This window comes from Schistocerca americana, chromosome 2, assembly GCF_021461395.2.
Source record: "Schistocerca americana isolate TAMUIC-IGC-003095 chromosome 2, iqSchAmer2.1, whole genome shotgun sequence".
NCBI classification, from domain to species: Eukaryota; Metazoa; Arthropoda; class Insecta; order Orthoptera; family Acrididae; genus Schistocerca; species Schistocerca americana.
Genome location: NC_060120.1, coordinates 1,022,756,504 through 1,022,877,426, shown reverse-complemented (window position 1 = coordinate 1,022,877,426; position 120,923 = coordinate 1,022,756,504). Strand labels below are relative to the sequence as shown.

The 120,923-nt window shown below is 42.3% G+C and overlaps 1 protein-coding gene across 1 annotated transcript; it reads right to left on the bottom strand.

Moving 5' to 3' along the window:
* Positions 1 to 1,623: 1,623 nt before the first annotated feature.
* On the bottom strand, positions 1,624 to 93,246 carry LOC124594640 (dehydrogenase/reductase SDR family member 11-like). Its single transcript, XM_047133008.1, has 6 exons — positions 93,101 to 93,246; positions 34,003 to 34,165; positions 28,075 to 28,204; positions 15,491 to 15,620; positions 7,942 to 8,106; positions 1,624 to 1,729 (listed from the first exon to the last, which is right to left on the bottom strand). The coding sequence occupies exons 1-6, from the start codon at positions 93,236 to 93,238 to the stop codon at positions 1,688 to 1,690; spliced, it is 768 nt and encodes a 255-aa protein (XP_046988964.1). The 5' UTR covers positions 93,239 to 93,246; the 3' UTR covers positions 1,624 to 1,687.
* Positions 93,247 to 120,923: the final 27,677 nt, after the last annotated feature.

Below are 120,923 nucleotides of genomic sequence, written 5' to 3'. Positions count from 1 at the left end.
GTGGTGTCACCGCCAGACACCACACTTGCTAGGTGGTAACTTTTAAATCGGCCGCGGTCCGTTAGTATACGTCAGACCCGCGTGTCGCTAGTATCAGTGATTGTAGACCGAGCGCCGCCACACGGCAGGTCTAGAGAGACTTCCTAGCACTCGCCCCAGTTGTACAGCCGACTTTGCTAGCGATGGTTCACTGACAAATTACGTTCTCATTTGCCGAGACGATAGTTAGCATAGCCTTCAGCTACGTCATTTGCTACGACCTAGCAAGGCGCCATTATCATTTGCTATTCATCTTGTGATGCATGTACCGTCAGACCGATGTTCACCAATTACGGATTAAAGTTAAGTATTCCAGAAGCTACGTACTTTTTTTACTAGACTCCTTTAACTGTTCCAGACCTCACGCCAGCCTGCGTGAGCTTAAACGCGTGCCTTTCGGCTATCTCATAGTGGCTTGGCTGTCTTGCCAAGTCACAACAAGGAGAATATCTAAAAACTTTGTCAATCAATGCTAAGCAGAGTATCCTGTTGCATAAGGGCCAGATGTGGATCAACGCGTTATTGACTCCTCTTGAATAAATCTTTCAATTTTTCTGAAGTTGTAATCATTTGTCTGTACATGTCCATTACATCTACAGATTTCTTCCCATTCGGAAAATTCTTTCGTTGCGCGTTTCCTTTTTATTCGTAGAATATAGAAGCTTTTAAATTGTAGTGATACAGAAGAATGTTGAAGACTGGATGGTAAATCCACTAACTAATGAAGAAGTACTGATCGAAATGCGCAGAAAACAAATTTACGGAACATATTCACGGAAAGAAGGGATCAGTTTGGAGATATCCCGAGGCATCAAAGAACTGGCAGTTTGGTGCTGATGCGGCCTGAGAATAGTACAAAAAAGGAGACATAGGCTTCAATACCATATGTCAGTTGAAATGAATGCAGGCTGCAGTAGTCACACAGAGATGAGCAGGCTCCCACGGGTTAGGCTAACGTGAATAGTTGCAGAAAACAGCCTTTGTGCTAAATACAATAACAAAATCAAATGTAACATAAAAATATGTTGACCCTAGAGCGTGTTCGATATATGTGTACGTGTAAGTAATTTGTGCATTTTATCTGCATAAGCAGGAGACGTTCCATCTCAGTTAGTAGCCACGTTTTGGCACGTTATACCAAATATGAGCTGCGAATCGTTACCCTGCCGACACTGACGTGAACCCAGCTAATCATCGGAAACTAGAACCAGCTGTTTAAAAATCTGAATTGCCGTCTTACAAATTATTAACCAATAATTAACGTTTTAGGGTTGTTGGTGAACAAGGTGCCAGCCATATCATAAGCCTTACCTCAGAAAGGAAGAAAGTCCAGTAGATTGTATTCGACGATTGAAATAAATTCATCGATTACCTGCGAAATTTTTCCTTGGAAGAAGACTAAATTTTGTACGTTACCTCTTACAGCATTCAAAATCCATACCATAAACGATGATCCAGAAATGTAGTATCATTTTGACTGTTTAACTGAAAGTTTGGTTGTGTAGAAAAAAATGACGCTCACTGTTTAACAAAAGGCTGTTTATTCTTTAAAGCTTTTCCGCTAATACAACAGTAACATAGCATTACTATTCTTACCCTAGCACATCTATACAAACGTTAGCAGATGGCAGCAGGACCTTGCTTTGTCTTAGAACGGAGTGCCAGTCGGTAATACAATTATATCGCGCACCTGCAACAGGAATTGAGAATGGCGTTAAGAGCTTGCAAATAATTAAGAATTACACTTTTCTTTTTATACAGAATAGATTGGCCTTCTGACATGAGGCGTCGTCTCACCGCCAGTCTCTCAAAATGCGAACGTAGCACAGAGGCTATTAGGAAACATTGTATGACAGTCATAGTTTTTTTCTTAATTCATCTCTCTATCAGTGAAATCCACTAAAGAAGCCATTTTCCTCTCCATATGTTTTCTCATAATCCGGTGTATTCACAACTCCACGCTCTTAGCAGCCCTTCGTCCACAGAAAATTACTTACCTTACAGACGAATTACTGCATGAACAATGCATAGCCACAAGCAGAAATGTTGTTGCATACGGTATGGATGACAGAGTTTTCGAAGACTATTACAATCAAACAGAAAAGACAAAAATTTGTCTGGTACCGCCGAGTATTACAGTGGCTAAGTAATCGGCTACCAGGTCATTATGCTGAATAGATGGTTTCCAACATACCCCACGAGTTTTGGTAATAGTTTTCCGCCCGATGCGCCTCCATATTAACGAAGCTATTAGTCGAATTGCGACTAACGCCTAACAATGCTCTAACGAAAAGCGGTACGGCCGTTTTAAGGGCAGACGTCGGCAAGAGTGTGAAAAAATTCGATTTTTTTTGTTGCGTAATTTATTAGATTGATTCTTTAAGAATAACATTGCACAGTTTCATAATCGAATTCTGGCTAGATGTATGTTTCAAATAAGTTTGTTTGGGCGTCTGCGCCTGCCGAGCCCCATCTTCCTGTGATCCATAACTTCTCTACGCCAGAAATTTTTTGTGGGTTAATTCTTCGTTTCCGCAATCGAAACTAACTGCAGATGAGTTTAGAAGGTTGTGAGAAGATCATCTTCGCTTGTCGTTTTGCTTACATCGTGGTTTTTAGAAGATGGAAAGCAGCTGGGAGGTGTTAACAGACTGACAAGGAAATTCACACTTTATTATATTCACTCTTTATTATATTACCTTTGTATACATTATGGGAGAGGCAGTGATCAATCTGTTACAAATATTTACTACTAAAACAGTCTTGAACGCGATTTATATTTATTAAGGTGACCGGTTTCGACCACTCTGTGGTCATCTTCAGACCTACAAGTAATATACAAAGCTTTAATTAGAGGGCTACAAACATTAAAGAAAATACTTAAAGTTATAAAGCTATAAAACGATGAATTGCCATTGAGTAGGAACCCCTTTCATCTGGAGAATCACTATTGGAGAAACCAGTGCACGTCTTACTATATACAATGGAGGTTGCGCCCACTTCTGACGGCATGATGTCATTACTAACCAATGAGTTATAAGTCGAATAACAATGTAAAATTTCTTAGTTAAAGAACATTGTCAAGAAATAAAAATAAACACACACTAAACTTAGCTTATTGAACAGCTATTGTCAATTAAGAAGCGTTAAAAATATTTAATATGTAAGATAAATGAACTTCGGTTTGGCAGTTCATGGGTTGCCCTCTCAAGGCCTGTTAGTGAACCATTTGGAACCACTGGTTGCCATGGTGAAGTTGGACGCCGTTCCAAAGATGAGGCAGGAAGCTTCTTTCCACTAAAGTTGTAAATTTGATATGCGAACTAGTGGTTGTCATGGTGAGGACAAACGCCAGTGCAAAGATGTACCACCAGGCTTCTTTCTAACGAAGTTGATGCAAAAGTGGAATGGCGAAGACTGTCATCGTCAGACGATGTACATTGTGCAGCAACATGTCTTTATTGAAACGATTTTCAGTGAGTAGGTTGCAATAATCTTTAGCTGACACGTATACTACATACTGCACAAATACGATACGAAGTAGTTGTTCATATTTATGAAATATTGTCTATGAAGTTCGTATGTAGATTGCATTTTTTATTGCATGTGACAATTTTTAAAAGGCATTGGTGTTCTTTAAGTTGTATGCCAGTCTTATAAACAAATAAAAATAATAAAAAAATGGAAGGAATATAAGATTATAATACTATGAGCCGTAAAAAATAAGGATGTGAATTAGCAATATGCAGTTTAAAAGCTTAACCAAACATTCTAAAACAGATACTCAGTCATAAAATAATGTTTGCTGAAATAAAATTGAAAAGTAAAGATAAAATATTTCTTAAAGTCTAAATAATTTTATAAAACATAGGACTGAAGAGTGAACATTCTAAACCAGCTCATTGAAAAGCTCAAAGAAATGTTTGTCTTTGAACTGAAGTTGTTCGTTTAAAACAGATAATGGATTACTTTTGTGAAGTGAAAAGATTTCAATTTCTTCTAAAGTATTTAGCAGTAGTCCTTTTGGCACAGTATGTAATATCTTCAAATTGTTAGAAATGCAACCCTCAGAATGATAGTATCCATCAAGATGATGACCAAATATTGATTTGGTACGTGCAATACCAGTAGTATGTCCTTTAAAACGTGTTAGAAACTTACGGCCAGTTTGGCCCATATATTGTTTCTCAGTCATTACATATTATTTTGTAAACGCCTGACTTTTGGTAATATTTGATTCCCCAATTGTGTGTTTCAGTTTCATCTGTAGTGGGTTATTGGTTTTAAATGCTATTGTCACGCTTGTATTCTTAAATAATTTATTTATTTTATCTGAAATAGGTCCCATGTATGTCATTTTTGTAAATCTCTTCTTGGAATTTATAACAGCATCATTTATTTCTAGTAATTTTTGATATAAGAGATCACCCTGATGGGAATTATAATTGTTAGCAACTGCTATCTGTTTTAAAGTATCAATTTCCTTCTGGATTGCATCAGGTTGAAGAGGTAATTTCAGTATCCTATGTATCATAGTTTTTAAAAAATGCCATTTTGTATCTTAATGGATAGCATAGTGTAGCATTTATTATTACATCGGTTGACGTGGGTTTTCTATAAATAGCGATATTATGTTTTCCATTCTTGTTTGCAATTGTGAGGTCCAGGAAATTAGTATTATTGTTACTTTCGTGTACTACTGTAAATACAAGTTTTGGATGTAAATTATTTAAGTTGTTAGCGAAAGCATCAATTTCTTCCTTAGAACCGTTATATAATAGCAATGTGTCATCAACATATCTTATGTAGTACATAATTTTACTTGTTATTTCTGGATTATTTTTGAAAAATTGAATTTCAACATAATTGACCAAGATATCTGCTATAGTACTATTATATAACGGATCTAAGGAAGAAATTGAACAAGATTTTAAGGGAGGTTCAAGGGAGATTTATTCACAATAAATTTCAGCTGCACCACATTTTCTTGCAACCGGTGACAATCGAGATCTAAATATTTAAAAATTGGCAAACTTCGCTTGTATTTACTGTGTTGTGTCGAAGAGTATAATGTTTTAGAGTAACTTTACAAACAAAGAGAAAGTCTTTAGAGAACAAAACCTTGTAGTAAGACTCTTTGTGTAAGTTCATAAACAGCATGACGAAACTTATTCAAAGAATTGGACATAGTCACTTCTGCTTCTTAGTATATTTATTCCTTGCCGACTTTTGTTGTAAGTAACGTGTTTATTTTTCCAACCAACAGCTCAGCACACTGGAACAGTACCAGCAATAAAAACAAGCGACATAAAGACTTGACGCAACTTATTTTGATCCCAAAAGGGGTCCAGTATTCAGGAACAAATAGTTTTAGATGTTGCCAGCAGCTATTAAGAGCGTTGGCAAGTGCGGGCAGGTGAATATTACACCAAGAGTGCCATCTAGTAGCCGTAAATATAAGTAGGCAACTTAATATTTAAAATATCGACAGCTGAATGTTAAAATGAACAGTATTTAGTACATGAACCCACAGGCAAAGTTTTGTATGTCAACAGCAGACGTGGTAACTTTTTGCTCATGTAGAAGCATAGAAATACAGTGTGAAACTGATTAACAGTACAAGAAGAAGCAGTACTTACACCTCATGTATAAAATAAATATTTAGCGAAAAAGCTTTAGTCACAATTTTAAAGTAAAGTGCGTGGAAAGCGAGCCTCTACGGGCTGCTCGCATATGTCGAGCTGCAGGTAGCATCAGCCCCAAAAACTTCGGTCTCAATGTCAAATTCACAAACCTAATCTCCCGATACGGCCGATATCTAATAGTATGAATAGCGCGTACCATGATTTGGCCAAATTTCTGCATGAAACTCTAAAAAAAAAATCATTGTTTTCCGAGAACAATTATTCCATCCCCAATAGTCACACCTTAGTCCATAAAATAAAAGATTTATAATGCAATTCAGACACCAAGTTATTTTCATTAGACACCAAAAATCTTAATCTAACGTCCCTGTGCAAGAAACGCTTACAATCGTAGAAAAAAATTAACATCATTTCAAAAATGATCTTTCACGTGAACAAATCACGGACTTCATGAATCTCATCACAGTTGTAGTCATAAACAACTATTTTGAATTTAATGAACTAATGTATCAGGAATCCGAGGGTCTCGCTATGGGAAATCTCTTAGCTGGTATTTTTGTCAATATTTTCATCCACTCTCTAGAAGAAAAGTTTTTCAACTGTTATACAGTTACAGCATTGGGCATTCTCTCCTATTTCAGATACGTTGATGATATTTTAGTCTTCTACAAGGGACCTGCTGATGGCACTGAACGAATTTTCAATCTCTTCAATGAACTTCATGAGAAAAAACCTTTCACCATCGAACCCGAAATCGAGACCCGCCAATTAAACTTTCTTGACTTGGTGCTTACAATCTCATAAGACCACTTTCTTTTACTCTGCCATCCAACGAGCTACTTCTATTCCACTTTCGAAAGAAAAATTCAATGATGAAATCAATTTACTCAAAACGATAGCAGTTAATAACGAATACGAACACGGCGTAGTAGATGACATCCTTAAAAAGGAAACTGTTAAATGAATTACTACGCTCGGCACCTCTATTATTGAATCTAACCCAAAAAAATATTCTTGGGGCCCATCTCCTATCAGATCCAACGCCTTCTTCGTAATAAATACAACTGCAACGCTGCCTTTTCTACCAATAATAATTTGAAAAAAAAAATTCTTTCATAATTTAAAATCGACTCGTTCCCCTTTAGAAAGTTCTGGCGTCTATAAGATTTTCTGCGACACCTGCTCTTCTTACTACGTAGGACAATAGGACGTGCCTTTACAGTCTGATACAAAGAACATCTTTTAAGAAAAAAATGACACTAGCACCCAAAACTCGTCTTTTGCCGACTACCTTATGATTACAGGTCACGCGCCTCATGCTAGTGACGATATCAACATTTTGCACACCGAGAAGAAAGGGCGTAGATTAGATATTCTTGAAGAACTAAAAATTTTTAAACATCTTTCTCGAAATGACAGCCTCATTCTCAATGAGCAGCTGCAGTTCTGTAATAAAAATATCTTCAACAATATAAAGCCGTTACTTGACGTTTAATTTCGGATCTCCTCCTGCTCTTACCGAAATCTTTTTTCCATCTAAGTCAACTCATAATTTTTCGTTTATTAAGTGGATTATTTGCTGTACTTAATGTTGTATCGTTTTCTACAAGCTGTGTCATTCAGCAGTTTTTGTATTTTCTATAATGATGTTTTCATACTTTAAGGTGTACTTCTAAGCTCTGATGTAGAAAAAATGTTACTTTATCAGCCGCTGTCAAACAAAATATTGCCTTTTACATCATGTACTGAATAATGTTCATCATAATATTCGTCTGTCTATACCCACAATTCCCGCCGTTAAAATATTTCATGTTACACCTACTACTTTGATGAGCCCTGTCTCCTAAGTCGTACCAAGTGATACTACATCCAGGTAGAGTGTGGTGGCTATCTTAGAGTTGCCGAGTGTTGATGTGTTTGGTTTTCTGGAACTTGCTGTTAGTCCAATTAATTGCATAGCGGAGGCCAAAGCATAGTGATAAAACTACGCGAGCTAGAGCCGCTACACACAACTCCCACATAAAACTTTGTAGCTGGTACATGATAATTATTAAGCAAAAAAAGAAAAAAAAGTAGAAGTGCTCGATCTGAGCTATTAGGTCACTTCACACTAGGTAGTCACCGTTCAAACATCTTATTACAGAGATTACTGGGTAAACATGGATGAAGTCTCGAATTATTTTAAAGTGAAATTATCAGTCTACACGGAATGAACCCGAACCTCCACTCCATCGATTCTATAGCGCATGGTACACACCTGAACGCGAGGATGCTGGGACAACATATAAAGAACAGCTCCTGCTACGTCTTCTGATTCCAAAGAAGGTATATCGTTCAATTTGGAGAAGAAATCGTTTCCCTTTGGAGCAGCAGCCGCTACGTTTGTTATTCCCTCAGTTAGCACTAAACCTGGAGAAACTTCCTGTAAGAAAACATGTGTCGCAATAAAAAGTATGTGCAGTCACAGAAATGAAATTTTGAAAAACACGCACGCACGTACACACACACACACACACACACACACACACACACACACACACAGACACGCCTGTGCTCATACATGTTTATACACAGAAAGATTAACACTACTCATCAGTACATTGGCAGTTCAGAGTAATCACAATTAACATTCTCTCTGTATACGATCAGCTATCAGTGAGTATAGTTACTACTGCGCGTGTAAAAAGGTAGTGTTTGTGGGGAAGCAAATGAGGCTTCCTCATAGCTGCCATCTGTTTACACACAACTGACCACTCTGTCAACCGTCCATATCAAGATTCCAATGATGACATCACAGCCCATTGTACATTCATTTTAGAATCGCTAATAAAAACTTGTACAGTAAATATTACACGGTCAATGCAAGAAGCGCACCAAGAAAGCAAATTTCGACAAGTTTCTTCAAAATTGAGCATGTACTTAACGAGATATTAGCGACGGCGTTGCCTCAGTGGATACACCAGTTCCCGTCAGATCATCGAAGTGCTGTCCGGGCATGGCTGGCTGTTGGATTGGTGACCATCTGGGCCGTCATGCGCTGTTGCCACTTTTCGGGGTTCACTTAGCCTCGTGATGCCAATTGAGGAGCTACTCGACCAAACAGTAGCGGCTCCGGTCAAAGAAAACCATCATAACGACCGCGAGATCGGTATGTTGACCACACGCCTCTCCTATCCACATCCTCAGCTGAGTATGACAGGGCGGTCGGATGGTCCCGATAGGCCACTTGTGGCCTGATCACGGAGTGCTTTAACGAGATATTGGGGTTTTTATCGATATGTTCATGGCTGCTAGGAAATGGTGTTAGAAAGCAGTAATTCTTCAGCAGTGAGTATGTCATATACAGCAAGCCTTTCTCATGCCAACTTAGAAATATCACAGTTCTTTAATTAATGACTTCACTAAGTATAGTATAGCCTGTTCAGATTAACTGCCCTCCATTTTAAGCCCTCAGTAAATAGAGACTGTTAGAACATGATACTGATAAAATTTGAGGGGTTGTAGATGGTGTTGTGAGGAACAAATTGAGAATAGGAACCTGTGCCGGGAAACGTCATCCAACGAACGTACAGAGTGTTGAGGTTATAGGTGTTGGCGCCTGCTGATGGTCACCCCTTCAGCAGCAAACGTGACTTTTCAGGCTGACGGACCATAGGCTGAACGTCTCGCAATGCTTGTCGTTCTGGAACTGCGACTGATTGCCACGATCGCCAATGGAGAAGATGGAGCTAACTGCTATCTACATCTACATCTATACTCCGCGAGCCACTTTACGGTGTGTGGCGGAGGGTACTTATTGTACCACTATCTGATCCCCCCTTCCCTGTTCCATTCACTAATTGTGCGTGGGAAGAACGACTGCTTGTAAGTCTCCGTATTTGCTCCAATTTCTCGGATCTTTTCGTTGTGATCATTACGCGAGATATATGTGGGCGGTAGTAATATGTTGCCCATCTCTTCCCGGAATGTGCTCTCTCGTAATTTCGATAATAAACCTCTCCGTATTGCGTAACGCCTTTCTTGAAGTGTCCGCCACTGGAGCTTGTTCAGCATCTCCGTAACGCTCTCGCGCTGACTAAATGTCCCCATGACGAATCGCGCTGCTTTTCGCTGGATCATGTCTATCTCTTCTATTAATCCAACCTGGTAAGGGTCCCATACTGATGAGCAATACTCAAGAATCGGACGAACAAGCGTTTTGTAAGCTACTTCTTTCGTCGATGAGTCACATTTTCTTAGAATTCTTCCTATGAATCTCAACCTGGCGCCTGCTTTTCCCACTATTTGTTTTATGTGATCATTCCACTTCAGATCGCTCCGGATAGTAACTCCTAAGTATTTTACGGTCGTTACCGCTTCCAATGATTTACCACCTATGGCATAATCGTACTGGAATGGATTTCTGCCCCTATGTATGCGCATTATATTACATTTATCTACGTTTAGGGAAAGCTGCCAGCTGTCGCACCATGCATTAATCCTCTGCAGGTCCTCCTGGAGTACGTACGAGTCTTCTGATGTTGCTACTTTCTTGTAGACAACCGTGTCATCTGCAAATAGCCTCACGGAGCTACCGATGTTGTCAACTAAGTCATTTATGTATATTGTAAACAATAAAGGTCCTATCACGCTTCCCTGCGGTACTCCCGAAATTACCTCCACATCTGCAGATTTTGAACCGTTAAGAATGACATGTTGTGTTCTTTCTTCTAGGAAATCCTGAATCCAATCACAAACCTGGTCCGATATTCCGTAAGCTCGTATTTTTTTCACTAAACGTAAGTGCGGAACCGTATCAAATGCCTTCCTGAAGTCCAGGAATACGGCATCAATCTGCTCGCCAGTGTCTACGGCACTGTGAATTTCTTGGGCAAATAGGGCGAGCTGAGTTTCACATGATCTCTGTTTGCGGAATCCATGTTGGTTATGATGAAGGAGATTTGTATTATCTAAGAACGTCATAATACGAGAACACAAAACATGTTCCATTATTCTACAACAGATTGACGTAAGCGAAATAGGCCTATAATTATTCCCATCTGATTTATGACCCTTCTTGAAAATGGGAACGACCTGCGCTTTCTTCCAGTCGCTAGGTACTTTACGTTCTTCCAGCGATCTACGATAATACGGTGCTCTGTTGCCTTACTGGTTGGGTGGCGTCCAGTTTTGTGGGTTGGAGGGGGCATGGAGTTTGTGCCGTCAAACAGAGTTTTTGGGGTTCTTCTGATTTACTGCCGACCCAACTGGTCGCTCTAGCGCAGGTGTGGCGCCTTAATCATGGGAAACATGCGTCGGCGGAACTGGGATAGGCAGAGACACTCTGAGGTCTGCGGTGGCAAAACGACATGACTTGAAAGTAGCATGAACCAGAAGCCATCTCTGGATCCTGTCAGGAGAGGCAACAGATTATGTGTGTTATCAGTCTATGCAGGACATGCCATTGGGTCCTGTTTACATCATGGAGTTATTGGCTGTGAGGGATAGCCACCGAAAAGTGGAGCCTGGACAGACTGCTAGAGGTTCGATGCACAGGCAGGTGATAGCAGGTGGATATAGTGGTAGCTGTAGGGAGTGGAAGCTGCCACAGCAACTTGAGAGAGTACTGGGGGTGGGGGGGGGGGGGGAGCTATGGCCAGACGATAAGCCTTGAGTTCCATGCCAGGCCTAACAAGGCGGATCTGCTATGCTCATCTTTTTCATTAGCATAGCTGGCCAAAGGGTTGGCCACAGTCGTCAGATGAGGGCACTGCAGTGGAGCGGCAGTGAATTTACGCTAGCAAACGAGACGGACCCTGGAGAAACAGTCAGTGCAGTGGAGTCAGAGAGACTGGTGGAGGAAGGAGAGCACTGGGACTGCAGTGGTTAACAAGCGATGTGGCCAGCTGTCATTTTGACATTTGGCTGGCGTAGCAAATGGTGTTTCCTCGGTACATTCAAAAAATACAGAAGCTTGGACTCGGGGAAGGATTGCAGAAGAAAGGTTCCATTACGACGACTGTAAAGCACTGCACTCCCTTCAGTGTGCCCACAGCAGTATGGGTGCTGTCATTAATGTGTGACAAGGATTTGAAATGCCAAGACACAGTGATGTCGTGTTGCTCCTATGTTGGCGGAGCTGGCTTAGATAGTGGTACTTGAATTGAGAAGGTACAGCGAAGCTGTGGTATATTCTGATTGTATTGTAGGCTGTGGTGTATCTACAGGGTGTTTCAAAAATGACCGGTATATTTGAAACGGCAATAAAAACTAAACGAGCAGCGATAGAAATACACCGTTTGTTGCAATATGCTTGGGACAACAGTACATTTTCAGGCAGACAAACTTTCGAAATTACAGTAGTTACAATTGTCACCAACAGATGGCGCTGCGGTCTGGGAAACTCTATAGTACGATATTTTCCACATATCCACCATGCGTAGCAATAATATGGCGTAGTCTCTGAATGAAATTACCCGAAACCTTTGACAACATGTCTGGCGGAATGGCTTCACATGCAGACGAGATGTACTGCTTCAGCTGTTCAATTGTTTCTGGATTCTGGCGGTACACCTGGTCTTTCAAGTGTCCCCACAGAAAGAAGTCACAGGGGTTCATGTCTGGCGAATAGGGAGGCCAATCCACGCCGCCTTCTGTATGTTTCGGATAGCCCAAAGCAATCACACGATCATCGAAATATTCATTCAGGAAATTAAAGACGTCGGCCGTGCGATGTGGCCGGGCACCATCTTGCATAAACCACGAGGTGTTTGCAGTGTCGTCTAAGGCAGTTTGTACCACCACAAATTCACGAAGAATGTCCAGATAGCGTGATGCAGTAATCGTTTCGGATCTGAAAAATGGGTCAATGATTCCTTTGGAAGAAATGGCGGCCCAGACCAGTACTTTTTGAGGATGCAGGGACCATGGGACTGCAACATGGGGCTCTTCGGTTCCCCATATGCGCCAGTTCTGTTTATTGACGAAGCCGTCCAGGTAAAAATAAGCTTCGTCAGCAAACCAAATGCTGCCCACATGCATATCGCCGTCATCAATCCTGTGCACTACATCGTTGGCGAATGTCTCTCGTGCAGCAATGGTAGCGGCGCTGAGGGGTTGCCGCATTTGAATTTTGTATGGATAGAGGTGTAAACTCTGGCGCATGAGACGATACGTGGACGTTGGCGTCATTTGGACCGCAGCTGCAACACGGCGAACGGAAACCCGAGGCCGTTGTTGGATCACCTGCTGCACTAGCTGCGCGTTGCCCTCTGTGGTTGCCGTACGCAGTCGCCCTACCTTTCCAGCACGTTCATCCGTCGCGTTCCCAGTCCGTTGAAATTTTTCAAACAGATCCTTTATTGTATCGCTTTTCGGTCGTTTGGTTACAATAAACTTCGTCTTGTTGCAACAACACTGTGTTCTAGGCGGTGGAATTCCAACACCAGAAAAATCCTCTGTTCTAAGGAATAAACCACGTTGTCTACAGCACACTTGCACGTTGTGAACAGCACACGCTTACAGCAGAAAGACGACGTACAGAATGGCGCACCCACAGACTGCATTGTCTTCTATATCTTTCACATCACTTGCAGCGCCATCTGTTGTTGAAAATTGTAACTACTGTAATTTCGAAAGTTTGTCCGCCTGAAAATGTACTGTTGTCCCAAGCATATTGCAACAAACGGTGTATTTCTATCGCTGCTCGTTTAGTTTTTATTGCCATTTCAAATATACCAGTCATTTTTGAAACACCCTGTAATTGTGGGCACTACAGTGGAGTCGAGTGACAGTGAATTTACGCTAGCAAACAAGACGGACCCTGGAGAAACAGGCAGTGCCGTGGAGTCAGAGAGACTGGTGGAAGAAGGAGAGCATGGAGACTGCAGCAGCTAACACACGATGTGGCCAGCTGTCATTTTGACATTTAACTGGGATAGCAAACGGTGTTTCTAGCACCATTTTAAGCTTGACTGTGCGTTGGCTTATTCTGTAAGTGTGCAATGTGCTATTCATATGTGTTGTCGCTCTGAGTGATTTTAAGGCGAGGGTTGTAGTTGGGTTTTGTTGTAAATTTTCCTAAACTAGCGTTGTTGTGCAAGAATATTTCTGTAGCCCCTGCAAAGCTACTTTCTGTTGGTTGGAGCTGATACGTATACATGTATCTTAACTGCTGCTGTATGTATTTAGTACCTCTTTTAAACTGTTATTATTTTATTACTGTGGGAAAATTACTTTTCGTAAGTATTGTGCCATTTGCAGCTATTGACTCGTAGCCGGGGTGCAAATATCAACTTCCTTATTTATGCATATACTCTGCATCGTAAATTGTTATTGTCATAATAAAACATTTATTCAAAAACCCATGGTTACACAGCATCCAGCCTAACACAGTTCCCACGAAAATCCTGTGCTGCACAATAAATTCATTACATGACGTGAAAACTTCAGTCGCACAATTCAATCACATAGAACAACTTTGGAATGGTCATGCAGAGGCTAGCTTTGTAAGATGAATGGCAGTCACGTCACATGGAGCACACAGCAATGATAAATGACACCACAGTTCGTTGTATGTGTAGTTCATTTGCTGAGGGTTGCAAAAATCCGCAAGAGTGTTATTTTACTTGCAGTAAACTATCTAGAATGTCTAGTGCATAAGGTGCTCTGCAGCTTGTGGAAAGTTTAAATAAATCATATTAATCATTAATTGTTTGACATAAGTTGTTGCCCGCATCTCGTGGTCGTGCGGTAGCGTTCTCGCTTCCCACGCCCGGGTTCCCGGGTTCGATTCCCGGCGGGGTCAGGGATTTTCTCTGCCTCGTGATGGCTGGGTGTTGTGTGATGTCCTTCGGTTAGTTAGGTTTAAGTAGTTCTAAGTTCTAGGGGACTGATGACCATAGGTGTTAAGTCCCATAGTGCTCAGAGCCATTTGAACCATTTTGAACATAAGTTGTTTGTTGGTAGCAGTTTATTTAACAGAACTAGTTTCTTTAATGATAACACACGTGTTTGTTCTTCTAAAAAAAGCTAATACAAATTAGAAGTGGTGTTATATATTCTATTATGTATAACAAAATCATTTTCGCGTTTACAGCAGTTACCAATGATAATTCTGTATATATTAGTAAAAAAACCTTATGCTGATTACATATATTTACATACAAATCCCAAAATGCGTTGTTACATGGATACTACTAAATACTGTTATTGGCATACGCTAGAGTGCATTACCATACTGGAAATCACTTTACAAAGAACTGAAAAGTCACATGTGCATAAAACACTACTATGCAAACCATAAGTAACGCATTATAAGAAATATGTGTCTTTTGTGTAGTAGAGAGAGCCTCGATGGTGGGCAACGCCTGAGACTAGTCCCGTCAAATAAACTACTGCCTACAAGCAGCTTATGTCAAAAAATTAACAGTTAATATGACGTATTTGAAACAAACTGCTCTATTTTTTATGTGGTGAACATAAACAGCATACTACACTCATCCTTCATTCAGAACTGTGTTTCCTTGTACAATTAACCTTGTGTCAAGTGTCTTATACTTTCGAAAAGTACGTTCTATACGACATTTTAGTTTTTTGATTGTAATCTGAGTTTTCCTTGTTTTATGAGAACCAGCGTACTTTTAGGAGATAGTTATATGCTACATTACTAAGGATGGCTGGAATATGAATATGTGAAAAACAAGTTGTGTCAGAAAAACAGAAAACGATAAAAGTACTCGTAACAGTAGTGATATGGAAATATAATTGACATGAAAACGACTGATATAGACCTGCTAGGCATGTGCCACACATAATGGATAACTTACCCCAACTCGTATCTTGCTACCCTTGCTCACGAGATCCTTTCTCAGCCCTTCGAGCAGGACTTTTACGGCGTGCTTGCTGGCAGCATACATCGCTTTACCATCTGTAAGCTGCAGTGTGTGTCCTGCAACACTGAAAATTAGGAACCAGATTGCAACATTAGATACTAGTTGCAACTTCCCAGGTGAATTGGAAGTCAGTATGTGCAGCATTACTTTGGATGATTAATCTCAACTAATAGTTTAATAGTGAAACACACATGTGATATTTATCTGCCTATTTTGTAGCGTGCTACTTCTTCACGCATCTTCCCCATCTTTCTTACTGTTGCTTTGATTTCCTTACTTTCCTCAAACTGAAGATACCACATCATTCAACGGTGATGACTTGCTGAACTGTGTTTAGATTTTTCTAGGCAATGTAAATAAACTCCACAGTCATAGCAATTCATACGACTGACAGGGAAAAATTACGTGAACTTAGCTTCCATGTTTGCCACACATTTCGACAAACACTCTCGTATGCAACCTTGCACCATAACCTGAATGTTCATGTAACGATCTAACATTAGCTTTGCTTACTGCTGGGCCAAATGTTTCAACAGAAGTAAATTCGATACAGTGGAAGTATGGGAGCAAAGTTCCCTTTGATGTTATCTTCGTGAAAAATGTTCTCGATCTTCTTGCGGTATTAAACTGGGGTAGAAAATCGAGCTTCTTGTTATTACCCGTAATCACCTTCATCAGGAGTAACGTCTACTGACGTGCCAAGAAGACTGAGAGCATTTTCTCACACCATAGTCACTACGGGTTGTTCAAAAAGCCTCTCCGCAGTGCCGTATGATTGTTCTCCTGCCTGGGTTACTTCCCTTCAAGAGGACTCTCCCAAATCCCACTGTTTCGTTTATCTCAGCCAGCGTCTGTAGCATCGTTGGTGTGTGTCGTTACGTGTTTACGTGAACGTTTAAGTTTAGTTCCTTTGTTCGTTTGTTTCGTTTTTGTCACTGCTGACATGCTAAGCATTGAAGAACGTGTGTTTTTAGTCGAACAAGTGTTCAAAGATGGCGGCAAATACACAGTTTCAGTTCGTCAAACATTTCATTCAGTTTCCCTGTAGACAACACTCCCACATCGCGATACTGTGCGAGATTTGATTAATAAATTTCGAAGTTCGGATTGAGTGACAGATGCACTGAGAAGTGGTCGACCTAGCGTTTTGTCTGAGGATGAACTACTCGATATTTCCAATGAAATGTCCATGAGGCCGAACACGTCAGTAAGAAAACTTGCCCAAGAAATCGATATTCATGTCGGAACGGTCCACACAGCTGTAAGGAAAAAAGTAGAACTTTTCCCATACAAAGTCACAGTCGTGCAAGAACTGAAAAATTCTGATCATGGCAAGAGACTGCATTATTGTCAATGGTTCAAAAATTTCGTTCAACAAATGGAAGGGATATTCTTAATGAAACCTTTTTTCACTGATGAGGTGTGGTTTCATTTATCCGAGTACATGAACTCGCAAAATCCTCGTATGTGGAATACTGCAAATCCATTGTGTATTCATGAGGACCCACTTCATTCTGTGAAAATAGAAGTTTTAGATTGCATTTTCCAGACGTCGGATTGTGGGTCCGATATTTTTCAACGAAACAATAAACGCAGTGATATTCTGTACCCATTCATAGGGTAACTTGTGTTAAGTGAAATACTGAACGGCTATTTTCAACAAGATGGTGTAACCGCGCATACAGTTCGCGTTTCAATGTCACTGTTTGCTGATGTTTTTGGTGATCGCATAATTTTACAGGGACTTTGGCCTCTACGATCGCCTGACCTAACACTACTTGACTTTTTCTTCTGGGGTGCAGCGAAAGCAACTGTCTATAAAAACCGTCCCAAAACTATCGATAAATTGAAAACTGCAATATCCACTTTCACTGCTTCTGTCACAGAAGAAATGTTACAGCTTGTATTTGGAAAGATGGTAAGACGAATTGAATTGTGTATTCAACAACATAGGGGACACTTTCAACATTTAATGTAAAAATCTGTAAGTGAAACTGAATATTCAATAAATCAATAACTTGTATTTCAATGAGTTTCATTTCGGTGTATTCACTGCGGCATACGGCACTCGCGGCTAACAATCATACGGCACTGCGGAGAGACTTTTTGAACACGCCGTATTACTGCTATGGCTACTTCCTCTCTCAATTTGCATGCTGATCGAAGGACCTGCGAGTGGCATCTCTACTACTGTGACTGGGGTTGCTTGTATCGTCACTATTAAGGATCCACACAACCGTGATTATGACATATCCACATATTCTACGTTAGTATTTATAACTAGTAGTGACTCAGATTTTTTGCTGTACTACTGAAGAATTGGCTGCGTAGACGATACACGATAAAGTGCACCACATAGTTTATTGTATGTTAATATTAATGGTTTTCCACACTGGTAATTGTTTAAATCCCTTAGGACCAGTAACAGAAAAACGTGAGGTGGAGAAGCGATTCAGGATCTCTGGTATGATTTTTTTTTTTTTTAGTAATTTAATTGAAAGCTTTGTTGCTTTGGTAAAAATAAAATTGGTTCTTTTTGTCGTGACAGAATAAATTACTATTAATCACACCAGATTTGTCGCAGAACAGCAGCAACATGTGTAATTGATCCAGCTTTTAGAAATTCTATTACCTTTTAGCGGAAAATTCGTGCGGTACTCTCCGACGTTAGAAGACTCGTGGTGTTCCGTTCGGAGCAGGAGGCGGCTGTCTTTTCTCATTCGCGATATCGAAAATTACTAAAAAAAAATGAACAGAAATTTTTTTCGGAGGAAGATCGCGCGGAGAAAACAGACGGAAGTTACATGAAAGAAACCTAAGGGACCAACTAATTGGATTTGTACGAACGTATAAACGGAACTGAAAGAACTTGGAATAAATACTATAACGATGTCGTCACGACAGCCTCCTGTTCCGACAGAACACACGCTGGATCATAAGCTGCATAAATCTTTTAAACAGGAAAGATTATCACAAGTATAATTAATGAAAATAAGGTTGAGAGATTTTCTTTGAAATTAAATAAACTTCAAAGCTTCAAGTATTATATTATGAAACGGAAACTTACATTAACATGGCCACCCATTGTGGCGGTGGAGCGAATTTTCATGATACACATTCTCGCTTGTTTGTGGCTACATATATTTTTAATCACTTAAACTCTTAAATTTACAATAAAATGATTATATCAGTATGGAGCACAATACTTTTGCGTCCGACTCGCAACACATTCACAGAAGAACAGCTAGAGAGCGGCGCGGCTCCCTGCAGAAGTAAATATTGGCAATTGTTATTTTTAAACATACGTGCATCGTTTTTTTTTTTTTTTTACTGATCGATAGCAGCGTATAACAGTTTATAGCTATCGTGATATTCTGCGCTTTTCAGGAGCGCGGCAAAGATATCTGGTTACAACATTCATTGGTATATGTTAATATGACGCGAAAACAGAAAAAAAACTTTTACATGTTAAAAATCGCAGTGATAAAGGCTGTAATGTCACAGATCTTAAGAAAAAGAAAGCGATGGGTTGTAATTAAACTCCGTCTGAGGCTCTGAAGGCCTTAGGAAATGATTGCAATTACAAACCTGGTCAACAAAATATATAACATTGGTATTGGGCCCGAAGATCTCCTTAAGACCACAGTGGTTGAATTACCAAAGAAATGCAACACCAGTCAATGTAAAGATTATAGAATAATTAGTTTTATACGCCATTTTACCAAGGTTGTGACCACAACAGTGCTGACACGAATAGAAAAGAAGCTAGAGGAGAATGTACGAGGAGATCAGGTCGAATTTGTACAGTCCAGTCACTTTAATGTGACTGCTGCCTATGTTCGATGTCAACGTGCAATAACCACTCACATGAGGTAAACGGCAGCACCAATAGCGGGGGAGGGGAATGTGTATAAAGCATGTTCAGGGAATGTGGAAAACAGTGCAGTCGTTCTCGTAATGTGGAAACGGAGCGATTTATCTGACGGTCAAAACGGCGTGATCACTGGCTTTTGGGCGAAGAATGGAAATATTTCCGAAGCGGCGAAGTCTGTAAACCGTTCGCGTACCGCCATGATTAAAGTACAGGGTGAGCACAAAGTCTTGCCCTGATTATAAAAATTTATTACAGAATAACCGTTTGACATAATAAGTTACATTTGATGCGGTTACATAGGTTAGTGATACTAATTTTTTATGACCACTTACGTTAATAAGTCTCAACGTGTGCTTCCTTGGTACCTAGGAGAATGTCGAGGCGGTATTCCAGTTCCCGCCAGGTGTTTCGTAACATGTGTTCTGTCACAGTACCCACAGCAGCTTGTATCCTAGCCTTCAGTTCGTCGATATGGCAGAAATGTTTTTGGAAGGGAACAGACAAACATGTGTTTGGTTCGCCGACAGGGAAAAAAATACTTGACTGGGCGACCGTTATGTGCTATTGAAGATTTTGAAAAATACAGGTATAGATTGGAAAGATAAAGGGTTGATAAAGCAACTCTATACAGGACAAAAAATGTTAGTTCGAGTAGAAGTAGATAGAGGTAGGATTGGAAGAGATAAATAAATTGTGATCAAGACTGTTTTTGATAGTAAATATTTGTAACAACGTTGATCACTGTTTACTCGCACAATCTATTCAAAAATAATTACTTTTCAATATGTTTCCTGAAAAAACAAAAGGATTTGCACTGGGACAAGAAAGAATTAAAACCACGAAGTACACTGGCAATATGACTGTGCTAGCAGGAACGGAGGAAGAGCTCCAGGTAATGACGGGGAGTATTGTAAGTGTTTTGAAGAATGTGATGAGAATCGGAAAGGAAGGCGACTCAATTACTATATCACTTCAAGAAATGCTATTAGAACAGGTTCAGTCATTATAATATTTGGGAAGCTTGATAACTTCCAGCAGAAGTTGTCCAGAGGAAATGAAACGCAGAATCTCCATGGGAAAGAGAGTTTTCGGGAGAGTTAAGGGTTTGCTGACAGCCGGAAGCATGCCTATTAGACTTAGGAAGAGGTTCGCCAAATATTTTGTGTGGAGTGTGATGTTTTATGGTTCTGAAATGTGGACAGTGAGATAGAAAGAACAAAAATATGTAGAAAGTTTTGAAATGTTGTTATAGAGAAGAAAGAAGAAAACGAAATCGATCGACAGAATGAGAAAGGAGTAGGTGCTGAGCAGGGTACGAGAGGAGAGGTACTTCATGAAGATGATAAAGAAGAGGAAAATTTGTTTGATGAGAGATATATTACGTGGGAATTGTCTACTGCGGAGAATTATGAAGGAAAAAAGTAGAACTAAAAAGAGGGAGAGGGAGAAAATGGTTTGGAATGTCAACAGATATGAAGAGAGGAAGAAGTTACAAGCAAATGAAGGAGGACGTCCAGGACAAAGAGATATGGAGGACGTCGAGTTGATGCCTGTGTGACAACAGATTTACTGAAAGAAGAAGGGTTGATTAAAGTGAAACTACAAAGGTTTTTTGTTGTTTTCTTTTCTTGCATGGACGTCTTGTAGATTGATTGACATGTGGACTCGGAAATTTACGACGCTGCATTCAGCTTTCACTTGGTCGACGGCCGTTCATCACAAGAAAAGGCTCTAAGCTGTGCTACATCTCCTGCAACGTTATTTGTACCATGAAACGAAATTAATAAAATGTATGAACGATTGTGTATCAACGTTGAAGCCAGTTTTTGTTCTCATCATGGTCAGGTCAGCTATTTTGTTATTACACCACTTGAATTTCGCAAACACACTGTATGACACTGTATTCTGTGCTGGTGATTAAACCAACTTAGAGTTATTGTAATAATAATAAATAATTCATTGAGTTATCAATACATCCTAAAGTGTCAACAGAAGAAATTTATCTTTCTGAGGAAGTAATAATTAACTGACTGCATAAGCTGAAAGAAGTATTTCAAATGAAAGTTGTACAAAAAGTGGTTTTAAAACAGTTCGCCAAGATATACGGGGTCTGAAGGGTATCAGTGCAAATATGTTTTTATGTGATACCTAAATATGTACACACATCAGTATGTTGGTTGTTTTCTCTCTGCGTCAAACAGTCTTCCCACAAACACATCAAATAGCTTCCACTATGTAATGTTTTGCCTATAGTCGTAACTGTACTACTAATGTGACTACACATGTCAGTGTATGCTAACCATTTTGTGCCCATGCGTCCACACTTCAACATGTGACCCGCTGCCCAGGGGAAAATGAGGATTAATAGCTTTCCTTGCTACGTCTACTTGAAGGTACCAACCAACCTAAAATATCATAGCTATAATTACGAGGGTGAGTCAAATGAAAACCTTAAATTTGTAATAACAAATGGAAATTTCGCGCCGTTATCCTGTAAGTTTGTAAGCATGCTACAAACAGCGTGCAGAATGGCCTGCAAGTGGCAGCATAGTGCACATGCACACATACCGTCGCAGTATCAGTATAAACATGGCCGCCCCAGTTACGACTTGCACCGGGGAAGAACAGCGTTCTGTTATTTGGTTTATGCGTAGTGAAGTTGTGAAACCTTTTGAAATTCATCGACGAATGAAGGTTCGGTACGGTGATGCATGTTTGTCACTGCAGCAACTCTACGAATGGAGTAGGAAGTTCGCAAATGGTGTGACTTCAGTGGAAGATGCTCCTCGTCCAGGTCAGGCACAACGAGTTCTGACTCCACAGAACATTGCACCAGTTGAAGGCATAGTGAAGAAAAACCGACGAGTGACACTGAATGACAGTGCAGCATGTTTACAGATCAGTCATGGGTCAGCACACCACATTGTGCATGATGTGTTCCAGTTTCACAAAGCGTCTGCAAGATGGGTGCCACGTCAGCCGACTCCTGAAATGAGAGAACGACGTGTTGATGCTTGTCATGAACTTCTTCGGCGCTTTGAGCGAGAAGCTGATGGCTTCCTTGCAAGAATCGTTACTGGGGACGAAACCTGGTTCACTTTCAGCAACAGGAAACGAAGAGAGCGAGCAAGGAATGGCGTCATACCTCATCACCAAAACCAAGTAAGATTATGACAGGACCATCAGCACGGAAGGTTATGCTGACACTCTTTTGGGACGAAATAGGAGTCATTTTGGAGCATTGCATGCCTAGAGCGACCACTGTCACCAGTGCATCATACACAGATCTCCTACAAAATCATCTGCGGCCTGCAATCAAATCAAAGCGACGTGGATTGCTATCAGCAGGTGTCCTTTTGCAACATGACAATCCAAGGCCCCACACTGCACGTACAACGGTTGCAACAATCACAGACTTGCATTTTGAGTGTCTTCCTCATCCACCATACTCACCAGACCTTTCCCCAAGTGAATTCCATATGTTTAGACCACTCAAAGAAGCAACGGGAGGAAAGAAGTTCCGTTCTGATGAAGAGGTACGCCACGTGGTGCATGAGTGGTTGCGCGGACTACCAGAAGAATTTTTTTCTAAAGGAATTTATGCACTTCGTAAGCACTGGACGACTTGCATTGAGCTTGGGGGAGAATATGTTGAAAAGTGATACAGCTTTGTACCTCTTCTGCACAATAAATAATATTTAAAAAAAATATTTAAGTTTTTCGTTTGAATCACCCTCGCATTAGTCTGCAAATGAATTAAATACTGATGCAATGTTGTCCAGGACATTGATCTCAGTCACCAATAAAAATATCTGCTAAAAGCCTCTCAAAAGCCAAGGTAGCTTCAAATATACTTTTTATTCAAGACGGCAGGTTTCAACAGTGTTAGCTGTCATCTTCAAGTCTTAAACATCTCTTTGCAGTACATATGATACGTACACAGATGTGCAACTGTGCACTGTATCTGTATCATGTGACAAGCCCCTGTGAGCAATATGTATACGGACATGGCCTTTTCGACGGGGTGCTGTGTGTTTTCAAATATTTCAGAGATGACAAACGTTATAATGTATTGAGTATTATCCACCTGACATCTTGTGCATGAGGCTCAGCGTAAAATGAACGTGTTTTACTACAAAAGGATGATTAAGACCTGAAGATGACAGTTAATACTGTTGAAACCGGTTGTCTTGAATTTAAAAAAAAATATTTTTTGCTGCCTTGGCTTTTGAATAGTTTTTAACAAATAAAAATGATAGAAGGGTCCTTGCCACTCGTTTCTTATAGGGTGCCTAAAGGATGCTGCTTTCTCGGATAGCTATACAACAGTTCAAGCAAATCACATGAATGGTTTTTATTACAGTAAAGTAGATCGACAATACTTAACTTTGGTTTACAAGAACGTGTCGCAACCGATTGACAACATGCAAATAATCAATGTCTTTCATTGTAATGCAATGTCCATCTAAGCACTTGACATAAGACACAAGTCTCAGTATAACAGTCAGAATCGCGGCTCTATTATGGTGCGCCTCCTACTCCGTGGTTTCTAGTCCGGATCTGATGGTGCCGGACTATTACTGCCCGCATCTTCAACTGTCCGGCCGAGGCTAGCAGGAGCGGCACTTGTATTCTCTTCTTGTAGAGGCCGCTGCTGTCGTGGTGCGGTCCCAGTAAGCTCGCTGTTGGCTGACGCCATGTCTCAGCTCTCGCGTTCTTCATCTTCGTGCCCGCGCTTGTCGGTACGCTGGCATACAGATCGCCCTTCAGTACTCTCATTATGAGAAAATTCAATCAAAGGTATCTGCACTAGTAACCATTATATCCAGTATTTTCAAAACACTGTTTCATTTTTTTAAAATATGAATGATCTATAAATGAAATGTGAATGAAAGTGATTTAACTTCAGTTGACTGAACGTAACCACAGATTACACTGAAGTGGAAAATACTTGATTGCTAGCGCATAAATCAGCAGAGAACGACGTTAAATGTTGTCACTGTCTAGCTGAGAAATGCGGATAAACAGCAACTAGATTACGACCTCCCCTGACAGAAACTTTTATCACCTCAAGACAGACGAAACTGCAAATAAAGAAATGGTAGTGTACGCGTAATAGTGCACGGTCTTAGTAAAGTTCAAATACATTCAATAGTCGTAACGAAGTCATCTGCACTGGGTGAAATAACATTACTAACAGAGGCGTCGTCCATCTATCTAGGAATTAAAGATTGTTTTTGAAATTGCATTAAAGATAATATTAGCACTCCGTCTTCAGGCCACGAGTGGCCTACCGGGACCATCCGACCGCCGTGTCATCCTCGGTGGAGAATGCGGATAAATTTCTGTTCCGACACTGACAATGTTGAGTGTTTATGGAAAAAGTTCAAGGCAGTCCTAAAATGCGTTTTAGACAGGTACGTGCCGAGTAAAACTGTGAGGGACGGGAAAAACCCACCGTGGTACAACAACAAAGTTAGGAAACTACTGCGAAAGCAAAGAGAGCTCCACTCCAAGTTTAAACGCAGCCAAAACCTCTCAGACAAACAGAAGCTAAACGATGTCAAAGTTAGCGTAAGGAGGGCTATGCGTGAAGCGTTCAGTGAATTCGAAATTAAAATTCTATGTACCGACTTGACAGAAAATCCTAGGAAGTTCTGGTCTTACGTTAAATCAGTAAGTGGCTCGAAACAGCATATCCAGACACTACGGGATGATGATGGCATTGAAACAGAGGATGACACGAGTAAAGCTGAAATACTAAACACCTTTTTCCAAAGCTGTTTCACAGAGGAAGACCGCACTGCAGTTCCTTCTCTAAATCCTCGCACAAACGAAAAAATGGCTGACATCGAAATAAGTGTCCAAGGAATAGAAAAGCAACTGGAATCACTCAATAGAGGAAAGTCCACTGGACCTGACGGGATACCAATTCGATTCTACACAGAGTACGCGAAAGAACTTGCCCCCCTTCTAACAGCCGTGTACCGCAAGTCTCTAGAGGAACGGAGGGTTCCAAATGATTGGAAAAGAGCACAGATAGTCCCAGTCTTCAAGAAGGGTCGTCGAGCAGATGCGCAAAACTATAGACCTATATCTCTGACGTCGATCTGTTGTAGAATTTTAGAACATGTTTTTTGCTCGAGTATCATGTCGTTTTTGGAAACCCTGAATCTACTATGTAGGAATCAACATGGATTCCGGAAACAGCGATCGTGTGAGACCCAACTCGCTTTATTTGTTCATGAGACCCAGAAAATATTAGATACAGGCTCCCAGGTAGATGCTATTTTTCTTGACTTCCGGAAGGCGTTCGATACAGTTCCGCACTGTCACCTGATAAACAAAGTAAGAGCCTACGGAATATCAGACCAGCTGTGTGGCTGGATTGAAGAGTTTTTAGCAAGCAGAACACAGCATGTTGTTATCAATGGAGAGACGTCTACAGACGTTAAAGTAACCTCTGGCGTGCCGCAGGGGAGTGTTATGGGACCATTGCTTTTCACAATATATATAAATGACCTAGTAGATAGTGCAGAAATTCCATGCGGCTTTTCGCGGATGATGCTGTAGTATACAGAGAAGTTGCAGCATTAGAAAATTGTAGCGAAATGCAGGAAGATCTGCAGCGGATAGGCACGTGGTGCAGGGAGTGGCAACTGACCCTTAACATAGACAAATGTAATGTATTGCGAATACATAGAAAGAAGGATCCTTTATTGTATGATTATATCATAGCGGAACAAACACTGGTAGCCGTTACTTCTGTAAAATATCTGGGAGTATGCGTGCGGAACGATTTGAAGTGGAATGATCATATAAAATTAATTGTTGGTAAGGCGGGTACCAGGTTGAGATTCATTGGGAGAGTGCTTAGAAAATGTAGTCCATCAACAAAGGAGGTGGCTTACAAAACACTCGTTCGACCTATACCTGAGTATTGCTCATCAGTGTGGGATCCGTACCAGATCGGTTTGACGGAGGAGATAGAGAAGATCCAAAGAAGAGCGGCGCGTTTCGTCACAGGGTTATTTGGTAACCGTGATGGCGTTAGGGAGATGTTTAATAAACTCAAGTGGCAGACTCTGCAAGAGAGGCGCTCTGCATCGCGGTGTAGCTTGCTCGCCAGGTTTCGAGAGGGTGCGTTTCTGGATGAGGTATCGAATATATTGCTTCCCCCTACTTATACCTCCCGAGGAGATCACGAATGTAAAATTAGAGAGATTAGAGCGCGCATGGAGGCTTTCAGACAGTCGTTCTTCCCGCGAACCATACGCGACTGGAACAGGAAAGGGAGGTAATGACAGTGGCACGTAAAGTGCCCTCCGCCACACACCGTTGGGTGGCTTGCGGAGTATAAATGTAGATGTAGATGTAGATGTAAATGTAGGAGGGGCGTGGGGTCAGCACCCCGCTCTCCCGGTCGTTATGATGGTATTCTTGACCGAAGCCGCTACTATTCGGTCGAGTAGCTCCTCAATTGGCATCAGGAGGCTGAGTGCACCCCGAAAAATCGCAACAGCGCATGGCGGCCTGGATGGTCCCCCATCCAAGTGCCGACCACGCCCGACAGCGCTTAACTTGGGTGATCTCACGGGAACCGGTGTAGCCACTGCGGCAAGGCCGTTGCCGCATTAAAGATAATAGATCAGATTAAAATCATTTGCACAGAAATAGCCAACAGAGTACTGCATTACGTTCTTTGCTTTATTGTGATGACAATGAGCGCATTCACTCTGAGTACAACAGTACAGTGTTTGGAATGAAAAACAGCCCACAGTTGCACTAGTAATCTTTATACTAAATTTTGACCATGGTTTCAACTATAATAATATATCCTTCTTCAGAAGTCACAAGCTTTTAAAAATGAAAAACGTTTAGCCCAGCGGCTGCCTCACGATCAATAAAAATAACTTCAACGGACATAAGCCTGTTTCGATCATAAGTAAAATTACATACGGCACTTTATGTCCTCCGCCACTAGATCTGTTACTAGTGCATTAGTACAACTGCAATTAGTGCAACTGTGGGCTGTTTTTCATTCGAAACAATTTCGTAACGGTTGCTGCTGTTGCTGCCATGATGAAAATAATGAAACAGTATACTGCCCTACTGCAACTCTACCTTACATTGACCGATAAAAGTCCGAGTTACAATATCCGGACAAGACATGTATGGCTAGTATTGGGTTGCTTTGGTTGATTTTGCCTAGCGTACCTTGTTCAGCTGTTATTTTTTTTAAACCTAATTTCGAATTGCTAGCCAGAAAATTAAATACTTTGTACTGGTGAGCCTGTCCAGTTTACTTCATTTCTCCATTCTGTAGTCTTTTCGTGTATGGATTATTTAGTACTGTTTTGTTTGTTAAAATACCTGTATTCTTTACGTGCTTAAATTCAAGGGCTTTACCTGAGCTTGTACGTGATAAAACCTCTTAGCACGGTGCTGGTGCTACCTTGCGCCTGTTGCAACAGGTGTTCACTAGGTGTGAGAAACACTTTCGGACTTCCTTCACACAGTCGAAAAGCTGTACGAGAAACATGTTACACAAGACTGCAAGCTTATTTAACTAAATAAATAACATGAAATGTTATTGAATAAAAGTGAGAGTACGGTGTTGACACAGGACCGGCCACAGACCCACCTGTTGATGTGGATGATGAAGCCGTCGTCGACGCCCCTGCCCAGCATGTCCTGCACGGCCTCCCTGGTGCAGATGCTCAGACCCAGCACGTTCACGTCCAGGATGCGCTTCCAGTCTTCCGTCTTGCCATCTGGTCACCACAAAGAAAAGAAATTGTACTGCACTTCTGTAAACATTTATACAGTATCCACTAGCTCATCCAGCTGTAGCAGCAGACGCTATTAGACAGGCTTACTTTTAAAATACAGAGAGAATAGTTCAAAGAAGAGTCAAACAAGACATGTTCATGTCCGGGAAGAGAATAACGCTGTCAGGGGTCATGCATGAGATGAATGCCAGCATCTGCAGAACCAAAAGCCAGACATTACTTGACTCGCCGCACACAAGTCGATGGCCACTGTCGTCTTGCACCGCGTGCATGGCACATAATGGTGATCACGCCATGTAGATCCGGTGGATACGCGACTGCAAAACCTGCTTCCCATTAACTGTCACATACTACGTTGATTTGACGTCCGACGCAAGCGATTGCGGCAAAGTATCCACTCTCTTGGGCGTCGCTAGACGAGGAAGGAGAAGCACGGACATGATGTAACTATATTCAAGAAAAAAATAGCTCAAGTAGAAAACGGGCGCTGGGACATCTATCAGCGGCACTGGGGCAATGACTGAGCTCGGGTTAAGGGCCCTCATCAGTAGGTACGTGGGGCATGTCGGAGAGCGTCGCCACATCTTAACATGCGCCCTTACAAAGAGGGCTGTTGCTCGATAGTGGACGAGACAGAGATTGAAACCTCCTTTGTCCTTTGGGAAGGTGATAGACTCATAGCTGACTTTAAATGACAAGTCTTGACTCACAAAGGAACCCAATGCAGCCAAGATGCATCTGGCCATTGACGGCGGGATGGGGAAAGTATGGGCCACAAGCGAAATTTGCGATGTGATATAAACATTAGAAAAACAGGTTCAAAATGGTTCAAAAGGCTCTGAGCACTATGGGATTTAACATCTGAGGTCATCAGTCCCCTGGACTTAGAACTACTTGAGCCTAACTAACGCCTGCCGGGATGGCCGAGCGGTTCTAGGCGCTACAGTCTGGAACCGCGCGACCGCTACGGGCGCAGGTTCGAATCCTGCATCGGGCATGGATGTGTGTGATGTCCTTAGGTTAGTTAGGTTTAAGTAGTTCTAAGTTCTAGGGGAGTGATGACCTCAGAAGTTAAGTCCCACAGCGATCAGAGCCATTTGAACCTAACTAACCTAAGTACATCACACATCCATGCCCGAGGCAGGATTCGAGCCTGTGACCGTAGCAGCAGAGCGGTTCCGGACTGAAGTGGTTAGAACCGCTCGGCCACAGCGACCGGCAGAAAAACAGGTCCGTTGGAGTATGTCCAAAGTTCGGAGTCATTGGTCATGGGGCTCTGCTCGGATCTGGTGTAATGTCCGCCTACTGTTAAGGGTCACTGATCGCTGCAAGTCGGTTGTAAAAGTAGTACCCAGCGCAGATACGTAGGGGAGCTTCCCATTCACTGGGCACTCACAGCCTGTAGGCAACACGGAAGATTTGCGAATTTTAAGGACGGTGCCCGAAGGAGCGCCGTAGGACCCCAACACACTCCAGCGCTTCCTGAACATCATTGCCGTTGCGCAAGTGTAGGACCAAGTCCTCTGCAAAGGCCGCGCAACGAAAAGGAGTCATCCTTGTGAGGCGTTGGTAGCGGCTGCAAAGTAACGGTTCTATGGCGGGAGCATACAGGATCGTGGAAAGAGGGCATCCTTGCAGCCCTAATCGTTGTACCAGGATGGGCGGCGTAAGACGACCGAAGTTGAGGATCCTAGATGTCAGGCCCCATTGTAGACGCATTAAGGCCTCCACGAAGCTGTCTGGCAATCCCATATTCCACATCACCAGAGTCAGATAGAAGCGATCAACCTTGCCAGGGGCCTGACTGAAATCAAGGAAGGTTAGGTCACCTCTGATGCGCCACGTCCGCGCAAGCCCCATCACGTCACGTTATCGACATTAGGCAGTCCAGATGTTGTGATTGCCTCCTAAAGAGGCTTGATGCTGGGGCATAACGCGTCGGGCGGATCTCCTGAAATCTGCTGCCAAATGCGCAGGTAAACATCTTCATATCACAGTTCAGGAGCGATGTGGGAAGGGGAGGTGATAGTCACTGATGGATGTTCCGCCGATTGGACAGTAATGAGCAATCCTTTGAGAAATTGTAAAATTCTAACGGGAGGCCGTTGGGTACTGGCGATTTGTGAGGCGCGGCGGCCAGTTTAGCTGCAGTGACCTCCTCCTCAGTCACGTCCTCAAGTAATGCCTCTGTGCATCCCGCGGTAGTGTGCCACATGCAAGGTGAGGGATTTCTTCAGTCGTGTCTGGAGGATGAAGGCGGTCCACGACCAGTTGACTATAGTGAGCATGGAGAGCACTTCCGATCACATGTTGTGACACAGCGACCATCGGCTAAAGCATGGATCAGCGTCCGTCGACGACGACGACGCTTCGGTCCATTCCATCCACGGTGCCCTTCGAGGTGGCGACTCGTGAGCCTGTGGTCCGCGCTTTTGCGCGGTTCGTTGGTTGGTGACAGGCAAATGAGTCTGGCATTGTGGAACAATCACGCAGGATGTGATGGTAAAAATCTAGCGAACGCCGCTTCCGGGCAGCGATCTTCCTGCCATGAGCAATAAATGCCCTCCTAAGAACCGGTTTGGCACATAGCAGCCACCACGACAGTGCGGTCAGGAAAACCCCATGCCGACGGGTGCATGACGTCCACGTTGCTTCCACGAGCTGTCGGCATTCAGACGAGTGTAGGTGTGTAACGTTCAATTTCCAGGAGCCTCGCCCATACCGTACTATCTGGCGCCCAAGGTGACTGCACATGGTAGGAAAAAGCAACAGGCCAGTTTCAGCAGCCGGTTGGACCCGAACAATGGAACACGAGAGGCAGATATGGTCTACACGGCTGGAGAAGTGGCTGGTACAGTGCGTGAAACTCGCACTATTGCTATGTGCATACTCCCACGTGTCCACTAGTCAGTCGGCCGGGTTGGTCGAGCGGCTCTAGGCGCTACAGTCTGGCACCGTGCGACCGCTACGGTTTGAATCCTGTCTCGAGCATTGATGTGTGTGACGTCCTTAGGTTGGTTAGGTTTAAGTATTTCTAAGTTCTAGGGGACTGATGACCTCAGAAGTTAAGTCCCATAGTGCTCAGAGCCATTTGAACCATTTTTTTTTTTTTTTTTTTTTTTTATTGTCCACTAATCGAAGGTTGGTTATGACGGTGGAGAGCGCCAGACATAGAACGTAGTGTGGCAATTGATCCTTCGGCACCTGGACTCCGTCTTCAGGCCACAAGTGGCCCGTCGGGACCATTCGAACGCCGTGTCATCCTCAGTCAGCACATCGCCCTCCCGGTCGTTACGATGGTTTTCTGTGGCCAGAGCCGCTACTATTCGGTCGAGTAGCTCCTCAATTGGTGTCACGAGGCTTAGTGCACCCTGAAAAATGGCAACAGTGCATGGTCACCCATCCAAGTGTCGGCCACACCGGACAGCGCTTAACTTCGGTGATCAGACGGGAACCGGTGTATCCACTGCGGCAAGGCCGTCGCCTTTTCGGCGCCTCAGTGGAGGTAAAAGCCCCACTGAACATTAAGGCATCCTAGCGTCCCACACAGAGGGGCGCGACTGCATCTGCAAAGAAAGCGGACCATTCATGGCGTTGTCCCGATTCGGAGGGCGCTTAGGTATCAACGATTCTGACGTCATGGAGAGTGAGCGCAGTGTCTCTCTGCATGAGGCAGAAAAGCGACGCTATAGGCAGTTAGAACATCACGTAGAAGCATTGGCACACTACTGCCAGTGGGAGAATTGAGCAGTGTACCCAAAAGTGCCGACGGAATCCTCGACAGAGACCTCCTGGAGGAGGACAACGTCTATATCCGCCGGATTAAGCGTACCCTGCTACAACGTCAGTTCATGGCGTGCACAGTTGGTACTGATGTTGAGAGTCGCCAGTCGTGTTGTTGGGTCTCCATGGCCGCCAGGATGTGGCGTCCACTCCGCTGGCGGCCGTCAGGGGTGGACCAGCCGCAGCATCCATCGCGTTTTCAGTCACTGTGTCGTAGCCCTTCATCAGGACGTGCCCTTCCGCGGCACCAGACAGCCGTACAGTGTCATCCTCGACGTCATCAGCCCAGAGCTCGTCGGTACGGATGTCTCTCGACGGGACGTCAGCTGTGCACCCAGCTGCAGTTGGCACAACAGGAGGAACGCCACCCAGGACACTTGCAGGAGGGTTTGGCAAGGCCCCGGCACTATGGCATTGAGCTGTCGTGGGTGGAGCTAGTGGAACATTACCGTCCCACACTACGTCATCGGACATGTTGTCGTCATCTTCTGTCCCCGTTCTTTGAAGATAATGATCCAAGGGCGTACGGTGCCGTTTCCGGCGCTTCCATGGGGCCTTTTGTCGCGTATACGCTGTTCTGTGTTAGAATGGGAACGGTTGGCTATCGCCTCCCTGCTAAATGGAAAGAAGGCAGAAGTCAGTACAACGCGAGGCGTTAGATCCGTGTCGCGGTCAGCGGTTCTAGGCAGGCGAGTGTCTCCTCCCGACAGTGGCTCTGTTTGCAGCGATGTGAAAAACGTCGGGCCGGCCGTGGTGGCCGAGCGGTTCTAGGCGCTACAGTCTGGAACCGCGCGACCGCTACGGTCGCAGGTTCGAATCCTGCCTCAGGCATGGATGTGTGTGATGTCCTTAGGTTAGTTAGGTTTGAGTAGTTCTAAGTTCTAGGGGACTGATGACCTCAGAAGTTAAGTCCCATAAAACGTCGGATTAGTCTCCACAACGGTAGTCATCACCTGCGATGGGTCGCGTGGGTCGTGCATAAGATCGGCAGTTGGTGTTGTGACCGCAGTATTGGTGATAAGAAGAGCTGAGGACGGCGCAGTGGAGGCGGCGTCGTTGAGTGGTGTCTGTACAGTCCGGCGCTGGAGACAGTTTTGGCCGCAGCCAGCGCAGGTAAGGGGGTATCCGTCATACATAATGGCGGCCCTGCATCCTCCTATAACCAAGTAAGACGGCACAGGCTTCAGCAATTCCATTTTCACCTGACGGACGCCGTTTGTTGCAGAATAGGTCTCAAAGATTTTCCATTTTTTGACCAGGCGACTAAGCACATTGCCATATGGACCTCGAATGGGAGTTCGAAAACCGTGATCGTACGCAGGCCGAAACCCATGAGGTCAATCACTACTTCATCTAACTCTCCGTCGGGGTGATGAAACTTGAGGTTTCGCTCGTGGCGGCTCACGAGTTTCGGTGCACAGATCTCTTCAGCGCGCATCTGGACTTATACAGCGTTCCCAGTGATGGAAAGTGAACGCCAATGACATCCTGCGGATCCAGGTGAAGATAATCCGGTATAAAGTTCTCAATTTCGTAAGGTCTTGGCCGTGCATATACTGCGTGGTATGTGATCTTGATCACTGCCCGCCGGTAAGGCTTTGCCATGGCTCGCTCGTAAGAGGGATTCAAAACCGCGGCGAGAAGTAAACGAAAGCGCGCTCCAGCTCCACCACAGCCAGGATCAGCAGACGTCCGCGTATCATGACTGCACGAGCCGAACTAGCCTTACGCTATCAGACCACGACTGATGGCCAGGTCTGAACTCCCACATCCTGTAAACCATGTGTCTACAAGCTGTACTCGTACATACTTCATGTATATTTTCGTACACGGGTACCTCTTACTTGAAAGATGAAGACCTGTGGTCGGCGGATAAATACAATAGTTCCTAATTACTGTGGAATGGCATGGTAGCATCGTACTAAGTTTTAAATTATTTAGTATTTTCAAATGTCCGTATGTAAGTCGTACAAAGTAATGCAAGGCGTTGCTCTTACCCGTAAGGCTAGTAATGGGAAATACACCAGCGTTGTTGATGAGGATGTCGACGCCACCCAGGTTGTCCTTGACCCACTTGAAGGCCGCCAGGATGCTGGCTTCGTCGCTCACATCTCCGGCAACGGCGTACAGCTTCCCTGGCGCGTCTTTGAGTGCAAGCTCCTGTTGTGAGGCATAAACACTTTACTATATAAAACTCGTCATTAATATAATATTTTGCTCTGGGTGTTATAAATAGGCTGATTAGGTTTTTATATTGGTAACGCCACGTAGCGCTCTGTAAGAAAATCACTGATTGTGCTGTGTGCAGTCCGTGACTGGTTTGCATTGTTGAAATATTTGCTATTGTAGTGTTGGGCAGTAGGATGTGAAGAACGCGTAGCGTTGCGCAGTTGGAGGTGAGCCGCCAGCAGTGGTGGATGTGGGGAGAGAGATGGCAGAGTTTTGAGAGCGGACGATCTGGACGCGTGTCCGTCAGAAAAGGGAAATTTGTAAGACTGGCTGTCATGAACTATAATGACTTTTGAACACTATTAAGGTAAATACATTGTTTGTTCTCCATCAAAATCTTTCATTTGCTAACTATGCCTATCAGTAGTTAGTGCCCTCAGTAGTTAGAATCTTTTATTTAGCTGGCAGTATTGGCGCACGCTGTATTGCAGTAGTTTTAGCAACGAAGATTTTTGTGAGGTAAGTGACTCATGAAAGGTAATGTTATCGTTAGGGCCATTCTTTTGTTCTCAGCTATTTGAAAATCGAATAACGTAAGAGGTTTACCAGCACAGTAATCCATAAAGTTTTCTAAGGGGATGTTTCAATGTGATTTGGAACATTTTCGTGATTACATAAGATTACTGATACATATTTTCCCTGATATTTCTACATCGTCGAACTGACGTAATCAGGTCTGTATTCATACCAGCTGATCAAGCCTAAATCTGTATTTCTACTAAGCGATACTTGCCAGACGAAATAGTTGTACGAGGCTGTTTCGCTCCATCATTTATATGGGGCGAAATCTCTCACGAAGTAATCAGTAAAAGGATGGGCCATAAGTGCGACATAACCATCTCGACGTGCTCTGCCGTATCTCTAGTTATTGGGACTGGGTTCGGTAGACACATATGAAAAAGAGAAAGGAAACGCAGTCATGTCACCGCGGGCGATGGAAGGGAATACTCTGCGGGCGATACTAATATGGAAACCACCTTATGAGGGAAATGGCAATGGAATCCTTTACCATACCACGTAAAATTTGATCTGCATCAAAGTCGAAGGTTTTTAGCATCTTGCATCGCTAACCAATACAAAAATTGAAAAAAATTAATAAGAATCTGCGAGAATCAGTAACCATCATAAAAAGGCCGCCTGTGACACTGATTCATTTCAGTACGATATCAGTAAATACCCCAACGGTTTCTCATGGATTACTTAAAAGAAATTCTTTTTGGTCAATGATCATTTGACTGATTTAATGCGGCCCCCCACAACTTCCCCCCTGTCCCACCCTCTCCACTTCAGAGTGACATTTACACACAATGTCCTCAAATTATTTGTTGAATATAGTGCAATCCGGATTTTCCTCTAGAGTTTTTATCCTTTACAGCCCCCTCAAGTACCACGGAAATTATTCACTGACGTCTTAACCCATTTTCCACCATCCTGTCTCTTTTTCCTTCCTTTGCCGATTCTGTGGAGAAATTCCTCATTTCTTATCAGTCCACCTAATATTCAGCATCGTTCTGTAGCATCACCTCTCAAATGCTTCTATTCTCTTCTTCTCAGTTCCCCCTCGGTCTATGATTCACTTATGTACAAAGCTGTGCTCAGTAGACTATCCATGCCATTAACTATGCCCTGTTATTCTTTCTCACTTCCTCTGATGACAGCAAAGACATCAGCGATCTAACAGTTAATATTCTTTGGCCCTGAATTTTAATCCAATTCTTGATCTAACTTCTATTTCTGTGATTGGTTCATGGATGTACAGATTTAACAGCAGAGGAGAAATACTTGCATCACATCTTTTTAATTTGAGTGCTTCGTGTATAATGTACATTACCGCTATTCTCCTACAGTTTAGAATTATTCCTCCGAGAATTTCGAACATCTTGAACCATTTTACACTGTCGTGAACTTTCTCTATTTCGGCATATTCTATAAAAGTCTCTTGATTTTTCTTAAGTTTTGCTTCCATTATCAACCGTAAAGTAATTTCTGTCTACTTTATGCATTTAAAGCCAAACTGATCGTCATCTAACTTATCCTCAACTTTCTTATGTGTATTATTCATTTCATGAACTTTGATGTATGTGGTGTTAAGCTGAAAACGTGATAGTTTTCCCCCTAACCTCCCTTGCGATCTTCTGGATTGTGTGTACGGTATTTGTTCGAAATTCGGATGGTTTGTCTCCAGTCTCACAGCTTCTATCAACTTGAACAGTCGTTTGGTTGCCGCCTCCAAGAAGGATTTAAGATATTCCGAAGGAATTTTATCTATCCCTTTTGCCTTATTTGATCACAAGGGTTCGAAAGCTCTGTCAAACTCTGATTGTAATATTGAATCACCCGTGTCATCTATATCGATTCCCAGTCCTTCTTAGATCACACCGTTATGTAGTCCCTCTTCTCTTAAAGGCCTTTAACGTAGTCGTTCTACCTATCTGCTCCCTCCCCAGCATATAACGGTAGGAATCCTCTTCCACTCTTAATGTTGAGTCCTTTCATTTTTTCTGTATGCTGAAACAGTCGTCTTTCTATTTCTTCACATTTCCTGCTACCTTTTCGCCTTTGCTTCCACGCATTTGCTGTTAATTTTATTCCTGAGTGGCTTATTTTGCTGCGCATGTGTGTGTGTGTGTGTGTGTGTGTGTGTGTGTGAAATCTTCTAGGAGTTAATTTCTAAGGTCACCAGTCCCTAAGCTTACACACTACTTAACCTAAGTTATCCTAAGGACAAACGCACACACCCATGCCCGAGGGAGGACTCGAACCTCCGCCGGGACCAGCCGCACAGTCCATGACTGCAGCGCCTCAGACCGCTCGGCTAATCCCACGCGGCTTGCTGCACATAAAATCTAACTGTTCTCACTTGTGGTTCTACAGGCGTCCGCACTTCCACAGAGCAATAGACGTTTTATTTAATAGTTGAAGTTGATGTTAACGTTGTCTAGTGGTTAACTTTCCCCTTGCTGAATCCGAAATGAATCCAAACAACATTTGATAACTCCTAGATTAACGAGACAGAGACTCACATTTGTGCTTTCCAATATAAAGTTGGTATATTCCGTCGATATAACCTAGCAACGCCACAACAGCACATAGAAATGAATATAACGTCGACAAACCGCCGTCTGGAAGCTCTCGAAGTGACTTACCTTATTTACCAACCGAAACGGTTTTTGGTGAAAACTAGGCTTGCGATAAATATTAGAATATTTGAGGACTAATATCAAACAAGCCGATAACTACGATAAAAAAAAATTCGGGAAGCACATTGTATTGAATTACTTGAACAGTATACATAGTTGGCGTCTTACAAAATTGTATTTCACAAATAACCTCTAGATACATAATTCAACGGTGGAAAAACAGTCTATCAGCTTTTAGTTGCAAAGAAAAAAAATGTAAAAATCAGGAATTTTTCTCCAAAGTTGGACATCTACAGATTCATTATTCCAGAGCAGTGGGGTTCTACTTTATTTTAACCTACTGAACAAAAAATAATTTAATAAACTGTTTCTTTAAAGTACTGTACTTCACTATTTTCATTGACAAGTTCATCACAACACTCTGGGGCCTCCCACAGAACTCTCGGGCTGCTTCTGATGTCGTTCTGAAAATCTTTTTACTTTCTTGACACTGTCGGCTTTCTTGGCACGCGCGTTTGCCTGCATTTTATTACAGCTGACTGATCAATGTCCCTGAAACTATCTATATGGGTTTTATTTACTTCAGCAATGATCAGAGAGGAAAAATTTCTTCGAGTGTGCTTATTTACATAAATAATAACTCCGGCTTCTCTTTTGTTAAGCTGTTATCAGTGGTCTTGAAATCTTACTCTCGCCAGTCGTCGTCCATAACGATGCAGGTACTCTTGAGACTCAGAGTCTCCTGGTAGCGTGATGACAAGGTTACAGTTTCAGGTTTTCTCAATTGCTTTTTAATGGCATAAAATAGCATAGCAAGTGACATGCACAGAAAACATGACTCCTGATTGGCAAGCAGTAAGCTGATTTGTCGACAACTATCAATAAATGTCTACGACATGTTCACACTTAACAAGACTCGTGTTTTGTAGGTGTCGAGTTTCGAAAAATTTCCCGTTTTTGCGTGCAATGTTAAACAGGCAAATAGCAAGCTTTCATACAACCCGTGTACTCCAACTGATGAATGTACAAATATGTTTGAAAACGGTAGAAAAGTGCAAGTTTTATTTGGTAAATGACGTGCCGACTTACTATACCTAATCACGTGTTAAATTCAGATCATAAACAGAGCAAGATCCGCCACACGATGATCGTCACCATTAGAGCCAGTCTGCTACACATTCGACAAGAAGGCCTAATCAACCACACTGCTCCAATGTAACGTGCCAAGTCGTAAAGAAAAAGCAAAATTCACTTTGTGTTGATGAGCATACAAATGGAGGGGCTGGGTATATGCGTGTTGTTTTCACGTCCTCAATACGAACTTATTACTGCACTCAAGCATGGCTCTATCTCTCTCCATTTCTGTGCATCTTATTGTATCACTTTCTACCAATGTCACGCCTTATATCCACTTAAGTGCCTAAACAGAATGCATCACAACTGTGGAACCGGCACACCCCAACTAACAATCACACTTACCAGGCAGTACTGTCTGCTATTCGCAACCACAACAACAAACACATGCCAACTAACTGTTTCGCACCTACTACTACACTCCAACTGCCACCTCAATGCGAAAACTGGTCTGCCTAAGTAAAGCGACCACGCCCGCGACTTTCATCCACTGAGCCAAAACTCGCACTAAAACCACAGGCAAAGACATGAGTGTAGCTGATGTAGAGGGTGACAGACTGTCAATCCTAAGGGCCCGGGTTCGATTCCCGGCTGGGTCGGAGATTTTCCCCGCTCAGGGACTGGGTGTTGTGTCGTCCTAAACATCATCATTTCATCCCCATTGACGCGGAAGTCGCCGAAGTGGCGTCAAATCGAAAGGCTTGCACCAGGCGAGCGGTCTACCCGACGGAGGCCCTCGTCACAGGCCATTATTATTATTATTGAACTATAGGAAATAAAACTTCCGTACGGTTCGCGTTGCGACGCTCAAAGTGCACGGCAGGCCGCAGGGCATGATGGGAATTAGTATCTGCATGAACACACGTCTTGTTGTTGTCGGTCATTGGTCACTTGAAAATGGCACGGTACGCCTCAGCGTATAGCGCTTGTGAAGGCCTACTATGCCAGCACCCGGCCGCTGTGACCGAGCTGTTCTAGGTGCTTCAGTCCGGAACCGCGCTGCTGCTGCGGTCGCAGGCTCGAATCCTGCCTCGGGCATGGATGTGTGTGATATCCTTAAGTTAGTTACGTTTAAGAAGTTCTAAGTTTAGGGAGTCACACCTAGTGATACGTGGCTGGCGACCACGGGGCCCCGAGCTGAGTCCTGGCATTGCTTCCACTTACTTATGCCAGGCTCCTCAGTCTTATCTTTCCTATCTGGCCACCCTCGGCCAGCTCTTGTTCTTTTCCGACCCTGACGCTATTAGGTTTCGAGGGCTAGGGGTCTTTCATTTTCCAACCTATACTTCTCATGCAGCGTCTGACCCGGAGCGGGCGGCTACAAAAGGCGTCTGTATCCCATGTTAGGGGCGGCCTCCAGAACTGCGGAAGGCAACGGAATACCACCGCAGATTATCTTCCCTGCATAATGCAGTCTCCATTTTATGCACAAAAAATGGCTTCCTCTCATGTTAAATCAGTGTCCGGAGGTAAAATAGTCCCCCATTCGGATCTCCGGGGGGGACAACTTGAAAGGAGGCAAAAAATCAAAACGAGAATTGGTACCTGGAATGTCAGAACTCTGCTACAAGCAGGAAAACTAGAAAACCTTAAAAGAGAGATGGAAAAGAATCATATGGACCTCGTAGGAGTTGCTGAAGTAAGATGGAATGGACATGGAGAGTTGCAGTCAGATGAATATGTATTCTACTACTCAGGAGGAGAAGTAAAAGGAATTAATGGAGTAGGAATGATTATGACAAAGGAATTGGCTAAATGTGTGGAATATGTAGACTATGCAAATGACCGGGTTATTGGTGTAAGGCTGAAAGGAGCACAAAAAGATTTACTGATTGTCCAGGTGTATATGCCAACTTCAGAACATGATGACCAAATTGTAGAGGAAACGTACAATGTAATAGAGAGAGTAATGGACGAAAATAAAAAATGCTGCAAAATAGTAATGGGAGACTGGAACGCCATTGTGGGAGAAGGGAAAGACGGAAACATAGTAGGCAGTCATGGTCTTGGAAAGAGAAATTACAGAGGTGAATGGTTAATTGACTTCTGCAGGGAAAGGCAGCTGATAGTGGCAAACACATGGTTCAAGAACCATAAGAGGAGGCTCTACACTTGGAAATCACCAGGGGATAAATATAGAAACCAAATCGATTTTATACTGGTAGAAGAAAGATACAGGAATGGAATCAAGAAGGTGCACACATTACCAGGTGCAGATATTGATAGTGACCACAACTTACTTATGGCAGAAATAGAAATAAGAATGAAAAAACTGAAGAAGGCGACAATGGTGAAGAAATGGGATCTAGAGAAGATAAGGTCCAACAAAGAACAAATTACAGAAATGCTGTCTCGGGACTTTCTAAACACATTACGAGACAAAGAAGCACCTGATAATTCCAACGAGTACTGGAATATGCTGAAAGAAGGAATCATTAAAGCAGGACAGCAAAATATAGGATATGTAAAAGGGAAAAGGTCAAAAAAACCATGGGTCACACAAGAAATGATTTCCAAGATGGAGGAGAGAAGAAAATTGAAAAACAAGAACACTGAAGATGCAAGAAAGATATACCGAAGGTTAAATAACGAACTGCGAAGAGAAACATAGCAGGCTAGGAAAAAATGGCTAAAAGAGGAATGTGATGAAATTGAAGAACTGGACAGGAAAGGAAGATACGACTTACTATACAACAGAGTAAAGACTATGACATGGGAACAAAACAGAGCAGGAAGTGCTACTATGGAAATTTTGAGTAAAGACGAAGAGGTAGTGTATAAAGATCGTGACGATGTCCTCCAGAGATGGGAAGAATATATAAAAGAGCTATATGACACAAATAGCAAACCAGAAACTCTGGAACTTGAATCACACAACAGTGTAAGTGATGAAGAGAAAGGACCGACCATCATAATGGAAGAAGTAAAGTCTGCTATTGCTGCAATGAAAAATGGCAAAGCAGTAGGTACAGATACAATACCGGGAGAAATACTAAAATGCTTGAACCACAATGGAATAAGAGAAATATTGAGGTTATGTAATAAAATATATGACAGTGGTGAATGGCCTGAGGACTTTTTGACAACAGTAATGATTCCATTGCCGAAAAAACAAGGAACCAAGAAATGCAGCGAGCACAGGACAATCAGCCTCATTTCACATGCAGCCAAAGTGATGTTAAGAATAATTAATAAAAGACTTGAAAAAGTAATAGAGGAGAATCTCGGCGAGGAGCAGTTTGGCTTTAGACGGAATACGGGCACCAGAAATGCAATAGGGCTCCTACGAATCTTAGGAGAAAGGTTTATTGAAAAAGGAAGAGACCTATATATGTGCTTCATCGATTTAGAAAAGGCATTTGACAATGTGGTTTGGGACAAGCTGGCGACTATTATGAGGGAAAAGAGAGTGGACTGGAAAACCAGAAGACTTATAAACTCATTGTACCTTAATCAAAAAGTTTCAGTTAAAGTGAGAGGAGAAAGTACAAACTGGATCAGACTAGGGAAAGGAGTAAGACAAGGATGCTGTTTATCACCTACTCTTTTCAACCTGTACTTGGAAAATATGATTGACCAATGCTCATTAGATGACAAAGGAGTAGAAATTGGAGGAAGAAGAGTAGGGTGCTTGAGATTTGCTGATGACATGGTCCTTCTAGCCACAGGGGAAAAAGAATTACAGGATTTGGTGGACACCGTTGCAACTAACGGAAAAAAATATGGAATGAAAATTAACACAAATAAAACAAAGGTATTGGCAATAGGAGGAAATAAGGAACTAAAAATTGTGCTGAATGGAGAAAAACTAGAACAGGTGCAAAATTTTAAGTATCTTGGAAGCAGGATAGACACCGACTGGAAGTGCACCACAGAAATTAAAACAAGGATAGCAATGGCAAAAGAGGCGTTTTATAAGAAAAGGAGAATCTTCTGCAGCGGTATGGACAGAGAACTCAGAAAGAGACTCATAAAATGTCTTGTATGGAGTGTTCTTCTATATGGCGCTGAAACATGGACTATGAGGAAAAAAGACAGAGAAAGGCTGGAGGCTTTTGAGATCTGGACATGGCGGAAGATGGAAGGAATAAGTTGGATGGACAGAGTAAAAAATGAAGAGGTACTGAGAAGAGTGGGAGAGAAAAGGCAGTTACTAGATGTAATAAAGAGAAGAAAAAGAAATTGGATTGGGCATATATTAAGAAAGAATGACGGACTGATAAAAACAGTTTTAGAAGGTTATGTAGAAGGGAAAAGGAAGCGAGGAAGGAAGAGATTCCAGATACTGGATGACATGATGGACGGTACAACATACAGCAGCCTTAAGAAGGAAGCAATGGATTGCAGAAAATGGAGAGGCAAAGGACCTGCTAATATAGCAGATAACTGATGATGATGATGAAGTCTAGGGGACTGATGACCTCAGATGTTAAGTCCCGTAGTGCTCAGAGCCATTTGAACGATTTTGAACTATGCGAGCAATAATAGCTCAACTGTGGCTCAAAGGAAGTTTTCGACCAAGTTCAAGCTGAACACAACCGGTCCAAGTGCGCTAACGATCAAGAATTTGTTTAGCAAGTTTGATAGAACGGGAAGTCGGCAATGTCGGTCGCCCTCAGAGGGTGAAAACGCCTGAAAACATCGAGAAGCCGCGTGTGTTTCAAACCAGCCACAGAAAATCGATCAGACGAGCTGCGCAACAGGTAGGAATCAGTTAGGAGACACTACGACAAATTGTTGTTGAAAACCTGCATCTCTTCCCACACAAACTTCAAACCCACCAGCCACTAACCCCCAGGGCCACGGACGGAACAGCGGTTGTGTTTCGCCAACACTATTGTCCACAGAGCTGACGAGCAGGACCTGGATGTGAATATGGTTTGGTTTAGCGACGAAGCCCACTTTCATTTGGATGGGTTCGTCAATAAGCAAAATTGGCCCATTTGAGGGACTGAAAATCCGCATTTCGAGATCGATAAGTCTCTCCTATTCCCCCCCCCCCCCCCCCCCCCCCCCCAACGGGTGACTGTGTGATGTGAAATGTCCAGGCACGGAATAATCGGTGCGATATTACTTGATGGCACGGTGACTACCGAACGGTACGTGAAGGTTTTGGTAGATCCCCATTATCCAAAGTGACCCTGATTTCGAGGAGATGTGGTTCATGCAAGAGAGAGCTCGACCGCATCGACGCAGCAGAGTGATGTCCTGGAGGAGCACTTTAAGGACCGCATTCTGGCTCTGGGGTACCCAGAGCCCACTGACATGAGTCTCGATTGCGCACTATATTTTCCGGACTTCTTTTTATGGGTCTACATTAAAGACAAAGTGTACAGCAACAACACCAAGACCACTGAGGAGCTGAAAACAGCCATTCAGGAGGTCATCGACAGCATCGATGTTCCGACACTGCACCGGGTCATGCAAAAATTAGTTCTTCATCTGCGCTACGTCATCGCCAATGATGGCAGGCACATGGAATATGTCACAAACTAAATCCGAATACCTGTAGTGACGGTTACATGCTGAATAAGTGTGTATACGCTGTAGTTTGTAGCTAATTTATCTTTTTTCATATACTTCAATAATTGTCACCCTGTACATATTAGTAGAATATATACGTTAGCTCAACTGAATATTCACCCAATTTCCGGTTTCAAACTGAATATGATTAAACTGTTGTGTCTAATGTCAGTTTGCGTATCCATACTCTCGAATTTGGATTGACTATTCTGAAGAAATATACCTCATCACATGGATTTCAAGATAGAAATTCGTTTTGTTATTTTATTTGAGTCTGTAACCTATAGTGTAAAAACATGTTTAGAAAGATATTCATTTCTGATGCTGTCCTACTTCCTTACAGTAACAACAGAAATGGGAGACATTAAGACTAATGTACGTGCAGATTGGAAATACACAATAAGAGATAGAGGGGTTGTAGTCTGTGAATTATGTAGAGGAATTGTTGTCAACAATCGTACTTGTTTGTCGCATAATCAAACCAACGTAATTGAAAGTGATAAGTGGTACGGTGCGAGTAGTTGCTGTATCATTTAAATTTGAAGAACTGTCTGCCACTTACCTGTTAGTGCAAGTTTAAGCAAAGCGCGCTGGTCTGTGAGACTTACGGTAAAGCAGGCATGAGTCAAATCCGCATACCGAATGACGACCGCTGTTGTGGTACACCGCCGAGTCTCATTGTGGGTTTTGTAACAGGATGTAACAGGTGGTGATAATTAAAGTGCAGCTGCTCACAAGAGGTCCAGTGTGGGCTGTAGTCATCGTATGGAAGTGAAACCTGGTAGATATTACAATGCATAAATGCGGAATCGATTTATCCTGGAAGAAAAGTAGTTCCAATTTTGGCCACTTGTTTCAAACGTGGCGCTGTGAATGCAAGGAAGAATATGTAGAAATGTTTCCGTATGTAATGTATTAGGAATAGAATGTGGGCAGGGAACTCCAAACAATCAGAAAGACATAATGTTGATTTTATTATTAACGCAGACTGTCAATCCTAAGGGCCCGGGTTCGATTAGTTTGTTTAGTATGAGCACCAGAGACATCTAAAGGTGCGTTTACACTGTCATTTGTATCGGCACATGTATGAGATACATGTATATGCGACTTTGCGACATGTATCGCGACTTCTATGAGTTGACAAGTATCAACCTCATACATGTATGAGCGTGCGTTTACACTGGTTGATATGTATCACTGTGCGATAGCTTTCGACGACGATTTGGAAGGTTTCACATTTTTATGTGCTGGTACACTTGCTCTTTTGGAAGATGATAGCAAGAAAAGGCGGAGGAAGCGTAGATGGTGGCAGAGAGAGTTTCTCGCGAATTAACGGTAAAGGATGGCGCATACTTTAGAAATTATGTTAGGATGAGTATGGAGGATTTCCGCGGTTTGTTATCACTTGTGGCTCCTCTTGTGTCCAAAAACAACACAAACTATCGGGAAACGATTCCACCAGAGGATCAGTTGGCAGTAACACTCCGTTTTTTGGCCACTGGGGATTCCTCTTGAAACGAAGATTTCATTACAAAACATTTGCATTGTCGCGCGATTGCTAATGCCAACGTCTCACACACGATTGTCGGCATCCGTTGTCAACATTATCACGCGAGGCCGCCGGAATAATAGCAAAAAATTGATATACGTGGCAGATGCATGAAAATATTATAGAATGTATTACATACTCTGATATATATATATATAACTTTTACCTTCACTTCTTGGAATAAAACTTGCACAGTAGCCTCGCAAACACGAAAAATAATGTTGCATATGGCACTTTTTGATATTCTATGCAGATACATTAACGTCGAAACGATAGTCGGTACCTCCAAAACTCAAACAGCCGCCAAAGAGCCTGGTACTACGCATGTGCTAATCGTCAAAATAAGCGGCAGGCGACAAGACGACAGGAAATGATAGTACTGCGCATGCGCGAGTTCTTCAAATGTCGCTCATACATGTCGCGTATATGGCGAAAAAGCGATATACAAAATGTATACGCGACATGTATGAGCTCGAGGGTCCGCATACAAGTTCCGTGAATTTTTGTATGAGGTGATGCATCGCGACATGTCAAATTGACATGTCGCTCATACATGTCGCGATACATGTATCCCAGTGTAAACGTACCTTAAGAGGCGCTGTGTCCGCATTTCGACGTGATCAAGGTTGCTCGCAGCAGTTCCGGAGGAATCTGAGCAATGTGTTGCTGAATACTGGCCTTCCGGTTGAGACCGAACGTGTCCCTGGTAAATGCATTATTTTAGATGTCCCAAAGCCAAAGTGGCACGAATTCAGATCAGAAAACGTCTGGAAAACCTGTGGAGATAAGCATTAAGCAGATCTTTCACTAGGTTAGCGACAGAAAGAAAGGAAGAATGGGCTGAACGTCCCGTCGACATAGAGGCCATTAGCGATGGAGAATAAGCTCGGATTAAGTCAAGGTTGGCAAAGGAACCATCCCAGCTTTTGCCTAGATGAGCGATTTAGAGAAATAACGGAAAACCTAAATATGGATGGCTGGACGCGGTTTTGAACCGTCGTACTCCCGAATGCGACTGCAGTGTGCTAACCGCTGCGCCACCTCACTCGGCGCGAGCGACAGAGGCAGTGCCCTATCTTTCATAAGATCTGTGGTTTCCACACAGTTGCGCTGTCCCAAAGCAGGAATCACTTTCCGTTCAAGGAGGTCTCGATAACGTGCAGACGTCACAGTACACCTGACAGGCCCTTGCGTGTATTCCCTTCAAAGATGAACGGACGAAGAATAAAAGTGCTTGTGAATTCACACCATACAGTCACATGCGGCGAGTGCAGTGGCTCTTCGTGCACAATGCGCCGTTTAACAGTACCCCAAATTCGGCAGTTGTGTGTATTCACTGCAGCCAATAGTGTAAAATGTGCCTCGCCACTCGAAAGAATATTGCCCAGCCGTAAGTCATCAACTTCGACCCGTGCCAGAAGTGAAGAGGAAATTCAGAACATTGCTGCACCGTCTGGATTTTGTACAGGTATCAGTGTAAAACAGACCGCAGAATTCCCAATACTGTTGACCATGGGATGGACAACTGTAGTGACACCGCGCGAGTACTATCACTATAGTCTGGGAGACGAGTCTTTGTTATTGACAGCTCGGTAGCGCCTTTCCGTTGCCTAGCGACCGCAGGCAGGCAGCCAATGACGGCCTGAATTTGAGCGGGTAGCAAGGGCCACGTTGCCGCTCTGAAACCCGGTCGCGCGCGCTTATGAAACTTGCCAGTGTCTCGCGTGCAGGCGGTGCGGTCGTTCGTCGTTTGTCTGAAGTTGAATTCGCAGTTTGTTTCGTTTTTGTTGTTTTTAGTGTTTCTTTGTTTATGTTTCGTTGTAAACAATGTCTAGTGCGGCGGGTAGTACCAGCCCAACACAAGAAGTGAAACGGAGGAAGAAAAGTGTGCTACACACCCAGGCCCGTGAATTCGTGTGCTCTGTGAGGGATTACTTTGAGAAAGAAAAGGACAAAGGTGGGCCCTTAATTCCTGTTGTTCAGGTTGTGAAGAGAACTGCAGCAGCATTGAAAATAAGTAAGAACACTGTTGTAAAGATAGGGAAAGAACAGTATAGTGTAGATTGTGACGAGAGTGGCACAACAAAGCTGCACGCACCAGGAAAGAAGCGACCGAGAAATAAGCAGGTGACAGCTTTGGACGATTTTCAGAAAGACGCTATTCGTCGTCATATATACAGCTATTATAAGAGAAGGGAACAACCCACTCTATCTAAATCACAGGTGACGCTTCAGAAAGACGATTTTTTGAAAGGGACCAAATTTTCATTGCGTATAGTGTTGAAAGACATAGGCTTCAGCTATTCACTGTTTAACGGTCGCAAAATATTAATGGAAAGGACAGATGTAGTTGCATGGCGGTGCAGATTTCTGCGCAGGATCATGGGTGTGGAATTCGAAAGTATAGTGTAGTTAGATGAAACTTGGGTCAATGCCAGCCATTCTTTACGTAGAGGCTGGAATGATGGAACGCCCGAGGAGACAATGGCAGTGCCTGTTGGCAAAGCAGGGCGTATTATTGTCTTACATGCAGGAACATCGAAAGGTTTTGTGCCAAACCGCTTGATAATGTTTCGGTCAAAAAAGACGGGAGATTACCATGAAGAAATGAACAGTGTAGTATTTCAAGAATGGTTCGAGACATCGCTTATGACGAATCTGACAAGTCCATCAGTGATTGTTATGGACAATGCGCCTTATCATTCCGTTGTTCACGATAAGGCACCAATCTTGGCAACAAAAAAAGACGATATCATTCAGTGGTTGAAACGGCGAAAAGTAGATTTCAGAAAAGATTTAAGGAAGGCGGAACTGCTCGAAATTGTGGCACAAAAGAAACCCCAATTTCCAACATATGTAATTGACGGTATTGCTAAAAGGCACGGGCATGAAATCGTTCGGCTTCCTCCGTACCACTGTCACTTCAATGCAATTGAAGGAGTGTGGGCGCAGATAAAAAATTACATTGCTGCAAACAATAAAAAATTCACGATCTCTGAAGTGGAAACTCTCCTTCCAGCAGCTGTCAATAAAGTGACAAGCGAGACGTGGGCTAAAATTGTAAACAGCACTGCAAGTGCCATCAGAGAGGCGGCCAAAACCGAAGGGGTTGTGGAAGAATGCATAGAAAATTTAGTTATACATCTGGGAGAGAGCAGTGATAGTTCGAGTAGTGCTGAGGAAGACAATGTCAAATCAGATTCTGACAGTGATGTGAGTGGTGTTTTTCCATTACAGTAACTACAACGTATTCAGGAATGTAAGGAGGGAGTTTGCTATCGATCTACAACCAGATCATCGTATTGTGAGTACTTTCTTCAGATTATAACTCTTAATACACTGACCAATTATTCTGTAGCTTGTAGTAGAACAAATTGATAATGCTAATACTTAACAATGGAAACCAAAACTGCTAATGTTCAACAACTTGCGAAAATAGTTTTCATTTCAGTTGTGAAGTTTAACAAATAACTTTATTATGTTTCAGCATCTTAGACACTTGTACTAAATAGCTCTTATCAGTTTTCGAGTTAATATATTTCAAGCATCAACTTTAAATAAATTCACGCGTACCAATACGACTTGTATTTTGTCTCGCTTTTATTTCTGCTGCTAGAGAATGCGTGTAGCAGACAGGGAGTCACGTTCGGCAACAGCGCCGTCTGCCCGCCGGAACTGTCAGTACCAGTCACTCGTCTCACGGACTATGACTGGGGCACGTGCTGCATGGTCAGCTGCAGCAACAGCAACCTCAACAATAACTTCATCGGGACAGGACGCCTTCCTGTTCCAGGTTCCACACCAAGCTCACCCATATAATCGAATTTCATTACCATCTTCTTTAAACCATGCAATGACATCGGGCCTCCCCTCAAATCTTTCAGTCGGCGACATTCTCTGAATGCAGCACTGTAATTGCTGCCGTTCACGTAAAACTATTTCGCTAACAGCGAGCGGTCTCCCTTCTGGATATCCACACTGTTCACTCACGTTACGGCTTGTCGAACGGCAGCGTAGACGTTATACTGATCATACAAACAGTGTACAATGCCAGGTTTTTCCAGGCGACCAAAATGGGAACCATTTTTTTCCAGTGTAAATCGGTTTTGTATCATCGCTCTAGAATATCTACCAAGTCGCGCTGCCATATGATAGTTACAATCCATATTGGATCTCTATGAGTAGCTCGCTTCATTTATAACCACTTGGTATCTTAAATCGGACTATATCTTGTGATCTAGACGATACCGAAACGGTAGCTCAGAGTGTTCTGTCAGAGCCCTGGCCACACTATGTATTAAAAATAAAAAAAACTGAGTAAATTTTGCATCGATGAAATTTGAGAGACTATCATGCAACATCCGCAGATAGCTTCAGAAGAAAAATGGCAAAGCAATGGGTAGGGAAAGAACGTGATGTAGCCAATTTAATTAATAGTCAACACGCCCAGGATCCCAGGTTCTTCACCGACTGCTTTGAAATTTTCACTCAACGTTGCAATCGAATATGCACATGTTCTGTATACCTGCCGAAGCGCAATCTTACTGACAGAGAAAAACCGCTACACCAAAAAATAATTAATTAGAGGAATGAAATTTCGGGAATACCTTTGTCTAGGTAGCGTATTTAAGTGATTAACATCACTAGATCACAGCTTAGTCTAAGCGCGAGATAAGTCATTGCAAATTTGAAATGCTGGTACATCAATAACCGGTGTATACGCCAGACTGTTGAATGCAAGCATGCAGACGTGCATGCATTGTGTTGTACAGGTGCCGGATGTCAGTTTGTGGGAAGGAGTTTCATGCCTGTTGCATTTGGTCGGACAATACAGGGACGGTTAATACTGTTTGTGGATGACGCCGGAGTTGCCATCTCATGATGTCCCACATGTACTCGCTTGAAGACAGATCTGATGATCAAGCAGGCCAAGACAACATGTCGACACTCTGCAGAGCATGTTGGGTTACAACAGCGGTAATTGGGCGAGCGTTATCCTGTTGGAAAACATCCGTGGAATGCTGTTCATGAATGGCAGGACGACAGGTCGAATCACCACACTGACGTACAACGTTGCAGTCAGGGTGTGTGGGATAACCGCGGGAGTTCTCCTGCTGTTTATACGAAATCGCACCCCAGACCGTAACTCCAGGTATAGGTCAGTGCGTCTAGAATATGCACAGTTTGGTTGCAGGACTCCAAACTGGCCTCCTTCTAACCAACTCACGGCAATCACTAGCACCGCGGCAGAAGCAGCTTTCATCAGGAAACACAAAAGACCTTACCCTCCAGTGAGCTCTCGCTTGACACACTGAAATCGCAAATGTGGTGGCTTGGGGTCGGTGGAATGTACGCTGCAGGGCGTCTGGCTCGGAGCTGGCACTGAAACAACCTACTTGTAGCAGTTGGTTGTTTCTCTGGAGTACCAACTGTTTCTCAAATTACTGCTTCACGAGCAGTTACCATGCGCCAGAGCCACACGCACAACACGATAGTCTCTCTGTAGTGCCATCTGACTGTCCAGAACCTGGTGTTCTTGTGACTGTACATTCTCGTGATCACCGCTGTACAGCGGCTACATATCTGCCAAGTGTTCTTGCAGTATCGTAAAAGGAACATCCAGTGTCCCGTAACCCTGTTACACGACCTTGTTCAAGCCCAGTGTAAGTGCTGATAATGACGTCTTTGTCATCTTATAGGTATTCTTGACTAACATCAACTCACCACGTCCAATCTCAAAGGTAAATAGCGCTCACGACCGTATCTAAAGCAGACCTGATTTGCATCGTCGTAGTGGCGCTACTAGCGCCACTTTTGTGCGACTGTCCCCAAGTTTGAATAGACATCATCTTTCAGTTGTACAACACGCCTACCAACTTTCGTTTGTGTCGAACAAGTCCTCCTTGGTGTTGCGATTCTTTTTTTTATCAGTGTGTAGAAATACATATTTAATTAGAAAGGGGAAGCATTGTTATCAAAAAAAGTACTTGATCTTATCAATTGAAGACATAAAGTCTGAAAATGAGTCCGTGATCATATTTTTGGCACTTTATGTTACAGGTCCATCTTGATCACATAATTTTTTTACATTTCAAAATGACCGGGAGACAGGAAAAGCAAAGGAGAAATGGCTGACGGAAAAGTGTGACAAGATAGAGAAATTAGAGAACGAAGGAAAACATGATATGATGTACAAAGAAGCAATAGATTTGACATTCAGGGAAAAGAGAAGCAACAATGGACTAAAGGAAGTAGAGGCAGCAGACGGTAAAATGGTGAGCGAACCCCAAGAAATAATGAGAAGATGGGAAGAAAATATAGAATCGCTGTACGCTGCAGACAGCTGACCAAGTGAGGAAGACCTTGGGATAGAAGAAGAAGATAAAGTTGGAGATGATGACAAAGGAAATGCAATAATAACCAGTGAGACTGAAGAATACATGAAGGAGATGAAAAATGGAAAGGCAATGGGAATTGATGAGATTCCTGCAGAACTCTTAAAGTCATCGGAGAAAGAAGTGAAAAGGGAGTTGATTGAATTGTGTGATCCAATATGCATGACAGGAAATTGGGCAAAGGACTTTACAGAAAGTATCTTAATACCTATAGAAAAGAAAATGAACAAAAAAAAGTGTAAGGGACATAGAACAGTGAGCCTGATATCGCGTATAGCCAAAGTCTTGCTGCGGACGCTCAACAGAAGGCTATATGGAGAGTTGAATTGCATAATAGGAGATAAAAAATTTGGTTTCAGGCGAGGAGTGGGAACTAGAGATGCCATTGGGCTACTGAGAGTGATAGGGGGGAGGTACATGGAGAAGAAAAGGTGTACGTTGTGTTCATTAATCCTGAGAAGGCTTTTCACTGTGTCAAATGAGCCAAACTGATGGAAACCCTAAGGAAACGGAGTTGACTGGAGGCGTAGATGGCTAATTACAAATTTATATTTGAACCAGAGAGCAAGAGTAAGAATAGGTGGTGTGATGAGTGAAGAAACTGAACTGGGAAGACGTGTAAGACAAGGTTGTTGTTTATCACCAACACTGTTCATTACATATCTGGAGGAAATTATTAGTGAATGTTTTGATGGAAGGAGAGGAATTAGTATAGGGGGTCGGAGAGTGGAATGTGTAAGATATGCACACGACAGGGTTGTGATGGTAGAGAGTGCAAGAGAGATGGAACAAATGTTAGATGATCTAAACACAAAATCAGAAGAATATGGAATGAAGACTAAGAAGAAGAAAACGAAAAGCATGGTAACTCGAGGAAAGGCGAGAAACTGCCGTATGAAAATAGGGGGAGAGCAAGTGAATAACTTCAATTACTTGGGAAGTGTAATAATGGATGATAGGTATTGCTCAACAGAAATTAGGAAAAGAATTGCAAAGGCAAAAGAAGAACTCAAGAGGAAATAGAAATTACTTAGTGGACCACTAAACAAAGATCTAAGGAAAAGACTTGCCAAATGTTACATCTGGATCGTTGAACTATATGTGAGGAGACCTGGACATTGAGGAAGGAAGATGAAAGAAGATTGGAAGCACTAGAGATGTGGATATGGAGAAGAATGCAAAAAGTGAAATGGGAATACCGAGTAAGAAGTATTAAGAAGTGTTAGAGAAGGAAGAAACACGCTGAAAGTCATCAGAAAGAGCAAACGGAAATGGACTGGACATTGTTTGAGGAGGGACTGTTTACTGTATGAAGGAGTAGAAGGAGTGGCGGAGGGAAAAAGGGGATGAGGAAAAATAAGATATCAAATGCTGGACAATATCAAAGGAGACAAATATTCAGAAATGAAAAGATTGGCTATGGGCAGACAAAAGTGGAAGAGTCTTAACCCATGACGAGGCCTGCCGTAAGGCAGAATACCATACTACTACTACTATGACCGGTTTCTGCTACTGCCATCATCGGATCTGTTACAGAAACAAAAAGTGTGTAACCAACTAACCTAGTTTGCTGACATTAAAACTATAATAGTCCTGGTGCTACATAAGAAAGATAAAATGTTTACATGTGTACCAGCTATACATACCATAAAATATTCTGATGTAGTATCAACATCAAACTAAACATGTAGGTACATAGTAAGTGCTGGTAATGATCAGAATGCGTCTGATATTTATGCAAGGAAACTGAGGCCAGCAGAAGGCACTATAACTAGGCTACATGATCAACCAGTATCGCAATTGTAATGGTTAAAATGCGGTATGCGTAGTCATTAGTTAACAGGTTTAACAAATTCTGTTTGGATGAGGAGATTGTTCTTAAATATGTTAATGTAAGGATTAATAATAATTCTACAGCAGCGAAACGTATGAAACGCAAAAGTGAAGTTCTGTGGATAAGGACTGACATTAGGGAAGCATACGAGACTAAAGAAAAATGTAATTTGGAAGCATTCGGACTACAGTTACTCTTAGGCACGTTACACTCGTCATTACAATTCTCATGTATGTTCAGAGGTGTTAAGAGTGTCGTGGACAATGAACAGAGAACGATTGCAATGAGACATCGGAAGAACATCTCCAGTTAACAGACGAAGAATAATGTAAGACTACACGAAAAGCGGGAAGGCAAATATCAATTTACGGACAGGTTGGTTAATCTCACGAACATAAAAATTACGGATAATGAAATCGATCCCCTGAATAAGTGTTTACATTTTAGTATCACTCCAAAATTGAGCCCAGGCGTAATCAAAAACACTAGCGGAAGTAAAAGTTGCTTGTGTCATGGCTAAACTCAGTAAATTTGATCATGGACATAGAAGTAAGAACTAACAAATGTCTATCCAAAGTAGGTCGCTAAGAACGTAAAAATTCAGAACATTTAGAAGCACTTAAAAGCCTAAATCAGAAATTGGAAATGGAAATGGTGTTAGTCACGAGGGCTGACAATGGGACTTCGTTTGTCGTAATTTAAGATTGCGATTAGATCCAAAAAACCGAAAAAAATCTTGAACTAATTTCAGTCAGATTAAGGAAAACAATTCAGAACAGTACCTTTTTGTTTCCAGATGAATAAGAGAAACTTAGATTAAAAATGATGAATCCATCCATTCCTATGGTTCGTTCGCAAAATTAAGTTACAAAGGAGAGGGGAACCGATTCGGCCGATTATTAACAATATGTCATGTCCCAATTACAAATTGAACCGGGAATACAACAGGAAACAGAGCACCATATACTTATAAAAATCATTCAATGTCAAGAATAGTTATGAATTTGAGGATGAGATTAAGGATGAACCAATCCCAGCTGGAGCTACATTTGCTTCTTTCGACATTGTTAACCTTTATACCAACGTCCCAGTAAACGATACGATGGTGATTTAAGGAAAAACTTGCTAACGTATAAGAGGATTAGTCAAGGCGAAATAGTAGAACTTTTGGAAATTTTATAACTTGTGTGGTCTTTCAATTATTTTAAGTTTAACGACAAATTTTTTTATCAGAAGGACGGGCTCGCAATGGGTAACAGTTTGTCTGGTACATTAGCTGAAATATTTGTAAATGAGCTAGAAAATAAGTTTCTTGATCAAAATCCTGACATCTGCGAAAAAATTGTCTATTACAGACGTTATGTAGACGACATCATACTACTGTACAAAGGTGACGAAACTGAAGTACACGAGGTAACAGGAATAATGAGTGGGATGCACGAAAAATTAAATTCACAGTGGAACGGGAAGAAGAAGGTATTATGTTTTTTGGATCTTAGGTTAACTAAAAGGGATGGGAGGCATAAGATTAGCATATTTAGGAAGACGACGGCCACTGACACGATTATAAATGCGAAATCCTGTCACCCTAAGAAGCATAAATGGGCATAGTTCAGAGCTATGATCAACAGGCTGCTAAAACTGCCACTCACCCCTAATGACGAGGTTGAAGAATTAAGTGAGATTAGACAAGTAGTCAAGACAAATGGATATAAGGCTCGTGATATAATGAAACTTTATAATAAATTAAAATCAAAAGTATGTGACAGAAAGGAGACAATGGAACGAGAGGATAAGAATTTTGTTGCTATGTCATACAATGATGCATTTTCCGACAGAATTGCGCAGGCTTTCAGAAAAACGAAAATGAAAATCGGATTTCAAATGAAAAGTACAGTTGTTGTAGGCTACACCACAAAGTTGGCAACAACAGCAACAAATATTCGGAATCTGGTGTCTATAGGATCACCTGCTAAGACTGACAGGTTTTATACCGGTCAGAAAGGAAGGAGTTTCAACACTCGTTTAAGAGGGCATACATATAACCAAAATAAGAGCGCTTTCGGTACGCATTTAGAAAGAGAAGAACATTCAGTAGGAAAAATAGCGAAGAATATGAGTGTTGCATAGGGCGCCAAAGGGACAGTTATTGAATCTACTCGAAGAAATGGGGATTGATGTGCACAGAAAACGGCAACCGGAATTACTCCTGAATGAACAAAATGAGCTCAACCTAAATGCTTATTTTGATGTATTGGGAAATCTACTGGTTTGAGCAGCGTCGAGCGCCCCAGCGGTCCTTTGCGCCGGCCGCCGGCGACGAGGAGACTGGGCCTACCTCCGCAAGTTCCGCCTCAGGAAAACAAGAATGTCATACAGAGAATACACGATGTGCCGCCAGTGAGACCACACTCTAGATGTATTATCGACTATCGATTTTTTAATTTTTAATTAGTAGTCACTGCTTTGTCAATTAACTTACAATTACGTTTATGCTAATTGATCTGTTTTGCTGCAAGATTTTATTTTATAGCTGTTTTTAATATTATACTTTTTATACTGGCTTTTATACAACTGTTTGTTTTACCTTTACATTATTAATATTTGCACTTTTTACGTGGATTTTAATTATGGTCCAACTCCACTTGGAGTATGTCAGTACATGTTTTATCATTGTCATGTGAAGTAATTTTAATTAATGACTACGCATACCACATTTTAACCATTACAATTGCGATACTGGTTAATCATGTAGCCTAGTTATAGTGCCTTCTGCTGGCCACAGTTTCCTTGCATAAATATCAGACGCATTCTGATGTAGCGTTGCGTAGTTGGAGGTGAGCCGCCAGCAGTGGTGGATGTGGGGAGAGAGATGGCGGAGTTCTGAGACTCGATTATCTGGACGTGTGTCCATCAGAGAGAGTAAATTTGTAAGACTGGATGTCATGAACTGCTATATATATTATGACTTTTGAACACTATTAAGGTAAATACATTGTTTGTTCTCTATTAAAATCTTTCATTTGCTAACTATGCCTATCAGTAGTTAGTGCCTTCAGTAGTTAGAATCTTTTATTTAGCTGGCAGTAGTGGCGCTCGCTGTATTGCAGTAGTTCGAGTAACGAAGATTTTTGTGAGGTAAGTGATTCATGAAAGGTGTAGGTTACTGTTAGTCAGGGCCATTCTTTTGTAGGGATTTTTGAAAGTCAGATTGCGTTGCGCTAAAAATATAGTGTGTTAGTTTAGTGTTGATCAGAATAGGTAAAGAGCGAAATGTCTGAGTACGTTCAGTTCTGCTCATCTGTTTAAAAATCAAATAATGTAAGAGGTTTATCAGCACAGTAATTCATTAATTTTTCTAAGGGGACGTTACATATGGTAAGTATAGCTGGTATACATGTAAACATTTTATGTTTCTTGTGTAGCACCAGGACTTTTGTAGATTTAGTGTCAGCAAACTAGGTTACTTGGTTACACACAGATCTGAAGATGGCAGTAGCCGAAACCGGTCATAGTGAAATGTAAAAAATTTATGTAATGAAGACGGACCTGTAAAATAAAGTACTGGGTCGATTTACTTCAAATTTTTACTCGACGCTCTAATGAACATTTGGATGGGCACACGCTTATATCGTTTTAATATATACAATATGTAAATATATATGTAATGTATAAAGGGAATCACGTTTACCAACAATCTCGATAAGTTGTTGACTGATTTATTTGAAAATTTTACAAGTTACTCTAATAAACGTTGTGGTAGACATAGTCTATTTATTTTTTAATATGTGTAATACATGAATGAATATAAAATATAGAATAGGAAAGGTTGTTAGCAAACATCTCGAAAAATTGTTGAATAATTTACTTCAAATTTTTACAGGACGCTCTAATAAACATTCATATGCACATAGGCAACATTATTTTTTAAACAACAACGTACATATTTCCGTTAAAACCGACTGTAAGAAAGAAAATGCAGTGCTATGAATATGTGCGGTCGTGTTTTCTACCACACAATCTTTTTAACTACGACTGTAGGACATTTAAACTATTAGAAATATTGTTTCTCCCAGACATATCCATTCCCACTATATACATTTCTAGACAAAAATTATATATAAATCCATTTGCTGTTTTGATTTCTTCCTCAGAGTTAGTTTTCAAAGAAAAAGGAAAATTTGTATTCGTAGCTTGTCAATTTACAATTAGAATACTAGTACGAAATAAGAATTTGCACTAGACAAGATGAAGGGGGAGATGGACAGAGAGACGGGAAAGAGAGATGGACAGTGAGAGGTGAGGGGGAGGGTTTTATGGACAGAGAGGACGGAAAGGATAAGGAGATGGTCAAAGAGAGGCGAGGAGGAGATGGACAGAGAGGAGGGAGACAGAGTTTACGACATATATCCAAATCGCATAATTATTTAGCAATTTCGAAGCATTGTTAGGTTCGCTAGTTTTGAATAAAAATCATCTGAAACGGCAGCCAAAGATTACCGGTATAAGGAGTCACCTTCGTTCTGCCAACGTCCACCTTAAAGAGGGCGGAAGGACAACAGATGTTGAGGGCACTCTCTAGCCATTGGGGTGGGAAACTGTTCCTAAAAGGCGGGAGAAGCAGTAACGATCAGCGACATGAGGTAGCAGAAGACAATAGTAACCACTATATTAAAAATACACAATGTGTGTCCATAGGAAATATATCTTGTACTTGAAAAATTGTCTTGATGTTCTGTCCAGCAGCAAAAGACTCCAGACTAGTCCTCCATTTGGGACTGCCAAGCAGGAGGTCGCCATGAGAAAAGATTGGATTACAATGAAAGGGCAACATTCTACCATCGGGGCGTGGAAGTTAAAACATGGTACAGAAGCAAGAAATTCTGAAAGAGTAAAGTTCAGACGCCCAGTCTATACGGTAGTGAGTGTTAGTGAAGTGAAATGGAAATGGTCAAACGAATACAGTGTTACGGCATAAAGTCAAGCGAGGGCGCGCCCGTCGGGAACGGTAGTGAAGAGAAGGCTGTGAGAAGCACGCTGACCGACCCCTCTCCAGGACGACAACGCGACAACAGTGGCTCCTATGTGGAGAGGACATAAGCGCCGCGACGGATTGGCGACGCCCCAGTTCAATAGTTGCTTCAAGACTAGCGGCTTGGATAGAAGCGTCAACTCTAATTACTTCCTGTGTAATCTCTACGTAGCTTGGAATAGTATATAATGAAGAAGCTTGTTTATCTCGTATGTTGCCCTTTGCTTGCGACACTTCTGTATAATTGTCGGAGATAAGTATTGTCTCTTTTTATTTTGTAATAAAAACTATCAATATGATTTGTTTGAGTGTTGTATAGCTATCGGAGTAAGAAGGTTTCCTAGACCCCGCATATTTGACGACGATCAGGAAGACATAAAATATAGGGTACTATAAAACAGCAGCAGAAAATGGTACAAAGGGAGTAGAACTCGTTATGAATAGCACGGCAGGCCAGAGAGTGAGTTTCTGTGAACAGTTCAGTGATATGGTTGTCCTCCTCAGAATAGACAGCAAAACAAACTCAAACAACAGTAGTTCAGGTATACATGTCGACGTCACAAACAGAAGGAAAAGAGACAAAGACGTAAATATGTGGATTTGGAAAGGGTACTTCAGTAAGTAAAGGTAGAAGAAAATCTAACAGTCATGGGGATTGGGACGTGGTGATAGGAAAATAAATAGAAGACCAAGTTACGGGAGAAAGACTAATTGAGTTCTACAAAAAAAAAAATCAGTTATTACTCGTAATAGCAAATACACTAATCAAAAAGCACAACAGGAGGTGATATACTTTTAAAAGACCCACAGACACAGGGGGATTCTAGCTGGGTTACATCAACATCAGAGTTTCCGAAATCATATATTGAACTTGAAGGCCAAAAGAGGATAGAATACAGCCAGTAAACCAAAGTTTAAGAGAATAGTCTGGAAGAATCAGTGTGGAAGGAAGTGGGATGCTGGAGTACTGAGGAATGATGGCGTGTGTTTGAAATTCTGGAAGGCTGTTGGTACTACGATAATGCATAACACAGTAGGCTGTTCAGCTGAAGAGGAATGGACATCTCTAAAAGGGCAATCACAAACGTTTTCCAAGAAACTTGTGTAACAGAAGAAATATTTCAACTGACCGTCGAAAAAAGGAGGTAAAAAAAGGTTTAGGGTTGGATTGTGTTGTTTGGGGGAGGAGACCAGACATCGAGGTCATCGGTCTCATTGGATTAGGGAAGGACGGGGAAGGAAGTCGTCCGTGCCCTTTCAAAGGAACCATCCCGGCATTTGCCTGGAGCGATTTAGGGAAATCACAGAAAACCTAAATCAGGATGGCCGGACGCGGGATTGAACCGTCGTCCTCCCGAATGCAAGTCCAGTGTAAAGTTTTAGGAAAAGACAGAAATACAGCAGTATAAGTCACTTAGAAATGGGATAAATAGAAAGCGGAAGGAATCCAAAGCTAAATGGTAGCACGAACAATCGAAAAAGGAGATGTAGTCTAGATACAGATTCACCACATAGGTAAGTCAAAACAACCTTCGGTGAACCTAAAAGTACGGGCATCAACATTAAGACCAATGGGGATTTTACAGTCGTTGTAGGAGAGAGTGGAAAGGAGGAAACAGTACGTTTGAGGCCTCTACAAGAGGGAGGACTAATCATAAAACTTTTTAAAAGAAGAAATAGGAGTCGAGGTAGAAGACACAGGGGATTCGGTATGAGAGTTGGAGTTAAGGGAAATTTGCAATACCTGCTATCAAATAAGGAGAAGGGATAAACATCGTACTTTAAGAATTTCAAGAAACGTTAGGGGAAGTGGCAACCAAATGTTAATTCAAGTTGGTGTGTACTGGCTATGAGACTGGAGACATGATATAAACAGTTTTAATCTGCCAGGAAGTTTCATGATATAAACTTCCTGATAAATATCATCCACACAATGCCAAAGATAGCATGGACAGATAAGTTTGAGAACCATCCCATAACGAGCTTGACGTCTACTGCATCCAAATGGCTGACAAGAATATGTACAGTAGAGTAGGGTTTGGGAATGGTAACATACAAGAGTGGCAGTTCTGGCATTGAACTTGACAGTGAATACAATACTTAATAAAAATCAGGGCAAGTTCATTGAATATGTAGACCTAGAAAAAGGGTTCAACAATGTAAAATTGTGCAAGATTAGCCACGAAAATTCTGCTAACATCAAGTATAAGCCTCAACATGAGGAAGAATTTTCTGAGAATGTACGTCTGGAGCGCTACATTGTAAGGTAACGAATCCCCATTGAATATGAATTCGTAGATAATGTCGCTTTCCTCCAGAGGTACTTTTGCGCTCTCTAAAAAGTACTTTGCTTGTCCAAGTTCACTTGCCTGTACTTTGGAAGCATTCCCTTTCCTGCAAATTCTGTTTTGGAGCCCACAATTCCCATACTTGCCAACTGCACTGCTCCCAAACCCTGCACTGCTTGCGTGCCCCGCCCACACCCTTCAAGACCGACTGCTTCTCCACCCTGGCCAAGGTAGGTTACCTGAACTCTCCATCAGCTGTGTTACCTGGCCAACCAGTGGACCACTTGTCCCCACGTGTGCCTCCTTCACACCTTCAATGTCAGCTGGGGCGTAACCATTTCACACTTCACGACCTTGCAAAATGTGTGATATTCACCGCAAGATTTCCTCTAAATGTGGAGATCTTGGACCTCACTATCTCTGGCATCCCCTCTCAGTGGCCCCCTTGTGGTCACACATTGCATGAGTCTGAACTGCTGCTGCAACCACGCTTAAGGCGCAACTGCCTACCACCACCCAACCCGAGTCTGGACATTGTTGTTCCCGCCATCTTGTGTATGTAACATCCGTCCCATTCGTTACGCACTAGTCAGATTCCTTTCAGAGTATGCTGATACAGTAGTTCCATAGTTAGCAACCATATACAACCGCTCGCTTGTATGTAGATTCGTACCCAGAGACTGGAAAGTTGCATAAATCGTACCAATATCCTAAAAAGAAAACGGGAGTAATCCGCTGAATTACAGACTCCTACTAATAGCATCGATTAGCAGTAGGATTTTGACGCATATCCTGTGCTCAAATATTATGAATCATCACAAAGAAAATGATTTATTGATAAATAGCCAGCGCAGTATAGTCTGAACAGTGATTCTCGACGGATTTTCATCTGGCGTGAACCAGGAACCAGATACCAACCCCTTAATGTCCTTAAAAGGGACCTGTATGGAGGTCGTGGTTTGATAGTGTGGGGTGGGATTAGGATTGGTGCACGTACACCTCTGCATGTCTTCGACAGAGGTCGGGTGTATCGGGACGGGACGTCATTTTGCACCAGTATATCCGCCTTTTCAGGGGTGCAGTGGTTGCCATCTTCCTCTTGATGGATGGTAACGCACGGTCCCACGGAGAGGGAGTACCTTGAAACAGAAGAAATCAGGCGAATGAAGTGGCCTGCCTAAACCCCATCGAGCACGTCTGGAATGCTCTCGGTCGACGTATCACTGCACGTCTTCAAACCCCTAAGACACTTCAGGAGCTCCGACACACAGCAGTGCAAGAATGAGAGGCTTTACCGCAGCAGCTGCTCGACCACCTGATCCAGAGTATGACAACCCGTTGTGCGGCCTGTGTACGCGTGCATGGTGATCATATCCCATTTTGATGTCGGGGTATATGCGCAGGAAACAGTGGTGTCTTGTAAAACATGTGTTTTGGGACGATTTTCTCAACTTATCATCAACACTGTGGACTTACAGATCTGCGTCGTGTGTGTTCCCTATGTGTCTACGCTATTATCGCCAGTACTGTGTAGTGACACGTTGTGTGGCACCACATTCTGAAATTATCCTTAATTTAAGAGCATGAGTGTACATAAACGATTTCGGAAACAATCTGAGAAATTTTCTTGGAGTGTTTGCAGACGATATTGTCATTTACTGTCATGTGATGCCATCAGATGATCATAATAAATTGCAAAAATATTTAGACACGATATCTGTATTTTGCAAAAAGTGGAAATTGACTCTAAATCATGAGAAGTGTGAGGTCGTCACATGAGCGCTAAAAACAATCCTTGAAATTTAAGTTACGCGATAAATCACGGAAGTCTAAAGAATGTAAGCTCAATTAAATAGTAAGGGATTACTCCTGCGAATATCTTAAATTAGAACGACGACATAGATAATGTTGTGGACAAAAAGCGAGCCATAGACTGTGATTTATTGGCAGAACACCTAGAAAGTGTAACAGGTTTACTAAAGAGATTTCTTGAACCACGCTTGTCAGCCCTCTTCTGGAGTATTGCTGTCCTTTGTGGGATCTGTGTCAGATAGGATTGTTAGAGGACATCGAAAAAATTCAAAGAAGGACAGCTGGTTTTGTATTATCGCGAAATATGGGAGAGTGCCGAGGATATGATACACGAGTTGGGGTGGCAGTCATTAAAACAAAGGGTATTTCGCTAAGGCAGGGCCTTCTCATGAAATGTCAGTCACCAACTTTCTCCTCATTATAGAATAGTATTTTGTTGGCGCCCTGGTTCATAGGGAGAAGTGATCATGATAATAAAATAAGAATGTTCATTTTTCCTGTGCGCTGTTCGAGAGTTGAAAGGTAGAGAAGAAGCTTAAAGATGGTTCGATGAATCCTCTGTCACGCACTTAATTGTGAATTGCAGAATAATCATGTAGATGTACCTAGTCTCTGGAAAAACCCACAGAAAAGAATTAATATTTAGTGGGGATTCGTTGCCATACAATGTAGAGCTATAGTAGTATGTTAAGAGATAGATAGACTGATAAAGTAAGGCATCTCTGAAGTACTCGAGAGACAAGGAAACGGTGTCTTGTTTCCAGTCTCGATGGAAGGCTACTCCTGATGCCCACCTCACCATGGTAGAGATGGGGCAACGTTTGTGACAAACGGCTAACGAGCACAGGGACCGAATGATTCCCAGGACAAGGAATCGCACTCTACCACGTACCAACGGGCACTTTGGTGGTCGAATAAGCTGGTAGTGATCTAGGGCACCCTCTAACCCTTAGAAGGAGAAATCCCTCCTAAAGATGGAAGATCCCTTCACGGCATAGGATGTGGAAGGCAAGAGTAAACCACCACATTAAAGATCCGGAGGGATTCCAAGAAACAGCAGTTCTGTTTCATTTAAGAAATGAAAGTGAAACATTCCCTTGAAAAAGCTCCTGGAATAGTCCCACATTAGAATCTCCAGGAGGCGACTGCAGAAGTCTGTGCTTCCAATAAAATTAAGATTATGAAGATTACAAGAAAACACATTGCAACATGGAATGTCTGAACACTTCTGAGGTGCGGCAAGCCAGAGAACATTTAGCTGGAAATGATAAGAATGTGAGTGAGTGAGATGATTTGGACAGATGGTGGAAACTACTGAGTTGCACACACTGGCTCCATACAGGAACGACCGAGAGAAGGAGGGGTTGTTGTGGTTCTTTGCAAGGAGCCGGTTACCACTTACTACTTGTACAACTGGACAAAAACCCAAACAAGACAGTGACAATCCAAGTATACTTGCTGACATCAACCTATGATGAAGAAGAAGAAATGGAAACAGTGTACAGTGAGATAAAAGGTGGTGCAAACATTGACGAAGGACAACACAACCTTATCATCCGGGAAACTGGAATGCATCATTGGGAGAAGGCAGAGATGGCAGTATAGTGAGACCTTTTGGGCTTGGAGAAAGAAATGAAGGAGCAGATAGATTAGTAGAATTCTGTACAGAACATCAGCTAGTAATATGTAACATTTGTTTTCAACACGATTCACGCAGGAGGTCTACATGGAAAGCTCCCGGAACAGGAAGATATAACAGATTGACTTCATTTTAGTTAGGCAAGGATTCCGGAATGAAATAAGAGACTAGAAGCTATCCAGGCCCCGACATCGATAGCGCCCATAACATAGTGATGCGAGGATGTGATCTGAAATTAGAAAAACTTAAGAAAAGAACGTGTGAGAAATGGGGTCAAGTATGGTATGATTCGGTCGACATACGAGGAACAAAGAAACATGGCTACAGTCATGAACAACACCAGAAATTTTGAAGCAAGATTGGAGTCCGTGAAAAGCAGTATCCTACCTGCAGCAAACGAAATAGTTGGAATACAGAAGGCAAAGCATAATAAAGAATGGATTATGGGAAGCATAGCAACAAAAATAAATTTAATTCGTAATTTGGAACACGCCATCACTGAGGTAGGTCAAAGGCAATATAGAGCACTGAGGAATGCAATCAACCGTGAGTCAAGAAAAGTTTAAACAACTATTCTTGGAGGAACAACGCAAAGAGGTGAATGAAACGACCAAGGTAGGAAGACTGATATCTGCCTTTACATCAATTAAACAGTTCTTTGAAAGCAGACAAATATAAGGCATTGGAATCTATGATGAAGATGGAATAGTATTAGATGAGCAGAAAGACGCAGGGGAAGGGGGGAAACAATACCCTGAAAAACTTTATGCAGAAAATAATGAAGACCTGGAAATGAGGTAATCGATCCGGAAGAAGAGGGAGATTATATCTTGCGCAATAAGTTCAACCTTGCAGTCAGGCAGTTAAAACCTGGGAAAGCCACTGGGTGATAGTATAGGGCAGAACTTATCGAGGCTGCTGGAGAACAGCTACATGAAGAACTGTTCCATCTCATATATGTTATATATGAAACTTTGGAGCTCCCAACAGACCTTATAAAATATATCACAGGGCCAATACCAAAGAAAGCATCTGCAAACAGATGTGAACAATTTGGAACCCTCAGTTTGGTAACATACGAATCCAAGTTCTTGAGCTCTATCTGGCCAGGAGGACAGAAGGCAGGATAGATGCAACGATCACAAACGACCAGTTTGACTTTATTAGTGGTGTAGGAACACGAGAAGCAATACTCGGCTTACGACTAATTCTTGAGAAAAGACTAAAGAAGGGTCAAGAAGCACATATGGCCTTCATCGACTTAGAAAATGCATTCGACGGGGTAGACTGGCGACAGCTTTTTCAGTTGCTGAGAGCGACTGGCATGAGTTATAAGAATACAAGAGTAATGCAGAGATTGTTTAGAGAAGAAGTGGCTTTGATAAGGTGTGTGGAACAATATGGTTCAAACGGCTCTAAGCACTATGGGACTTCACATCTGGGCTCATCAGTACCCCAGACTTAGAACTACTTAAACCTAACTAACCTAAGGACATCACACACATTCATGCCCGAAGCAGGACTCGAACCTGCAACCGTAGCAGCAGCGCGGTTCCGAACTGAAGCGCCTAGAACCGCTCGGCTGCAACGCCCGGCTGTGTGGAACATCAAAATGAAGCTACTATCAGTTAGGGTGCCCGCAAGGGCTGCTCTCTCTTTCCTGTCTTGTTCATTGGATATATTCAGAGGGAAATAGATGAAGCTAGGGAGATGCTAAGAGACGTAGGAAAAAATTAAAGTCGTTGGACGGAAAACAGACATGCCGAGATTTGCTGATGATATCGCAGTGTTAAGTGAAGATGCAGGACGATTAGAAGCGATGCTGTCCCACATGGAAACCATCATCAGCTCTTCCTACAATACGCAAATTAATAAAGGTAAAACAGAAATCTTTGGGGTGAGCAGACAAAACACCGCTGCCCGACGTTCACTTAACAATGAGCAACTGGAGACTGTTGAACACTTCGCCTAGCTAGGGAGTAACGTTACGTCAGACGGAAGGCCAAGGAAGAATATTGCAAGCCGAATAGCTGCTTTCAAATGGTTCAAATGGCTCTGAGTACTATGGGACTCAACTGCTGTGGTCATAAGTCCCCTAGAACTTAGAACTACTTAAAACCTAACTAACCTAAGGACAGCACACAACACCCAGCCATCACGAGGTAGAGAAAATCCCTGACCCCGCCGGGAATCGAACCCGGGAACCCGGGCGTGGGTAGCTGCTTTCAGCAAGCGAAGAAACCTTTTCACATCCAACAGCATAGACAAACATCTGAACAAAAACCTCATACAAATGTTAGTTTGGAGCGTGCTGCTGCACGGAAGTGAAACAGGTACACTTGGGGAAGGAAAAAAAGCATAAAATAACAGCGTTCGAGTAGTGGTGCCACCGCAGAATGCTCAAGATTTTCTGGGTAGGTAAGATGTAAAACGAAGAGATGCTGCTTAGATGGAAGAAGAGAATCCTTGTCTCCTGAAGCTAATTTTACTCAGAAGGGACACATGAGTCGGCCATTAAAAGTGCCGTTGAAGGGACGGTGGGAGAAAAAGGCTGGCCCAGACTAAACACATCAACAGATCATGGAACCTACCATATACCGCTCTCAAGATGAAGGCCGAAGACAAAAATAATGGCGAACTGCTGCTAAACAAGCTGACTGTTGAACACGTAAGAAGTAGAATACAAAGTAGGGAGTGAGGAATTTGCGAAGAAAGGGACATAGAGAATACACAGACAAGAGGAAGGGACACGATAACACGAAATTTATTAAGAGACCGAGATTGGAATAAAGCCAACAAATGATTGATGACATAAGGTGCAAGAGATACAAATAGATGAAGATGGTGGCACAGGAGGGGAATTCGTGGTCGGTCGGATCAAACGAATCAGAAAAATGTATTGGTGAATTAGGCGAATTAGGGAGGCGCTTGAATCTGGAGAGCACCAAATTCTAATAGGGAATGCAGAAAATTTCAAGAATGTGACCTTTGTGTACGTTTTCGTTGTTTTCCCTCCTGACGAGCGTATTACAGCCTTACGTCACACAAATGATATCACTGCCGGTTTACGTTGTTACCTGGTCATCATCAGATCATTGATTAATTTGCATTATAAATTTACAAGGGAGCAGGTTCTGAGAAGCGCTGACAATGTAGACATATCACGGCGGCTTCTGAGCTGATGAGTTTCTACGTAAGATATTCTGTCACCAGATGATGACTTAATAAATGGCTAAACCGATGATGTTATTAGCTGTTGATTTTACAATTGCCGACGGCGGAACGCAGAGCCAAGCTTTGTTTATAGCATATTGACAAGGCCGAATGCGTCCGACAATACTCGACAGTATACGAAGGAAGCACGTGGCTCGACATTAAATACTCACGTTGTTGTCATAGTGCGTTACTAATACTGTATTGTCTTAGCGTCTGCTGAAATGGACGGTGATCGCGCAAATATACATTATCTAAGAGTAAGCTCAGACCGAAAAGTCGTTATTAATAACGTAGTTCAGTTCTGTCGAGAACAAAAACTGAAGGGTTTGCTAGTATCGTTATTAAGAGGTCTGAAGAGAGTAGCAGCCGCAGTGGGAAAGAGTGTAAGGAGAGTGCGTAAGTGCGTAATGCTGTGGACGGTGTTATGAAAGCCAGACGTAGAGGTCAGTAAATTGTGACACCAAGGAAGAACAGACTGAGGATCAAAACGAAGTGTCTCGGCGATTTTGATGAGCGTTTACTGAAAAGAAAGTTCTTGGAATATTACGACGTTAAAAGAGAAATACCCACTCTTCGAATGCTTTACAGTTCGGTGAAGGAGGATACAGGCATTACTTTCACGGTGAAACGAACCATTTTCTGGAAAACTTCGAAGGATGTGGGGTTTCGTTTTAAAAATGTAAAAACAGACCAACATTTCCGGTTGATAAGGAGGACATTGTAGCATGGCGTACACGCTTTCCTAGAACCTTGAGTGAAAACGAGTAAGGTGCGAAGATACTCGGTCGTGTATACTGATGACGGATGGGTGCATACACACTGTACTGTCGGTAAATGTTGGCAGCATAGTGACGTATCAGGTGTGAGGAAAAATGAAAATTCTCGACAAAGAGCAGTAGAGGTTCATGGGGGAGGAGAAATGAGATTCATTGAGGGTGCAGGGGTCATCTCTGATTCGAGATCAACATCGGAAGATTATCATAACGAAATGGAGAGTGAAAATTAAATAAAATGGTTGCTAGAGTGTCTAATACCAAATATTCCAGCTGGAAGTATTGTTGCGGTAGACAACGCACCCTACCATTGTGTTCACGCAAATAAAGCACCTAGCAAATCTTCTCGTAAAGTAGATATACAATAATGGCTGTCTACGCATAAAATCCCGCTCGTTGCGGATTTAACACGCAACGAGCTCTTGTAAGATGTGGTACGTTACAAACCCAAGCCAGAATATATAGTAGATAGTGTACTAAAAAAATTCGGGGAAGGAGTTACAGTCTTATGCCTTCCACCGTAAAACTGTGATATCAACCCCATCGAAGTTATCTGTAATTTAATGAAGCAGAAAGTAGCATCGAACAACGTCAACAGCGTTACACTTTCCCAACTTAAATAAGCGACTACGGGTTCAATACAGAGCATTACGAAAGACGACTGGAAGAAGGCGTGTGGACGAATACTGGCATAGAGACGCACTGATGGACGAAGCTATTGAGAGCGTAATTATTCAACTTCAGCCAGACAGTGACAGTGAAATTTCATCGCGTGGTTTTGAGGATATATCTGACGCGGCACATCCACACTCGGCGGAGACACCTGCTTCGGACATCAGCAACAGCTCTACCGAATCAGCAGATGAGGCAGCCCTTACATACGAATTAAAAGACGTTGAAAACATTATATTAACGTTTTTCACTAAGTCACATTTTTTGCTCCTGTCTTTGTTTTTTCATTTTTATTTATTCGTCATAATATTTACGCGTTTGAAAATGCTGATGTATTGATTAAAAAACAAAAGTAGAATAATCTGTTTCTATTGATTGTGCAATGCGGTCAAATTATTTTTTTTTTTTTTTTCGCCGCAAGATTTAACAATGTAGTGATCATAGTCATTTCGATAAAGATATGAAAATAAAAAACGTTACAGCATCTGAAAAAATTTGAATCCACAACCTCTTGTAGTACAGTAAGCAGACGTGTTGTCCACTGTACTTGTTCAGCTGACAGTGATTGTTTTTTTTTCCTTTTTTTTTTACTTCAATGGTATAGATTCTCGCACGAAATTCCGAAACTTTTTTTTTTTGTGTGTGTGTCCATTACTTGCAAACGGTGGCCCACTAGGGTGGCCGGCCGCCGGTGGCCGAGCGGTTCTGGCGCTACAGTCTGGAACCGCGCGACCGCTACGTCGCAGGTTCGAATCCTGCCTCGGGCATGGCTGTGTGTGTTATCCTTAGGTTAGTTAGGTTTAAGTTGTTCTAAGTTCTAGGGGGCTTATGACCTCAGCAGTTGAGTCCCATAGTGCTCAGAGCCATTTGAACCATTTTTTGAACCACTAGGGTGAATCGCTCCAGCAGGTTATTACCCACACCAACGTACAGTCTGTTTCAAAAGTCGACCCCCCCCCCCCCCCAGACGAAAGCTCTCTTTGTTAGTTATTAGACCGTACACCAGAATTTCTATTTCATTTTCGTTTCTTATGCTCTCCTATAATGAATTAAGAGAGAATGTGTTTTTAACTGCTGCACGCCCAGCTCAAGTTACTAGATCCAAAAACGTCTTCATTTAAATTCCCCACGGTTCTCTGTTCAAGGATGTGTTACTAGCAAATGTATTACTCTTTCGCCTCAGTTATTAGATCGTAACGCAACAGTTTTTTTCATTTCTTACGTCTGCCTGTAGAAGAACATAATAAAAGTGAATGAACCGCTGTCTCCTAAACGAACGCACAACTGCATTGTTCGACCGTAAAACAAAAGTTTTATATTAGTGTTCATTTCGATTGTTTTTCTGTGAAAGAATGTGTTAACAGAACGTATATATGTTTTACCTGCTGCACGTATACCAAGTACAGCTCACGAGCTGTGTTACATTTTCATTGAGCCCTGTTATACCGTACGTGCGTCATCCGAAACATCCAGTAGCAGCACTCGTCAACAATGAGCATCGCGCCCAGCTAAAACGGCAGTTGTAAACTGAAAGGGTAATACGATTCCTGCGACCTCAGCTTCTTATAAATAATAATAACAATAATAAATTAAAAGTCGATCACTGTTTCGCTAACACAGTACGCCCAGTCCATTTATTACATTGCTGTTGGAACCACGCAAGCATCAACAATATATATTTCTGTTCCACGACGACACACATGGGTCAAAGTCTACATCTACATCTACATATACATGGATACTCGGCAAATCACATTTAAGTGACTGGCAGAGGGTTCAACGAAGCACCTTCACAGTTCTCTATTATTCCAATCTCGTACAGCGCGCGGAAAGAATGAACACCTATACCTTTCCGTACGAGCTCCGCTTTCCCTCATTTTATCGTGGTGATCGTTTCTCTCTATGTAGATCGGTGTCAACAGAATATTTTCGCATTCTGAGAGAAATTTGGTGATTGGAATTTTGTGAGAAGATTCCGTCGTGGCGAAAAACGCCTTTCTTTTAATGATGTCCAGCCCAAACCCTGTATCATTTCTGTGACACTCTCTCCCATATTTCGCGATAATACAAAACGTGCTGCCCTTCTGTGAAATTTTTTCGATGTACTCCGTCAGTTCTATCTGCTAAGGATCCCCCACAGCGCAACAGTATTCTAGAAGCGGACGGACAAGAGTAGTGTAGGCAGTCTCCTCAGTAAATCTGTTAGATTTTCTAAGTGTCCTGCCAACAAAACGCAGTCTTTGGTTAGCCTTCCCCACAACATTTCCTATTTGTTCCTACCAATTTAAGTTGTTCGTAATTGTTATATCTAGGTATTTAGTTGAATTTACGGCTTTTAGATTAGACTGATTTATTGTGTAACCAAAATTTAACGAATTTCCTTTAGCACTCATGTGGATGACCTCACACTTTTCGTTATTTAGGGCCAACTGCCAATTTTCGCACCATTCAGATATCTTTTCCAAATCTTTTCTCAAGTTGTTTTGATCTTCTGATGACTTTATTAGTCGATAAACGACAGTGTCATCTCCAAACAACCTAAGACGGCTGCTCAGATTGTCTCCGAAATCGTTTATATAGATAAGGAACATCAAAGGGGCTATAACACTATATTGGAAAACGCCAGAAATTACTTCTGTTTTACTCGATGACTTTCCGTCAATTACTACGAACTGTGACCTCTCTGACAGGATATCACAAATCCAGTCACATAACTGAGACGATATCCCATAAGCACGCTAAATTTCACTACAAGCCGCTTGTGTGGTACAGTGTCAAAAGCCTTCCGGAAATCCAGAAATACGGAATCAATCTGAAATCCCTTGTCAGTAGCACTCAACACTTCATGTGAATAAAGAGCTAGTTGTGTTTCACAGGAACGATGTTATTTAAACCCATGTTCACTGTGTGTCAATAGACAGTTTTGGCTCTGAGCACTATGGGACTTAACAGCTATGGTCATCAGTCCCCTAGAACTTAGAACTACTTAAACCTAACTAACCTAAGGACAGCACACAACACCCAGTCATCACGAGGCAGAGGGAAATTCTGACCCCGCCGGGAATCGAACCCGGGAACCCGGGCGTGGGAAGCGAGAACGCTACCTCAAATAGACAGTTTTCGTCGAGGTAATTCATAATGTTTGAATACAATATATGTTCCAAAATCCTGCTGCATGTCGACGCTAACGATATGGGCCTGAAATTTAGTGGATTACTCCTACTACCTTTCTCGAATATTGATGTCACCTGTGCAACTTTCCAGTCTTTGGGTACGGTTCTTTCGTCCAGTAAACGGTTGCATATGATTGGCTAATACATCAGCATACGTCGAATGGAACCTAATTGGTATACAGTCTGGACCAAAAGACTTGCTTTTATTAAGTGATTTAAGTTGTTTCACTACTGCGAGGATACTTACTTCTACGTTACTCATTTTGGCAGCTGTTCTCGATTCGAATTCTGGAATATTTAGTTCGTCTTCTTTTCTGAAGGCATTTCGGAAGGCTGTGTTTAGTAACTATGCGGCCGGCCGCTGTGGTCGATCGGTTCTAGGAGCTTCAGTCCGGAACCACGCTGCAGATACGGGCGCAGGTTCGAATCCTGCCTCGGGCGTGGATGTACAGACTTCTGCTCCGTGGTCTAGCGGTTCTAGGCGCTCTGTCCGGAACCGCGCGACTGCTACGGTCGCAGGTTCGAATCCTGCCTCGGGCATGGATGTATGTGATGTCCTTAGGTTAGTTAGGTTTAACTAGTTCTAAGTTCTAGGGGACTAATGACCTCAGAAGTTGAGTTCCATAGTGCTCAGAGCCATTTGAACCATTTGAACTTCCGCTCCGCTCTGCACTGATGTGAGGGCAACACGCAAAGGAGGAGGAAAACAAGTGACAAACTGTAACCTGATTAAAACTAGTTGTTGCTTGAGGTTTGTCACGTACCGCAACAGCGTTTGCCGTATCGGCTGTTAACTGACGCGCGTTTATGGGCAACACACGTGCAGCGGGTCATTTCAAAACTGCTGTTTCTCACGTCTCTCCCGAAACAATGCTATTATCGGCAACTGATTTTAAGTACCCAATAGAGAACTGCACGCACACGACGTATTCTGTTGCAATTAATCAGGCTAAAGTCGCATCCTAACCATAACACAAACTCGCGTTGTGCATTTAGTCGAGCAAAACGCCAATTGGCAACCAGCGGCAGCTAGCGTTGGACTATTAAACACATCCGCTGCGTGGAAAATGCTTAGGTTCTCGTGTGCCGAGCTAATCACAGCCTTGCCGCGTGCTACGTACTACAGAAAACGCAAAATGTGTCATCGAAAATAACGTCTTTGGCTTCTTGTAAAAATTTGCCATCGTCGTACAGCTACGCCTGCTCACTCTATTAATATTGTAAGGCCTCAAATAATGTTCTGTTTGAAACCGGGACTCTTGGGAACGAGTCACAGCGACAATTATACTTTCGGACACACATAATATGAGAAGAAGTGTTACTGAAGTAGAATACGTCCTGTCTACATTACTAAACTACTATCACAGAACTCGGTACCAGTTGCAGGTTAGCTATCTAACAGCTACTAGGGGCAACAAAAATTTGATTTTCATTATTTCGTGTAATTATTGACTGCAATCAAAAATTTAAAATTCTATCGAACTCTAGTAAACTATACAGAGTGACAGTTATTGAAGTACACGAAATAAATATGGAGATAGTAACTGTTCTCGAAAGAACCGATACCATTTATGACCATGCAACTTATCTAGAATAAAGGATACTTAATTGAAATCCTCAGCTGCCGACAGGTGTTCTTGTATACCTCGATGAGGACAGCTGAAAATGTGTGTCCCGACCGGGACTCGAACCCGGGATCTCCTGCTTAAATGGCAGACGCTTTATCCATCTTTCTTTTTAATATCATTTTGTTCTATACTGTTCGTTGAATGTGTTCGTGGCGGACGTCCGATGACACCCTTACAGGTGGGCAAATATCTATTAGGAGCATTACGTATGTAGATTGTGGACAGTTGGGCATGTGGGTCTCACGCCGAGCGTGCAAGGGGTAAGTCCCTGCAGTCGCACTATCCTCTTTGACGTCCGTGGCTCAGATGGATAGAGCGTCTGCCATGTAAGCGGGAGATCCCGGGTTCGAGTCCCGGTCGGGACACTCATTTTCAGCTGTCCCCATCGAGGTATATTAACAACACATGTCGGCAGCTGAAAGTTTCAATTAATTATCATTTATACGAAATAAAATCGTCATAACTTCTGAATGGATTGCGTCAGCACGTTCAGAGTGCGCTGTAGGTTGCGAGACATGATAGGAATTGCTATGCGCATTGTTGTATAATTTAGCGACGAACTCCACTTTCATTCGGATGGGTTCGTCAATAAGCAAAAATGGCGCACTTGGGGGACTTAGAAATCCCATTTGGAGATCGAGAAGGCTCTTCACCCTCAGCAGGTGAGTCCACTCACGGAAAAATCGGTGCGGTAAGAAAGAAAACTGGCGTTCTACGGATCGGAACGTGGAATGTCAGATCCCTTAATCGGGCAGGTAGGTTAGAAAATTTAAAAAGGGAAATGGATAAGTTAAAGTTAGATATAGTGGGAATTAGTGAAGTTCGGTGGCAGGAGGAACAAGACTTTTGGTCAGGTGATTACAGGGTTATAAATACAAAATCAAATAGGGGTAATGCAGGAGTAGGTTTAATAATGAATAAAAAAATAGGAGTGTGGGTTAGCTACTACAAACAGCATAGTGAACGCATTATTGTGGCCAAGATAGACACAAAGCCCATGCCTACTACAGTAGTACAAGTTTATATGCCAACTAGCTCTGCAGATGATGAAAAATTGATGAATGTATGATGAGATAAAAGAAATTATTCAGGTAGTGAAGGGAGACGAAAATCTAATAGTCATGGGTGACTGGAATTCGTCAGTAGGAAAAGGGAGAGAAGGAAACATAGTAGGTGAATATGGATTGGGGGGAAGAAATGAAAGAGGAAGCCGCCTTGTTGAATTTTGCACAGATCATAACTTAATCATAGCTAACACTTGGTTCAAGAATCATAAAAGAAGGTTGTATCCCTGGAAGAATCCTGGAGATACTAAAAGGTATCAGATAGATTATATAATGGTAAGACAGAGATTTAGGAACCAGGTTTTAAATTGTAGGACATTGCCAGGGGCAGATGTGGATTCTGACTACTGTCTATTGGTTATGAACTGCAGATTGAAACTGAAGAAACTGCAAAAAGGTGGGAATTTAAGGAGATGGGACCTAGATAAACTGAAAGAACCAGAGGTTGTAGAGAGTTTCAGGGAGAGCATAAGGGAACAATTGACAGGAATGGGGGAAAGAAATACAGTATAAGAAGAATGGGTAGCTCTGAGGGATGAAGTAGTGAAGGTAGCACACGATCAAGTAGGTAAAAAGACGAGGGCTAATAGAAATCCTTGGGTAACAGAAGAAATATTGAATTTAATTGATGAAAGGAGAAAATATAAAATTGCAGTAAATGAAGCAGGCAAAAAGGAATACAAACGTCTCAAAAATGAGATCGACAGGAAATGCAAAATGGCTAAGCAGGGATGGCTAGAGGACAGATGTAAGGATGTAGAGGCTTGTCTCACTAGGGGTAAGATAGATACTGCCTACAGGAAAATTAGAGAGACCTTTGGAGAGAAGAGAACCACTTGTATGAATATCAAGAGCTCAGATGGCAACCCACTTCTAAGCAAAGAAGGGAAGGCAGAAAGGTGGAACGAGTATATAGAGGGTTTATACAAGGGCGATGTACTTGAGGACAATATTATGGAAATGGAAGAGGATGTAGATGAAGACGAAATGGGAGATAAGGTACTGCGTGAAGAGTTTGACAGAGCACTGAAAGACCTGAGTCAAAACAAGGCCCCGGGAGTAGACAACATTCCATTAGAACTACTGATGGCCTTGGGAGAGCCAGTCATGACAAAACTCTACCATCTGGTCACCAAGATGTATGAGACAGGCGAAATACCCTCAGACTTCAAGAAGAATATAATAATTACAATCCCAAAGAAAGCAGGTGTTGACAGATGTGAAATTACCGAACTATCAGTTTAATAAGTTACAGCTGCAAAATACTAACGCGAATTCTTTACAGACGAATGGAAAAACTGGTAGAAGCGGACCTCGGGGAGGATCAGTTTGGATTCCGTAGAAATGTTGGAACACGTGAGGCAATACTAACCTTACAACTTATCTTAGAAGAAAGATTAAGAAAAGGCAAACCTACGTTTCTAGCATTTGTAGACTTAGAGAAAGCTTTTGACAACGTTAATTGGAATACTCTCTTTCAAATTCTGAAGGTGGCAGGGGTAAAATACAGGGACCGAAAGGCTTTTTACAATTTGTACAGAAACCAGATGGCAGTTATAAGAGTCGAGGGGCATGAAAGGGAAGCAGTGGTTGGGAAAGGAGTGAGACAGGGTTGTAACCTCTCCCCGATGTTATTCAATCTGTATATTGAGCAAGCAGCAAAGGAAACAAAAGAAAAATTCGGAGTAGGTATTAAAATTCATGGAGAAGAAGTAAAAACTTTGAGGTTCGCCGATGATATTGTAATTCCGTCAGAGACAGCAAAGGACTTGGAAGAGCAGTTGAACGGAATGGACAGTGTCTTGAAAGGAGGATATAAGATGAACATCAACAAAAGCAAAACGAGGATAATGGAATGTAGTCGAATTAAGTCGGGTGATGCTGAGGGAATTAGATTAGGAAATGAGACACTTAAAGTAGTAAAGGAGTTTTGCTATTTGGGGGCAAAATAACTGATGATGGTCGAAGTAGAGAGGATATAAGATGCAGACTGGCAATGGCAAGGAAATCGTTTCTGAAGAAGAGAAATTTGTTAACATCGAGTATAGATTTAAGTGTCAGGAAGTCGTTTCTGAAAGTATTTGTATGGAGTGTAGCCATGTATGGAAGTGAAACATGGACGATAACTAGTTTGGACAAGAAGAGAATAGAATCTTTCGAAATGTGGTGCTACAGAAGAATGCTGAAGATAAGGTGGGTAGATCACGTAACTAATGAGGAGGTATTGAATAGGATTGGGGAGAAGAGAAGTTTGTGGCACAACTTGACTAGAAGAAGGGATCGGTTGGTAGGACATGTTTTGAGGCATCAAGGGATCACAAATTTAGCATTGGAGGGCAGCGTGGAGGGTAAAAATCGTAGAGGGAGACCAAGAGATGAATACACTAAGCAGATTCAGAAGGATGTAGGTTGCAGTACGTATTGGGAGATGAAGAAGCTTGCACAGGATAGAGTAGCATGGAGAGCTACATCAAACCAGTCTCAGGACTGTAGACCACAACATTCCTTGATGGCACGGTGAGTGCCGTACGTTACGTGAAGGGTTTGGAAGATGATTTCACCCCCATTATTCAAAGTGACACTGATCTCGACAAGATGCAGTTCATGCAAGACGGAGCTCGACCCCATTGAAACAGGAGAGTGATGTCCTGGAGGAGCACTTCGGGGTCCGCGTCGTGGCTGGCATTGGCCTCGATTGACCACCATATTATCCGGATCTCAACACATGCGATTCCTTTTTTCGGGGCCATATTAAAGAGAAAGTGTGCAACAATAACCGTAAAACCATCACTTGAGCTGAAAACAGCCATTCAGGAGGTCAACGACAGCATCGATATTCCTACATTTGCAGGATTTCGCTATTCGTCTGTGCCACATCATCGCCAGTGATGGCAGGCATAGCGAACACGTCATAACCTAAATCGGAATGTCTGTAGTGACGTTTAGATGTTGAATAAAGTGTGTGCACGCTGTAGTTTGTAACTAATTTACATTTTTTTCATATAGATCAATAATTGTCACCCTGAAAGTATGATATTATGTTAAAAGTGTAACACAATAAGACAGTATGAGAGTTATAAACTGTGTATTTGTCTTGAGGCAGCTGAACTGACTACCGCAGATATCCAGTATCTGTGAATGAGAGCACTTAGCGGCTTTCGAAAAACCTTACACACAATTTCTAATCTTTACGAAACTTGTCCTCGTGCTGACACCCCCACAAAATAACGAAACGAAAAAAGTTTGTGACTTACTGCATTTTCGCTGTTCATGCAGTCGAACTTCAGCATCAGTTATGACGTTTTAATCTATTACTTGTTTATCACCAAGTATTTCCGTAACACACTTCGCAGACAGTGAAATGATCGTACGGCATTGTTGGCCGGGAGACCCCATGCGGGGTGTTCGGCCGCCGAAAGTGCAAGTCCTTTTTTTTTGAGTCAGTGATGATGAAATGATGATGAAAGACACACAACACCCAGTCATCTCGAGGCAGAGGAAATCCCTGACCCCGCCGGGAATCGAACCCGGCACCCCGTGTGCGGTAAGCGAGAACGCTACCGCAAGACCACGAGCTGCAGACATTCGCAGACAGTATTTGCATATATCACTAAATATGCCTGCAAATTACATCGTTGTGTACGGCACCGAGTTCCGGAGATATAACGTCATAACACTGAGATGCGTGAGAAACTAGCTTTTACTTAAAATAGGCCTCAAATTACCCAGGCCATATCATTCAGCGTTTCATAATTGGAACACTTTGCGTCTTCCAATAAAATTGAAACGTAATTTCAAACCTGTTGTAAACTTTTTCTCGCTTACGTGGTTAAAGTTAAATTAACTTATTTGTAAAGTAATCAAAAGTTTGGAGCCGTCGAATGCATGGGAGCTCGATTCTTTCAACAATCGGGGGGTTACTGGTGATCATCTAAGTATGATAACAGCGTACCTAACATTGAATCGTGAGACGTGAGGAATGATCCAGATTTGTTGTTCTGTTCCTACCTGTAGTTTCAGAACATGACGTCTGCTCACTGCCTTTCTATCCGTATATTTCATTCTGAAGTCGACTGACAACCATCACACTATACCAAACCGTGCCTGCAGTTCATAAGAATACTTTGGAAATAGCACAGACATTGAGACTTATTATCCTTTTATAACACTGTCTTTCTTCGTTTGAATCCCGTGCCCTGTGTCTGTTTCTTCGTATTTCAACATGCACCATAATAGCACCGAAAACAGCAACAGAAATAAATGATATGGATACAACACACAAATGACGGAATTCGTTTGCTTTACAATATCCCAGGTCTCAAGTACTGATCGTGACTTTATCCTGGCCCCTCTGTGGAATGATGCCTGGTTCTTCCATTTCTCTGTAGCCAACTGTTGAACAAAAAAGTAGCCAAAATATCGGTATCTTCTTATCAATAAAAATAAACTGTCGGCATTTTTAATCAGTTAACTTAGTTCGACTGGAAAAAACCACATACCTTCTTCAAAAAACCATTTCTCGAGTCCGGTCTGGAACTAAACCCAGTCGTACTACCAACTGAGCTATGAAGCCAGTCAAAATGCTGTCATATTACTGCAATAGTGAGAAACTGGAAAGTACAATAGTTACTAAATTCAGATACAGTTACATTTAATTATCATATTTATTAATTTAAGAACTTATAACATTCATGACATGAAATGGTTCATGAATCGTTATGCCACCTTGTGCGAGGGATATGCTCAAGCATAGCTTCGATTACAAAACAGATACTTTCATCTTCTTCAATACTGCTGTTTACAGCTGTTGAATAAACTGAGTTATTCAGTCGTTCAAACATTTCTTTGGTTCACACAAAGATGGTACAACCCTTAGGGCTGAGATGGACTTTAATTCGTAACAATGCACTTAGTATTTCTGCTTTCAGCCTATTTCTGACTTTTGTTTTCGTTGCTTTCATAATGCTGAACATTCCACTGCAGCATTAGAAATACCAGCAATAACGCAAATGCAGATAACTCTCTGAAAATTAATGAGCCTCCAGCATCTCTAGGGTATAAAACTGTTGACCAGAATTTGTACTAACTCTTCAAAACGTCGCATCCACAAAAACTCAACCCAGTTAACTTGATCAATGAAGTTAAACTGATTCTCAGTAACATCCATATCATTTGTTAGGCAACTATCTAGGAGCGGCAAATCTTTGAAATTCGCTTTTAGTGCTTTTGACCGGCATATCTTAGGAGTGAGGTAATGGAGTTTCTTAAAATGATTGAAGCTTGTGGGCAACCTTTTTAGGACCTCACATAAATACAGAGATATATGTCGCGCAAATATGTGCTCTCGTCAGTAATTAACGAGTACGGTTCATTACGTCACGCAATAAAGCATCAAGTAATCATGATGCAGTAACATTTTTGATGAGAGCATAGCATTTGGTTCTGTGAATTATTTCTTAAGTCATCTTATTTATCAAAACTCTTAGATGATCAATGGTTTTTATTGAAGAGTGCATGCTACGTAAACAGATACCAATAGCTACTTTTCCTTGCACTTCATCAACGACTTGTACAAAACTATTTAACCTCTGCTGTTGCTTTTGAGGGTACCGACTTTTCATTTTTTGAGACACGGTTTCTGAATGATTCTGCAGATACGTCTTGTGGGCGCGTAGATTTGCAATAGCTGTCTTCGAAGATGCTGGCATCTTTTGAACTGTCAGTGACCCAGCTACAATACAGTAGTATGTATTGTAGTCTAAATTAATGTTGAGTAGTATAATTGTTTAGTTTAAGTATAAATATGTAAGGACGCACCACGATTGAACAATTAATAACATTCCTTTCGCCCAGTCCTTTGCTTCCCATTCTCGGCGATATTTTCTAAGGCTCATTGTTGCATGGATTCGAGAGCGCGCTAGTGACAACCCACAGTCAACAAATTCTTCTCTACATGAGCACGTAAAACTGTTAAGTGGTGGGTCAGTTCAATATCAATAGGCGAGATCTGGGTTTGAATGTTACTGCACCGTGAAAGGAAGCGATCAGCGCAGGTTAGAAGGGAGTACCGTTGTTTTGGTAGCAGAGTGTCTGGTTTTCTTTGGCCGTGACATAATACAAAATCACCCATACGAACGACAGGAAAATTATCGTATGTTTAGCCGGTACAGTTAACAGTCGTGGCCCAAGTGGGATGTTTTATATTTAATTTTGTTTGTATTCAAGGAAAATAAATAGCCATTAAGACATCAGGTAATTCTTTTACTCACCAAATTTAATCGCCAGTCGTTAGAAAGTTACACTGGCTGCTATTCTAACAAAAAGATACCAGGCCGGTTTCGTGCCGCTCCAGAATGTTTATGCTCGTTGCCAACCTTAGGCTTAGGACAGTATTGTGCGCCGTGACAGTAAGGAGCTCTTGTAAATATAGTGTTGATCCGTGTGACCATCATTGTTTATATATTTTAGAAATATGAGATAAGAGGCAGTAATTGGTCCTTCAACCGACTTGCCATCAATCTTCTGTGGAGCATCAACTCATAGGGTTGCCAGGTTTCAAACTAAAAAGACAGGAGATTTTTGAAATGATGGCCAAAATGGTCCCAGCGTGGCATTATCAGCATGTTTTACCATTACGTAAATGTTACGTACAATTGCACACAAAAGTGTACACAAATAATTAGTGTACCAAGTAATAAATTATTACTTTACCTGCAGTCGATGCGTGGTGCAGACAATCTCTTGCTCAACCATGTCCTATGCTGAATTCAATGCTGCGTAAAAAACATAGAAATTTATGCTCGCTTTTTTTTACTGATCCCATCCAAATTAAGTTTTTTCCAGTGGGGTAAATGCGCGCACAATTTGAATTTCCCGCCATATCGACGTTCCGACGGAGGTCGTTATGTACGTTCTTGAAAGCCATAGGCCTCTGGCAGTGGCGGATACACAGGGGGGCGCCCCCCCCCCCCCCATTGCCACCCACGCAACCCACGCCAGACAGCCCGCACGCTATTCGTTTCTTTTTTTTTTTTCTTTTTTCGGTAGACTCGACTGAATCGAGTCGTCGAGTAGTTGTACTTTCCTGTGTAGGACGCGGGTCCGCGTCGTCGTATTCGACGATTAATTAACCAATTTGCAAAGAAGAATAGGCGGGAGACCCGCACCGCCGTACTAGGCAAGGTCCTACCGGAGGTGGTATGGCATTGCCTTCCTCCAACCATAGTGAGAATGAATGATGATGACGGAAACGACACAACACCCAGTCATCTCGTGGCAGGAAAAATCCCTGACCCACCGAGAATCGAACCAGTGACCCCGTGCGCGTGAACTGAGAACGCTACCGCAAGACCACGAGCTGCGGACTTATTTAAGGGTGAGAACCACAATTGTAACTTTTTTATATCATAAGAGGGGGTTATCTTGTATATGTGTATAATCAGTTTAAATACAACTTTCTTCAACTTTGCATGTGACTTGATTATTTTTTACTACGGAAAAGTAAATGTAGCGCAAGATATCTTTAGCGCATCCTCCTTGAGGTTGTTCTGTATCCGCCACTGGCATCTAGTAAACAGTCAGAACCTCAAAATGGTCGAGATGTTACGGACAAGTGCGGAGTACAACCCGAGAGTCGCGATTATCGAAAGTGTTCGTGCTGGTCGTTCACCCACGGAAATACACTCCTGGAAATTGAAATAAGAACACAGTGAATTCATTGTCCCAGGAAGGGGAAACTTTATTGACACATTCCTGGGGTCAGATACATCACATGATCACACTGACAGAACCACAGGCACATAGACACAGGCAACAGAGCATGCACAATGTCGGCACTAGTACAGTGTATATCCACCTTTCGCGGCAATGCAGGCTGCTATTCTCCCATGGAGACGATCGTTGAGATGCTGGATGTAGTCCTGTGGAACGGCTTGCCATGCCATTTCCACCTGGCGCCTCAGTTGGACCAGCGTTCGTGCTGGACGTGCAGACCGCGTGAGACGACGCTTCATCCAGTCCCAAACATGCTCAATGGGGGACAGATCCGGAGATCTTGCTGGCCAGGGTAGTTGGCTTACACCTTCTAGAGCACGTTGGGTGGCACGGGATACATGCGGACGTGCATTGTCCTGTTGGAACAGCAAGTTCCCTTGCCGGTCTAGGAATGGTAGAACGATGGGTTCGATGACGGTTTGGATGTACCGTGCACTATTCAGTGTCCCCTCGACGATCACCAGTGGTGTACGGCCAGTGTAGGATATCGCTCCCCACACCATGATGCCGAGTGTTGGCCCTGTGTGCCTCGGTCGTATGCAGTCCTGATTGTGGCGCTCACCTGCACGGCGCCAAACACGCATACGACCATCATTGGCACCAAGGCAGAAGCGACTCTCATCGCTGAAGACGACACGTCTCCATTCGTCCCTCCATTCACGCCTGTCGCGACACCACTGGAGGCGGGCTGCACGATGTTGGGGCGTGTGCGGGACCGTAGCCCAGCTTCATGGAGACGGTTGCGAATGGTCCTCGCCGATACCCCAGGAGCAACAGTGTCCCTAATTTGCTGGGAAGTGACGGTGCGGTCCCCTACGGCACTGCGTGCATCCGTGCGTCGCTGCGGTCCGGTCCCAGGTCGACGGGCACGTGCACCTTCCGCCGGCCACTGGCGACAACATCGATGTACTGTGGAGACCTCACGCCCCACGTGTTGAGCAATTCGGCGGTACGTCCACCCGGCCTCCCGCATGCCCACTATATGCCCTCGCTCAAAGTCCGTCAACTGCACATACGGTTCACGTCCACGCTGTCGCGGCATGCTACCAATGTTAAAGACTGCGATGGAGCTCCGTATGCCACGGCAAACTGGCTGACACTGACGGCGGCGGTGCACAAATGCTGCACAGCTAGCGCCATTCGACGGCCACCACCGCGGTTCCTGGTGTGTCCGCTGTGCCGTGCGTGTGGTGGTGGTTGGTTGGTTGTTTTGGGGAAGGAGACCAGACAGCGTGGTCATCGGTCTCATCGGATTAGGGAAGGATGGGGAAGGAAGTCGGCCGTGCCCTTTCAGAGGAACCATCCCGGCATTTGCCTGGAAAGATTTAGGGAAATCACGGAAAACCTAAATCAGGATGGCCGGACGCGGGATTGAACCGTCGTCCTCCCGAATGCGAGTCCAGTGTCTAACCACTGCGCCGTGCGTGTGATCATTGCTTGTACAGCCCTCTCGCAGTGTCCGGAGCAAGTATGGTGGGTCTGACACACCGGTGTCAATGTGTTCTTTTTTCCATTTCCAGGAGTGTAGTTCGATTGTTCGGGTACCCTAGATCAACTTTTTACATTATTGCGGCAAAGTATAGTGCCTCGGAGAAGTCCGGGGGAGGTTCCGCCATCCCGGTGAGGAAACCTCATTCGAGGAAACCCGTGTCACGAACTGCGGCAGTCATCGAAAAGGCTCAGGCGCTGATTTCGGAGGTCTCGGGGCAATCGCTGAGAAAATTGGCGGCAGTATTGAATGTCAGCGAGCGAACAGTGCGTCAGATGGCAGAGGAGGACCTCATACGAGCCATTTAGTCCACAATTGGCTCTCGGATAACGCTTAGAGCGTAGTCGAAAGAGCTACCAACGAAACGAAGCACCCTAACGTCGCTTCTGTACGCACCGCTTTCGAAGCAGCATTCGCGAATATGGACAGCGCTGTTTTAAAGAGAGCATGCCATCGCTTCAGGACAAGTGTGGCGGTCACTGCAGCTGAAGGGGGCTGCACCGAGCCATGTTAGTCTTGAATGATACCACTACTTATATGTAAAAGCATCTTCAATTGTAGTTTGTTTTAATAAATTTCCTTTTAAAAAAAAGGTTTGATTTGTCCGGATTTAAGTGCTGCACCCTTTAGTTGAACCTCTTCATGGTGGTGTCTTCGAGTCATCCTCGCCGTCACTGCCTATGCACACTTAAACAGATGTATTATATACAGTACAAACTGCACACTGAAATGACACCGAGCTGCACTTCTACATGCTACCGAAGCAAAATTTCGTCACGGAAGCTTCAAGGTTCAAGCTGGCCAACATGAAAAAGAGAGAGTTCAAAAATGTAAACTGGACGATTGTTGTTTAAGCAACGATAATCCTTGAATGGTGTGAAATGTTAGTATACAGGGTGTCCCTTTTATCTTGACCACCCTAAATAACTGTTTGTCCAGACGCAAATTACAAAATGTTTCAAGAACATGTTCTCTAGCCGTCAGGGGGACATAAATCAGCATGATTGCCTTCGTTGTAGCTTTGTTTTCTATAAAGATATGAACAGCGGTATGAGTTTTTTTAAATGGCACCCTGTATTTTTTATTCGGTACTTCATTTCCTCTCCTAAAGGCCTATTCAAAAATGTATCACAGTGTACTATTCAGTGAAACACGACGTTATTAATTACGTAACATAACACTGACGTTGACGCTCCCAGCGCTTAGTGCAGGTACTCGGGGTAATGGAACACAGCCACGTGCTGACGTTGCCAGAGGGCAAATGTAAACATACGTAGAACGCACACCCGTCATTCCGTCAACCATCGCCAGTTGAAGAGTTGTGTGGGTAAAATGTACACCAACGAAGAGAAGGTAGAAATGCTACTCATTTATGGGGAATGTAAGTTAGCAGAACAGTAATTGCAATACTGTTTTCTTATGTGTGGGTACATTTAGTACAGTAGTTCAGTCCTTTTAAACACGGTTGTGTAGAGTAGGCATACAGTAAAGGCTGTCATTCCTTCAAACTGCATCGACATAACGTTTCTTTTGTTGTTGTTGTTGTTGTTGTTGAAAGTTGGCGAAATCTACGCAGGCAGCGGAACTGTACAGAGAGCGACAACCTGACAAGAACACACCGTCCCGACGGACGTTTTCTCGTCTTGTTGCGCCGCTTCAGGAAACCGGAAATTTCAACCCACGACAAGGCAATCGGCGTAGCACTCGCACAGATGAAGCTGCCGAAATTACTGTTCTCGCTTCCATTGCTATGATTCTACGTGTGAGCACACCACAGCCAGAACACGAGATTGGCATTCCTAAAACCAGCGTACATCGAATTCTTACACGTCACCGGTTCCATCCTTACCATGTCCACCTACATCAAGAATTGCATGGGAATGATTTCCAGAATCGTGTACAGTTCTGTCAGTGGGCACAGCAGCAAATTCTCGCCAACCCGAACTTCTCCAATGTTCCTTCTCAAACAAAGGACAGGTAAATACAAGGAACATGCATTATTGGTCCAGCGACAACCCACGATGGCTTAGGCAGATGGAACATCAGCGTCAATGGAGAGTTAAAGTCTGGTGTGGGATGCTTGGTACTACAATTATTGGCCCTTATTTCATCAATGGAAGTCTATACGGCACAGTGTATGCCAACTTCCTCAGACGAATTCTTCCTCTTCTGGATGAAGTGCCGCTAAGAACCAGAATGCTTATGTGGTATCAACACGATGGATGTCCAGCACACAATGCCTTGCGTGCACGTCGTGTTCTGAACCGAAGCTATCCTGCCAGATGTACTGCTCGAGGAGGACCAGTTACTTGGCCTGCTGGCTATCCTGATTTAAATCCTCTGGACTTTTTCTTTGGGGATTAAAGACGTTGTCTATCGGGATATTCCAACAACTCCAGAGGACACGCAGGAACGATTCGTTCTTGCTTATAATTCTCGTCAGCAGGCAACACTGGAAGCAGTATATAATTGTTTCACTCAACGAGTGTACCAGTATATCGGTGTCCAGGGTCACCGCTTTGAGCATCTTTGAGTGTTCTACTCCTGGGCAATGCTACAGGAGAGTCAAAGTCAAGTTTGTGTTATGCTTTTACTTGGTTTTCATTTGTTTTCTGACAACTCCAGCAAGTGAACGAGTTTGTGATCCCAGGCTCAAAGTCAATGTTATATTATGTAATTAATAACGTTGCGTTTCAGTGAATGCATTGTGATACATTTTTGAATAGGTCTTTAGGAGAGGAAGTGAATTACCAAATAAAAAAATACAGGGTGCCATTTAGAAAAGTCATACCGCTGTTCGTATCTTTGTAAAATACAAAGCTACAACGAAGGCAATCATGCTGATTGATGGCCCCCTGACGGCTAAAAGAACATTTGCTTGAAACATTTTGTAATTTGCATCTGGACAGTTATGAAGGGTGCACAACGTAAATGGGACACCGTGCTGGCTGGTCTGAGAAAAGGGTCCACCTACAGTCAAAATAATGTGGTGGTAGTAATGGGATGGTTGTGTTTGGCGGTCAACAATGCAGGTAAGGAACGTGTCGCGCTGGACTGTGTGTGTTCAATACGGACTAGGCATCAGTGCAGGCTGTTTACGAGTAGTGCACACTTCGTATTTGCATTCAGAGGCCGAGGTCGACGTGCAATGAAACACCTAACAGAGTTACAAACAGGGCATATTGTGTAGGCCTCTTTTGCTGGAGCATCAGTAACCAACTTATTGAATGTTTCAAGAGCAACTGTTTTAACATTCATGATAGCCTACACAAAACATGGAAAGACATCATCGTTTATACGTAATATTGGGCGCAAATCAAAACTGAGTGACAGAGATACTCGTACGCTAACACGAATCGTATCAAACCAACACAAAACTACGGCGGCTAAAGTGACAACAGAGCTCAATAGCCATCTTCGAGGCGCCGTATCTGTCGACACTGTCCGCCGAGAACTCCATAAAACGAATATTCATGGACGAGCTGCTATACCAAAATCATTAGTGACAACAACCACCGCAATGAAGCGTAAAACATGGTGTGAGGAGCATAAATCCTGAACAGCTGATCAGTGAAAACACGACATATGGTCCGACGAGTAAACGTTTTCGTTATTTCCATCATCGGACCGCGTTTAAGTCTGGAGAACGCCAAAAGAAGCCCACAATCCTGATTGCTTGATTCCAACGATTAAACATGGAGGTGGTGTGAAACACATACTCACATCATTTTACCACCCACAAGGCAATTTGGTTGAGAGAATTTTTAGAGAGTTCAAACGATTTATGAGGACCTATTGCCATAATAAGCAGACTGCGTGGGCAAATTATGTGGAAGAATTTGAGCAGATATACAACAACATGCCCCACTCCTCCACTCGATATACACCTCATGAATTGATGTTCGAGGCAAAAGAAGAAAACTTCTGGACTGAACATATGCCCAAAACTCAGGAAACTGAGATGTCTTGGGAAGAAAAAATAAGGCAAGCCATCGTAAATATGACACAAAAGGCTGATCAGAGAAAACAACAATATGACAAATTAGTAAAAAGGGTACAGGTGTACCACGTCGCAGAGAAGGTACTAGTCAAAAGACATACCAAATCATCCTTAATAAAGAAGAGTATAAAGAAATGGGAGTTATTATATACTGGCCCATACATCATTCTACAAATTCCGAACCCTGGGGCTTATCTGTTAGCACACCCGGGATCTAACAAAATTAAAGGGTTATTTTCCCATAACGACTTGAAAAAATTTAATGAAGATTAGAAGATAGGGAGGAATGGTATTGCGAGTGACAGAGATGAACGCTCGAGAAAACATAAAAAAAACTGTGTGTGTTTAGTGTTAGAAAACTTTAAACTGAAATACTTAATGAGTGACACAGATTGTAGAAATAGTGACTAACTATTACTATTGAGTGCTGCAAAGAAGACAGTGGAGATAGGCTTCACCTGTGTTTGGGTAAACATGGAACTTTAGCATTGCTAATGTCATCAAGATTTATAAAGGATCTGAATGACCTTCAAGAAGAAAGAAATGTTTCCCGAAAATGACGCTGCATAATCAAAAGAGGTTCCCAGTGAATGTTCATATATAATTTCAAGTGCACGCTTAGATGTGTAAACGTGTGAAGTGATGCGTTTAGGCAGTGAATCATGAGTGACGGTTAACGCCGCGAAGATAATTTCCCGCGCAAAACAATTGACGCCGGCGCGAGAGTTAGAATCGATATAGACGACACAGACATGCTTTGTAAGAGACTCGCATCAAACGCGAGGGGAAACTGATTGATGTTGAACTTCAAAAAAGTGTCATAATTAGACGTTAAGAGTTCTTGATTTATTGTTGAATGTCAAAAGAAAGTAACATTCATAGAATTAGTAGTTATTTATCGGGTCTTGTTCACTTTGGAATTGTTGAATGTCAAAAGAAAGTAACATTCATAGAATTAGTAGTTATTTAATGGGTCTTGTTCACTTTGGAATTTTGTTTGAAAATCCATTTCCATATATGTGCATGTATGAATGCCGGATGAATCAGAGAATAAATGAAAGAAGAGAATCCACATTCCTCACTACTAATAACTTTTACATTACAGCAATCAAGCGGAGAAATATATGTATTTAGGATAAAATTTTTATGAGTATAGATAAATGATATGACTTTTCAAGGAAATGATGGATTATGTCTTTGTATAAAATGAACCACACTTTCCATTATTCGATGAATTGAATCCAAAATCTACTGCAAGTTGCATGAATCCTTTAAATTACGAAGAACAAATCATTGACAGAAAATGTGTCAGAATTTTTCGACTTACAAGCACAAATGGTGATGCGAAGTCCAAAAGAAAATTCAAACTAGAGTAATTATTATGATGTTTTCGGCAACAGCATTAGTCAATGGATAAACGGAAACTTTAAGTCAATGGCTAAATTCCTTGCAGTACATCGTAAGGAAAAGGATACATGAAGCCATAGGGATTTTGTTTTCAAAAAGGAGAATCTTGGACGGTGGAACCTAACCAGTTCTTTTACAGGAAGAGTTTCCCTTTCGGTCATTGCTAATTCTTTTGGAATGAATGTTGCATGTGAAATCTGGTATCCCTGTTCCTTCTACTCTTCCCATTGTGGGCCGCGTAGAAGACCGACTACAAATGTGGACGTCGGGGACATGCAAGATCCGGGGGAGTTTCAGCATCGCAAGATATTGTCCTGGGAACAAGATTGTAAAAAAAAAGAAACTCGAGTTATTTATTGTAAATTTTTTTTTGCTAGAGGCACAATTCACTCTTCTCCAAATCGTTATATAAATCGATCCCTATCTTTCCTTTAGAGATCAATTTCAAAATTACTTTTCCTCTTCTGTAGGCTTTCCTATCTTCTATGTACCGTAGTCTGGGGGTCTAGGCTTAAGAGGTTTTCCAAGCTTTCCCTGCTTAAGAAAGTTCCCGAATGGGTAGACCCAGATCATCTTCCTTGGTTGTGCACAGCAAACATAACACCTTGATGCACGTAAAAGCAATACAGCCGCGGTACCTGTCTCTTCATTTCTTATGTTTCCAATGTTTATTTTATTCATCTGTCTTAAACATAATTATTTCTTTTTCAGTCGGAGGACTGACACTCATCACTTCCGGGTTACCCACAATAATAGATAGCTCGCGAAGTGTGTTCGGTAAATCAAAATTAGGCTCACAAACTTCGCTCGCTGCGAGGGGCATTGTAATGTCCCCACAGAAAATACCCTTTACCACGCACCAATTAATCATTGTCAATCAAACCATCCACATTCATTCACATTGGAAAAGTATCTGATCTGATTTTCTCGTAACATATGCGGCGACTGCTAGACGACGCCAAAGTATTTTCTAGCGCGTTTGTTCTTTGAAATAACAGAGATGCATATATGCATTCTCCATGGTTGTTAGAATGATAACTAGGACACCTTCTGGAGTAGGGATTGAGGGATTGACGTATTTCTGAGAGATACATATTCTGATTTTCTTCTCGCTAAATCGAGCGAATTAACTTTTGTGCCACTAGCGGTTTGTTTGAATAGAAAGAGAGTGTAAACGGAAAATAATTAAGACGTGGAATCACCGGAGATCTGGACATGTAATGGAGATGGATTTAATACACAATTTCCTTCATAAATAAGGTTTGTGACTTTTTATTCCGGAGTGAATGAACGAATGAGTTTTTTCTGAACCATTTGATGATCATGTTGGCCCTGTAATTAGTGGGGAAGTTTCAGCTGTGTCGAAGAGAGCCTGCAATCACTGAGTCTGTGTTAAATCGTCCAAAAAGGCTTCGTACACATCTGGAATTCGCAATCTTTCGTAAAAGGAACAAATTGTCCACACGATTGATTCTCCCGACTGAATACAGTGTTTAACAGCAATAATAAATGTAAAGATCTCTTACAGCAAGCCAGCCGCTGATTACCAAGACGAAGGACTCCACCGAAGATCCTATATGGCTGATTTCACGTAATGAAATATTATATTAAAAACTGTACATAGATAAAGGAGAGAAAGAGAGAGAGCGAATGAAAATAGAGATAATACTAATAATCCTCCATTAGTCTAACCTTTCGCCTGTCTTATCACGGATCAGCCAAGACACGGGAGGCCCTTACATTACTGTATAGATTTATGTGTGAAGGTGAAAGGGTCTTAAAGGCAACAGATACACGTCTATACAGACAAGACATTACACAAAGTTAGCGGCTAGCTGCATTCATCATCTATTCATAGAGAAAGAGACGACAACTTATTATTATCTTGTTAAAAGTTCCAGAACGCTGCCACACTATCCAGTTTATCTGGCACTTCAGTAGTAAGTATAAGACCATACAGTATCATAAATTAGTCTTGCGACGGTAATCTTAATTATGCGTTGTCTCGCTACATTTTCAACATATAAAGCGCCTCTCACTAGCGTGATAGTCGTGATTATACCTTTGTGGTACATTTAATTATTCACTATTCCTGTTATTAATAATAATATGTATGTAAAACAGTGTGAAAGTGGGGAGGGAACGTACTACATGGTTCAAGCTGGAAAATGGGCTGCGACAGGGAAGTGCACTTTCGCCTTTATTGTTTATTATTGTTATGGATGAAATCCTACAGCAAGTATCAGATGCAATTGGAGATCATAAAATGAAAGCAGTGCTTTTTGCCGATGACCTGATGTTATGGGGAAATTGCGAGAAGGAGGTGCAAGAGCAGTTAGATGTATGGGAGGCAACGGCAGCACAATATGGAATGCATTTATCTGGCCAAATGTGGATATAACTTGTGGAGGGGAAAAACTACAAGTGGTAGAGAACTTCAAGTACCTGGGAAGCATGATTGAAAGTAAGGGGGGAAACGCAATGGAAATAAATGAAAGGTGCAGAAAAGCAGGGCAGTTCTTCAAATGCATTAGGGGGCTTATTTGGAGCAAGGAGGTGCCACACAAATCCAAGGGAATTATATACCGAACCTACTTTGTCCCCATATTGGCATACGGAAGTGAGACATGGGTAATGCACAAAAGCAACAAAAGTAGAATACAAGCTAGTGAAATGAAGTTCCAGAGGAGCAGGTTGAGTGTAACAAGACGAGACAGATTGCGAAATGTGTATGTGAGGGAAAGACTAAAGGAGGAACCAGTACAGGACAGGATAGAAAAATCAAGACTGCAGTGGTACGGACACATGAAGAGAATGGATGAGGGAAGAATTCCAAAGAGGATGTTTGATCTGCAACTGGAGGGGAAGAGGCCCAGGGGAAGACCAAGAGATAGATGGGTGAAGGGAGTGAAGGAATGTGTGACGAGAAGAGGAGAGAACTGGACGAAGGTGGAAGAGGGGGAATGGTGGAAAGACAGAACACGATGGAGAGGCTTGTGTTCCCGACAGACCCAGCCAGTGACTGGAAACTGTCCAAGATGATGATGATGATGTAAAACAGGGAAAAAACTAGTAATAGTAAGTTTTCGGTCTTACTGAAGAGTGTAAACAAACAGAGATTCACGAAAGTCACGTAGCACTGTTCGTCCAATCCTTTTACGAGATATGTAAATACTGCAGCTAATATTGCTGCTACAGAACTTTGGATTTTCTCATTACCTACTATGAATCAGCGCAGTGGCCTCAGCGTAGTGGCTTGAGCATTTAAACGTTTTGTTGATAGAAGTGTTATCCCGAATACGCTGCAGTGCTGGAGAGTCCTTACCTTAACTTTTTCGGCCCTCCTGGCCATTCCCACGACGGTGAGTCCATGCTTCAGCAGCGCCTGCACTATGGCAGCACCGATGCCTGCGCTGGCGCCAGTAACCAGTGCGACGCGTCCCTTGTATTTCTCGATGCCCATCGCTGCGTGAACTGACCACCTGGCACAACTGAGTTACTAGCTAGACTAGTCCGCGGAGGCTGCAAACATTTCCGCTGGTACCGGCGGTTTATGTTTGTAACGCTAAGCGTATTGCGTCATGCCACAAGCGCACTAGTTCGCTTATCTCTGAAACACCGAGTAGCCGGCAAAACGACTAAGCACTAGTTAAACGCTTACGCAGATTTTGCGCTGCAATTATTCTTGAGGCGTTGAACAATAGATTTAGTCAGATCCTAATAATTCTTTTAACTGACACATCACCAGCTTACTTTGGTGGTAAAAAGACGTATAAATGTTTTGATGGGTAACAGAATATACGAATCGCGTTTATAGCTTTTCATCTCAACATACTCCATTGCTTATTATTAGAGACCGGATAAGATGAATTTGCATTTTGTATATTTGGCTCCTTTTCACCGGTTATTTGCAAATTTTAACTAAAAACTAGTGACGATGCATATTTTCGCACTATGTTTACAATATTTTAAAGATTTAGACGGGAGGTCTGTAGCTCGATCTAGTTTGGGTGTCTCACAGATTGACCGCGACCTAAAACTGCGTGCAATCGCTAACCGAGAGGCCACTGCCTAGTGAAATCATCATAGAAGAGGAACAGGAGGATAGAGTCAATGCTCTTGCGCTCGCGCCCCCTGTCAATTCCCTCCGCTGTCGTACCGTACGCGTCGGCAACAATTAAATTAAACTACACAAGCTTTTAGTCGCACATCTATTGTTTCAGTTCAGCTTTCTATTCGCTTGTACACAGTTGTACGTCTTTACGACGTGTAGTGTGTAACGTGTTCTGCGCCATGCCGCCCGGTAAAAGAAACGTCGTTTCGTGGATACCTGACCATCCGGAACATTTACATATGATAGAATTGTTTTATATTGTCGAGTTTGTGAGAAAAACGTTTCGCGCTAAAAAAGTTTAAAATAGTCAGCATTTCAAGACAAGTCTTCATATCGTAGCAATGCAGAAGGAAGGACCACGACAACAAATTCTGACAACAGCAAGCTGCAGTAGCAGGAATTTGTCAAAATGTAACCAAAAAAGTTGGTTTCACATGGATGTGTGTGAAGCATTCATTGCAATCAAACTTACAAGCCCTCTCCTCAAAGACTTCTTGCGCAAATGTTGCTTAAATAAAAATATAGTAGATGAATCAACGTTACGTAAAAATTACATACCGACAATTTACGTAAATATTCTGGAAGAAATGCGCAATGAACTCAAGGACAGCATTATCTGGATTTCAGTTGACGAAACTACAGATACTTGTGGCCGTTACAATGCAAATTTAATTGTTGGTGCTAAAAGAAGAGCCTTCTTCATCCTATTTAGCCTGCAAAGAACTTGAAAAAGCAAATCATTCTACGATCGCCAGATTTGTGAATTTCCAGAATCTTCTGCAGATGAAAGGTTGTTTGTGTTTATTTCAGATACTGCTCCCTATATAAAAAGCCCTCCCAGTATTTTATCCCAATTTCATTCATGTGACGTGCTTTGCTCATGGAGTACATCACCTTGCTGAAGAAGTACTTTCTACGTTTGTGAATGTGAATAAACTGATTTCACCCACAAAGAAATTGTTTCTAAAGACTCCTGCTCGCATCAAGACCTACAAAGGAAAATTACCAAATGTGCCTTTACCTCCCGAACAAGTGGTAACTCGTTGGGGTACGAAGGTCGAAGCTGTATTGTTTTAAATTGAACATTTCGAGGCCCTTAGAGGGGTAGTAAACGACTTTCATATTTCAGAGGCTTTGGCAGTTAGCCAGTGCAAGGAAGCTTTTAATGATTCCGATATTAAAAAAGAAATTGCTGTGATTAGCACTCGTTTTTCCCCATATACTTTCAAGTATTACAAAGCTTGAAACTCAAGGTTTGGTGCTGGATGAATCTATTCAGTTAACGAATAAAATTATTCTAGTGAACTCCTCCTTGCCAGAGGTATTTCCAAGAAAATTTAAAGAGAAGTTTAAAAACATTTTAAACAATAACCCAGGCTATGAATCCTTGTGCCAAATTTATAGCTTTATTAATGGGAGAGATGTACTTTTACCAGAAACCATAAGTGCCAACATAGCACCCAAATTCAAATACTACCCAGTTACCTCAGCTAATATAGAACGGTCCTTTTCCGCTTATAAAAATGTTCAAGTGATCGAAGACACTATCTTACTACCAAACATTTGGAATAATACTTGGTCGTTTATGTTTACAAGAGTAGAAAAATGTAAAATTAATTGTAAGTGATGCTTTGGTCTAATAATATTAATTAACAGTTAATGCTGTTCGAAAAATTTCATGATTGTATGTTGTTTTTTAAATAAAAAATTACAGAGTTTTTGAACGTGCCCCTCTGCGTGCGACGTATCTCGAAGTTGGTCCTGTACATATCGATTGTTTCGCTGCGAATTACTCGCATCGCATCCGCTTGTTACCGACTACAATAGCAAAATAGGAACTATTCTTGAAGCACGGTACGCGTCCCCATTTTGTGAATTTTTAGAAAATAATCCTAGAAAGGCCCCCTCCCTAACCACTACCAGAAAGTGTAGTATGATATCAGCTTTCTAAATGTACCGATTTTTCGCGTGGCCGGCGCTCTTCCTCGTAATTGATATGCACAGGTTCCACTTTAACGTATAATGCACATAGTAACTACCATGTTCTTTTCTTCTTCTTCACGGATGTATCACTTACGACCATGCGTAATCAACATTTGTTGGCCTTCCTTTTCGCCCAGTATTCCTTCATACGCAACGAATGGGCTAGTTATCGTTGCGCAGACAACGTATGTTGGTTAGTTTTTCTCTCTTCTTCCTCAAAACCCCGTGCGTTTGTGATTTTTCTGATTTCATTTCTGTCATGTAGAGTTGGAGACCCTAATTGGCTCAGGTCTTTTTCCGTCTGTTTGTACCATTTCGGTCTTGTAGTTTTGTTCTTCAAGATGTACGGATTTTGTGCATTAACCTGTTTGAGTCCATTCTTTCTAAATGCCCCATGAATTGGATTCCTCTCATGCGCATTCTGTCTGTTATTTTGGAAATATTTTTATATATTTCTGCATTGAGTTTTGGATAATGCACACCATCTTTACTTCTTGGTACTAAGATTTTCCTCATTATGTTCTTTTATTATCGGTCCTGCATATTTAGATACTTTTCATGCTTTTTTGAGAATTTTTCATGCTTACTTACATGCATATTTTAAGGTTTTTATGATGCATATGATCCGGTCTCTTCTTATTAGTAACATTTACTGTTCTGGTGATTCAATAGTTCCTATATTCCTACACCCGATTCAGTAAAGAACACATGTGAGATTTCATTCAAGTGAGGTTTATGTAAGGATTTATCTGAACTGAGAAATTAATTTTAATTTAACAACCTGTAATATTCATCTGGGAAGAGGTCAACAATGTTTGATAGAAAACAACCTGTTGCCGTAATCCATATACAGCTACAGGAGTTGTCATTTTCGTCCTTGTTGTTCCTGCGTTTGATTAAAATAATATTTTTGGTAATATATTACCCCAGGGGTCACAAGTCCCCAAACTCTTCATCTCAGAGGAGCACTTACATCTAAAGTCTTTAGTTATTTGTTAGATATATTCATATTTCTGCCCTGTTCTAAAGTTATTACGCTCTACTGCTGGAAGTTATTCGCTGATTTCTTAATATATGTCCTATCGTCCTGCATCTTTTTCTAACCGACTTATTCCTTTCCTCGCTTATTTTGCGTAGAACTTCCACGTTTTCTACATTTTCGGTCCTCCAAATTTTCAGCTTTCCACATCTCAAACGCTTCAGTTCTTTTGTTTCCCGGTATACTCTCACCCTCAGTTTTAATCTCGTTCCTGAACATTTCTATTATTAGCAGAATGAGATTTTCACTCTGCAGCGGAGTGTGCGCTGATATGAAACTATGGCAGAAGTAAAGCTGAGAGACCGGGTGTGAGTTGTGCTTCGATAGCTCAGATGGTAGAGCACTTGCCTGTGAAAGGCAAAGGTCCCCAGTTCGAGTCTCGGTCGGGCACACAGTTTTAATCTGCCAGGAAGTTTCATTGCTATTATTTCCAACATTGCTTCTTCGGGATTTAGATTGAACACAAGAGGTGAAAGACTACATCCCTGTTCTATATCTTTTCTAATTGGGGCACTTCGTTCTTGGTGTTCCATTCTTGTTGTTTCATTTTGGTTCTTTTAATCTATTATATACAGTAGAGTCCCGTTAATCCGAACTTGGGACCGGTTACCGATTTGTTCGGATTACCTGGAATTACAGTGACGAGTTTCTAGAATGAAGTATACCAAGCAGATGAGTAGGCATACCATGGTAACAAATGGGAACAAGTGTAGGAACAATGACTCACTCTCACTTCCTGCCCCTGTTGTTATGCATTGTTGAGAACATTGTAGTGCCTGCGGTCAATCCACTACCAGTTGGCTGACAAACTGCTTGCTTATGTAAGCTATCGATCGCTGGCACGCTTAACAGTTGTATTGTATCCGTTCAGGTGTAGTGGCGTACGTATTTTCGTCATGACTAAACGGAAACCTACAACGTTAACTCTCAAAGAAAAACTGAATGCTTTGAAGCGGATAGACAATGGTGAGAATGTGTCTATACTGGCAACGGAACTGGGTGTTGGTAAAACAACCATTTGTGATTGGAAGTAGAGCCGAGTGAAGCTTGAACAGTCGTGTGCAACGTCTTCGGAAAGAACACTCGAAATTCGGCAAACTTTGAAACAGTCCCAGTACGATAAAGTGGGTGAAGCTCTTTTCCTTTGGTTTACGCAGGAAGGAGAAAGGGGAACTCCTTTGAGTGGAGCACTGGTTCAGGAGAAAGCTGTTTGCCTGAACAAGCTAATGAATGGTGATGAGTCTTTTAGTGCGAGTACAGGTTGGTTGGACAGATTCAAAAAACGTCATGGAATCCGTCAGCTAACAATTACTGGAGAGAAGCTTTCTTCTGACCGTGATGCAGCGAATGAATACTTGGGTGAGTTTGAAAAAAATGATAAGAGAGGGAAAGTATTCTCCCTAACAAATTTATAACACTGACGGGACTGGCCTTAATTTTAGGGCATTGCCAACAAAAAGCCTGTCATCAAAAGCAGAAGACCATGTTCCTGGTTTTAAAATGTGCGAATATCGTGTGACTTTATTAGCATGCAGCAACGCTGCTGGTGATGAGAAGCTGCCTTTAACGCTGATCGGCAAGTCTGCTGGGCCCAGAGCTTTTAAAAACTGCAACACGAAGTCCCTGTCGGTATATTTTCGCAACCAGAAAAAAGCATGGATAGATGGCAAGCTGTTCAAAGAATGGTTCACGGCCAGTTTGTTCCCTCTGTTCGACGGTTTTCTAAGGATAATCATTTGTCTCCCAATGCGATCCTTTTGGTTGATAACGCGCCGTCTCACCCCAGCACTAATGAATTATGCCATTGAGTTATTGTGGCGAAGTTTTTTACCGCCGAATGTTACACCACTTCTACAGCCGATGGACCAGGGCGTACTGCAAACATTAAAACTGATTTACAGAAAAGAATTTTAAGAATGCTGATCCAAGATGATGGCATTCCTTTAGTGGACAAAATAAAAAAGACCATTGTGAAGGATGTTGTTTATTGGGCCACTGAGGCATGGCAGAATCTTTCAGAAAATCGTGGAGAAAACTGTGGAAATCTCTTGAATTTCAGGACAACCTAGTTGAAAAGGAAGAGGAGAATCTGCTACAAATGATACAGGCAATCCCTGGATGTTAAGAAGCTAGTGAAGGAGAAGTAGATGAGTGGATGACAGCGGATGGGGCATGTGTGAAGAACCTTACTGATGCTGACTTAGTTGCTACTGTGAGTCAAGACTAAGAAGAAGTGGACTGCTGTGACGGAAATGACAATGAGCCTGAAAGCGACAAAGGAGAGCTGGTACCACACAGCGACGCAGCAGAAGCCCTTGACTTCGCGCTACGTTATTTGGAGCAACTGCCCACTGCTACACCTGCTATTTTGATGTTTATGAGACGATGGCGCAACTATGCGTCATATAACAGACTGTCTTCATTACGCCAAAAAACAATGGCTGAGTTTTTGTCATCTAAAAAGTATGGATAACAGTTCCGCTGTATTTTAGTAAGTTTGACAGCTTTTCTTTCATTATTATGCATTGTTTATCCCTAATGTTTTCTTGCCATTTTTTCTAATACATGTTTACTGTACTGTGTAAATTAAGACAGTGTGTATGCACAGAAGTTTACCGCACAGTTTTCCATACTTTTACTAACTTTTTCATGTTCGGATTAGCCGAACGTCCGGATTACCGGGGTTCGGATTAGCGGAATTCTGTTGTACTAACAATAAGTCTGTAAACCTCTCGTGTGTGTCTATCTGTTTGAACACGTTTCTTCAATACTACTACACATTTCATGCGGTTCTCGCAAACAACTTTAGCATAGCTTGGGCTACCGTATAGGCTTCATTCCATCAAAATCGCATCACGTAATTAAGATATCGTGATTTGGGTTTTATCCAAAACCGTCTATCTGCCTGTTTTATCTAAAATCGTCGTATCTATCTGTTTCTCTGTTTGAACACGCTCATCTCCAAAATCACCAAACGAATTTTCAAGGTGACTTGTCGCAGCGTATTATTTTATCAAAATTGGATCACAAAGAAAAAACGATATTGAGATTAAAATTTTATCCAAACCAGTCATGTGCCTGAACACGCTAACCTTTTAATGGGGTTTTCACAGATATTTTATGCTGAGCTTGGGGCACCCTAAGGGCTTTATTTCATCGAAATCGCATCACCAAATAACGGGATATCATAATTGGAAGTTTTATCCGTATTACTGTCATAAAAGCGAAAGTAATTCTGCCTGTTGCTAGGACACAGGAAGAACATGGGCTCCTTTCGAAAGTATCTAGAAGAAGATACTGACTGATTTGAGGAATATTACACGAAGCAGAGAAAAATATTTACTCTTTGAAGAAGCTGTTTACTCTTTGACTTTAGATCTTAATCATATCTGTGAAAATACTTTCATTGGGTGATACGAGCTAAGTGATACGATTGAAAGTAATAAATACACTGTTCACATTAAACATACATAGTTCCACACTATTAGTTGCATAATGTACACTCATATATAGCTATTTCAGTAACACGATACATAGATGCATGCTCCTGCCCATGCCCCTCTGTACGCACTGGTCAGCAGGGACATTGTACAAGCTGATGCATCATGCGTTGGGACAGCTTGGGAAGGGAGAAAGCAACTTGCATGTCACTAGCTTTGAAGCGCGCGGTGCACATCACGATCTACACTTACCCAAACGTTGAGGGCAGCTGATGTTATTGCACGTACGGTAACTTACTTACTCACCCTCACAACAAAACTTCTAATAGGCATGTGCAGCTGTGGGTAACATTGCGTATTACTTGACTTTCCCAATAGCTTTCAATTTAGAAAAGGAAACATTTCCTTATCTGGAAAATATAGTCATTACTACTAAATGACTCGACAGACGTTAACTGTCCGAAAAGAACCAATCAGTATAGGAGAGAGATGTTCACTTGTTTACAGCATTTTGCTCAAGACGCTGTGTTACAGATGAAACATTAGCCTGTAGCTAGGATAGAATTCTTGATAGTCTAATATTTCTAGCGTAGCCTGACTCTTTACAGATGCGTAACATCGATATGTCTTCCAGGAACACTACATATTGCACTGTGTGTGCGAAGTCTTCTGTCATGTATTATAAGGTATTTTAATGATAGTTGCAGGAAGAGGTAACACATCACTTGGCCATTCTTTCTTCAAAACGACCGCATCAAATTTCTTCCCCGTGCTCACCTTTTTGACATATTTCCAAAGAATTCAATATCAGTGGCTCATTAAACATCTAATATTCGCCTCTTTCGAAATGCGTTTAAGTATATCATATATATACAGGATGACGAAAAATTCGCGCCCTCGGACTTCGCAGCGCTATTCCTCAAATACTGGCAATACAAAACGGTCCCTCACAAAATTTCGACCTGCACTTATTTCGGGCAGTAAATGGACGTTAAAGATTGGCAATCTGGCAACACTGCAATCACATGTACAGTAACTACTTCTGTCAGCAAACAGAGAACGGCTGTGCAATGGATAGTGTTTTGGGTTGGCATACAGGAAATCGATGGTTCGATTCTGAGTCGAGGCATATTTTTTGTTTCTATTTGCTAAAAGTAGTATGCTTGGTACGGTATCTGGTCTTAACAGTCATATAGCGATTACAGTGCGTCTTCTACAAAACATTTGCAGTTACGTACTACGAGCACAAAAATGGAAGTACAATTGTTATTCGATACAAAGACAGCTGACTAAAACTGAACGTACTCAGACAGTTCTCTCTTTACTTATTCTGATTACCACTAAACTGACACACAATATTTTTTTTAGCACAGCGCAATCTGACTTTCAATAATCCCTACAAAAGGATGGCCCTGACTAACAATAACCTATACCTTTCGTGAATCTCTTAGCTCACAAAAATCTTCGTTACTCTGACTACTGCAATACAGCGAGCGCCAATACTGCCAGTTAAATAAAAGATTCTCACTACTGAAGGCACTAACTACTTATAGGCATAGTTAGCAAATGAATGATTTTGATAGAGAACAAACAATGTATTTACCTTAATAGTGTTCAAAAGTCATCATATATATATCTATCAATTCATGACATCCATCTTTACAAATTTCCTTTTCCTGGCGGACCCACGTCCAGACCGTCCGTTCTCAATACTCGGGCATCTCTCTCTCCACATCCACCACTGCTGGCGGCTCACCTCCAACGGCCCAAAGCTATTTTCACATCCAACTGCACAACACTACACAAGCGAATATTCCAACAATGAGTATAACCAGCCACAGACTGCACACAGCACAGTCAGTGATTTTCATAGAGAGCGCTCCGTGACGTTACCAACATAAAAACCTAAACAGCCTACTTACGTGATCAGCTTTTAAAGTAGCCTTTTGCACGTCGTGGAGGCGAATTGTTTCGCGCAACTGCAACTACTATCCCAAATCTGTTTTCTATGTACCCTGCCCGCAATGGCGCCACCGAAATTATTTGCAAAGCACGTTGCTAGCCCCACTGGTGAGATAAGGTCCTAACGGGGTGTAATGGACCTGAACGTGGCAAGAATAATAGTGCTGCGAAACAATTTACGTCCACGACACGCAAAAGGTTTCTTTAAAAGCTGACAAATGAAAACGATTATATTCCGATTTCTATGGCCGTAATACGTAATTGCATGTGTTTTGCAGAAGACCAACTGTAGTCGCTGTATGGCGACTAAGACCGCAGATACCGTACCACACAGACTACTTTAGCAAATAAAAACAAATAATCCACGACCCAGAATCGAACCCTCAATCTGCTGCGTGCTAACCCAAAACTCTTTATCTACTGCGTCAAGCGCACAGTACTGTTGCTATCTACCCAGAAGCGGAGGAGCTCATACTGCCAAGTTCTTTGTAAATCTGACATGAGTTTGTAATCATTGAAATGACATCATATACTCTCTCAACCAATGAAGTTACACATGTAATCATTGAAATGACATCACATACTCTCTCAACCAATGAAGTTACACTACATGTGTAACTTCATTGGTTGAGAGAGTATATGATGTCATTTCAATGATTACAAACTCATGTCAGATTTACAAAGAACTTGGCAGTATGAGCCCATTCATCAGCGTGACGTTGTACGACGGCTGATCTGGATGCATCCAGTGGTTCGGTTGGGGAGCGTGTCATGAAGCTGTTGTATGTTCTCCTGACGCAAGCTGGCATATAAGTGTTACTAGTCCATGAATCGTGGAATATTGCCACTGGGATGGGGTTAATGTCCGAGCTGATCCCACACACGACACTGTCGGATGAGAGGTAACACACAAGGGCGCAGAATGTCCATGACATACCTTTGTGCTGTCAAAGTTCCCTCGGCCGTTATCAGACGTGACCTGAAATCATACCCAGAAGCTCCCCACACCGTAACGCCAGCAGTAACAACACTGTGCCTCTCCAACAAATTGGATGGATGTGACCTCTCCCCAGTTCGCTACCTTACTCGCCGACGTTGAACATCTTTGGTAGTGCTGAACCGCGATTCATCGCTGAACACTATTCGACGCCACACATCAAAAGTCCGTAATTCCCGGTCACTGCATCACTCCAAAGGCACCAGTTTTTGTTGTTGTGTTACTGGCCATCTCCGCGTGGAACAATAATATCCTATCCATCTGCTGCTAGTCTCCAACCATGACAGAGAATGTTTGGAGAGATATTACTTGTTGATAGAAGGCAGGCACGGTTGTGAAGGTCTTACGATATGGTGAGTGCACAATACTGTGAGCCTTTCTTGTAATGGCCAGACGTGGTCTACCAGAATTTTGACGAGTATGGCTACACTCACGTTCCAATGCTGTCGCATTCGTATGCCCCATGCATCTGAATACTGCGCGACTGAACCAGCCTGCCAACTAAAGACTCACAATGAGGCCGTTTTCAAACTCTGTCAGGTGCTGATAAGACGATCTCACACCCGTACGCGACATCTTCATGTCCTTCACACTGAAATCGAATGAAACGGTCGTATGGCATTGATGGCCGACAGTCGCCACCTGGTGAAGTTCGGTCTCCGAGGTGCGAGGCTTTGCAGTTGAGGCTATATCGGGCGACATTCGTGTCCATGATGATGAAATGATGATAAAGCCAACAGAACACGTAGTCCTTCAACGAAGAAACTCACAGACCCGGCTGGGAATCGAACCCGGGCTCGCTGCATGGCAGTCAATCACATTGGCCACTCGGCTAAGGCAGCAGACCCTCCACAGTCACCCACTCGACATCCGATGCTGTTCAGTCCCAGTGCTGTACCTTACCAGGCCTGGTAACAAAATTGAACACGAATGTGTTAGTGCACTTTGGTTGCCGTTCTACCTGTCACAGGAAATTGTAACGGTAATCATTCACATATCCGCTGTTGGTGTGTACGTGTACTAAGTCAACTTGATCGTCCTCGAAGAAAAGTGTTAAAAAAATGTCTCTGAGCACTATGGGACTTAACTGCTGAGGTCATCAGTCCCCTAGAACTTAGAACTGCTGAAACCTAAACAACCTAAGGACATCACACACATCCATGCCCGAGGCAGGATTCGAACCTGCGACCGTAGCGATCGCGAGGTTCCAGACTGTAGCGCCTAGAACCGCTCGGCCACTCCGGCCGGCGAAGAAAAGTGTCTATTGAGACATAGTCACTACGAATTCAGAAAACATCGTATTTGTAAAACAAAATCGTATATTTAGTTATGCGAACTAATCGACATGGGATCTCAAACTGATTCCATATTTGCAGATTCTGACATCATTCCTCACAAGCGGCTTTTAATTAAATTAGTTTCGTCGCAGTTGAGCGAATGGATTCGTGATTTCCTGTTAGAAAGGTCAAAGTTCGTAGTGAATGATGGAAGGTTGCCGAGTAAAAAGGAAGTGACATCTTGTGTTACTTAAGGTGGTCTTATAAGCTCTCTGCTGTTCCTAATCGACATAAACAATTGAGGAGACAATCTGAACAGCTCTCTTACATTGTATGCAGACAATGCTGTCTAGTAAAGTCATCAGAAGATCAATACCATTAGCAAAAGGATGTAGACAATCACAGTGGGGTAAAAAGTGCCAGTTGACTTTAAACAATAAAAAGTGTGAAGTCATCCACACGAGTATTAAAGAAGTACGTGAAATTTACGTTACATGATAAATTACACAAATATAAAGGCTGTCAATTCAGCTGCGCAGGGCATTAATGAGAAAGTCGAGATAATGCGCCCTAGTTAACCTTTGTGCTAGCACGATAGCCCTATTAATTTCGAGCTTGTGATCCGTCTCTTATGACGTTATCTTCAATGGAACGGTACAACACGATTCTTCCTTCCGAAGTAGTGGCCGCTATGACAGACCAAGCCCTGTGACTCCTTTAACCGCCTAATCTCTATGGATGAGTGCTCCATATATCACTACGACTCCGAGGCTAAAGGGCAAAGCCAGCAGTGGAAATTTAGATTCACCTCCGTTGGAAGTAGCGAAGACCGATTATTATAGGGCACGATGTGACGACTTTATTTTTGTCTGCCTTAGTGAGGTGCTAACACATTATGCTCATAAACGGCAATCCGCCACAGGAACATACTGCCGAAATCTCTTGGATCGCCAACGAGGCATCGCGGTAAGCTGAACAATCGGATGATTTTTTACACTACATCCGTGGTAGAGGCAGGCGATCATTCAAATTTAGCACAACTTGGAAATATAAAAATGTCTTGATGGCACAAGATTTTGACGATCTAAAGCGCCAGTAGGACACACGACATCCCTCAGGAGGACATCCAGCAACTCCGTCAATCAGTGCCAAGCCGAATAACTGCTAACATGAGGGTCAGAGGCGGACCAAAGCCTTACAGACGCTTAATTTGTGATGCTCTTTCTCTTGAATAAATCATCCAATTTTTTCTGAAATTGTAATCATTTCTTTGTCTGCACGTGTACATCACATTGAAACTTCCCCTTTGATTGCAAAATATGACTATGCTGGTAAACCTTGTACGTTTCTTGTTTTTCTAACTCCAGAGTGAAGCTGAACGTACTCAGACTGTTATCTCTTTGCTTATTCTGATCATTTCTAAACTGATATACAATATTTTAGCGCAATGCAATCTGACTTTTAATCATTCCTACAAAAGAATAGCCCTGACTAACAATAGCCTATACGCTTCGTGAATCACTTACTTCACAAAAATCTTTGTCACTCGAACTACTGCAATACAGCGAGCGCCAATAATGCCAGCTGAATAAAAGATTCTAACTACTGAAGGCACTAACTACTGATAGGCATATGGTTAGCAAATGAAAGATTTTGATAGACAATGAACAATGGACACACGTCCAGCTCGTCCGGTCATATTAACATCTCAGAACGAGCCGTCATACTGCATATCTTTATACATGTACAATGTGTGCAAATAGAAGTTTCTGTATTCTTCTCTACCAACCACCTTCTACTCCAAATTCCTTTGGATTTTTAGTCAAATACTGCTTAAACGAGTAACGCTCTGGAAATGGAATGAGTTCTCATTTGTCGTCAGATAATATGAGAATATGCTTTCGTGTATTTTTTTTTTTTTCCTGTAAGGGTCACTTACTTAATGTGTGAATACCTAGTGACGTTACTATTTGACGTCACAGTTACATCAAATAATGAATCTGTATTGCATTTTCTTGTAGTTTTCAATGTCTCATTGTTGCACTGTACAACATAATGTACCACACTAGTAGCAACAGTGGAAAACGGCTCCGTATTTGTGGTAGAAAATTTCACGGTTGGGTCCCGCTTTTGCACATCTGAGCACTGGGTCAGCCCAGCTCCAGATAAATGTCTGATAATAAGACTGCGTTTTTCATTAAATGGGCTCCTTTGACTAAATGGCTGGTTATTTCATTTGGTCCTGCCTTTCAGATCATAAAAAAAAGAAACCATTATTCACAGTGGTCGTATAAACACTAGGAGTGGTAACAATATCAGAATAACTGTCGTATTTACTTTTTCATCCTTTTCATGGCGAAACGCAGAGAAACCTCTCACTGTCTCATCATTGTCACTGTCGTCGCAAAGTAATTCTGGCTGAATTTTCCGGCATCTTGCATCAAGAAAGAAGAAAAATATGTCATATTTTTTAAGTAGGGTTGCTATATATCACGACCGTCACCGTTATGGACTTTCTTTTCCCGACATACCGACAGGACCCAATTTTGTCCCGATTTTGCGAAATACTGTTATGAGCTTGGCTCAAGTACCGAAGTAACGCCGACTGATTGAACAACATGTAAATGCAGCCTCAGTTAGTTTTATTGATTCAACAATTTGATGTTGATAAGGCCGCCTCACAGATGGCGTTGCACGTTGCGTATTCTGTATTGACAATGCGAACACTTTTCTAGATATAGTGCCATCATTCGAGAAAATACCATACTTCTCCAGTAGTACGGGGCTGAAACTACACTCCTGGAAATGGAAAAAAGTACACATTGACACCGGTGTGTCAGACCCACCATACTTGCTCCGGACACTGCGAGAGGGCTGTACAAGCAATGATCACACGCACGGCACAGCGGACACACCAGGAACCGCGGTGTTGGCAGTCGAATGGCGCTAGCTGCGCAGCATTTGTGCACCGCCGCCGTCAGTGTCAGCCAGTTTGCCGTAGCATACGGAGCTCCATCGCAGTCTTTAACACTGGTAGCATGCCGCGACAGCGTGGACGTGAACCGTATGTGCAGTTGGCGGACTTTGAGCGAGGGCGTATAGTGGGCATGCGGGTGGCCGGGTGGACGTACTGCCGAATTGCTCAACACGTGGGGCGTGAGGTCTCCACAGTACATCGATGTTGTCGCCAGTGGTCGGCGGAAGGTGCACGTGCCCGTCGACCTGGGACCGGACCGCAGCGACGCACGGATGCACGCTAAGACCGTAGGATCCTACGCAGTTCCGCAGGGGACCGCACCGCCACTTCCCAGCAAATTAGGGACACTGTTGCTCCTGGGGTATCGGCGAGGACCATTCGCAACCGTCTCCATGAAGCTGGGCTACGGTCCCGCACACCGTTAGGCCGTCTTCCGCTCAGGCCCCAACATCGTGCAGCCCGCCTCCAGTGGTGTCGCGACAGGCGTGAATGGAGGGACGAATGGAGACGTGTCGTCTTCAGCGATGAGAGTCACTTCTGCCTCGGTGCCAATGATGGTCGTATGCGTGTTTGGCGCCGTGCAGGTGAGCGCCACAATCAGGACTGCATACGACCGAGGCACACAGGGCCAACACCCGGCATCATGGGTTGGGGAGCGATCTCCTACACTGGCCGTACACCACTGGTGATCGTCGAGGGGACACTGAATAGTGCACGGTACATCGAAATCGTCATCGAACCCATCGTTCTACCATTCCTAGACCGGCAAGGGAACTTGCTGTTCCAACAGGACAATGCACGTCCGCATGTATCCCGTGCCACCCAACGTGCTCTAGAAGGTGTAAGTCAACTACCCTGGCCAGCAAGATCTCCGAATCTGTCCCCCATTGAGCATGTTTGGGACTGGATGAAGCGTCGTCTCACGCGGTCTGCACGTCCAGCACGAACGCTGGTCCAACTGAGGCGCCAGGTGGAAATGGCATGGCAAGCCGTTCCACAGGACTACATCCAGCATCTCTACGATCGTCTCCATGGGAGAATAGCAGCCTGCATTGCTGCGAAAGGTGGATATACACTGTACTAGTGCCGACATTGTGCATGCTCTGTTGCCTGTGTCTATGTGCCTGTGGTTCTGTCAGTGTGATCATGTGATGTATCTGACCCCAGGAATGTGTCAATAAAGTTTCCCCTTCCTGGGACAATGAATTCACGGTGTTCTTATTTCAATTTCCAGGAGTGTATTTAAGCAGCGCCACGCTAAAGAATCGAGCAGTTTCCATTTCAATAGCGATCAGATAAGACGATTCTTTCTAAACCTAATACGAACAACGAGTGCAAGTTAGTGATGTTGGAAGTGTTTACTAGGGGTATGGGCATGAAGTGTATAGTAACATGTACTTCGATGACTAAAGTTATATTGTCGACTGTTTACCGTCTAATAAACTTATCATAGCTGATGAAAATGCGTAAGGGTGGAAAGCGAAAGTGTCACTTTTCGGGTGACTACACAAAAAGAGTAGCATTTGTCAAGAAAGTACGTACGGATCAGGAAATGTTGTGTGAGATTTGCAGCTATTTCATTTCAGTAACTCACGGAGATGAGGCAGATGTGAGGCATTACATTTCTACGAAGAATGATACAAATAGATTAGCGATAGCATCGACATGAAAGCCTATCTCTACATTCATGATTAAAGAATGTCCCCAGCAAGAACTGCTCGTTGCCACTGCAGAACTAACAACAGCTTATAAAGTTGTCAAGCATCATCAACTTAAATGTACCGTAAAACTGAATGCCGCAATGTATCCTCACTCCAAAATCGCCGCAAAGCAGTCCACTGCTAGGACCAAAATTGCGTTCTAAATAAAAAGCAATTATATTTAATAAATGTTTTACTTCGTTTCTACACCACTATCTCAGTGTCCCGACGAGATTTGACAACCCTGTCCTTCGACTAAGGAAAGATGATATACAAAAAATAATCATAAAGACGACAAGATGATATACAAGAAATATTCATAAATAATTATATTTACTTACCTTCAAATGAATAAATATTTTATTCGATGTTCTGTAAACTATATCTTGCGGAAGAGAAGATCCACTTGCGTCCGGCCACGCATGATAATACAGTAGAGGAATGACAGTACTCGCGTCGGTTGAGACGTGCAATAATGGAATTTTATTGTGAAACAATAATATCAGCAACGATACGCATAACTGAAGAAAGATCGAATTACACGGAATGAACGTTCTACTGCAGTGCTTGTCAAACCGAATCACGTGTTCGTGCAGCCCGGGGTTCTCAGCCTATTTTATGATAATTTGCTTCTCACATCTAACAAAAACGACAACTAACGTTAACAGGTACTGAAGAGCGTATTTTTCGTGTTCAACAACAAATATACCTACAGGGACAGTAATATTGTAAGATACGCCTAATTTTAATTGACGTCGGTGAATTCGACCGTGAGTTATGTAAAGTCTGCCGGAGACCTGAGGGGCCGAGAGTAAGTAGCGTGGCCATTGCGGGCTTAAAAGAAGTGAGAAGGGAAAGATGTTGCTGTTTGACTTCCATTGCACTCACGGCAATGCTTAACTCGCACCGATCAACTACTGTGGCATAAATGTCAAACGAAAGCAGCATGGATTCGTGATTAAGCGTTATAGAGAGCGTCATATTCAAATCTGGTACAGCAGAACATGTTTGCAGTTTGTAGCAAGTAATACGTCTGAACTCATATCAAGGCTGCTGTAACACAATACAATGAAGATAAGAAAATGACATCTAATACGTTTAGTACATATTTGTGATCATTTCATACATCGCAGTTACTGTTACTAAGTAATATAATATTAATTATATAGGTTATCAATTAGTAGTAAGATCAGTAGGGGAAGGTGTGGTAAAGTCGCCGGGACGGGAAAAAAAGACCACCGCATATTTGTTGCCCTGAACAGAGGTGCTGCCTGCCGAGAAATGATCAGACCGGTTCTAAAACACATCGTCATTGTTGTCAGTGATACTGTAAAAACTTTGGAAGTCTAGTGTCAGGCAAGTCATTTATACACTACTGGCCATTAAAATTGCTACACCAAGAAGAAATGAAGATGATAAACGGGTATTCAATGGACAAATATATTATACTAGAACTGACATGTGATAACATTTTAACGCAATTTGGGTGCATAGATCCTGAGAAATCAGTACACAGAACAACCACCTCTGGCCCTAATAACGGCCTTGATACGACTGGGCATTGAGTCAAACAGAGCTTGGATGGCGTGTACAGGTACAGCTGCCCATGCAGCTTCAACACGATACCACAGTTCATCAAGAGTAGTGACTGGCGTATTGTGACGAGCCCCAGTTGCTCGGCCACCATTGGCCAGACGCTTTCAGTTGGTGAGAGATCTGGAGAATGTGCTGGCCAGGGTAGCAGTCGAACATTTTCTGTATCCAGAAAAGCCCGTACAGGACCTGCAACATGCGGTCGCGCATTGTCCTGCTGAAATGTAGGGTTGCGCAGAGATCGAATGAAGGGTAGAGCCACGGGTCGTAACACATCTGAAATGTAGCGTCCACTGTTCAAGGTGCCGTCAATGCGAACAAGAGGCGACCGAGACGTGAAACCAATGGCACCCCATACCATCACGCCGGGTGATACGCCAGTATGGCGATGACGAATACACGCTTGCAATGTGCGTTCACCGCGCTGTCGCCAAACACGGATGCGACCATCATGATGCTGTAAACAGAACGTGGATTCATCCGAAAAAACGACGTTTTGCCATTCGTGCACCCAGGTTCGTCGTTGAGTACACCATCGCAGGCGCTCCTGTCTGTGATACAGCGTCAAGGGTGACCGCAGCCATGGTCTCCGAGCTGATAGTCCATGCTGCTGCAAACATCGTCGAACTGTTCGTGCAGATGGTTGTTGTCTTGCAAACTTTCCCATCTGTTTACTCAGGGATCGAGACGTGGCTGCACGATCCGTTACAGCCATGCGGATAAGATGCCTGTCATTTCGAGTGCTAGTGATACGAGGCCGTTGGGATCCAGCACGGCGTTCCGTATTACCTTCCTGAACCCACCGACTCCATATTCTGTTAACAGTCATTGGATCTCGACCAACGCGAGCAGCAATGTCGCGATATGATAAACCGCAATCGCTATAGGCTACAATCCGACCCTTATCAAAGCCGGAAACATGATGGTACGCATTTCTCCTCCTTACTCGAGGCATCACAACAGCGTTTCACCAGGCAACGCCGGTCAACTGCTGTTTGTGTATGAGAAATCGGTTGGAAACTTTCCTCATGTCAGCATGTTGTAGGCGCCGCAACCGGCGCCAACCTTGTTTGAATGCTCTGAAAAGCTAATCATTTGCATATCACAGCATCTTCTTCCTGTCGGTTAAATTTCGCGTCTGTAGCACGTCATCTTCGTGGTGTAGCAATTTCAATGGCCATTAGTGTATTATTATTGTTATCTTACTTGTATATCAAAGTTTACGCCTTTGTCCCACAAATGTAGTTCCTTTTCAGTTCCTTTAGTTTGGTAGTATTGTCTGTCGGTCACTAGTGCCGACATCAAGTCCTAATGGGAAAAGTGCCCACACTACTTGTTGGGAAAAGTTGTCAAGTTGGTTATCAAAATAAGAGTTAGTTACTTCCAAAACACGCATACGATAGATGAATCTGACTTCTAAACTCTTTTATACACTAAGCTACCATCCACCATTCTATCCGTTTGTGACAGTTACGAATTAATTTTCTTCTTGTATTTAAAACCGCCTGTGTTCTGTTGTTTTCTGCCTAATACGAAAGTTCGTTTGAATACGATTGCTGCAACCGCTTGGTAGCCTTTAAGATACTAGAAGCTGAAGATTCCTGGAAAATATACCTGGAAGTCAACAATCATGCGATCTTGTTGCAATGGCACTAGCCACATTGTTCGCTTATGTACGGAAAATTTTTCACTATATAACTCTTAAAAAATGTGTCTGGTTCCTATATATTATTTTCTTTTCCACTTAAAAAATATTTGGTGTGGTACCTTATAATACTTAGATTCAGAGTGTGTAAGTGGTAAGCTTTCATCGGTACCGCCGGTTTGGTGAAAATGTAATTGTCCTTTAAGTGGCCCCTTTACCGTCATCTATCTTCCGCACTCCCCTCTACCCCCCACCCCCATGCTTACGCGACCGAAGATGTCGCCCCACAATATTAGTATGGGGTCTTGAACGAAAATGATTGACGACTGTGTGCAGAATGTGGGCTGAGAGTAAACTTGAAGATAGACGTAAATAATGAGAAGTGACAGCGTTGAGATTAACGATGAAATTAACACCGAAGTCGGAGACCTAAAGGGAAGAATGAATTATGCTATCATGGAGGCAAAATAGCGTATACGAACAAAGCAAGCAGGATATGAAAAACAGACTAGCTCAACCAGACAGGACATTCCTGGCGAAATTAAGCCTACCAGCATCAAACATTGTTCTTAATCTGAGAAACAAATTTCTGAGAATGTACGTCTAGAGCATAGCACTATATGCAAACGGACTGTGGGGGAGCGCAGAAGAAGAGACTCGACGTGTTTGACAGAAGGGGGCTGGAAATTAGGTGGACTGTTAAGATAAGCAATCTGGAGGTTCTCCACAGGTTTGGTGGGAACAGAAATTTGGGGAAAACACTGACAAGAAGAAGGAACGGGATGATAAGACTGATTGGGACATCAGTAAATACCTTGCGTGGTACCGGAGAGAGCTGTAGAAGGTAATAACTTTGAACAAGAGTAACAATAATAATAATGAAGTGCAAAAATAGGTATTGTCCTTTTCGAACGAACCATCCCAGTATTTGCCTTAAGTGATTAAGAGAAAGCACGAAAACCTTAAACGTGGATGACTAGACGCGGAAGCGAATTACTGTCATCATGACTCTGATTTCAGTGTAATAAAAACAACAGTATCCTTTTCAGAGGAAAGTAATAAAGGCTGATCGACATCAGGGAGAAAAATTGGACAGATGAGTAGATGGATTTAGGAACTGCTGGGAGAGACAGGAAAATAATAACGTGGTCAGCGAACGGTATGAAGGGAAGACGTAGTCATGACTGTAATTGAAAATTAAAAGAATATTTCTGTAGTCATAATGCTTTAATTATCGTCTGGAAAAACAAACTTGCACAATTAGTATCTTGTTTATTTGTAACATTCGCCAGTGCAAAATATACCAGTGTCTAATGGTACACAGCACCTACACATCAGTAAATCTGAAACTGTGTCGTGAATACAAATGTGAAACTTGGAGCTACCGGTTATACAGTAACTGATTTATGCGCCGTTTAAAATGCAGACGACATATAGTTGTATTCCTGAGCATATAGATGTATTACGACTGTTCAACATGGCTGAACACACAAAACATGTCTTGGCATAAATAGTCTACTGAAAGAAGAAGCTAACTAGGGTATTTGTCCAAGTAATGTAATTCATATCCACGCAGCTGATCCATCACTACCACGAGTTACTACAAGAGAAGAGTGCTGTCTGTTACACTCGTACATCGATGTAGCCTCGCGTACTTTCGGGCACTAAGAGCCCTTTTTCGTGATCATCACAGCTGCTTGATTATTTGTTGCTGATAATGAGCACTCGCAGTCGCTAAATAATCATGCAGCTAGACGTCAATGTGTAACAATCGTGCCTGAGGTGGTAGATTTTTGTATGTATGAAGTTAGATCTAGTCTGCGTAGTTTCGCGAACAGCGTAGTTGAAGAAATCTGAGGGACAGACTCGAATAAGAAAATGCTGCAAGAGTACTGGTACTGGACTTGATTAGAAACCAAGGGCTATAAAGTTTGTGTCACAGCAGAACTGTGTGTGCCTCTGTCCAACTTTAAATTACTGTTATTTGAGAAAAATAGTTTGTAAGTTAACTCTCCCAGTCCTGTACCCCGAAGAGATCCTACGCTGATAAAGAGAGCGTGAGAGATAAGACCATGACTCCGCTTCGCACTTCTGCTTAGTCACACATCTTGAGCTGCCTGCGGCTAAAAAGACGTAGTCATCCAACCTTTCGAAGCAAAGAGACACTCCGTAAACGAATGGAAATAAAAAACTACATTTAAACCAATTAAATAAAAAAGATGATCAAAGCCTTTTCGATAAAATCAAATACTGCACTGGACCTGGCGAGATTCGAGCCCACAATATGTGGAGCTACTATTTTTTTTTTTTTTTGTTGGTCTCAGTCTATTCGTTCAGTTTCATCGTTGATTCGCTGACTCAGTAATTTTATTTTATTACAGGGGGCAGCTAATGCTCTGACCGAACACGCTGAGCTACCGTGCCGGTAATCCATTACACCACGCAGCGAGACTGATGCAATGTTTTTTACGCTTTTGCGGGTCATAAAAAATTCCGAATTTTTTCCCTAAATTATTCGCTAATGAGCGCCCACCAGGGTGAATGACTGCAGTGTGTGATACCTGGGATGTTAGCCCACATAACCGTATAGATACTTTGAAAAGGGCGATCGCACCACTGAAGACCTCTCCTTGTTACATCTAAAGTGTGTAAGAGGTAAGCTATCAATACTCACGTATTGGTGAAAATGCAATTTTCGTTTGTGGCCTCTTTATACCCATCTCTCTTCCCCCTTCTCCCCCCCCCCCTCCATTGTTTACCCTACCGAAGATGTCGCCCTGCAATATCAGTACAGACTTCTTAACGAAAAAGATTGACGTCCACTCTTGTACTGTGAACAGAATGTGGACTGAGAGTAAACCGAAGACAGACGAAAATGATGAGAAGTAACAGGAATGAGAATAATGATGAAATTAACATAAAAATTGGAGACCTCAAGTAGCGAAGGAATTATGCTATCATAGAAGTATAATAGCATGTGACGAACAAACCAAGGAGGATATAAAAAAACTAACACAGCCAGAGGGGACATTTCTGGCCAAACTAAGTGTACTAGTATCAAACATCGGTCTTAATCTGAGGAAGAAATTTCTGAGAAGGTACTTCTGGAGCATATCACTAAATGCAAGCGGACTGTAGGGGAAGCGAAGAAAAAGAGACTCGAAGTGTTTGAGAGATGGTGCTATAGAAAGAGACTGAAAGTTAGGTGGACTGTTAATATAAGTAATGAGAAGGCTCTCCACGGAATGGGTGAGAATAGAAATGTGTGCAAAACATTGACAAGAAGATGGGACGGGATGGAAGGACTGGTTAAGACATTAGTAAATACCTTGCGTGGTACCAGAGAGAGCTGTAAAGGGTAATAACTTTGGGGTATGGCCGAGATTAGAATATATCCACCACATAATCGTAGACGTTGTGTATAACTGCTACTCTGAGATGGAGAGGCTGGCAAAGGAGAAGAACACGTGGCGGGTCGGGTCAGTCAGACATCTGAGACAAAAGAATAATAACGGTAATAATAACAAGAACAATAATAATCATGAGAGTCGAAAATCGGTAGTGTCCTTTTCGAAGGAACCATCCCAGCATTTGCCTTAAGTGATTAAGAGAAAGCACGAAAACCTTACATGTGTATGACCAGACAGTGATCTGAATTACTGCCGTCACGATTGTGATTTCAATGTCATAAGCACAACACTACCCTGTTCGGTGTTATTTCCAGAGGGGCTTAATATAAGATGATCATACCGAAGAGAACAACTGAATAAACGAAGACGTGGATTTAGTAACCGCTGGGAGACGCAGGGAAATAATAACAGTGGTCAGGAAACGGTGTGGAGGGAAGCTGTAGTTATGACTGTAATTGAAAATTACAAGAATTTTTCTGTACTCATGACGCTTTAATTATCTTCTGAAAAAAAATAAACTTGCATAATTACCTTTTTGTTTATTTGAAACATTCCCTAATGTTCAATATTCCAGTGTCTAATGGTGCACTGCATCATTGCATCAGTAAATCTAGGGGTGTGTGTTGTGAGTACAAATGTGAGACGAGGAGCTACCAGTTATAGAAAAACTGATTGCTGCGAAGTTTAAAATGCAGCCGATACAAAGTTGCACTAAAAAATGGCTCTGAGCACTATGGGACTTAACATCTGAGGTCATCATCCCCTAGACTTAGAACTACTTAAATCTAACTAATATAAGGACATCACACACATCCATACCGGAGGCAGGATTCGAACCTGCGGCCGTAGCAGGAGCGCGGTTCCAGACTGAAGCACCTAGAACCGCTCTGTCACAGCGGCCAGCCAAAGTTGTACACCTAAGAATATAGATGTATTACGTCTGCTGAACATTGGTTAAAACACGAAACGTGTCTTGGCATAAACAAAGTCATACTGAAAGAAAGAGCTAGTTTCGGGATTTGTTCAGTTGTTATCATTCATATCCACGGAGCTGAGCCACCATTTCGAATTACTTACTGTTATACAATGATGTAGGCACGCATACCTTCAGGCACTAAGGACTTCCATTTCGTGGTCATCACAGCTGTTTTATTATCTGCTGTTGATAATGAGCACTAAATAATCATGCTGCTGGAAATGAATGTGTAATAATCGTGTTTGAAGTGGTATATTGTTGCATGTATGGAGTTAGAGATAGTCTGTGTAGTTTCGCGAACAGGGCCGTTGAAGAAATCTCAGAGACAGACTTGAATAAGAAAATGTCACAAGTCTATTGGTATTTAACTTGCTTAGAAATAAAGGGCTATAAAATTCGTGTCACAGGAGAGATTGTGTGTGTCTCTGTTCAGGATTAAAGTACTGTTAGTTGAGAAAACAAATTTCTAAGTTAACTCTCGCGTTCCGTACTCGATGAGATCCTCCGCTGATAAAGAGAGCGTGAGAGATAAGGCCATGTCGCTGCTACGCACGTGGGCTGAGTCACACTTCTCGATCCGGCCTGCGGTTAAAAAGACTTAATCATCCAACGTTGCAAGAAAAGTCAGCCTTCACAGCAACTGGCCTCGCACACGAGTATGGCGCAACTTACTGCAACTCGTCTAGTTTCATGGACAGTTATGCTTTCCTACGTTTTACACATTACGATGGCGTCTTACAAACTCAAAACCAGTCAAACGAATTGACATAAACGACCTCCAATCTCCAACTTTCGTTTAAAAACCTTACCCCACTTCGCCTCCGTCTTAGATGTGTACGTCCGACACAAGATATTTAAAATCTTCGAAACGGCCTGATACTGAAAGTATGCCTTAACTGTAGGTTTATTGCTCCATTTAACTAGTCACTTCTACGATAGTTAGACATCACATACTGAAATGCAGACATTACTTAATGTCAAAAATGAGTTTAATTGCCTTCAAGCACTCATTTTAAGGGCTATACATTGTTAAGTTGGTAATGTGTAAGGAATAGGAAAGAATAAAATGTACTCTAATGAAAATTAAAGTGAAAGCACTAAAAACTGAAAAAATAACAATTTCGAATATTAACAGTCTGTATTTGCAGCCTTTTAGAACAAAAAAGATTATTTTATTTTAATAATACGTGAGATGTTGACTGTTAGTAGAGCAAGATTAAGTTTCAATGGCGTTTGGAATAAGTTCGAGGTTATGAATAATAGAATACTACTGGTGACGAATTATCACTGAAACGTGTTTGAACGAGGAGAAGACATTGATTGAGTGCATAGCGGATGAACAGTCAATATAGTTGGTTAAAGCTTTCCTTGAGATTTTAATGCATATCCAGTACACAAAAGTACACCAGTTTGAAACGTGTAATACATCACGATGCGGTAAATAACCTTACACAGCTTGAAAGAAACAGAAATTCCGAAAAAACCTGCACGACTGTGAACGACCGGTGATGGAATTTCATTCGTGGCGCTAGCAACGATTTATTTCGATATATCAATGACGTTTCGAACGATACAGAGACTTTAGAAATAAGACTAGAGAAGCTACGCACTTTCAGCCTATCGTACTCTTATCATTTTCAGTTATTATTGGTTTATAATCGACGAGCTCTTCGTTTGAAACGTGACGTGTAAATGAGTACGATTAATGCAAGACAGAAGGACACATACTCTGAGGTCGACAACTACCACTGAAATGTCAAATTCTGCAGAGTCTCGACGCACTGAAATATGATAACTGATTTTTTCTACCCTCTGCAAAAGGGTCTATAACGAACTCTTGTAGTTCTTGCACGTTTGAACGTATCCATGTTTTGGTCAAGTGCAAAAGATTTCTCAGGTCTCAATAGAGCAATCTGATGTCAAAAATTTTGAGAATACTCAATGTTGACCAAATCTGCATTGAGAGTCCTTGAGAAATTAGTCGCTGATAAAACAATGTCACCGTCAGTGTAGTGACACACAGCTTTCGTCAGAACTCATCACGATAGAGAGAAGTTTAGAACTGAAACACGAGTCTGGCAAAGAATTTTCGTACTATCGAAACTAATGTGAGCAACGTTAGAGGAAGGTACCAAATCTTGTAACTGCGGGAACGAAGAAGGAATGCGTGCTAATGGGGCACGTCTGAAACACATTCTTGACATTGTACTCTGAATTAATTTTCTCTCTGCTTTTGACTGAGTGCTTATCTGATACGTCCTGCCAGATTAAAAGTACATCGGGCCGGGATTCGAACCAGGGCGAATACTATTGACGATTGATGTCTGCCGACACGACTGACAACCCGCCACGCAGCTGTGGAAGGTAGGAACGGACGTAAGATGGCAGAAGCAAAGCTGTGAATCTGTTCATGAGTCGTACCTGAATCGCTCACTCGGTAAGAGCGTTTTCCCGGAAAAGCCTAAGGTTCGAGCTGAGGTTTCGATGTGGTACACAGTTTTAATTTGCCATTGTCCTCTCGACGACGGAAGAAATTACTGTAGCTGGCTTTAAAAGTACTCCTGAAGAACAGCATATTGTGATGAACCAGTTGATAAGTTTTGCATTTGGTGTATTTGAGTATATTGTGTGGAAGACCGAGAAAAGAAATACGAAGAGGAGTTAAAATGGCACAGAACGAGTTTTTTTTTTGTGAAATAAAAATAGTTTACATAACAGAGCTTCCGGTATGTCTTTAACGGAGAGTACACTACTACTTTCGATTTGTGTCGTAAATTATGCAGTAATTGCATGTGACTCAGTGAGCAATGAAGAGGCACTTGTGGAGAACTTGTAAAAAATACAGGAAACAGAGTAACGGGTCGTGAAACTGACAGGAATGGGAGACGAAATTATTACTGTGATTAGAATGGACAGCATGTTTGGCAGAACCTGTAGATAGGCGAATTGATGGTAGTTGGACAAAGCATTTCTCAGCTGAATTTCAAGAGGAAAGGCTAGAGTGAAGTGACGTTCTGGCAGAATGTGGGTAGACGACATAGAACATGTGGGAGCAATTTGGGTGAGTGTAAATGACAACCATAATCCACGGAAAAGTCCGGAAGGAGGAAGAAACAATGATTAACGTGTGTCGTTGCGTCGAAGATTGCATCATTAGATGTGGATTTCAACCTAGCGTTGGAAGAAGAGTAGCGATGGAAACATCAGTTCTCTTGCAAGCAACCATCACAAATTTGCTCAAACTATAAAGGTAAATCATGGGAAACCTACATGATAATGACCATATAGGGAATTTAATTTCCGGCCCTCCTGCTACCATTCCAGTGTTCTACCAATTAGTCACCTCTCTTGGTAAGTCCGAAATGGTCCTTTATCCGGCATTTCTTTTAGAATGGCTGTTTCTAGTAATGCTGCTTCTGATCACGATGGTGTAATAAAGATTTTTCGTCTGTTAACAGTGCTACTCTGTATTCTTATTACATGAGATAAGACCTTTTTCATGCCAACGATTACCTTATTATCTTCTTGATATTATACAAGTTATTAAACGAATTTCGTAACAGATGAAGTTTAGATATTTAATTGTCCCATTCACATTCAGTTCATCAGAGGTAGAGTAAAAAAGTATAGAGAGAAATCGGCTGCGACCTTTCTGAAGAAAACGATGTACTCGAGTAATGCTTTACAGCTGCATGTAATTTTCATTAAACGCGATTTGCGTGTACAGTGCAACATGCGTCACTCATTGTGCAATCCGAGAAAACTGTAACACTTCATAGTTGCTGGAAGCGGTATCTACCAAGTGTATCTGAAATGAGTAAGATAGTGCTACAAATTTAAAACAGATTACCGAGCATTCGAGAAGGCGTCTTTATCTAGAGGTCAGTTTAACATTTGTAAGGCAGCGTCTTGAGCAAAATATGACAATGGAACGCACAGCCCTGTCCTATATAGCCATCTCAGTACACTGTTTAGTCTTCTTTTGGACTGTTAACATTACCTGGCGTGTAGTTTAATAATAACGATATTATTTTC

Coding starts and splice junctions, on each gene's coding strand:
- LOC124594640 (XM_047133008.1), bottom strand. CDS start 93,238: ATGGGCATCGAGAAATACAAGGGACGCGTCGCACTGGTTACTGGCGCC. Junction 28,205..34,002: donor TCCCATTACTAGCCTTACGG/GTAAGAGCAACG, acceptor TGTGGTGACCAG/ATGGCAAGACGGAAGACTGG. Junction 1,730..7,941: donor CCCAGCATCCTCGCGTTCAG/GTGTGTACCATG, acceptor TTCCTGTTGCAG/GTGCGCGATATAATTGTATT.